This window comes from Vicugna pacos, chromosome 2 (assembly GCF_048564905.1).
Source record: "Vicugna pacos chromosome 2, VicPac4, whole genome shotgun sequence".
Classification (NCBI taxonomy): domain Eukaryota; kingdom Metazoa; phylum Chordata; class Mammalia; order Artiodactyla; family Camelidae; genus Vicugna; species Vicugna pacos.
Window position 1 is genome coordinate 94,096,564 of NC_132988.1, and position 144,179 is coordinate 94,240,742.

Consider the following 144,179-nt stretch of genomic DNA (forward strand, 5'->3'; position numbering starts at 1 on the left):
CAGCAGACTGTACTTTTGACCTCCTGCCAAATGTGCCCATTGTGATCACAAATGCGCTTAGAAAAAGGAGAGCTTGGGGGAGTCTTGCCTCTGTGGCTCCCTTCTCCCTTTCTAATCCCACAGAGCACTCCTGTTCAGTGATTCCCCAACGGCCGTGGGCTTGTAATGTCCCCATATGCTGTGTTTTTTCTTTCTTCTTTTTGCCCTAATCTTTCTTTGTGCTGCCTGGGGCTTTCTGAGCCTCCCCTGTGCCTCCTTCACAAGTGGGGAGTGCACCCCAGCCCCTGGTGCAGCACCTGGCACCTGGCGCCTGGCGCCTGGCAGGCACTCAGTTACCATAAATTCCCACTCTCTCACACTCTCCGCATCTCTGTTCACTCTTAAAATACATCTACGAAGAATCTAGAGGAAGAAAATAAAAGCAGAGACTAAAGAGCATTTAATACAGCATAATTTTATTTTCTAAACAAACAATAAAAATGCATAATGTGTGCTTTTTTGTAAATGGTTTTACCAATGACAGTGATTATCTAATAAGTGTTTATAGGACAAATATTTGTGTTTTTCTGCAGTCCACTCCCTGAGCATTTATGCTTTCTTTTTTTTACAAAGCTATCTCTACCACCAATACCCAGCATGGAATTAATTTGTTGTGATTTAGATTAGATCTGTTGTTTAGCATTTTGGGGACCAGTAATAACATGATGCTATGGTAAAAGATTTCTTTTCAAGGAGGTGTTATTGTTGAAGTGTGAGTCACTTGGGTGACCTTGGGCCGAGACTGAGTGACAGCCAGATGCATGCTGCAACCTGTTTGTGGGACAGAAGTGGGAGGGTGCAGACATTGTGTGCCGAGACCATGTTCTCAATGTCAGGTAGAAAGGTCCACAGGGTCTCTGGACCATCAGCCAGACCTAATCCACAAAGAAATCAGGAATTTAAAAACAGCCAGCATCACTTAAAAAACAAAAAATAAACCAAAAAACACATTGTGAGTTTTTTAAATGGTACAAATTGTGTGTGAACATTGTAGGAAAATATTAGAAAATATAGCCAAGAAATTAATAAATAAAATTATCCTTAATTTCACTACCCAGATATAATCATTGTTAACATTTTGATGTATATCCAGTTTTATTTTTCAATGTGTATGTATATTTTACACACACACACACACAAACATGGATGTATTACAGATTCTTTTGTATATTCTTTCTTATTTTTACTTACACTGTCCTGTGACTAAAAATTATACATCCACAGAAAAATGTTAAATGGCTACCTGGTATTCCATTGTACAGCTCATCTCTAAGTTAATTAACCTACTGGATCATTTATGTTGTTTTCAATTTTTAATTATTATAAATAATGCTGTAATGAACATCCTTGTACATACTTCTTGGAACATTTGTCTGACTATGTTTTTGACATAACTTTCTAAAAAAGAATTTCTGGGTCAAATGGATCAAATGGCGTGCATATGTTCAGAGCTTAGATGCATACCGCAACCATACCTTCCAAAAAGTTTCAATCCATTACAGTTCCACCAGCAGTCAGATTGGATTTTTGAGCAGTTTTCAGGCCAAGCTCAATTCTATAAAGGAGTTTGAGAATCACTTGCTGCTAAAAATCACAAGCTGGCTTGATATATGTGCAAAATGGGAAATACTCTTGTTCATACAAGGCCGTTGGATGCTGTGACCTAGGTCAGTTCTACCATAAAGAGAAAACATCCATGTGTATGTGGACATCATATTATTAATGGTGAAAGCAACCAAAACCCAACAGTGTTCAGACTTACAGAAATAAAGACAGTCCAAAATCCTTGGTCAGAAAAATAAGTTATCAAAGTAAGTGTCTTCATTTTCCACCAGTTACCACAAACTTAGTGACTGAAAGCAACACACGCTTGCTATCTCACAGTTTATGTGGGTCTTCTAAAAGGCTACAGTTAAGGTGTCAGCCAGAGCTGGGTTCTCATCTAGAGGCTCACCTGGGGAAGGGTGTGCTTCCAAGCTCATTTCACTTGCTGGCACCATTCATTTTCTTGCAGCTGTAGGACTTGTAGAAGCTTGATTGCTCAAAGCCTGGTGAGGAGAGCAAGACTCTACAGTGCATTTACTAGCAAGACAGAGCCTTACATAGCATGATGTAATCATAGAGAGGGTGGCACTATCCCATCTACTGTGTCATATAGCAGAATGTAATGGTAAGAGAGGCATCGCATCACATTGGCCATATTCTATTGGCTAGAAGCAAGTCATAGGTCCCAGCTACACTCAGGGGGAGGGGATCACACAAGGGCACGAACACCAGGCGGGAGGGACCATGAGGGCCACAGGAGTTTCTTCATCATAGTAAACATCTCTGAACGCCCTCTCCTTAAAGTGCTTTCCACATGAGTAATCAAGGGGGCTGAAGACTTGGGAAGATGTAAAATCTAATACTCATTGACCTAAAAATATTCATTCTATGTCTCTCATTTCAACTGGAGGTGAATAACACAACATTCTATAAATAATCTTAGGCCCAAGATAAACGTAGCATCTTCAAAGGTGTACCCTGGAGCATGTGTTTCATGTTTTCCTGGGAATTCAGTTCCACATCCTTATGACTAAGTTATTTTCTACCAATTTTGTCTTGTGGAATGAAGTGGCTTCTTCCCAAGCCGATGTCACGATGACCACAGTTGAGACATTTTCCATGTGAAATTGTGCTAGCTGTTCTTATGTCTCTAATTACCGCGTCTCCCCCAAGATCCAGCCTTAAGCCTCCACAGCCCTTTGAAAACTTTAAAAAATACAAAAGGAGGCAGGCCATTTAAAGTGTTCTTTAAAAAAGTAATATGAATCATGTTGTTAAAAATGGGCACTAAAGAAGTTCCCTATTGATGTCTGCATTTTTATCTTCCTTTTTAAACTTCTAGGGAGAGTTTATGTTCTATATTTTATATCTTCTCTTTAGTCAATTACTGCCTCCATTGTAAAGCAGCTATGACACAACACTTTCTTAGGAAAACCTTGTGTATTTCATGTATCTTGTCATCATTGCTCACAATTAACATCCTTTGAGATTGTATCCAAAAACCTTGCAGGCAAAGGAAGGGAAGAAGATCTCTTAAGACACTTACCTTTGTCTCCTTCTCTTCCTCCAACTGGTTCCCTTTTCAGACCTACACTTAGAGAAAAACAAACTGTGATGGTCCACTGGTGAGTGTGACAAATGACTGGGAAGGATCGTCAGCTTCAGTCACACAATGGACACTGCAGAGGTTTCAAAGGCTGAGTTCTTTGTAACTGCTTCATTAATCAAGTTATTCCTTCAAAGGGAACCAAAGTTAAATGTGGTGTGTGCACAGTGAAGATGGTGCTAGGGGGATAAAAATGCTTAATGTGTGGTGTTCAGAGCTTATCCTCTCTCCCTGGCCTCGTTGAGCTTCTTGCCCTGCCCCCTTCTCTAAGGAAAGGGAAAGCTTTGCAGGCGGACTCACCAAAGAAACCTGACTGGGAAGTAGAGGCAGGTTCCCCAGAAGGTGAGGGTGGTGGGAGTGGATCTCGCCTGGGACTGTGTTTGGGGAATTGAGCTCCACATTGACCAGCAAGAAGAAAGAGAAAGTGAAGAATACAGAAGGCAGGTAGATAAAAGTCTGCAGGGGGTGGCTAGGAACTGGGCGGGGGAAGCTAGGGTAAGGCAGGGGATTTTAGTAACAGTTGCTCTAAACTGTGTATTTGGACGCTTATAAATGTTAGAGGGAATTGTTCATGAAGACTAGAGTTCCTGCTCAGGCTGGGCTTATTGACGTGTTACATCACTGCCCCCCTGAAAGCCTGTGTTATGACATGTAAGCGTGTATTAGTACGACCCCCCCACCCCTAGCGTGGGTTTCCTACAGCGGCCATAACAAAACACCAAACTAGGTGGCTTAAAACCACAGTGATGTGTTAATTCACAGTTCTTGAGGCTAGAAGTCCAAAAGTGAGGTGTCAGCAGGGCCATGCTCCCTCTGAAACCTATAAAAGAATCCTCCCTTGCCTCTTCCTAGCTTCCGGTGGTTGCTGGAAATCTTTGGCATCTCTTGGCTTGCAGATACATCATCCCATGCTCTGCCTCTGTCACCACACGTATTCTGTGTGTGTGTGTGTGTGTGTGTGTCCTCTGTGCGTTATCTCCTCTTATTATAAGGACACCAGTCATCTTGATTTAGGCAGCATTAGCCCAGTATGAGCTCATCTAAGCTAATTACATCTGCAAAGACCCTATTTCCAAATAAGAGCACTTTCTGAGGTTTTGGGTGAACATGAGTTTTGGCAGGGGAACACTATTCAACCCAGGACAAAACAGAACATAGAGAAACACACACACACACACACACACAGCTACTAGCCAATTAAATTTAGTCTTTATGCTCTAATGAGTTAGTCCGGAAACAAAGCCAGTAATACTCTGCTTGGGGAAGGAATTGATCTGAAAATGTCAAATTCTTTAATCTTTTTCTAGCCAGCAGATCTCTTTTTGCTGACCCTGTTCTCCAAACCGTCTCTTTCTTAAACATCCTATACACACCACCACCACAAGCAGGAGAAGGGAGACCTTGGTGGTTCCCTACACCTGCCACCTCCAGTACCTGCAGATAAAGCACTTTGCTTTCCCTTTTTTGGAGAAGCCCCATTGGTGTCCAGCATCACACAGAGGTGGGGTCTCTGCAATGCACATATCTCAGAATCGACCAGAAGGAGTGCTGGGAGGACTGGAAAACCAGGGGCCACACGGATATCTTGTTATGGGGTCACAGGAATATGGGAAGGGTATGGTGACGTTGGGCTGCTGCTCCAGTAGATGACTCCCCGTGTCCTAGCTAAGCAAGTCATACAAGAATCTCATGCACCAAGTGCTGAAAAATGTCTGGGGCCGTATTTTGCCCAAGCAAGTGGTCTGTATGACTCAGGACAGATAATGCCCAGTCTCAGACTTAATCATTCCAGGCTCAGGTGTGCAAAGAGAATATAGGTTCTTAACTTTCTATAACTGTCCCAATTGTCCTTAAGTGTCCCCTGACCGCCATGCCACTGACTGGTGAGCGGTACGAGTGGGACTGGATTGCAGTCCAGTGTGGTAGACTCAGGCTGTTCCAGTAAGCAGTCTCTTTTGAGTGAGTCAGTGTTTCCCAGTCATGTCACCCTCCCTGTTCCTCTCCAGGATGGTATCTGGGCATGTGGGACGCTCAGAGACTTTGGGCGAGAGGGTTGGGGAGAGGGAGGCCTACACTGCAGCTAGGAGCTCGTGGGTTCCTGCAGGGCTGATGGGTCACGGTTTGCCCAGGCTGTTCAGAAGCAGTTCACTGCTGAAGGGTGTGGCCGGGCCCTCGTGGTCTGGTCCCTCCCTGCTTGGACAAGGCTCAAGGTCCTCCCTGCTGATTCAGCCCTGCCTCAGCCCTCATGGCACTCTAACTGGGACCCCCTCTAGAGCCCCAGCATGGCAGAGGGCCCCACCACATGTCCAAGCATGGCTACTGAACCCTCTAGGGCCAGAGCACAGCTACTGGGGGGCCCTCGAGAAGACAGAGCTTCATGGCTCTGGTTGTCCCATTCTGGGCAACTGCGCTTGCCCTTAATCATCCTCAGCTACCTTCTCTGCCCAGAAACAGGGCAGGAGCCTGAGAATGACGTAAAGGAGATTCTGCATAGTCACACTGCCCTGGCTAGCTCAAGTCTCTGAACCATGGCGAGGCGGGGCCAGGGCAGGGGTGGGGTGGCAAGTTCTGGTGATGGAGTAAAAGCTTAAATGTAAAAAGAAGACAGCGAGGGTCTTGAGAGAAAGCCACCATGCTCCTAACCCAACCCCAGCATTTCTGCTGGAAAAGGTAGTCCACAAGATCCAGAGTGAGGGCAAAGGGTGACACTGAAAAGACAAACCAGAAATCAAGCATTAGCTCTAGGCCAGTGCTACCCAAGAGGACTTTCTGTAAGGATGGACATATTCTGCTTCGGTACCATCCACTATGGTAGCCACTAGCCACATGTGGCTCCGGAGCATTTGGAATGTGGGTGATGCCACTAAGGACCTGCATTTTTAATTTAATTTCATGTTTCACTAATTTAAAGTTAAATTTAAATAACTTATACTTTAACCTATATGTGTCCCAAACCCCTTTGTTATTCTGGTGAAATCCATGAATTCCTCCTCAGACTAAAGTATAAAGTAAATGGGAGTATAATGTAAACCAATTTTATTTATATTTATATTGTTATTTAATTTTAAATAATAATTTTTAATCATTTTATTTTTGAAAAGTTTGGTAATATAGTACTCCATGGACTTCTTTATTAATGGATTAAATATCAATCTAGCTGTGATCCTAATTATCATAATTTTGAAGTAGTGATGGGCACAAGTAATATTCTGAGATATCTGATGCAACGTCATGTAATATCAAAATATCTGTGGTTTATATAGGTGATTAAGTCACATACATTACTAACACTACTATGGTTTGGGTTCAGTTAGGAGTTAGTGGGAAAAAAAAAAACATGTAAAACTTTTTCCCATCCAAGTTTACGTAACTCTCTGAGTTCTCGTCACAGATCTGTTGAGGATACAGGGATCCAGGATAAAAATCCCTGCTCTGGACTTATATAAACAAGATGGATTGATGAGTAAGGTTAATAAATTCAAGAAATACTTATACAATGGCTCCTATATACCAGGTACTGTTCTAGATGCCTGGGTTGCAGTTGTGAGCAAGACAGACAAAGTCAGAATTTTTCTGCAAGTTTTTAACAAGTTTATATGTCAGTGGAGGGGAAAGATAGTGCATCAATGATGAGATTGTTTCAGGGGACAGTAAATGCTATGAAGAAAACGAAACAGAGTAATCTAATAGAAAGCGACTCGGAGGGAGAGTGGCTATTTCAGATTGGGTGATCAGCAAGTTCTCTAGAAAAAGTGACATTGGAGTTGAGGTTTGAATGAAAGGACCCAGCCATGCAACATCTAGAGCCAGCACCTTCCAAGCTTGGGGACAGTACATAGAAAGGCCCTAGAGCTAAAAAGGATTGGGGTGATTGGAGCAGCATCAGGTGATGGTGGCTGGTGACCACGAAAGTCATCATGCCAACAGAGAGAAGTGGATGAATTTAGGACATATTTCCAGGTCGAACTGATAAACGACAGTTAGGATCGTGAAGGAAAGAAAACAGTCCCAGAGTGACTCAGGGCAGCGTGATTTATGGAGCAGGAAGAGTTGGGGGGGAGGTGGATTTGGCACAGAATCAAGACATATTTTAGTTGTATTAATGCCTTTTAGGTGTTGAAGTAGAGGTGTTTGCATACATGAATCTGAAGCTCAGCAAAAAAGTCGAGGTTAGTGCTATAAAGACTCGATGCATCATCACAGGGATGGTATTTAAGCCAGGGATTGAGTGAGATCAAACAAGAACAGGGTTTGTACAGAAAAGAAAGGACAGGGTCTGAACCTTGGGGAAAGCAAGTATTTAGGATTCTTTTTTTAATTATTTCCTGTGCACCCTGTCTTCGGTCTAAGTTTTCAGGTTAGTGTGTGCTTCCTGAGGTAATAAAGTTAGGGTGTACCTCCAACCCAAAATAGCACCTCTGCTCCTCTGGTAAACTGTGTGTTAAGATGTGACCTCATAAGTCTTCTGAGAGAAATACAATTATCCAATTTGTAAGGACCTGTTCCCATGCACTCCCATAACTAACATCACTATGATGCTCCCATGGGGCATTTACCATTCTTTTTTGGTGAGTCTAGCATCTTTGAATCTCCTTCCTACCTTGGAAGAAGTCCCCACTTTGTGAGTTCTTCCTTCCTCTGCAGATTTCCCAGGGTGCAGGCAGGTGATCTGGGTTCCACCAACCAGATATGCCCCTCTGAGACTCTGAGCAGGAAGCTAGAGAGACAAAGTAGCAGATGCTGACCCACAACCATTCAGGAGAAGGTGGCTGCAGTCACGTTCAGTCCAGGGTCGGGAGTGGCAGGGGTCCTAGCAGCGTCAGTGATGACTGTTGTGTCTTTGCACAGTGAGGAGCGGGAGCCTTTCCACTGGAGCTGTCTGTGGAGTCATCTGGAACTTTCTTTTTTAGAACACATTCTCCACGCTTGGCTTGTTGGCCTTCCTTGAGATTCTTTGAGCCACCTTTAATAAATTCCTTTTCTGAGAAACCAGTGTTGATGTTTGGGTTTCCCAGGAAACAAACGGACGGATGGAGATTTGTGTGCAGAAGGGTTTTGGGTGGAGCAGCCTCAGATCAACATCTGTGAAGGGCGAAGGGTGCTGATGGGGCAGTGGGAGAAACTGAATCCTCATCTGATCCCCTCTAGAGCTGGGGGCCCTTCAGAGTTGCCCTGAATTGAGCCAAGAGGCTGAGATTTTTTACCCCCTACTCCCCCCATTGCCTGGTCATTGGACACAGGCTGCCCATGGAGGAGGCATGTCCTTGGGCAAGGCGACTCTTAGACTGAGAGCCAGGGATGCAGTAGAAACTGTCAGCCAGCATGCCCAGTCTCCAGAACAAGCTTTACAGTGTGGAAATCCACTGCTCCCCTGGAATCTAGTAAGCGCTTATTTTTTTCATAGTTCGAATAAGAAACCGAAACTCAGAAATATTTAATAAACTGCTAGAAGGTGTTGGGCATGAAACTCAAACCTTACTCTTAAGATTCCAAATCTTATTTCTTTGTTTGTATTATGGAAAATTGCAGAGAACAGACAAAGCCTAAGGGACAAACTATCCAAGAACTAGAGTAAGATCAAGCAGTTTTAAGATTTTGAGACACATTGCTTTGGAAGCTTTTCTCAGGAACTCTCAGTTTAGCTCAAATTTGGGACACTGGCATCCACTTGGAACCACCATTTGTGAAGGAGTCTTACCCTACACTTCAGTGCAAAAAAAAAAAAAATACGGAGGGACACTAAACAGCAAACCAGCATCCAAAGTCCCATGCTGGGTATTATTTATTGGCATGAAGCATCTACGCCTCCTTCACTTTTGTTCCCTCCCAGAGTCTGCAAGGCAGCTAGGGTACTGGGTGAGATTTACGGTCTGCCAGTGAAGTGCACTTGCATGATCTTTGGAAGGCAGAAGAGAGGTGGAGACTTTTTTCCTACAACTGGGATAGTGGACAAAAGTTAATAGCAGCAGCCAGATACCACATCTCCTGTCTGGTCACCGGTGACAGGAGCAGAGCTGGCAGGAGCAACAGCCATTTCCTGACCTCCGGTTTGTAGTGACAGTGGCTGGTTTTGAAACCAAAAGGCCGGTATCTGCCCCCTGATTTTTATCTCTCCAGCTCTTCCACACATTTTGTTAGCATAGTTTCCTATATTAAACCAATGGCTTTTTCTGCTTGAAATACTTACCATGGTTTTCTTTTTCCTGTGCAGAACCTCACATAGCACCCCAAGATGGAGGCCAGAGTCACTGATTTTGCTTCCCACACCCCAACACATAACACAACTGGAGAAAGAAGTTCTTTATTGGGAGAGTAAAACAGAACAAATCAAATCCCTAAGTGCGAGATGACTCTGCCAGGGAAACAGATGACAGTGGGCCATTTGGGGATTGCTTCTTGGAGCACATGGACTGAGTCCTATCTTGCTGTCTGGATAATAATACACAACCTTTCTGACCATGACACTTGGTGCCAGCGTAGACCTATCCTCCACCGTTTTGACCCAGCACCCTCGGAGAGGCAGGGTGTGAAATCCTACCAAGTGGTCGGGGCACTTCCTGGTGCACTCTATTGACAAGGTGCATCTCTGATAAAGCAGATGTGCAGAAGCCCAAGACCGTTGGCAGTTGGCCAAGTGTCAGCTAAAGCTGGAGGCGCCAAAGGCATAGTGAACAAGAAGAATACTTTACAGGCCCCATGAATCCTATCCCCAAGAAATGGAGAAAAGCAATGGACTTCGGGAAATCAAGAGTCACTTGGAGTTGTAGCCGTTAAAAGCAAGAAGGCTTTTCATACAAACATGTCATTTTTAGAGGTGGACAGAGCCAAAGCTGCAAAGAGCCTTTACAAATTCAAGCCTGAAATGAATATTCAAGGACAGGCTGCCCACAAGTGCAGAGCCTGGAAGACAGAAGATGCTATGAAACTAATGGTTGAATGATATACAATGTAAGAAGGATTAAGGGAACGTGCGGGCTCCCTTTCTTTTTTCTTTTTTAACAAAAATCACGAAAATATCCAGTTTCCACTTCATAAGTCTGTTTCTATGTTTCAGGCAACAGCTGGTCCCACTTTATTGCTGTGGGTACAATGAGTTCTAGTAAATCCTGTGTAATAGATGTATTCATATGCTCTGTCCTTTTAACAGTCTTCTTAATTAGGGTACTGTCCTTTAAGCAAAGCATTTATATAGTTACTTTATTGCATTTGAATACAGTGTTAGCTTCAATAGACTTAATATAATTTTATGGGTTTTTTTAAATGGCTTTACAATGAAGGGAATTTATTTTATCATCAGTATGGAGTTACCCTCATAGCTATTTAAGAGCCATTGGTGCAGAGGTTTATGGATCTCTGCTGAGAAGGAAAGGTCCTAAAGATGCAGCAGATGCTGGTAGATTGGCCACTTACTGGCTTCACTTCTACGAACCTCAACTTTCTTATTAATGAGATGGGGTCCATAGCTTCTTCGCCTACCTCACGGAGTAACTGTGAACACCAAATAAAATACCACACATAAAACGGCTTTATAAAGCTTCAAGAGTTGTGTGCATTTCAAGAGCTATTATCCTCCCCATATAAGTGTCTGACCTCACACTCCACGTGGAGATGGTGCTGGTGCTTGAGACTGGCAAGCATCAGAGTAAACTCAGACTTTCGGGATGTATGGAGAGCAGAGAGGGCTTAGATGGCCTAGGAGAGATGAGACAGGATAAGCAGAACTGAGATCCTGGTGTTTTGGGGAATGAGAGACAAACGACAGATGTTGTGGTTAACTAGGTATTAGCAATGGATACCTGCTGACACTCTGATATCTACATCTGTGCCTTGTCTCCATGAGACCAAACTGTTTTCCAGGCCTCCACCCACCCGGCCTCGCCCAAAACCTCATTCTTACTTGCATCAGAGTTCAAACAAACAATTCTTCATTTAAGCAAATGAATGTTCTGGAAAATTCTCTCCATTCCCTAGAGCATTAGGATTCCACTGATGGGGGTCAGATGCCCTAATCCCCCTCACAGGTAGATGAAATGGACTTGGCTGGCATCAGGTTTCAGCTACTCAGGCACATACAGTTAGAGAGATCCTCAGCAATGTAATTTTCAAACTGGGATGAGGATTTATGGGGTAAGCCCTGTGTCTTCTGAGTAGCACCGCATCACCAGTACTCCAGTATAAATCTGGAACATCTTCTTTATCTTTATGCACCATAGAACCAAAGGAATATTAGTCACTTTTCAAATCATGGAGTGAAATCCACTATGTTGTTCACAATACAGCCAATAAGAAAATTCAATTATTTTAAGCCCAGCTGTTTTATCTACTTCTTTGATGTATATCAAAGTTTTGTGTATTCTGAAGTATATAGGCATGGAAGCGGTTGCAGTAGAGTAAGAAGATCGCTGTGTCTGAGAGGTTTGAATCTATCACTTAACAGCTGAGAAAGTTTGAGCAAGTTCCTCTCTCCCCTAGACCTCAGTTTGCCAAGCTCTTAAAATGGGGTGACAGCATGTACTTCACAGGGTAAGATCGGATGGGATAAAGTGGATGAAAGGCTTTATGAATGTTAGGACCTTATCAGTTACATGTTGCGGTCACAGACACACGTCCTTATTTATGGGTATTCACATTGATATTGGAAAATTGCAAGTATATTCTTACCTTAAATGCTGATTTCAAACTTTTTAGCTGAAGATCAAGGTTGAGAGGTTTCCTTTCCTTCTTGGCTTTCTTCCCCACCTCTCCAGTTTGAGTATTTAATTTAACTGTGGCCTTGCCCATCTTGGCTGACCTCTCAATGAAAGATCAAAGCGCAGAGTGTCATTGTCAATTTCAAGTCTTCTGACTGCTGTCCAGATCGAGAGGCTTTCATATCCCCCAAAATGATCCTAAGAGTCTAAGTCGCAGGAAGAGTAAAGGGCAATGTGGGACAGTCTTCGAACTCTGAGTGAATAGAAGAGGAACGCACGGGGTTGTAGCAAACTGTAAAGTCAAGTGGTTCTCCATATCACAGTCTTACTGATTCTGAGGGTCTGTTTGCCCACTTAAGCCCGAAGCTGAATAGCAAGCTGTTTCTTTTAATCCAGTGGAGAGTAAAGGAAATATTAGTCTACTGATCAATCTGGAAGGTAAGCCAAAAACAATGTGAAAACTATTCTCTATCAGATGAAACCTACCACTGGCTAATCATCTGTTGAGGTTTGGCAGGAACCAATAATGAGCATGACTTTTTCTTGCCCATGTTCTGAACCACTGAGAAGTAAAACAAGGGGTTAAGGCAGGTAGAGAACCAAAACATCACCTTAATTATTGGCAGTGCTAAATTTTAAAACGGGCTAATCAGTATAAGTAAGTGGGCTTCCTAACACTTTCTAACAGTCAACATGCCTTATAACTAAAAGCAACATGCCTCATATCTGTGGGCTTTCTCCCCTGCAGGCTTATTCCAGAGTGATGATAACTTATGCTCTTTGCACGTAGGCTCCTTCCCAAGACAAAGGGAAAAGGAAAGAGTTCAAGAATGCATGCCCAGCCCTTCTTTTCAAACTCACCCTGAGGATGAATAAAGGATGGAGAGTGGAGAAAACCCAAGAATGTTATGCCAGTGGCAGTCCTTCCACATGGATAGAAATATCAACTCTGGGAAAGAAGCATTCCTCTGTAATAGGTCAACCAGCTTTTGCAGCCTGCAAGTAAATTCCTGTAAGAGGAGTTAACTCCGAAATCCACAATACCGCGCAATTGTGCTTCTTAAAGATGATGACTTGGATGAAACATCCATATTTTAAGAATACTTGTACATTGCAAAATGTTTGGCTGCCACATGTTTCAAGTCCCTTCTTACACTGCTTTCTCCTCTAGGCTATCTACCCTGCTAATTATAAAGTCATCCATCAACCCGAGTCTAGTAAGACAAGAGTTGAAGAGCAGTTGGAAATAGAGGGATTGGAGTGATGGCTGGTTTCCAGATCACAGAGGCAACACTATGAAACACTTTGAAAAAGATGGCATACTTTTTTCTCCCTCAGCCTGGATTACTTTGTAGTGTTCTTGATTCTCCTGGCAGGAGTCCTGTTGAATTCAGGAAAACCATATGAAACCCATCCCGGGTGTTGCCAAAATAAATTGTTAATCATATCAGATGTAGCACCAAAGAGTGTTCCATCATAGTCAATTTTCTGTTTTGTAACTGTTCCCCTTGGCTTCATTCAGGATCTGCCAAAAGAAAGGAAGCCCATATTGTACATGCCACATCTGGTTATCTGCCAGAGGAGACAGGACAGTGGTGAGTGCTCGTGGGGTCAGGGCGAGGGTACTCCTAACACGAGCAGGAGATGTTCTTTAAGCCCAATTTCAAATGTCCCTCTGGGAATATAAAGAGTTTGGATTCCTCTACTCTATCCATTATAGCTTGGATCTATGAGAATCTCATGAAGATTCAATTTTCACAAAGTGGGGATGACCAACAGCATTCGTGCCTGCCTGTTTCAAAAATGGCTTCTTGAAACGCAGAAGTTATAGAAAATGACTGCAATTGCTTCTGCTAGCTGTTTCCATTAAACTGGTAGTGGGCTTACCTGAGTTCTTCGTTATCTGGACTGGTGTCTATTTCTCCATTATGAAATTAAGAAAGGAGTCAATAATAACCAGATTTTTTTTTTTTTTAGCAGAACTGGTCAGCAGCAACCAAAATCTGTCTTAGGGTGGATCACATTGACACACCTAATCTCATCGTAATAGGCCCTTGGAAATCAGATTGAATCTCTTTGAACTGAATCTACACCCCTCCACATGTATATTATGCTACAGTTGTTACAATGAACATGCGGTTCTTGAACTTGAAATACTTTAATCATGGCATAGGACCTATAGACTGACAGAGTTGAAACAAGGAGGGAGTTTTGTCCAGCCCTCAGATCCTCAAGGAAACATATTTAGCATCCCTCTTTAGGCTTCGTTTAACTGCAGTCCAAATGCTTTGCAAAATAAAACACAAAGATTGTTACCATGTCCTCCTAAAAGCATGCCAGTTCCGGTGGCTCCCATCATACCTACTTCTAGATATAAATTTTGATGTCAGCCTTAATAAAGCAGGTTTTATGCACCAAGCTTCATTTTCCATAACTCATTTAAACAGTGATTTATGCACGCTGATTTGTTCCAATTTACCCATCTCGCTGCTCTTCTGAATTTGGAGATGCTTCTTACCTGAGCTGGGATCATGAGTCCAAGACTAAAGTCGAGCTGTCATACTAGAAAATTGCCGACACTCCATGAAGTCAATCTAAGCTTACTGGCGGACCCAAGGGTTGGGTTTACGACACGTGGAGATGGTTAGCCATTGCAGGAGGAGGAACTGATTTAACCGAGCCCAAAGGAAAATGCATCCCAGCAAAGCAGTGCAGATACCACTTTGCTGTATTTTCAACATGAAACTTCCAAATCTGAGGTTTTGATCCACCAGCTCAGAGTCTAACAATGATGTTGGCATGCGTGTATGTGTGTGTGTGTGTGTGTGGTCAGAGTAGAAGGTGGACATTTTCTATGAAAAAATTAAAGACAATAATAAAGGTAACTAAGAGATGGGGTGGTTTTTATTATCACTATGTGCTGGACCATTCTCAACAATATTAGAGATAAAACTCCTTTCCTCAAAAAAATCTTTTGTTTATCGAAGTTCTACACAAGGGCTGCTACTACTGTTGAGTTTAATAATTTATAGGTATGCCTCAAACTAGCACATTTCATTATTCATCCTTTAACAAACATTGTATTCTATGCGGAAATTAAATTGTAGGACTCCCAGCACCATTGCCCCTGACTCATTGGCCACAGCCTCAGACACTGTTCATTTTGAAGTGAGTTTACGGTTTAGAGTTGCCGCCATTCACTTTGGATGTAGTTCTTTCTCCAGTCCCTGTGGTACAAAGTTTATTAAAAGAAAATTTTCACTGTGTTTCCCTCCAACCACTATTATTATTCATTTCATTTCATGATTATTCCTGAAAATAACTTTGTCATTTGGGGAAGAGTCTTAAAAAGATGACCCACTCTAGGCATCAAATACACCAAGTACACTGCTGGATTCTAAGCCAAAATACACAGCGCATTTCCACTCTGAAAAAGTACAAAAAGTAATCAAGGGGAAATAGTGATTTATTTGTGGATGAATATATAAATGAACAAATCCTGCTTCATTACATAAAGATTTGAGGAGGTTTTTTTAATGCCTACAATAAAAGAGCAAAATGCAAACAAAACATCAAAAACAGAGGAAATACAAGGTAGAACGAGGAGACAGACTGGGGCCAAGGAGAGGAGCACTTGTACACATGCTGTGAGTCTTCTATGATTGTTCAGTTTAAGCATTTCTTCGGTTCTGAGCTTTCAAGTGGTCAAAAGGAATATGCCAGAGAAACGCACATTACACGAGGCTGTGATTAGCAATATAAAGTCACCGCGGCAGAAAGAGCACCAGCTGGAAGTATTCGGCATGTTCCTTGAGGTCCTCAGAGCCAGACCTGTGATCACAGCTATGGGTAACTGTAGGCTTACTAATGAATAATGACAATACAATGGATAAATGTTGCTAGTGGCTCATACAGAATGATTTGCATTCATAGGAGTTTGCTAACCTGACCAGGCAGTGAGAAGGGGAGAGGCGATGTGAACAAAGGGGAGAGTCTATGCAAAGGTGCAGAGGGATGAAAGAGCATGTGAGTCTGAAAAGGCAAGCACTTCAGCGTGTCTAGAAGGGAGTATACAATTCAGGTGCGGCACAACCTGACACTGAGAGGCAGGAGCCAGCTTTCGAAGGACAGCAGGGTGGGCAAACTATGGCCCTCAGGCCAAATCTGGCTCCTTGCCTTTTGTCTTTTTAAATAAAGCTTTGTTGGAATACAGCTCTGCCCATTCATTTACACACGGTCTACAACTGCTTTCTCATTCATAAGTACTGCAAGCCTAAAACATATACCATCTGGATATTGATAGCAAAAGTTTGCCAACCTCTCATGTAGCACATACTAAGGAGTTTGAATTTTACCCTATAGTTTAAAGGGAAACGGTGACAGATTATTTAAAGTTAGGAAAACTAGCAGGGTGTCCTTAATAAAATTACTTCACAAATACTAGCCTGAGTTCTTTAAAGATAAAAATGACTTGAGGTGTCACAGAATCCACACACCTCAGGAAAGACAATTTCACGTTTGAAAGAAGAGTTAATTGTATACCAGATCTGCCTTAGGTAATAAAGTTAGCCATTGACTTCCTGAGTAGGTGGATCTTAGACCATCAGACGCTCTAAGATTCTAATCTGGAGCAAATCGTCCACCACACTCAGCGGAGACAGATTCCAGGCAACTGGGTAAGGATGGATCAGGAGTGAGGAGAGTCACTGAGACATTTTTATTTGCTTAAAAGAATCATTTCATGTGGCATCACTGTGTTCATGAGGCACATAGCAAATTCGTTAGGAACACAGCTCTGAAGTCACAGCTGCCCTGACAAAGCCTGGCTTTGGTCACGAGGCTCAGTTTCCTTACCTGCCAAATGCAGTTGCCAATAATATTGCCAGCCCTATGACAATGTTGCTGCGAAGACGAGTGCATTAGGCAGCTCCTGTCACTCAGTAAGCACTCAGTCAGTGTTCCTCATTACCATTACTAGACCCATTGAGACGGGCTTTAATCCTGACCCTGGACATGACATTACACTGTTACATTACTCCACATCGTATCCTACCTCACATATGAGAGATCCTCTTCTGTTCCAGCTACTTGGCAACTTTAGAAACAAAGAGGTGGCTGTAACCTTCCCCCTCCTCCCTTGAGAATGGGGCAGAAAACTGATATTTGAAAATAAACGATTAATATGTTTTGATCCAAGACCCAGCTCCAAGTATTTGGTAGTTATTACATTAGTTTCTTAGGGATGCCATAAAAATTACCAAAAACTGGGTGGCTTAAAACAATAAAGATATATATTTTCAATATCTTGCAGTTCAGGAGGCGAGAAGTCTGAATCCAAGGTTTTGGTTGAGTTCTAGACCCTCTAGGGGAAAAGGCTCTGGGGGGAGTCCTCCCTTACCTTCCTCCAGTTTCTGGTGGCTCCCAGCAATCCTTCCTTGGCGTTCCTTGGCTTGTAGCCACCTCACTTCTGTCTCTGCCTCTGCTGTCACATGACCTTCCTCCCTCTGTGTGTGAGTCTGGGTCTCCACATGGCCTTCTTATAAGAATACAAGTCCCTGGATTTAGGGCCCATCTTAATCCAATATGACCTCATCTTAACTTAATGAATTGCAGATGCAAAGACCTTGCTTCCAGATAAGCTCATGCTCTAAGGTTCACCTCCAATTCTGTGGACATGAATTTGGGGAGACATTATCTAACCCAGTACAGTTATTGATAGTCACATTTTCCCAACTGCAGCATCAGGTCATCACTCTCTTTTATTTACTAGTCCTCTGACATGGGCACCCTCTCTGTCCCTCTTGCTCTTAACTGCACCTTGAGGGAGAGCTGCTTCTGCAAGGGAAAACTTGAGAAGCCCACACCTCCATTGTTTTACCTCTTCTTTGGCAAAGAAAAACAGGAGTGAATAAATCTTTGCCTTGGAACTGTGCTTTGCCATTTGGAATACTTCCTTTTGGAAAAGGCAATATTTTCTCTTAGAAATACATTTCAAGTTGCAAACAGTCAGTTTAGAAACTATATTTAGAAATGCTGTCAGCTCCACATTGGGGGATGTCTGCATTGTTAATGAGATATCACACAGTGTTTTGGACTGTCATCAGAGCCACAGCGGGAATCCAGCTTCAGTGTAATCCCTCCAGATAATGCTGTCTTTGATTTTTAAGAAATGAGTATTGTTATCAAAAATAAAATTTTTATTTTGGATAGGCTCCTATAAAAACCAGTCTATTTATTTGACAAGATTCTAACTTACATACAAAGAATTTCAGTATTAGATTTCTTAGTATGGGTTTTTCAAATATCAGAACCTGGGACAAGATCTGGGGTCCAGGTGGTTAATTTGGGAAGGTGTCCCCAGAAATAGGAGGGAGGGAACAAGGAGAGTGAGAGGCAGGCAGAAGGAAAGCCAAAATGAAGTTCGTGGTCAAGGTCACTGCTGTGTGCAATGGAAGCTTGGTTCCCCCGTACTTTAGAGGATTGTAAAGAACCCCCCCCCCAAAATTATCCTCTCAGAAGACCTAGGTTGGAGCATTTCCTATCTCCTTCTCATTATCGAATGAGGTACGCCTCTGGGGCATCCTTCACACTTCTGATCAGTACCTGCCTGGGAGACGATGTTGGGGTAGAATGCACTTATGATGAAGGGCTGGCATCACATGGTAAGACTTAAATCACATGCAAGTGTCTACTACAGCTGTGCTTCAGTCAGAGGGGGGCCAAGGTAAGAGGACATAGGGACCAGAAGCATCTGCTATATTGGAATTCCTTCTTTCCAGCGAGGATAGGATCTTCAGAATGTTCATACCTGAAAGTCAGGATGGTGTAGAGAAGCACGGAGCTGGTGTGGCATCCTGTGCTGGGAGGTACCAATCCTTTTAGCCTCTGACAGCCAGCTGGGATCTTTCTGCAGGTGGGCTTCTGCCACAAGAAGCCTCACCAGGGGCTCCTCACAGGCTAGCCTGAGTGGGATGAGTGCCACAGCACCGTCATGACATGCTGAGTTTAGCCAGGGAGGTGCTCTGCCACTGGACATGGACGTCTCCAGTGAAGCTGTTGGAATGTTCATGTTCCAGGTGCCCAAAGAGTACAGCATGAAGGCTAAGCTTTGAGGAGGGGTGTAGAGGTAAGGCAGGGGCAGCACAACTCCAAATGGTGGCCCAAACGTTTGTCTTGCTATATACTAAGTACTTCTCTCCCTTTGTAGCTAATATTGCCATATAATGGCATCTGAGCTGGCTGTAGGGTCTCTGCTTTACAAGTGTACCCATAAATTAGAACTTTGCATTATTTTGAAATACTTTGCATGAAATTTTTTAAGTAGATGAGAAGTCCATTGCATTAATTCAAGACATTTCAGCACTAAATTGTCAATGACAGAAAAATGAGCTGTTGAGCTTGTCAAATACAATTTCGACTATTGTATTTTTAAATAGTTTCTTAATGGTTCAAATTTTTTAAACTACTTTTGCAGTTTCTTGTTGACGGCCACATTCAAGTATTTGAAGATGTCATTATTACAGATTTTTATCAGTAATTTCATGTCACCATTCCAAGCATTAACCTCTGATTAAAATAGACATTGTGTTCACAAAAGAAAGCTCGAGTGCCTCATAAAATTTTTGGAATATTGTTATTTGGAAATTCTATATAAATTCTGTGTCCAATATATTCCCCACTCACTGTATTTTATTTTTTGTAGCCATATTTTCCGTATAATACAAGCCCTCAAAGAGTTCCTGTTCCAGAGTGCTATACAAACACAATCATTTTCTACATGTGTCATGTCATAAAAACAAGCAAGAAATTTTGAAATAGGGCAATGTATTATCTCATGTAAGAAGTTTGGAAGAAGTACAGTTCCTGGTTTAAGTATGATAGATGCTTAATGACATCACTAAGTGCCTACAGTTCTTTCTATCCTGTCTCTGCCATCCTCTGTGGTTTGGCTTTTGTCTTCAGATTGTCCCTTCATGGCTGCATAATGGCTCTAGCAACCTCAAACATCATGTCCTCATACCATAATTTCCAAACATTGAAAGAAAGAATATCCTCTCTTTGGGCCCACACTCAGAGCAAAAGATGCTTACTCATAAGTGTTTCCTTACAAACCTTCCATCACATCTCAGTGGCCAGAATATACCTAGGCCTCTTCCCAGGAAAAAATTACCACATAAATCAGTTAGAATGCTCCATTGTGGACCTTAGTAGTTGATTCTAGATGATAAAGAAGGAAAGGAATTTTTTAAAAAGATATTGGGTGTAGGTCAGCAATAATCTTAGCATCATTGAACGGAGGACCAGCCAGTGTGCATCTCCTGATAAGATGTGATACAAGGACCCAGCACAGCTTGAGAAGTATCCTTGCAAAACCATGAAATGGCAAGTGAATCTTATCAAGTTTCCAGATTCAACTACCAGTTTAAAGGAAATACTGGGGATAGAGGAACTAGCTAAACAGCAACACAAGGAGAAAAACAACTAAATCCAGGATATAGGACATCATATGAGGCAAATGAGCCAGTTTTTCCAGCAAACCAATGACATGAAAAAACACGGAGGGAGGGAGACTGTTAGAATAAAAGAGATTTAAGAGACATGACAGTCAAATGCAATGATGTGAACACTTTTGGATCCTGATTTAAGCAAGCCAACCATAAAAGACATATTTGAGACAACTAGGGAAGTTCAACTATGAACTGGATGTCAGAGGATATTAAGGACATCAGATGCTATTAATTCTGGTGGGTAATAATGACATGGCGAAGTATTTATGAGTAAAATGATATGACTGATGCCTGGCATTTGCTTTAAAATACTCCAGGGGAAAGAAGTGGTGGAAGGGGGCAGGTAAGACAAGACTGACAAAGCTGTTGATAATTTTCAGTGATGGGAATGCATACACAGGATTTCATATGACGCCCTCTACTTTCAGCTAGCTTTCAACACTTCTATACTACATTATAAAAAGTTAAACAAATGCTCACAGTATTTTGGGGAGAGCCTGAGAACTAGGCTTAAAGGTAAGCTCCCAACAAACAATCCTTCTGACTACACCCCAGAACTGGCAGGATAGGAGACAGCCCCAGTGGCTCTACCCCACTGAACATCAGAGGAAACTACTGCCTGCCTCCTGCCTCCTCTGCACCAGAAACTTGCCTTTGAAACGTACTTATGACACTACTGCCACTGAAAGCCAGACACTTCAATTACTCCTCTGAGCCAACAAAAATTAAAACTCCCCACATTGCTTGCTTTTGAATTGACATCTTACACAGGTGCATCTGATGGGTGGAGTCTGTATCGTGTCTTAGCTGCCAGGGAGTCAGAATATGAGCAAGGCAGAATGGATAATGCCAACACTCTTGCCCCAGTTTTCAATACCAATACCAACATAGCTTGTCTCAATTTTCCTTAAATGTAGAAAGATTATCCAAAAGATGATGGGCACCCATGCCTAGAACAGATACCCACTATCTTCTATACCATAATTACCATAGATTGACTAAGACTCACCTTTCAGGCTAGAGAGGGACTCAGCCATTCCTGAAATAAATGGACTTCCCATACCTGACGAATACAGGGTTCTAGTGGCAAGGAAGAAAAGACCAGGGGTGGGGAGTGCCGTGCAGGGGATGGCTATTGGAACGGTAACTCATAGTGGGTGCCACAGATGTTAAAGCATCAGTATGACGGTGCATATGAAAGTGGGCCAGTCTGGAAATCAGATTTATGTGCTAGCTGTATAGCCTTGGGTTAGTTACTTAACCTCTCTACCCTCAGGTCAAATAGATCTAACTTACATCGGTGGTCTTCCTCCCTGCCTCCCACTCCCCAACCCCCACCTCCCCTCCCTCCCCTCCACCTCTGAGGAACCTAGGGAGCTCCATAGACTTAAAAAAGAATTACTGGACTAGGTGATGTTTTAGTGTTTTTCCCGGTTCGAGTATCTTATTATTCAGTGACTCCCCCTTTGGACCAATTTATACTTCATACTCTGTTTTACATGAATAGAGCAAAGTTTTCTATGAGAAGAGTGAAATAGGCTAGGGGTCAGAGCAGCTCAGTTTTGCTCTGTCCTAACACTTCTGCGATGAGTCATTTGTCTGTACCTTGGTTTTTCAGGCAGTCAGATGTTCAGGCCCCCAGATTGCCAGGGTGCAGATCACACATATGCTCTGTTCAAGCTCTCAGATCATAAACCGCCCGGGAAGAGGCTCTATTTCCTCTTCATGTCTGTCATTCCCCCACAATGCCCTGCACAAAGAAGTTGCCTAGGAACTGCTGGCTGATTATTTGATGATACACAAATCCAATTTTAATGTTCTGAGCAGTTTCTGTCCTCATAAATCACTAGTACAATGGAGACTGACTAGGGTTCCTCTGGGCTGCGGGAGCAGAGGGAGGGGCCCCCTATAAGGCCACTGACACAGGAGCATTTTCAGCACTCCAGAGGGGGCGGGGAAAGCTGCATCGCTGACCATCTTCTCCACCTTCTTACCCTCTCTCTTGGAACACTGAGTTTTAAATTCTTCCATCTACTTTCCCAGATCTTTTTCCTTTATCCCACCCATCTTCCATGAGCAGCCTGGCTTGTGTCCTATTTCGAATCAGAGCAAAATTATATGTATGGAATTCAGGACGAGGCTCCTCACGACCAGCGTTGCTACAGCCAGCAATTTTTCTTACAAGAATCAGACCTGTCGAGAGTCATTATGATGCCATGATGTCTCTTTGATGGTCTTGCTCATCATGAAGAAGAGAGAAAAGGGGGCAAAGGGTAAAAAAAAAAAAAAAAACTACTTAACATTCTGCAACGGGTGGTCCTTTCAAATACAATTAGTTTCACACAGTATTCATCTGTTCCTGCATTTGCTAAAAGACAAAGTGGCCCATGAGTTCATAATGTCTCTGCCTCTGCCTTTCGAATCACATTGAGTGTTTCAGCAGGAAGAGAGCTGAACCTCACTCCCTCCAATCAATTGCGTAATTGGAAAGCAATACATTTGAAGATCTCAAAGAAATCAGAATAAAGAAAGTGTCAAACAATGGCTTACTCTAATTAATAACCATTTATGTCTCCCATTTGGTAAAGTGCTTTGCAAATGTAATCACCTTTTAGTCTAAAGCATATTCGTTCTGTGAGTAGAAAATGATTTCATTTGTGAGAATAAGTGTTACCTATGGTTTTAATCACCCTGGAGCTGTTTAGTGCTAGAGGAGCTTTAAAAATACTAGCAGCACTGTGAAGAGTTAATTTGCTACAGTAGCTTAAAAATCTTATCTTTCTATAGAAGCTACCTTTTTACTTACTTCTAAACAGTAGAAAGTTAAAGGATAAAAGCATACACACACACACACGAATATACAGTGTTAAAACTATTAGTGTTTAAAATTTTCAAATGTTAGCACTGTTTTTGAAAGTTGTATCTTTAGTTGTGACCTGACTTTTTTATGATTTACCATTTTAGGTAACAAGTTGCTTTATTTTGAACCAGCCATCCAACTATTGAGTTCCAACTACAGAAAATTTCTACAGATATTGCTAACACTAATAATAATTTCACATTAATGGCGCTAAGTGTTTAGCATCTGTCCTACCAGGAACAACTGTCATTTTCTGAAAAGCTGTGTGATTTTTTCCCCCCTAACTTTAGACTACCTTGTAGAAATCTTTTGTTTGATGTTTGTTTTTAATAGATGTGTGCTGCAGAGGCGCTGGGGAGACATGGCAGTCTGCACCCTGCAGCAATTACATGTGGAAAGGTCTTTGTAGCCCTTGATTAGATTTGCATTTTGAGTGTGGTCCAACCACAGAGAACGGTAACCTTTTTCCCTCCAATATTTTATTACGAATATTTTCAAATATACAGAGAAAGTTGAAAATAATTTTACAGTAAATACCTGTCTACCCCTCTCTAGAGTCTATAATTAGTGTTTTGCTGTATTTGCTTTAGCTCATAACTATCCATCTACTCATCCTTCTATCCATCCATCAATCCAGTTAATTTTTTTAATGAAAATGAAAGTAAGTTGCAAATGGTAGTATACCCTCTTATAAATATTTCACCATGCATATCATAGCTGGAGTTCTATATTTATTTTCAGTCCGTTACAGGATTTTTTGTAAAGTTTATGTACATTGAAATAAGTATTTAAGTATTTCATTTGGTAAGTTTGACAAGTACTTGTACCTGTCTGTCTGAATAGTTATCAAAATATAGAACATTACCTTCACTGCAGAAAATTCCCTCCTGTCCCGTTCTGGTCAATCCCTGTTGCTACTTTCCTACTCCCATTTAATCACTATTTGGCTTTTTTTCATTCACATTTGGTCTGTTTCAGAACTTCATGGTACATACTAGATATAGAGAGCTTTTATACTCAGCGTAGTGCTTTCCAGATCCATCCATACTGTTGCCTGTTTAGTAGTTGGTTTCCTTTCTGTTATGCTGAAGTGTTTCTTTGTAAGAATGTATCAACTTTATTTATCTGTTTTTCCATTGGTGGACATTTAGGTTGTTTCTGGTTTGGGTCTATTTTCAATAAAGCTACTTGTACAAGTTGTTGTTGCTCTTGTGGACATTTCTTTTAGTCCCCTGGGGCCACCAGAAAGGAATGTAGCCTTGATTGTCAACACCTCAATTTTAGCTCATGAAACCTACAGAGCAGTAATATGATGCATTTGGGTCAAGCCACTAAATTTGAGGTCATTTGTTACCGCAGCCACGGAAAATGAACACAGAGTTTGGTTCTGGGAAGTGAGGCTGCTGCTGTAACAAATACCTCAAAATATGGAAGTGGCTTTGGAAGTGGGCATTGCACGGAGGCTGGAAGAATTTTGAGATGCATGGTAGGAAGCCTGGATTACTTTGAACAGATTGTTAATAGAAATCTGGATGTTAAAGGCTCTGCCAGAGAGGGCTCAGAGGAAGTGAGGACCATGGCAGAGAAAACACAAATTGCCTCGGAAATACCTAAGTTGTTGTAAACAGATCATTAGCAGAAAGACGGACTTTAGAGGCACTGCTAATGATGGCTCTGGAGGAATACGTTATTGGAAACTGGAGGAAATGGGATGTCAGTTATATATGGCAGAAATTCTGTTGACGTTTATATGGAAAACAGAAATTGTAAATGATGAAACTGTATTTCACCTGAGGAGCTTTCCAAGCAGAGTATTAAATACGAGTTAAACTGGGTTTCTTTTTTTTAATAGCATTTTTTATTGATTTATAATAATTTTACAATGTTGTGTCAAATTCCAGTGTTCAAAACTGGGTTTCTTCTTGATGCTATTAGTAAACCATGAGAGGAAGGAGATAAATTGAGGGGAAAACTATTAATAAGTAAACTAAAAAGAATTAGAACTTGGTGATTTGGTAAATTCCCAGACGATCCAGATCGCAAAAGATGCTAAAAATAAGAGATCCACTATCAAGAAAGTATGTTCTAGAGATAAAATGAAGGGGGTGGAAAACAAATTTTGCTAACACTACATAACCACGGGAGCTATTTCCTACAGTAAATCTCCTCTTATGTATCTCTGTAATATATCCTATTGGTTCTGTTTCTCCAGAGACCCCAGAATTACACGTGATCATGGTCACAATGCATTACTATTTTTTATATACTGCTGAATTAACTTTGTCAACATTCTGTTAAGACTGCTCATGAAGAACATTGGTCAGTAATTTTATTTCATTTCTAATGTCTTTATCAGGTCTTGGTATCAAGGTATGCTAGGCTCACAAAACAAGTTTTTGGAAAACATTTACCCAAGATTGATTTTATTTATCCCTTAATATTTGATTGAATTCACCAGCAAAATGATCTGGCCCTGGGGTTTTCTTTATGAAAAGACTTAAGGTAAATTTCAGCTCCTCTGATAGACAGAACACATTCAGATTTTCTATTTTCTATTGTGTCAGTGTGGGAAAGTTGTCTGTCAAGAAAGGTTTTTATTCTCAATTGTCAAACGTACTACAAATTTTGTCTAAAATACCCTTTTTGTTCTTTTCATGTCTATAGGCCGTCTACTGCTATTCGTTCCTTACTTCCTGATAGTCATAATTTACATTATTTCTCTTTTATTCTTGATCAACTTATTAATGGTTTTACCAATTGTAGAAGGCTGAGAAAATAGAAATGATGCATAATTCACAGAGCTTAGCTTTACTTGTGGGTTAAGAACGGACAAAGATTGCTGCCCCAAATATTTCTGAATATTTCTACTGGGGGCATAAAATACAACATTTATTGTATGTAAAATCATACAACTATTTCATCATTTCACAGCACTTTTCTATTTACTAATCTATGGATAATAATGCATGAGTACATGAGTTCTGCAGCAAAAAAACAATTGAGTTTGACCAAAACCTATTATTATAGCATCAAGGTTAGGCAACATATCCTAGTGGTTAAAAGCTAAGCTCCTGGAAATCAGACAGACTTGTGTTTATATCTTGGCTCCAGTGCCTGCTAGCTGGGGACTTTAAACAATTTACCTTCTTTTCCCAAGCATATAATGCTGACAGGATTAAATAAAATAATGCATGTAAAGCATTAAGTGCAATTATTGACCCAATGTGTTCAAAATATTTTTGGCTCTTATTTCTACCACTACTACCACTATTACTAGCCTGGTCAGATTTAATCTTAGATAGCAGAGTTTGGCTTATTTGTGTGTATGCTTTTTTTTTCTTTTCCTCCTGTTGCATTGTCTTAAGAATTTTTACTTCCTGTCCTAAACGTTGTAAAATGCTGCTCAGCATTTTTTTTTCTTTTTACCAGTACACGGCTGTAAATTATCTCCAGAAATAGTTTTGATATCAAATAGAGTGTGGTCCTTGATTGATCGAAGTGAATTCTGTACCATTTTCATTTGCATAGTTCTTTGGGGACGAAGGTATTGCCAAAATTTTTTCCATGTGTTCTTGAAAATTATCTAAGACCAAAAAAGATATTAAAATATAACTCCAAGCAAACAGGAAACTGACTTTTTCTTTCGGGAACTTAGTCAAAAGCCAACTTTTTGTGGGCTTATGTGAAGGTTCCTCCCACAAAGTTCAGAAATTTGTCTTGCATTTTCAGTCTCTTATTTTCCCCGTCTTTCAGGCTACCTGCAAAGATCCCACCCCTTCTTTCTTTCACCTTACAGAAGCTGACTCCAAAAACACCTGCACAGATTTTCTTTTTAATGCTTTTTCCTTCTTCTTACAAAACAAAGCTTTTTTTCTTCTTCTTCTTCTCCTTCTTCTCCTTCTTCTCCTTCTTCTCCTTCTTCTCCTTCTTCTTCTCCTCCTCCTCCTCCTTCTTCTTTCTTCTTCTTCTTCGATGAAGACAATCTCATAGAAATACCAGACAGCCACACGGGCTTCAGGCAACTATAAATAATTTCCCCATTCACAACCAAATACAAGTACCTGGCATGCTGTTTATACAGTCTATTAATCATTATTTAGTCAAAGGAAATGTCAAGCTATGGACAAGGCTGGACAGACGATGCGTCTTTCATGGAGAGACTCCTTTGTCTTGTTATATAACTGCCGATATTTTATCGCCATCATGATTTAGGATAAGACTGTTGAGCTATCCTGCAAATTCATGGCAAACTTTTGACTTTAAAAAAGTGACACAACTGGGCAATTTTATTTGGAGAAAAAAAAACACTTGATGAGCACGTACTATTTGCTTTCTTCATTGCAAATTCTTTTCTCTTTTAAAAATATGCATTCAACACATTTGCATGTAACAGTAACCTGAATGTGTATATTGTTTTGTGTTCTATTTTTCACTGGCTATTACTTCCTATACGCATTTCCACATAATGACACAGTTTATATTTGTCATCAGTGACTAAGGAGAAGTCTATCATGTTAAGATAATTTAGTGTACTTAGCTATTCTCCTACTGTTGAAAATTTGAATTGTTTCTAATTTGCTAGCTACTCTAACCAATTTTGGGCAAATAAGGACTATCTGAATTATCTTCCCTCCTTTGGAGTTATTTCCTTTGTACATATTATCAACATTTCTATATATCATATTAAAGCTTCCTTTTGGGGGTAATGAGCAGAAGGAAAGCTTTATTCTGAGTTAATTCTTTGCAATCAGATTTTACTGCAAATATTTGAGCAATGGCTTACTTTTCATAATCACATTCCTTACTTTTTTTTCAACCTGTGGGGCATTTCTTAATCATAGAGTCAAAATGAGAAATTTGGAAATAATTTATTCAACTAATATTTATTGTACATTTATTATACCTTAGGTATTATGCTAATCCCAGCACTTCGCCCTTTTTATAAATGAGGAAAGTGAGACCTGGAACAGGTTTTGTATTTGAATATGATATTTTGCATTTCAAAAGTTTTACTTTTAATTATTACCTGTAATTATCTCACTATATTTTCTCAGTGGTCCCATATGATTAAAAAAAAAAAGACACATTTGTTGACTTTTATTTTATTTTGCTTTAATTTACAAAGGAAGCATTAAAAACTTAACAGAACTTATTCAAAATCACACAGTTAACTCTTGGTCAAGCCAGGATACAAATTCATATCAATGACTTCTTTGCCATGAGTCTGTCCTCAAGACTATGCAAATATTCCAAAATCAGAAACATAAGCCAATACACTTATGTGGGAATGTAACTTGTAGGCTACTTTTTAGAACTGGGTTACAAGATCTTAGTCTTCCCAACACAGAATTTTATCATTTTTAAATATCTGATTATTAAAAACATTATTTCTGAATGGATAAGTGGGCAAAGATTATAATTTAGAAACTGATTTTAAAAAGTATTCATTGGGTGCCTTCTCTATGTCAGGCACTCTTCTCCACACTAGGGATTCAGCAAAAAGCAAAGTAGACATGGTCCCTGCCTTTATAACCAATATATATTGAATTAAAATGTTTGACCTTATTAATAATCAAATGTATACATAAAGAAAAGTAGTGATCCTGTACTTTTTAATTATGATTGTATCAGATCAGTTCTTTAAAACAAAAAGAGAAAATGCTCAAGGCCTCCAAGTATGTCTAAAACTGATACTTTCAAACACTACAAGAGGAACCGTGAGATTGAATCTCCTGCTGGGAAAGAAATTTTGCAATAGACAGAGAACCTAAGAAATGTTTATATGTTTTGATTCAAAAGTCTCACTTCTGGAAATCCTTCCTAACAGAAACAAACTAGATGCACAAAGATGTTCATTTCAGAGTTCTTTATAATAGTTTTTAAAAATTTAAAAAAAAGGAAGGATGACAATGAGAACAAATACGAAAAACACACAAGGCATCCACACAACAGAATTAAACATAGCTTTCAAATATGTATAATAGTTCGTGCAGGAAAAAAAAACTGTATAAAATGGTATAGTCAGTATAAGAAGGAGAAATACCAAAATGATAAAATGATGGGTGGTTTGTTTTTCTCCCCCTATTATTTTATTTTATTTTGTTTTATTGGTACTTTCTAGATTTATACAGCAAGATTTTATTACTGTTACAATCAGGAGAAAATTTTAGCTTTCTCCCCCTGCCCCATACTCCCATTACCACAAAATAATGTGTGAGCTACAGATATATTTGTCTTTGTGGATACACAACATTCAAAATGCTAATGGGAAGGGAAGAGTACCAGAGAATGAGTGAGAAATGTGTTTCTTTTTCTCAGTTGTCATCTGGTCTTATATTTAACTTTGAATAATTCCTTTTCTCTCTTTTATCTTATTCCTGCTGGACTTACATACAGCAGGGTTCCCAAAAGAAAATTTAAAAATGAATGTTGGGTTAAAATTTTATCCTCTTGCCTTACAGACCAGATGAGCGCCTGCGTTTGTTACATATGTACTTGGGGTTCAAATTCAAACATCTCGGGCAACCAGAACAATTCTCTTACTGGGTAAGTGTACTGTGTCATTATCCCACATTACCCCACAACTATACCCATCCAGGAATGGTGGAAAGGAATTCTGGCAAAAAGCTCAAGAAAACTTTCCAGAAGCACAGGAAGAGATTTCTTAATTCAGCCTTGTTTTTTCAAAGCTTTTCCATGAACTACTGTGGTTTATCTGTATAGAATGTTCCATGTTGACAGTAGCAAGGTCCACTCAAGAGTTAAATTTGGCCAGGTCAGAAGAGTGCTGGGGAGCAATCTGAGAGACTGAGGGGGGTGGGCAGGCAGTGAGGGGGAACTGGGATCCTGCCCAGCTGTTCTCAAGGCCTTGAGAGACTTCCGATGACCTGACCTCCTCTCCTCCGGTCGCCTCTGCTTGTCCTGATGCCAGATGCCATGGGGCTGTTAGGATCACTGCTCTAAATGGAATGAAACAGTGGAACAAATCTTGGCTACTGATAGAACTTCCACCAAGTATCAATTCATTGTTGATGCATGTTGAATCCTTAAAGAAAAAACCTTAATAAGCTTATGTTTAATATTGCCATCTGTTTGGAAATATTAGCTAGGAAAGCCTAGCTCTGAAGGATTTAGATTACACATGTTTATTTCTTATATTACTAATACATGTTTATATGTGTATATGTGTGCATTATTTAATAATTATATTTAGAACAAAATATTATTATGTTATACTATCCTATATTATGCTCTGTTAGGTGATGTTTTACAAAATAAAACCTTTAAGATGAAACTAATCGAGAATGCCCAAATAGTTTCCAAAAGAAAACATTTAAAATAACTCAACGTGGGACCCTGACAATGTGCAAAAGCTCTGTGCCTTGCATCAAGCAAGTTCTACTGAAATATTTGTATTGAACTGAAAAGGGTGCTGGAAAAAGGAGCAGGGAGCCATGGCACTGTGCAGAAACTCGGGACTGGCCATCTAGCCATAGAGTTGGGGGAAGACGGTTACTCTCCACCTTTGAGTCTCTGTAAAATGAGACCATTGTAAAAAGAGGGCCTCAAAGTCCTCATCCAGCACTTTGACACAGAGCTGCTGGGCTGAACTCCTGGGCATCCATACATCACCCACAGTGGTTACTAAAGAAAGGAACTCCAGGGCCAACACTCTTGACTCTGCCTCCATTCCACATCTCTAAGCACGTGCTGTGATGACGCAAGAATGTGTGCCCATGACTTTAGGCAAACACACATTCCAGGGGCTAATAATGGTGAGACACAAGGGAGGGACAGGAACCAGAGAGAAAAAGATGGTTCTGGGGTTGTGGGCAGGGTCAAACATCTCAGAATAGAAACACAGCACTGAGAGAGGCTGTCCTGGTCCTCCCTCCCCGTAGCCAGGTCAGGAAGAGCATCGCCCAGGGCAGACCCTAACTCTGTCATCCCTTAGCAAGGACAACTATAATCTGCTCTCACTAACAGTAACCAATTCCTTTTATCTTCCACAATTTGGGGTTGAGTCAGGATAAGAACAGCCCCCAGAGTTCAGAACTGGCCCTAAAAACTCCATCAGCAAAATGCATCTAGGCTTATAATGGCTTATCGCAGTAGAATTATTCCTCTGATGAATGTGCATCTTTTTATTGCCAGGAAGGTGATGGGACTGGAGGACATAGTGGAGGATATGAAGAGGATACAGCCCCTGCCCCCAAGGATATTCCCACTCAGTGCACAGGGTCTTGCGCATAACCATTAACTGGCTCCTCAGTTCTATGGGATTTACCACGTGTACAGTCATCAGAGACACGATGTAGTACCTATACTGTAGTACCTATAGTGATGTTTTCTCATATCCATATCTTAGCTCCTGGGCCAGTTATTAAGTAATTATCTTTCCATTGGAAGCCCACCCTTCCCTACTCTGTCTTGTTTTGCTGCAGCCAAGTTCCCGCAAACTGCAGTTCTGCACTGTCAGCTGGCCCCATGTTAATTTCTGCCATCGTAGCTGCGAGGCAGAGAGGAAGACACTTGCTTCTTCCTGCCTGCTTCCTGGTCCTCCAAGTGTCCCCCCAGCCACGCTTCTTCATTCCAGCATTGATAGTTCCTTCCCTTGGCAGTAGCTGAAGCCAGTTTGCAGTTTCCCATACGCTTAGAACCTGCTTTGCAGAGTCACCCTCCAAGATACCGGCTGGCACCAGGCTTCTTAGAGTCTGGGTCCTACATGCCTTTGAGCTCAGAGATACCAGCGCCAAGCAAGTAGCATCCACTCGTCAGGGGCCTGAGTTGCAGTTCCGCAGGGCCTGTCCTTTCAATTTCTAAGTTTTAATAATGCAACCCCGTCCCTTGTTTCCTCAGCCCGGGGGTGGTAGCTACGTCCTACAGCTGCTACCTGCATGATACCGTAAGACTTCCCTTTTCATCTTTCAGTTACCTGTGAACAGCTTCAAAGAAGGGATCTGGTTTCTGCTCCTGGTAGGACTCCGAAGGATAAGCCTCCCTGGATAAATTGGGAGGCAGGAGAGAGTGGTGGGAAGTCCCCACCACTGGGGACCCTTGCTACTGAGGGTAGATATCCTTGGGGGTTCTGGAGTCACCCAGACATGGATTTGAATTCTAGCTCTTGTAAACTTTGAACAGCTATCTAACTCCTCCCAGCCTTGATTTGCTGGTAACAAAGATGGGGTTTTCAGCTGTCATGAGGTAGCTGGAGCACTTGGCACAAATGACCTGCTCGGTGACAGCAGCCATTATGATTACTGGATTGTTCGCTTCTAAGGCCAAAGCCAGGGTCCTGTATATCTTATCATTCCCAGCAGGATGTGTCATAAATCCATGTATATGATATATGCTTAATAAGGAACTGCTGAATGAAAAAAGTACTTAAAATATCTGTGGCTCAGTAAAGTAATTGACTTTCACAGATCTAACACAAAACCCTTCATGGTGGTCAGGTTTTGTCTTGAAGTTATGGTTTAAAATATCTTTTTAAATTGCTGTTTTGAAATGAGGAATAATGAGTTGACTTGGATGATAGGAAAAGAAAATCCATGTCATTCATCCTTGCACCAGCCTGGCAAAGCTTCTTAGAGACTGGATAAGAGGATGTTGGCGTGTACCGTATCTTCCAGAAAGAAGCCAGACTTGGCTGCCCAGTGACACATTTGTGGCTCTTTCCAGCTACACAGCAGACACGGGTTTTGGTTTTTGTTTCATGTCACTCTTCATGAAGAGAAGAGATTTTGACAGCTCTTAGACAATCAATGATATCTCCCCTGAGTGTTGAATTTAAGACTCTCGTGTAAACCCTGAAAACGAACAAGGTCCCAAAGGAGTGTTCAGGGCCTTCACAAGTCAGGGTGGATAAAAGTCCTTCCAACACGGAGGAGAGAACAAAGCATCCATTCTTTTCAGCACAACAGATAGATAGACACCCAATCTGGGTAACGGCTGTGTACACAGGAGAAGGAGGAAGTCAGCAGTGCTTTCTTGTTGCACATTTAGGGTTACGTGGGGCTGGGTCTGATTAAGGTATTTGCCTCTAAATCTGGAAGGTGTATGGTCCCGGCCAAGACTTCCCCGGTCCCAAAGGCCTGAATAAGGATGTGGAAGACCTCAGTTCATTCCAGAACGTTGCCTAAAATTTCTACAAAGAGAAAAACAGCTGCACAAGATCTTAAATCATTTCTCAAACAAATCATAAATCTTAGCTAGCCAGGGTGGCAGCAGAGGGCGGTTGGAGAGAACTGGAGCCCACCATCATCCCGGATGGCTTTCCTAGCCTCCAAGTAGCTGTTGATCTTTTTGTAGAAGAGTGTGACACCTAAACACAGGAAAAGAGACTGCAGTGCCCAGGAGGAACCAGGGAACTAATCATTCTGTTTCCAGAAGATTTTTCTTGTCTCCATACCTACTTATTTTGGGGGCCCAGGCCCATGTCCTCCAAGGAGCCTTTTTGGAACATGCTCGCTTCTCCTAGAGCAGGTGCAGAGGGCCTGCTGGGCATCACAGTGAACACAGAGTCCATCTGGACTGTGTGCAGGCACTGTGTCTGCTTTCCTAGAGCAACACACACACACACACACACACACACACACAGGGTGTGAGTGAGAGACTGACAGGGAGGAGAGAGGGAGGCAGGAAAGGAAGGAAGAGAAAGGAAGGAAGGAAAGAAGGAAGGAAGGAAGGAAGGAAGGAAGGAAGGAAGAAAGAAAGAAAGAAAGAAAGAAAGAAAGAAAGAAAGAAAGAAAGAAAGAAAGAAAGGGAGAAAGGGAGAAAGGAAGGAAGAAAGGAAGAAAGGAAGAAAGGAGAGAGGAAGGGAGGGAGGAGGGGAGGACAGGAGAAGGAGAAAAAGAAAGACAGGAGATGGGAGAAAGGAAGAAAGGAAGAGAGAAAGAGAGAGAATCTGAGACAGAGAGAGAGAATTCAGGAAAAAAAGCACTCTCAGGCTGTGTGAGAACCAGCTTTTTGCAGAGATCACTGCCACTACATGGACAAAGATTATCTTTTCTCTGGTTAATCATTGCCCAGGTCGGAGGCAGAGTGCCTGAACCATCTGCAGAGAGCACCTGGGGAAATAAGTCTGGGCACCTGAGAGGGAAAAGGCTCTGACTGTGTCTTGGACACTCATTAAGCTGAGGTGTGGTGGCCATCTTTGCTTTGCTAATCTGCTGCAAGCTAGAGGGTTCCCCTTGACCTGGACACAGGGCTGGTGGTGGTCCACTACGACCCTCAGTTTATAAAAGGTAGAGACAGCAGCTTTCTGTGAACCGGGGTCAGGACAGAGAGGCGGTGGGGGAAGGCCCAGATACCAGCCCAGACCAAAGCCAAATATCTCGTCAAGCTAGAGGAAACATCTAGCTAATGGATATGCCTCAGGCAAATTCAAGGACAACTGGTTGAAGGCCAGGCAAGGCGCAGAGGCCCGTGTGCCCTTTCAGCTGAGCCTGCCATCCCCTGTGCTGGCCCAGCCCCGCCCGTCCTCCGGTGGCCATTAGTTATCTCAGGACACTCAATCTGTGTCAGCCACACTCGGCCAGGCCCAGCCATTTCGTTACCTTGTGGTTTCTTTTTCTCCTTGGTTTCCTAGCCACACTTATTTTGAAAACTATTAACTCTTTCTCAACTGAATTAAGGTATAAAGGGTATGTTTACATCTCAGCTGGGAAAAAATAAAGAGAGGAAAAAAAAAAGCACTCCCAGCCTGGGCAGGAGCGAAATGTACGATCAATTTCTCCATTCTCTGTCGGGGTCAGACAGGCTTGGGTGTTCACTGAATGCTGTTCAGTCCCAACTTCTCCTTTAATGGCTGTGTGGCCGTAAACAAGTTAACCTCTGGGAGACTTGATTTTTCTCATCTGTAAGATGAGGATAAGACTCACATCCACCTCACAAGACTGTGTGATAATAAAGATCAAATAAGTTAACAGGACTGTGGCAGAGGCCTGCTACATGTCTGCCAATATATCTATTCCCTCTATTTTTTTCTAGTAATGGATTTTCACCAAGGCACACATCTGTCTGAAGTAAAGACTACATCTCTGAGTGTCCCCAGAGTTAGTTGTTCCATTTGACTGAATCCTGGCCATTGAGTTACACATCGAGATGTAGTGGTCAACTTCTAGGTCCTTCAACTGAAAAAGAAATGCTTCCTTATCCTCTTCTTTTTCTTGCTGGTTAGAATGTGGAAGTGATGGCTAGAGCTCAAGCAGCCCTTGTGGTCCAGGAGGCAATGCCCTAACAGTGGTAGAGGAACAAGAAGAAAGAAGCCTGGATTCCTGAGAAGTATGAGGGAGCTGCCCTTAAATCCCAAGCTGCCTGTCTTGGGATTCATCAGAAGAGAGAGGAATGACCTAACTTTTGGAAAAAATCCATTTTGAGGGAATCTTCAGTCACTAACTATTAAACTAAAATCTAACTAGGACTATGGAGTATGCAAAGTGTTTAGTATGGTGTAGGTAAAATTTTATGGTCATTTTTCTGCTTTTTAAGAAATACATATCAAAAATCTAAAAAATACAGACATAAAGCAGATGGACCAAGAGGGCCAAAGAGGGAGTATTAGACCACCCTTTCTGGCCTTGACAGCACTCCCAAGGCCATGTGAATGGGACAAGAAATACAGATTTGCCAGGCAGAAACTGTGGGCCACTAGCATGGAAGGGAGCACCCAGCCTCCTGGCCTGACTTTATTCTCCCTGCTAAGCCTCTCCTGCAAGCAGCGACATGGTCTAGAGAAGGGAGAAAAGGATGAAAAATCCCCCATGAACCACACAAACTTTGGACATCAGGAGACCTGGGTTTGCCCCCTGGCTCCTCCATTCACTCGCTGTGTGACTTTGGGCTGGTTACAATCCTCTCTGAGCCCCTGTCTCCTCATATTAAAATGGGACATGGGATAACACCAACTCCTCGGTGTTGTTGCAAGACTTAAACAAGATGTCAATCAAGGTCTGAACACAGTGCCTGAAGCATTAAAAGTATTTGGTAAATGTTTAGAAATGAAACCTGACCTTCATCTCTTACCATTCCCACTCCTGGCCCCAGGCTTCATCCAGAGCCATTTACTAACTGTCCCCAGCAGGGACTTTCTCTTCCCAGCGCTGCGTCTTTTGCTCACTCTGTCTCTACCTAGAACTCCATTGCTTCTTTCTGTTTCTCCTTATCTTTCACAGATCTTCAGGGCAGCTTTAAACCTTCCTGGGCTTCCAGCCCTGGGCGATGTCTCTCCCTCTCCTCTGACTGTTGCCAGTATCTGATGCCCAACCCACTCATTGACATTAACTGCCTTGTATTGACATTTAATTTTGAAGTGCATGTTTCTTCTGGCCAGCTGCACTGTACAGTACGCTCTGCAAGGGTGTGGCTCACGCCTTTCCCACCTTGTATCCTCTCAACCCTTAACTCAATGAATACTTGCCGAACAAGGAAACCAAACCCAATTATCTAGAGCTCTCCAGCTGATTTCTTTTTTGGAATCCTTTTTGAATCCATGTGCCTATTGCTCATCTATGTTCCTCAGAGTTCAAAGCTCTTGGATGGTGGTGCCTTCCTGTGGTGTCATCAGGGGCTCAGCTACCTTTGCACCGAAGCATCCAACTTAGGCCAGATTTCTTGGCTGACTGTGGTCAGTCTCGGGGAATAAGGGGAAAAGGAAAGAGAGGACTCCCTTTAGGAAAAATCCATTACTCCAACCAAGAAAAACAATTAAAAAATGTTTTAGCGGTGATAAGTCGACACTACTCTTTGGAATTTGGGAGCATATCAAGTGTGTCCAATTTTGAAAGAGGAATATTGCAATGTAAGCCAACACTATTATTTTGAATATGATGATGCATTTGTCTTCTGAAACAGATACGTTGGACTTGTTTTATGTGCTTGGGCATTATTGCATGCTGTCCCCAGTGCCTCAAGGACATGAACAGAACAGCAACCACAACAGCACTGACCTGGTAGCTTTAGGATGGGTGTCCTCCACGAGGACAGGAGGCCCTGCCTTCCTCCAAGCAAGCTAGAAAGGCCCACGAGACCGTGAGGTCATTCCAGCTGCACAGTGGGTCAGAAATATTACCATAGGAATTCTGGTGCCACGACTATCACTTTTTAGGTAATTAAAGACTCATTAGGGATGCTTACTAACAATGTAAATTAACCCAGCCCCCTACCCCTACCTCTCAGTGACTCAGTAGGTCCATGGTAGGACTCAGGAATCTGCATTTCTACCAAAACTTCAAGTGCTTGTGATGCAGCGGGTGGTACGTGAACCACACTTTGAGAAACATGGCTTTAAAGGAAAGGCGTGTCCCTGTTAGCAGGAGCCACTACTGCCTTCCCTCTTTCCTCCTTAGCTGTGGCAATAATAAAGCAATAGTAAGTTGATAATCTGAGTTAAAATGTAGACAGAGCAGTAATTTGAGTGTAATTTTGGACTAGAGAGTCTCCAATCTGGAGATGTGGGTGGCTGGCTCTGCCAAGAGACCCTGCACGGAAGGGTAGGTCAAAGTGTTTTGGGGGGCCTTAGGGGCAGGTCCTGGAAGTGCTCCCCAGCTGTGGATGAGAGAAGTACATTGGCCACCGGCCATTCTGAGAGAGTGACTCATCGGCCTATGTGGCAGTAACCACTGGCTGGTGGAATGACTCCCTTGGCCGTGGGGGGCGGTGGGGGAGGCGATGGCTGTGGTTGGACAGAGCAGTGCATTCCAGAAGAGAACCAGACCTCCTGCAAGGATGCCGATCTGTGCTGTCAGTCACCTTGGCAGTGATGAAGGAGGGAGAGGGAGGGGCAGATGAGTGGTGTCAGCAAGACGGCAGAGGCACCATTTAGTCATTGGTATTAAAAGCCCTGTGTTCACCATCCCCAGACTCATCCTGCCTCCTCCTCTTTCCCACCCCTAAATCCAATGATTAAGTCTGGTTGATGCTATGCTTTAATGTCTTCTAGGTACCCCTCTTCCACTACCTTTGTTTCACCACTGTCGCATACCGTACATCCTTCTGCTTATTTCCACCACCGTGACCCGAGCTCAAGTCTCCATCATCTCTCACGTGAACTCGGTAGACTCTTAACCAGTTGTCTTTGCTTCATGTCTCTTACCTCTAATCCATCCTTCCTACAGCCACCAATGTGTTCTCTCCAAATATGAAAATCCAAGCATGCCATTCCCTTACTTAAAATCCACAGCTAACCACGGCTCACTGGTTCTTGAACTTCATTTTGCATTAGAATCACCTGGGGGCATGTTAAAATACAGCACGGGACCCTAGCTGGAAAGTTCTTCACTCTTCCACATTTTCCTCCTTTACTCACTGAATCCCTGACCCTCGCATCTCCACCTCCCCCACCAGCATCTTATCATCAACACACATTGAATGCATCCTGTTGAATCCTCACAAAAAATGATGTGGGTCCCACTATTCTTCCCATATTATATAGATGTTGAAACCGGGCTCAGATAGGTTCAGAAACTTGCCCTAGCCACACAGCTAGAAAATAATAAAGCCACGATTCAGTCCTAGTGGCCTGTACCCAGTGCCTGGGCTCTTGACCCCTATAAGTACAAACTCATTCAGATGGAATGAAGCCTTTCTTCCTCAATGCTGTCAGTATTAACACTCTTCCTGTCACTTCCTGATGTAAACCCACATACAACGGAACATAAGGTCTTGCTTACCAGACTGAGTTCTTTGAGGCTGGGTCTTCACCTCTGCTTCCTATGCCTAGCACAGAGAGGGAACCCCATCCCGGGAGGATAAATAAATGAATTTCTTGCACCAGAGTATTGGCCAATGTAAAGTAAAACTTTTGATGGGTCATGAGAAATAAATACTCCAGAAGATTACTTAATTCCTTATAATATACCAACTCAACACACAGGGATCATTTTATGTTGGGAATACATAGGTATTACTCTATATTAGAGGAAACCCTGAGAAAAATGAAAATCCAAAAAACATGACAGCCATCAACTCACCGTTTTGACTATTTTCATCTTGGTTCTCCTGATTACATCTTTTAGACTTATTCACAGTGAATGGAGTGCTCCCCCTGGAACAGCATGGAGGCAGGATATCTGCACAGTAGTTTTACAACAAATTTGGTTAAGTCTTTTCTACTGGTCTAGAAAAGTACCCATTTTTTTTAAATCAACATTTTAAACCAAAAAAAAAAAATTACAGGGGCATGTGTATGAGAGTAAAATTTCATGCGTATTTGGAACCAAGGCCAAAACAATGTTTTTTGTAAATAAGCACCATTAACAAGAGAATATCAATTATCTTCTGCATATAAATCCAAAGTATAAGCAAACATCAACTTTCTGCTTCTCTCTTTTACTAGGAAGGGGATTGTTGCCAGCTAACCCTCAAGGTATCTCTTCCCTTCTACCACTTTTTCCCCCTCAGGTTAAGAGATTAGTTATGATGGAGAAGGGAAAAAATGAGTGAACACTTTACCCTGGAGTAAAAGTGACCTGTCAGGGCTCAGTTCCTCCAGAACCACCCAGGCCTCAGAACTCCTCCCCAGTCTCACTCTGGGCACAGGGCCACATGGTGCCAGAGATACTGCTTCTTTTCCATCTGACTTCAAGGCCTTTGTCAAAATGCACCATAAGGTAACAGACTATGTCAATGGGAATGACTCCTCAAAAGCGCGGGAAGGCCAAGCATCCACCTGCACTGTTCTGGAAGGTGGAGATACAGTTAAAAAAAAAAAAAAAAGCCAATCTCTCCCTTCCTGCCGTGTACCTTCTAATTCTTTGCTACCAACTGCACACATTCCTGTCCTCTCAGGCAGGTTTTGGACGCAGGGTAGCTCATCGTCTGGGCCTCTGTGTCTTCGCCCTCCCCCCCCCCCCCCTACATAGAGGCAAAGCTTCCAAGGCCTTCTCTGACCTGCAGAGGCCCAGAGCCTGGGGCCCCTCCCCAGTGGCAATGTGGAAGCTTTTCTTACTTTTGACCCAGCGGGCAGAGAGGTGACCTAGTCCTACAACTCCCCAAGGCTGGTTGTTCCCACCCAATGAGTCTGTAAGCACAGATCTTTGCAGAGGAGGCTGCAGTTGTAAGCATTCAGTCAGCAGAAAGAAAAAAACTTTTCCAACCCAGGCCTGTTAAGGACATGGTCTCAGACATTTCCTGCCTGAGTGGAGCCGCTTCCCTCTTCTTGCGCACATGCTCCCCCTACTGCCTGATGCTGACAAGGCACCCCTGGCTAGGGAGACCCTGGGCCGCCCCAGCCTGGGCCTGGAAGAGCCATGTCGTAAGACTGCAGAGAAATTGCCAAAAAATGAAACGGTAGATCCTTAAGAATTCTTCCACTGCTCCAGTGAAGGGCCCTCGCTAAGTCTTGTCTTTACATTTCAGGAATAAACTCTGTAATAAAGACTGAATAAATAAATCCTTCCTGAATAGAATTTTGCCAAATAAATTAAATTTAGGTTTCCCCCGCTACGAGCTAAGTAAATGGAAAGAGCTTCGGATTTGGACTCAGAATCGGAGACTGATTCAGGTTTCACTTTCTTGTCTGATGAGTGACCTTGGACACTGTAACCGTTTTAAGCCTCAGTTTCTTTACCTGTAATTTGGGCGTGATAATATGGCCCACCTCCAGTGTTGTTGTGGAGAGTAAATGAAGGCATGTGTATGTGTGAGAAAGAGCCTCATAACAGAAAAATTTAATGTGAGTCGTTTTTATTTCTTTCCCTTTCAATCCAACACACACACACACACACACACATACATACACACCCCTCCCTCGTCCATACAACTGAGTAGAAAGGGTGATGGAGTCAACTCAAACCTCTAAAAAGGAAGTAGTGTAAGGAAGCTCAGTCACAAACAGGAAGTAACAAAAATGCCACCAGAAAAACTGGCTCAGGCAAAAGAAACACACACACACACACACACACACACACACCCCTAGGTTCCATTTCTAAAGATCAAGTTAGATTTAGTTCATGATTTGGGGTGCTGCCAGCCTGGCTCGACCCCCTAAATTAGGGGGTTTTCAGAGATGATTAGGTAATTCTTCTGACCTAGATTTGACCTCACAGATGGGAATTCTCCCCGGGCATTTGCGGCTCTCTGCAGTTGGTCGGTTCCTGCCTTTTGAAATGTAGGTCTCGCCTCCTTTCCCCCGGCGGCCATGGGCGGGGCCACGGGGGCGGGGCGCCGAGGAGCCGAGGCCCCGCCCCCCGCGCCCGGGGCGCGGCCCTGCGCGGTTCTCAGGTTACGCCTCCCTTCCTGGCTTCACAGGCTTGCCACATTGTAGGTTGGCTTCTGCAGGGAATGCAAGAGAGCACGCGGTGCCGGCCGCACAAAGAAGTTTTACAGCGCTGGGGTTTCTGTCCAACTTTCCTTCCCAGTTTCTGTGAAGAGGAGACAAAATCCTGCATGTTTTTCTAGGAGGAGAGAAAAAAAAAAAACCCTGACGGGAAACTCAATAACACGTCAGGACACATTGTGCTATTTATTTTCTTGTTTTTCCTGTCTCATTCTTGAAACCTCTTTTCAAAAATCTTGCCACCTTTCTTGCCTCTTCCTTAATTTTGTGTGTTTTTAGGGTAGGAGAGGGAGAGGATTAGAAGCCTACGGATTTTAAGCCAGCCCCAAGCATTCCTAAAACTTGTCATTTGTTTGCAGAACGAGAGTTCGTTTTCCGGCCCAGATGAAAAGAGTAGATTCTGCCTCCTTTTCTTATATTTGAAAAAAAAAAAATTAACAACCCCCTCAGCAAAATGCTCGGTGCAAGTGAGATTCATTCGGAAAGTGGTGGAATTAGCTGGTGTTACAGATGAAGAGGTGAGTTGCAGAGAAGAAAGATAACTTGTCCCAGGCCACTCACCTGGCTCCCTATGAAGCCCAAACGAAGAGGTCAGGGTCTCCCAAATCCTACCCCAGCGTTTAATGCCCATTCTGCCATGAACCAACAGGTTCTGCAGGCTCGCATTGATGCCAAAACAAATGAACTGTCACAATTAAAACATAGGGTAAAATAAGTATTTAAAGTAAGGGAACTTTTTACAAATTATATAGGGTATGTACCATTATCAAAGGGACTTGGAGGTCCTTTTCCATAGATTTAATTAAATTTTTATTTTAATAAATTTTGAGGGTAATTCATTTACATGATTGAAAAGTCACAATTCTACAGCCTAGTACACCTGAGAAGTCTTGCTGCCACCTCCTTCCCCTTCATCTTCTTTTTCCAACTTTTTTTCTCCTTCACTGGTGATCATTTTTATTTTTCAATCCTACCTCTGATTTTTAGGAAAATACCAATCAGCACAAATATATAATCTTACTTATTTGCAGTCTTACCAAAAAAAAAAAAAAAGAGAGCATATAGTGCATTTTGAATTGGTTTTCTGGAGACGGTGGTGGGCTGTGCTAAACCATCTACATCTAGCTCTGGTGTGACTGAGAATCCAGAGGTTTCAACTGGATAGATTTGGCCTATAAACCTAGGCCCCTCCCTAAACCAGAACCAGCTGCGGCTGCTGCAAGCTGGGATTCTGTGCCCATCCCTGACGGGGCACTAGCTGTTTCACAAGGAGAAACCTGTCTAGATGCCCAAGTAAAACCCAAATGATATGGTAGGGGCAAGGTTTTAAGCAGTAATTGCCTGTTACTGTTGCTTAGAGGATGGTGAGTGACAATTCCCAGAAAGTAGCATAGTGTCTGACTGACAGAGAGGTCATGGTCAATGCAATTTCCACATAGGATTCTTCCACCAAAGGAGGTTCACATCCTTCCCATCGCCACTGGGCATTGAAAGAACGCAGAAGATCAAGGTTACTGCAGGGAGGAAGGCCAGGGGCCGCCGCTGTCCTAGACACGGGAAAGGATGGACACAGATCAGACCGACAAAAGCAGAGGCTGTCTTCCCGGCCCCACAGGCTGTGGGTTTACAATGGTTCCTCACAGGAGGGACTGGAGATGAGTGGGGACCCTCCAGATTCTCTACACTGTTGACAAGACAGCCTGACGGATATGTCACAGCACCACCCATTGGCCCTTGTGTTAGATTACTAGGACTGCTGTAACAAAGCACCACAAAATGTTTGACTTCAACGGTAGAAATTTATTGTCCCACAATAATGGAGGCTACAAATCCAAGATCAAGGCGTCTGCAGGGCTGGTTCTATCTGAAGCTGTGAGGGAAGGGGCTGTTCCAGGCCCCTCTCCGTGGCTTGGGGATGGTCATCTTTCCTCTTGTGTCTTCATATCATCCATCCTTTATGTCTGTCTGTCTGTGTCCAAATGTCCCCTTTTTATAAGGCCACCAGTCACGCTAGATTAGAGTCCACCCTAAGAAACACATTTTAACTTGATGACCTTTGTAAAGACCCTGTCTGCAAATAAGGTCACATTCTGAAGTTCTAGGGGTTAGGACCCAAACTTATATTTTTTTAGATATTTAACAAATGTATTTAAATTAAAACTTGTAACCTACTGTTGGCATTAATAGTAACATACTCTTTGTTACTTTTTACCTTTTTAACTGAAAGTATCAAAAAGCAAGATTTTCCAGGGTTGTGATGATGATGATGATGATGATGATTATCATTACTATGATTATTATTTTGCATGGTAAAATTTACTATTAATAAAGTTTTCTGATGTTGAATATGAGCAATTTGAAAAGGCATATTCCAGATTTTTCATTCTCATGGTATTTAGCTGGGACCATAAATTTTAGAGAAGACTTTTTTTTCCAATTTATTGTATTGTGGTAAAATACATTTAACATAAAATTTACCATCTTCACCATTTATAAGTGTGCAATTAAATGGTATTAAATATACCCTTATTTTTGTGCACAATCACTACCTTCCATTTCCAGAATTCCTTGTTTTATAAAACTTGGACTCTGTATCCTTGAAGTAATAATTCCTCATTCACCCTTTCCCCCAGCCCCTGGCAATCACCATACTACTTTCTGTCACTATGATTCTGATGACTCTAAGTACCTCATATAAGTGGAATCATACAGTATTTGTCTTACTTGACTGGCTTATTTCACTTAGTATAATGTCCTCAAGATTCATCCATTTTGTAGCATATTGCAGATTTTCTTTCCTTTTAAAGGCTGAATAATATTCCATTGTGTATGTACATATCGCATTTTGGTTATCCATGTACCCATCGGTGGACACTTAGGTTGCGTTCACATTTCAGCTCTTGTGAATAATGCTGAAATGGACACAAGTGGACAAATATCTCTTCGAGACCTTGCTTTCAATTTGTTTGTATATATAACCAGAAGAGGAATTGCTGGATTACATGATAATTCTATTATTAGTTTTTTTGAAGATCACCATGCTGTTTTCACAGCAGCTGTAACATTTTACATTCGCACCACCTGTACACAAGGGTTCCAGTTTCTCCACGTCCTTACCAACATTTGTATTCTGTGTTTTTGATAGTAGGCATCCTGATGGGTGTGCAAATCAGTGAGTTCTGATTTGCATCTCCCTGATGATGAGTGATGAGTATCTTTTCATGTGCTTATTGCCGAACTGTATATCTTCTTTAGCAAAATGACTATTCACATTTTTTGCCCACTTTTGAATCTGGCTGTTTGTGCTTTTGTTGTTGAGTTTTAGGAGTTCTCCATATAGTCTGGATATTAATCCCTTATCAGATTCCAGCATACCTCTTTTGAAGGAAGGCAATTCAACCCATAACATCCCTTTTCAGATCCACAAGCATCCTCTCCATTTCCAGAAGTGCTGGCCTCACACCTCCATTCCACTATTGAGAACAAAGCCATACGCAAAGAGTCTTTGGAAGTGTCATATTAATTGGGCGTATTATGGAAAGTAGGAGGCAGTTTGAAACCCCTTGCTTTATAATTGGTTGCATATATAATATCCGTATACTGAATCTAACATGCTTCTCCTTATGGAGACTGGGTCCTGTCATTTTCAACAAATCCTTTCTTTGTCTATAAGTTCAAAGCAGAAAAACAAAAATCCCTCCAACTACTGTGATGCAAACCAAGCTTTCCCCACTCTCTCCCTCCACCGCACACACCTGACCATTGGAGGTGAGATCCTGGTGCCCAGATTGTACAAAATCAAGTGCTCCTTCTACTCAAATGTAAGATTTTTCTTTAGCTACAGTGTGGAAGCTATACTGAACTAAAAGGTATATCAGGCTCTTGACTGGGCTTTGGGGGTTGTGGTTATTAATCATTTTACTTTTGCTTCTGTTAAATCTGGCTTGACATCTTGCTGAGATGCTGTGACAAACACTTTGGACCCATGACTTGGCAGGACCAGGTCTGGCTCTTGTCAGGCAGGGGAAAGCAGCCAAGCTTGGTTCGAACATGCTCAAGGGATTTGACACCTGGAAACCCCCACAAAGCTAATTTCATTCCAGATCTTTCTCAACACCCAGAGGAGGGAACACAAGAGCTGATTGTCCTTACCAGTTTCCCTGCTTGCAATTCCATGGTCTCAGGGTTTGTAGAGGGAGGAGGTGGGTAGACATGTACATTTACTAGTGTAGGGTCTCAAGTCAAAAAGCAGATCTGATGCCTTACAGCCCAGTGACCGAATGCTGCCCCCTGCAATTCTGAGGGATGATAATTTAGAACTAAGCAACCCTTAGCCCAGGGGTGCCGATGTCAAACCCCTCCACCAGGCTCAGGCCAATGACCTGTTTTCCTCAGGGCTTTGCCTTTGTGATTCTGGTTACTTGTTGCTTCCCATCATTCTTGTTTTCCACATTTCTTGGGCTCCATCCAATGCTGAGTAATGATCCTGAGCCAGAAGCCCTGAGGCTTTAAGCTGATGCTCCAAAGAGGGGTGTAACTAACAGCTCCAGGCACCAAATGGTGGGCCCCTCATCTGCCCACAGGCTCTGTAGGAGGAGTCGGGTGTAGCCAGGGTCAGGTGATTTGTATCCTTTGGCAGAGCTGGGGAGAAGCGAGGGCATTCCCAACTGAACCTCCGTGTCTGGTCTTTGGGGGTGCAGGGGGGCTCTTACTTATCACACAGAGTGATATGATACCCCATTCGCTATTGCTTCCCTTCCTTTCTTCTCCCTTGTCCTGATCCACCCCACGGTCATCACTGGAAGTATTTTACTCCAGCATCGTCTTGAGGTGAAGGAAAGATCTGAAATAGATCTTGCATGACCTGGATCTGTGACATCTACTGGACTCTGTGCTGCTGAAACTCCTGGGGGGTGGACCCCAGGACTGGCGCAGAAGTTCAGTGAGGCTGACAAAAGGCTTGAAGTGAGGTGCCAGCCTCCAGAGTGAGCTCTCAGTGTGCACTGTAAAGGAGATTATGGCAACGCTGAAGGCGGTACACACAGCCAACTGTGTGCCTTCTGTGTGCCAGGTGTCATTCAATTTAGTCGTCACAAACAGTTCTATGAGGTATGTACTATTACTGTTCCCATTTTACCAATGAGGAAACCGAGCCACAGAGAGGTCCTTCATCACACAGTTAACCCAAGGAAGAGCTGGCGTTTTAGCCCTGGCAGTTCAGCTCTGGAGTCAGCACTCTCAATCATGGACCCATATTAACAAAAGCATGGTATTATTGTTTCCAAGTCACAACTGAGAAGACCGAGGTACAGAGAAGCCCTGTGACTTGCCCTACCGCACGTGGCCGAGGAGACACTGGGAGACAGGCACCTCCCATCTGACCCCCGACCACACCCCTAGGGGGAGAGGGGAGGTTGAGGAGGGGTGGAGTCAGGATGTGACTGCTTCTGACTGTCCCTTTTCCACCCTGAGTTTCCACCTTCCTCCTGAAGCTTCAGCTCTCAGTTCAGGTGACAGGAAGCTACCAGAAAAAGAGCCAGATAGTGAGTGAGCAGGTGAGGAAATCAGAAACCTGCACCTGCCAATCCAGGAATCAGTCCAATCTGCCTTATGGAAATGACACCTGGCCGCCCAGGTGTCCAGATGCCCCTAGGCAAAGGGAGGTGAACATTAGAGGAAGTTAGAGCCCCCAAAAAGGTGAATGTGGAGTAGCAGAGAAAATAAAGAGGGCTAAGATGGGAAGGAAGCAGGCTGGAACCAGATACCCTTTCAGGTGGAAAGAACCATAGAGACTGACGAGTCCAACCTCTTAGATATTATTAATAATGAGAGCTAACACTGACTGGGCACTGATTTTGTGCCAGGTATTGTGCTAAGTGCTTTCCTTGTGCCTACAGCAATCCTATGATGCAGGTGCTATTTTTGTCTTCATTGGGAAAGTGAATCAAAGGTTAATTAGCCCAATAAAAGGTAGATCAAGGCAGTTTCCCTCTCTCCAAAGCCCACATTGTTTTTTACTGTTTAACATTTTATGATGGACCATTCCAAATATACGCAAAGTTAGAGAGAATATTGTAATGAACCCTCATAAGTCCATTAACCAGTTGCAATAATCATCAACACGAGACAGATCTTACTTCATCATTCATCCCCCATCTATTCTTCCACTACTAGATTTTTTTGAATTTCATATATATTATTTCTGTATCATAGTGTCCTGTTATCAGTGCATATCTTAATAGGTATCTCCAAGAAAAAAGGACTTTCTTAACGTAGCCATAATACCAGTGTTCTGTCTAAAGAAAATAACAATTATTGCTTAATACCATCAAATATCCAAACATTGTTCAGATATCTCAGACTGTCTCATATGGGTATTTTTACAGTGGTTTATTTGAATTAGGATAAAATATAGTCCTCACATTAAAAATAGAACTACTATATGACCCAGCAATTCCACTCCTGTGTATATATCAGAAGAAAACAAAATACTAAGTTGAAAAGATACATGCACCCAATGTTCATAGCAGCATTATTACAATCACTGAGGTATGGAGGCAACCTAAATATCCATCAACAGATGAGTAAAGAATATGTGGTGCATATACACAATGGAATACTACTCAGCCATAAAAAAGAATGAAATGTCATTTGCAACAACATGGATGGATTTGGAGGGTATTATATTTAGTGAAATAGGTCCAAAGACTTACTGTATGATACACTTATATGTAGAATCTAAAAAATAAACTAGTGAATATAACAAAAAAGAAACAGACTCACAGATGTAGAGAACAACTTAGTGGTTACCAGTGGGGATACGGAAGTGAGGAGGGGCAAGATAGGGATAGGGGATTAAGGGGTATAAACTATTATGTATAAAATAAATAAGCGACATGGATATATTGTACAACACAGGGAGTATAGCCAATATTTTATATTAACTATAAATGACCTTTAAAAATTGTGAATAGGGGAAGGGTAGAGCTCAGTGGTAGAGTGCACACTTAGCATGCACAAGGTCCTGGGTTCAATCCCCAGTTCCTCTGTTAAAAATAAATGAACCTAACTTATTTTTTTTAAAAAATTGTGGATCGCTATGTTGTACATGCAAAACATATAATATTGTAAATCAACTATACCTCAATTTAAAAAAAGTCCCCACATTATATTTGGGTGATATTCACCGTCCCCTCCCCATTGCCATTCATTTGTTGAAGATACAGAGTCTCACATTTTGGATTTTGCTGATTATATCTTTGTGGTGTCATTTAACATGTTTCTCCATCCTCTGTATTTCCTGTAAACTGATAGTTAGATCTAGTGTTTTAATTAGATTTACATTTAATTGTTTGGCAAAGCTACTTCATAGGTAGTACATAGTCACAGCCTCTATGCTTACATCTACTTTTTTCCAGAAGACGAAAGATCTAGCCCAAGTTCAAAAAGCTTATGAAGGACAGACCAGGACTGAAACTCAAGTCTTCTGACTCCAGCCCCCTGCCCTTCCATCCCATCACAGTACTCCAATCTAGAATTTTCTCCTGGAATGGAAGGACAGTTGAGCTGTCATTTAATCTACTCCTTCCTTTCATGAGAGAAGCCAAGAGAGGAGCAGTGGGAAAATTACAACCTTTCTTTGGCATATGGCAATATTTTAATTTTAAACAGATGATAGGAGAGAGGGATCTCCCCAAGCTGGGTGGGGCCATGTACCTTCTGCTTTTGCCAGAGGACTGGAAGTATTTAAGCCAGAGCTCTGGCACGGAATAGCATTCCTGTTCCCTCTCTCCTTTCAGATATGGAGAACCAATTTACCTGAGTGAGTGCTGACAGGAACATTTCATCCTTTTGACTTATTCATTTCACTTGATGGGAAAGAGGTGGGTGCACGCTCGCAGCACTGGGTGCCTAAGGAGATACTCGGAATTCCACATGGGGGAACAGGGAAGGAGGAGCTAGTGAGGGCAGCAGCCATGCTGCGTGTTTCAGAGGTGAGCACTTTTTCTTTTTCCTACGCTGTATTTTTCTGTATTTTTCTTCCTGCTAAACTGAGCCTGCAAACACCAGAACCAAGACTGTATGACACAGATAAACAGATCTCTTCGCATCGCCAGAGGAAGAAATCACCCCATACGAAAACTTGGACAATCTTGGGGCGGGGGTGGGGGGGAAAGGTGGCCCAGATGCACAATAACAGTAGGAGTTCACATTTATTGGACATTTAACACATGCCAGGCATGTTATATGCAGTATCTCATTTAATCCTCACAACAACCCTGCAAAGTAGAAGGCATGTGCTTTTGTCTGAATCGGGAGGTGAGGAGGAACGTGAAATCACAGACAGCAGTGAAGGCAGAATTCAGATCTCTGTTTTTCTCATTTAGTGTCTGTGGCTTAACCATTATTAGGCTTCAAGCTCAGCTAGGTGAAGATAGCTATTTGAGAGGGGACAGCAGCTTAGAAAGGAGCTTCCGATGGGGTGATGGGACGCTTTCCGAAGGAGATGGCTGTGGAGAAGCAACAGTTAAGCACTCTTCTGCTCCCTCTCTGTCAAGTTTAGGGCTCCTAACTGGGAAGGATTATCAGGGTCACATCTGGCACACACAAAGCCTTAGTGTGAATTCGAAAGTGACGCCTCTTGTGGGTGGATAAACCATAAAAGCTGCCCCTCTGGGAGGCCCCTTCTCAAGGGTGATATCTGCACAGGGCTCACTGCTTGGGGCAGGACTGGGTCGGATTCCAGCCCCCTTCACGCCCTGAGCCAAGCCAGAGAGCAGGCAGTAGGCCCCGTGAGAGTCAGGCTGGCTCCCCACCCAGCGCACAGCACCCTTGTCAAGCCCGTCATTCTCGCTGAGCTGTTACCATCTTTTGGTGGTTGTTTCACGTGACTGAGGTCTCAAGTCAGCTCAGAAGAGAGCAGAACCCAATTACTAGATTACTCACAATGCTGGCTTTCTTTCTTCTTTTCTTTCTTTTTTTTTTTTTCCACCACATTCAAAGCTGTGGCAGCCAAATTTCCCCCAGCCTCACTGGTTTGACTCAAGAGGCTGGGATGATGTCTATATACGGGCAGCCCAGAGATTGTGACCATATCATTCCTTCTTTTCAGTCGAGCTGATCAAGTTAAATGGCTGATTTTCGTCATGGGATTTTGTAAAAGAACATGAAAAATCATTTGAATTTTATGAACATCTTTTAAACCTTTTTAGAAACTCCAGGTAAGTATGAATCAGTACAAACATTCAGGAAATAAATTTGGTCATAACTTAGATACGGTCATTTCATTTTGGGGAATTTATAGTCGAGAAATGCTAAACACGAGAGAAAAACAAAAGCTTCTATTTACATAGATATTCCTCGCTATATTCTTTATAACAGGAAACAAATGGAAATCAGCTGTTCTTTATGGGCACACGTGTAAGTTGGTAAAATATGGTCTATATCATGTAATAGTTTTACATTGTTTTTAGAACTTGTGTTTGTTAGATGACATAAATGCCCATGTTGTTATATTATGGGGAAAACATCAGGAAACATATGAATAATATGTATGATCACAACTATGTCAGGCTTGCTTTAAAGAATTCAGAAAGATGATATACTGAAATCAGTCTTAGTGATAATAACCTAATGATAATAACCACTATCTACTGAGTTTTGACTATGTGCTAGGTACCATTCTAAGTGATCTCTGTGTATTAACTCAGTTTATCCTTACAGCAACACCTTGAGGTTAGCACAACTATTGTGATTCTCATTTTACAGATAAGGGAGCTGAGGCAGAGCAAAGTGAAGTAACCTTCCCAAGCCATATAGCAAGCAAGGTCAAAGCTGGAAGAGGAATCCAGGAAGCCTTCACAACCATGCCTCCTAGCCATTGATCAGTTCAACAAAAAACAGGAAAAGGGTAATATGGAGAGATAGTATTAAAAATGTTATATACAACAGAGAGCCTGGAACATTTTGTGATAAGGAAGTTGTCAAAGACTGGGCGGGTCCTGTCGAGAGGACTCATGAGCTAAACGGAAGAGGTTCTCCTCGCCTAAAGAAAATAAATCTGAGCATCATTAACTGTGGTGGATTGAAACACATCAATATTTTTAGACCTATAGGTTTAAAATTACTCAGAGGGAAAAAAAAAAAACTCATCGGCCCCTTTAGAGAAACTAGGAAATAACTCATTCTGAAAACTGGTAAGTAGAGGAAAAGAATCAGGCGTTTATCCTGCTGATACTGTGTAGAACTTACAGTAAGTAAATTGTTGATGAGAGCAAATTTCTCCTAATAGAAATATTCCATATAATAAATGAGGCAGGAATAATAGATCAGCACCATTTTTAACCCCATATAAAATAATGGATTAGGCAATGAATGCTAACATGACAGAAGACAAAGCCAGACAGTATGTGCTTCCTGGTGGAATTATCACATCACCATCTATGAAACATTCAGGCAAAAAAAAAAAAAAAATCAAAACCTGAATCAGATTGTACCTCTAGATTTGACTCCTGATTTATAAGAAATGCAGGAGACAGAGAAGTGTTTTAAATGACACCATGGGGAATGAGATTAGCAAAATCTAGACTGGGACACTTTATAAGACATAGAACTTGATTTCTTCAATACACAAATTGCAGGGAAAAGGGGACAATAGGGATTTAAGAGATTAAAAAAGACTAATTGCAATGATTTCATTTGCATTCTATTTAGAGGAAAACTCCTGCAAAACATTTTGAGACAATCAGAGAAATTAAAATACTGCTTGGGTATTTAATTTTTTTTTTGACCTATCTTATTGATTTGGGGCTTCTTTTCTTTTTTCTTTCTGTTTTGTTTGTTTGGTTGGTTGGTTCTCTTTTTTTGAGGGGGAGGTAATCAGGTTTGTTTGTTTGTTTGTTTGTTTATTTATTTATATTTATTTTTTAGTGAAGATACTGAGGATTGAACCCAGGGCTTCATGCATGGTAAGCATGAGCTCTACCACTGAGCCATACCTTCCCCTGGATATTTGATTAAACTAATGGATTTTGTTCAATTTTTAAGTGTAAAGATGACATTGTAGTTATACTTTTAGAAAGAAATCTTGTCTTTTAGTGATGCATGCTGAAATATTTGTGGATGAAAATATATGATTTCTAAGATTACCTTTAGTGTATTTCAAGAGCCAGGGGGAAGTGAATGAGGGAGAGATGCAAAAAGATTGGCCATGAATTGATCATTGTTGAAGCTGAGTGATGAGTACATGGAGGCTCATCAGACTCTTCTTTCTACTTTTATACAGGATTTAATATTTCCATAACAAAACATTGTGAATGGTACAAACATATCTTAATTTATTCTTATTTAAAATATTTAACTCTTTTGCTGTAGAACTGAGGGCTAGTATAAGGCCATGTGTGAAGGCATAGACTAAGGACCAGACTGCCTGAGTTTGAATGTCAGCTCTACCACTTACCAGTTGGATAATCTAGAGTAGGGAGCTTCAGGTCATTCTATGCTTAGTTTCCTCATTGTAAAATGGGGTTAACCATGTCATGCACTTAATATATCATTGAGTTTTTATGACAATAAAATGAGTATAAGTTCTCCAGCGACTAGAACAGTCCTTGGCACATATGAAGCACTATATGTATTTATGATTTTTATTGTTTCTTTTTTTGTCTTTGGATATGACTCCTGATAAATATCTTCACTCATTTTGCATTTTATAAGTATGATTCTGATTCTGATCCCACTTCTGATCACCAACTCCAATTCTGAAACCAACTAACAATTCTGGTACCAATTCCAACATGCGGTGGTCTTCCCCACATAACCAAGCAATTCATTCTCAGACACCAGCTGCGTGTCCTACAATTCGACTCAGTTCTGACACTACCTGGAGAGAGCATCAGATCCCACAGGTTAAGGGCTCAGTCCTACAAGGCTGCCTCCCACACACCCCCTACTTCAGATGCCAATCTCAAGTTTAGGCTATTATCTGTGTTTCTGACCTCCCCCGCAAATAGATTGGAGGTTCCAACAACCCCTTCCTTGGGTTTAATTAATTTGTTTGAGTGTCTCACAGAACTCAGAGAAACATTTTACTTACTAGATCACCTTTTATTGTAAAAGGATGTAACTCAGGAACAGCCAGATGGAAGAGATGCACAGGACAAGTTATGGGGCAAACACACAGAGCTTCTATACCCTCCTCACCTGTACCACTCTCCCCCAGTGTTCACCAACAGGAAGATCTCCAAACCCTTCTGGGTTTTATGGAAGCTTCATTGCATAGGCATCATGGATTAAATTGTTGGCCGTTGGTGCTTGAACTCAACTTCCAACTCCTCTTCTTTCCCCCAAGGTCTGGGTGTGGGTCTGAAAGTTTCAACCCCCTAATCACTTGGTTGGTTCTCCCAGCCAGCCCCCATCCTTAGGTTACACAGGTGCTTTCCAAAAGTTGCCTCATTAAAATGACAAAAGGCACGTTTATCACTCACATCACTTAGGAAATTCCAAGGGGTTTAGGAGCTCTGTGCCAGAAGACCAAATATATACTTCTTATTATTAATCACAATATAACAATATTCACCTATTCAATCATTCACCCTTAATGCATCAGCTACAATTTTCCAGTTTCTTTAAAGTGGAGAAGAATTTAAAGACACTAAGGGCAAATCCTGCTAGATTTTAATGATTTACTTTCAGCCTTTCATAGTTACTTGTCCACACTTAATCTGACAGTATTTTTTTTTTTTGGCATGCCTCACCTTTATCAAGTCTTTACAAAGTATCTTGACTTCCTTAAGACTGTTCTTTCTGCATTATATTTTTCATTATTTACAGAATTTCTAATTGCATTACAAATTTTCAATTGTAATCTTTTTAAAAGTGTCTGGGAACAAAGAAACTGACTCCTGGTAAGCAGACAATACAACTGGCAGAAGAAGGGCCCAGGTGCATTCTGAGGCCTGTGTTAAGCTGACTGAGGGCATCAGATGTGGGCTTTACAGAGAGACTGGAGGCTGCATTAGTTAATCTGGTGGGTTTGTCAAGTGGAAATCAGTTGGGAACCTGGTGTGTACAAGTGAACAGTGGTTTTGTTTGGGTAGCAGAGTCTGCCTTCTTTTTCAATTTGTTTTGATGATGATGTATGATAAATCCACTGTAGAAAAAAAATCAACACTTCAAATCTTTGAAAATACTTTTTTTTTCAGTAAATGCAATCACAGAGGACTAGAATGCAAACACAAAGAAAATGTGCAATGAATATTGTTCATTCATACACCCTTGTATGCAAATAACGGGTTGCTAGATTCTACAGGACACTAGGCTCTGCGCATTGGTGGTCATTGCTGTCACTTGTTGCAAGGACAATGTAAATATTGGGTGCTGCTCTTATATGGTGCGATTTCCTAAATGCCACAGCAGTCCAACTTCATACTAAGAAGTTTCACACACTCTCATATTCACATTCTAGTTTCATTTTGACTCTAAAGTTACACAGAAACCAAATGATCAAATCTGCATTTCCTTCTAAATCTACATGCAAATAGTGAGGCAGGGATTTCCCTTGCCATTGGCATTCCTTAGCAGAAAGGACTCTAGACAACCTCGGACTCTGAAGATGTGACCTGCCTGAACATTAATCTGGTCCAACTGAGTTAGACCCCATCTGGTGTTTTGCCAGATTTCACAGACCTCACTCAGGTCGGCTCCTCTGTGACACACCATTGTTACTTTGCTTTCTGATTAGCTGCTAATTCTCACAGTCCTCCTTGAAGAGGAGAGAGGAAGTGAGAGAAGTGTGTAGCTAGTGCTGTATTCAGTTCTCATCATTTGCCAGGTGGGGAAGCCAAAGTTACAAGTCAGATCTGTTTTTATCACACTGGGGCATTCCACGTCTCTCCTGACTCTGAGATTTGATCGCAGGGGCACTTCGTGGGGTGTACTTGCCAGAGAAGTATTGGAACTAAGCTCATCTCCTTGCAGTGACAACTTGAGAAAGTTTAAAAGTATGGGTTTAAAGTTGTGGCTGGGACCTACCTGTTCCTGCTCCTTAGAACTTCACTCCATGCTTCTAGAAGCCTGAGCCAGGAGTCCTTTCAGAAGAGCCCCACCACTTATGAACTATGCAGGTGAAGCTGAACAAATTGTGTCCCCAGAAGCTTTAAATATAATGATGTCACTCACAGATAGTACATTCAGATTTACATTTAATCGGGGGAGGTATTTCCTAGTTATCACAACATTCCACATGCTGGCAAGTCAAACACATAAAACGCACAGCAGCTCCCTCTGAAGAAACCTCTTCAATCTAACATTTCCCACAACTTGCTCCACCTTATTCTATTTTCCTTCTAATCTCCAGCAGATCACTCTTTCATAAACTGAAAACCTGCTGATATTATTCAAAATAACTCCAAACCACAAACATTTATTGGATTCATTCATTCACTTAACAACTGTTGAAGGATCTCTAGGAATTTATGCAAGATTCATGACAACTAGGCTTGGAAAAGAAAGATGACCATGGCAGTGCCATGTCTGAAGTCAAGGGAAAATGGTGTCTGATTATGAAATCAGATACTTTTGAAATTATTTTTATTTTTATAGGACTCCATGCGTATAATCATAGTGACAGTGTGTGAATTTCTACAATACAGAAACCCACCTAAAGGCAGTCTAAAGTTATAAGAATGTAGAGTATCACTGTGGTTTCTTTGGAATCCAGAGGCAAGAACGAATCCAACAGAATCCCCAAAATATAAGTTGCTTTAAGCCAAACTCTAGATAAAGGGGTACATGTAACATAAATGTATTCCTCAAATGCTATCTAAATTAAATGCAGATATTTGGTTTTCAGTCCATCATTTGTCTTAGTCTAAAAAATAAAAATCTAATAAAATATACTTTTGAAAATGGACATGAGATCAGGGCTGCTGGTGGAAGATTGTTTTCAGCAATTTCTGCAACAATTTCTCTTTGCATGGCATCTGTGCCTGGTGATTTTGCCACTCTTTTAATTAAGAACTGATATATATTTTCCCCTCCTTTAATCTGGGCTGACCTTGAAAATTGCTTAGACTAATAGAATGTGATGGATGTAATACTGTGTATGTTCCAAGCCAAAGCCTCACAAAGCCTTGTAGCTTCCCTAGGATGCTGCCCTGGGGCTGCCGTGTAAGAAAACCAGTCTAGACGATGGATGTTTGAGGGGCCACATGGGGAAGCACCACCAGGCAGGCGAGTGAGGTTAGCTGGACCTTCCCATCTAACTTCTGAGCCTCTAGTTGAATGCAGACACATGGGTAAGCCCAGTGAAATCAACAGAAGAAAAGTCCAGAATGATTCATATATTATTGCTGTTTCAAGTCACTTAAATTTTTTATTGTTTTCACATAACATAAAATTTACCATTTTAACCATTTTCAAGTGTACAATTCAGTGGTATTTAGTATATTCACAGTGTTTTGCAACCATCACTACTATCTAGCTCAACAGTATTTTCATCATCCCATAGGAAACCTTCTACCCATTAAGCAGTCATTCTCCATCACCTGCCTTCCCCTCAGCCCCTAAAAACAACTAAGTTTTCTGTGTCTATGGATTTCCCTATTCTAGATATTTCATATAAAGGGAATCATTTGGTATATGGCTTTTTGTGTCTGGCTTTCCTTATTTAGCACGATGTTTTCAAGGTTCATCCGTGTTGTAGCATGTATCAGTAGTTCACCACTTTTTATGGTCAATTAATACTTCACTGTATGGATATATACTACATTCTGTTGTCTGTTCATCAGTTAATGGACATTTGGGTTATTTCTACCTTTTGGCTGTTATAACTAATGCTGCTAGGAATAGTTGTGTGTAAGTTTTTGTTTGAATAACTGTTTTTCAGTAGTTTTCAATCCTTTTGGGTTTATACCTAGGACTGGAATTGCTGGACCATATAGCAATTTTATGTTTAATTTATTGAGGAATCACCAAATGGGTTTCCATAGCAGCTGCACCATTTTGCATTTCCACTGGTAGTGCATGAAGGTTCCAGTTTCTCCATATCCTCACTTGTTACTCTCTCTCTCCTTTTGTCTCTCTCTCTCATCATCTAAATTAGGTTCATGTGTACATGAGGCTCTTCAAGTACAATTCCTTGAGTAGACTTTCTCTTGATTTGAAGACATGTGAAGTTATCTGCTCCCCTACCTCTAACAAATCCAATATATAATGATAGCATAGGCAGAGGAAAACCACCTCAGGAGGAGAAACACACTAGAGTCACTGATCCATGGATATTCTTAAATTCAGCAGGGCATTTGTTGGTAATTCCTTGACTGGGAGTCGAGTTTTGGTAGTAATTCTCTATAGCTGCTGACTTCACCCTCTGGCTCATGGTTTTGCCCTCTGAGGCGTACTTCCCTTCCCATAAGATGTTTACTGCTCAATAGTTTTCTCAGACTTCTTCTTGCCTATAAAGTTCGGGGTCCAAAGGTCCATTTTGTATTATCTTTGTCTCTTCTGTCCCGGCTGAGATGGTTTTGCTAATCCTGTTCTCTTAAAACATTGTGAATCACCTATAAATATTATTAATGGTCACTACATTAGTCAAAAACCATATCCACAAAACTCTTTGAGATAAGCTCTTTTATATCCTGAACTTCTGCTGAGACTACTCAGAGACATCACCCTTAAGCTCATTAAAAACTGTGTTGTTTGACCCAGCAATTCTCTAAGGCACTGCCTTAGATCTTTCTAGGCCTTACCAAGGATTTTACAGTCACACACACGGCCTGGTGATCTTTATTTTATGCTTTCCTGAGAGGTCTTGGATTTGATCTTTGCCCAAACGCCATTTCTAAATTTTGGCATCATTTGAAATCTAGACAGGCTGGAAATGTTCAAATCCCAAATTTCCCGGCTGCCTTTTAATTTATAGTTCTCCTTTTAGCTTATTTGTCATCTCTTGTATTTTACAGCAAGACAAGATCAGGAAGTACCTTTAATAATCTTCCTGGAAATCTCCTTACTTAGATTCCTCAGTTCATTAGGGACATTTTCTTCTTCCATGTTATCACATAACACTGCTAAACTTTCTGCCACTACATAGTAAGGACTCCCTGTTCTCTGGTGTCCAGTAACGTTTTCCTCACTTTCCCTTAAGCTTTCACCAGGCACCTCCCCAAAGACCATCTGGCTTCTCCTAACAGTGTGTTCAAAATGCTTTAGACCTTCACTTAACACTTGCCTCAGAATCTTCCTGGGTTCTACCCACTGTTTAATTAAAAGCTTCTCCCACATTTTAAATTTTTGTTACAGCAATGTCCTACTTCTAGGTAGAAAAATCTGTATTAGTTACTATTCCTGCATAACAGATTACCCTAAGATTAGTGGCTTAAAGCAACAATAAATGTTCATTTAAAAAAATCTCACACAGTCTCTGCAGGAATTCAGGAATCGCTTAGCTGAGTAGTTCTGGCTTGGGATCTCCCATGAGATTGTGGTCAAAATGTTGGCCAGGGCTGCAGCCATTAAAAGGCTTGACTGGGATTGGAGAATTCACTTCCAAGATGACTCACTCACATGGCTGGCAAAATGGTGCTGGCTGTTGGATGGAGGTCTCAGTTATTTGCCATGTGACCCACTTCATAGGGCAGCTGAGTGTTCTCATGATATTGGCACAGGTTCACCCCAGGGTCAGTGATCCAAGATAGCAAGGTGGAAACTATTTTGTATAATCTAGTCTCAGAAGGTACACACCATCACAGATTCTATTAGTCACACAGACTAACTCTGATAGAGTGTGGGAGGGAGACTACACAAGGGCACGAGGCAGGAATCATTGGGGCACATCTTGAGACTGGCTGCCACAGTATGTATCTTTAAGTCACGTGCTTATATATTTTAATTGTGATATATACCATTACTTTTTTCGACAAAGAGTTTTTGAGTATCTACCATGCACATTGTTCTTGAGGGTAAAAAAATAAATACTACTTTCCAAAGCCTACCAAAAACTCTACTCTTATGAATCTTAATTCCAAATGTGGGGAGACAGACAACCATCAAATAAATAAACAAACTGTATTCAGTTGGTAATAAGGAAATCAAAGCAGGGTAGGGGGACTGAGATCGCAAGGGGTGGGGTGGAGGACTGTACTTTGAATAGGATGGTCAGGGAGAATTTCATTGAGAAGGTGACATTTGGTCAAAGATCTGAAGGCAGAGAGGGAGTGGCATCTGGAAGAAGAGCTTTCCAGGACAAAGGACAGAACACCCAAAGACATTGGGGTGGCAGCATCTTTGGGATGTTGGGAGAATGGCAGAGGAGGCTGTGGGTCTGGAGCAGAGTGAACAAACATGAGTATTGGTAATGAGGTTAGAGATGGTGGAGGAACGATAGGGCTTTATAAGCAATTGAAGGGACTTTGGCTTTTGTGCCAAGAGATTTGGGAAACCATTGGAGGATCTTGAGCAAAAACTGACATGATTGGAATTAAGTATTAACAGGATCACTCTGGTTCTTGTGCTGAGAAAAGACTAAGGGGAAACAAGAGACAGGGAGTCTGGCAATAACAAAGTAGATTATGGAGGCCTGAACCAGGAAGATGATGGATATTGCGAGGTTGGCAAATTACACTTCAAAGGAAGAGCCAATGGGATTTGCTGATACATTCAAAGTGGAGTATAAAAGAAGAAGAGTAATCAGTTAGGAGTTTGAGGTTTTGGCCTGAGCATAGAGAATAATGGAGTTGCCTTTTACTAAGATGAGAAAAACAGTAGATTGGGAGGGGGAGTGTAAATTAAGAGTTCTCTCTTGGACAAATTTAGTTTGAGATGTCTGTTAGCCATCCAAGTGGAAATGCTGGCTGGGTAATGGGATATACATGTCTGGAATGTGGGGGAGCGAGAATAGCTAGCGATGAGGTCCGAAGAGGAAATCCTAATCGCCCCAATGCTAAGAGGTCGGGCAGAAGAGGAGGAATAAGCAAAGGTGACTAACAGATGGTGCAGTCAGGGAACTGCAGGAAAACCAATCCAATGTGACATTCCAGAAGCAAAATGAAGGAAGGAGGCAGTTTTGTCAGCTGTTCCACTGATATGTCAGGTAAGACGAGGACTGAGAATTGACCACGCTACCCAAGTTGGAGTTTAAACAATTTTTAAATGGTGCAGTGACTTTTGCATTACCATGTATATGATTATTTGTATATTTCATTTAAATTCTGTATATGGTTAAAAACAAATGTAGCTATGTACAAACACACATACCCAGACATAATTACAGTCTCCCCTTGGTATCCATGGGGGATTGCTTCCAGGACTTTCACAAATACCAAAATCACAGATGCTCAAGTCCCTATATAAAATGGTGTAGTGTTTGCATATAACCTACTCACATTCTCCTGTATATTTTAAATCTTACCTAGATTACTTACAATACCTAATAAAATGTAAATGTTATGTAAATAGTTGCAGGTGCATGGCAAAGTCAAGTTTTGCTTTTTGGAACTTTCTGTACTTTTTTTTCAAATATTTCTGATACTCGTTGAATCTGAGAATGCAGAACCCATGGATACAGGGGGCTGACTGTATTTATAAATTCTTTCTCAGCCTAGTCAGTGAACCTAAGTCTCACGTGTTTTATTGTAAGTTGAAGTGATCTTTCTCAACTGTAAACCCCAGCCCACCCACTCATCACCCAACCCTAAGCCAACTGTGCAATTTGTAACATTCTTCGAAAGAATAAAACAATCGATTTGAGTGCCCCATCAGGAAATGAATCAGCAGAGTACCATCTGTAGGAAAACAAGCCAAGGATGTGGCCAAGCAAGTTAAAGGCCTCTTTTTGCTGGAGTGTTTGGGGGGCTAATCATTGCCCTTATGCACTGTTTGGAAGGCGATGTCTGTAACAGTGGGCACAACAGCATGGAGCTTCTCAGGCATTTAGCTCATAATGAGTTAATGCCTGGAATAAATATTATACGACAAATAATAACCTGGCTTAGTGCAGCCCTTCACTTAGAATGTGAGCCATATGATCATTATGATTTACAAAGTGACTGCTGATTCACAAGACTGGATTTTTTTAAAAACATTCAGAATTGAGACAGCTGCGAGAGTTTTGTCTTTCAAGAGAAAAAGCATATACTGGTTCCAGTAGTGCAAATAGTTATCTTCTGGCATAGCAAAGTACCAACCAGTTAAAAGAGAGATTCAACCAATAAAATTGGCTGCCCAGCCAATCCAAACAAGCGGAGGCTGTAAGCAGCTGTGTGTCCATTTTGGGGCAGCCTGGCTGTGACAGTCACCATCATTTCAGAGAATGTTTTTGAAACTCTCCATCTGGTGCCTTAGATGCATTTATACCTCAAGCCAGAATGTCAATCCTGATATGCATTATGGTTAGACATAGCTTTCGATTCTAAATAGTAATCCTCCGCTTGATCATAAACCGAGTTCACCGGAAGTGGCCTTAAATGGAAGCCTAGGCTTTTTCCAAATCCGTTCAAAATAATGTTCACAGGCAATGCAGGTGATTCTAGCACAGAGGTTCCTCTGGTGGACAGATTCTGATGTGGGCCTTCTCTTCCCCAGGCTCTCTCCAGCCTCCCTGACAGAGACAAGGTGAGGGCAGGTGAATCCTGGGAGTCAGGTTGGGTGAGAAGTGATGTCAATCAAGATATTACATGAGTGAAGCACCCAGATGGAGAGAGAAAGCCCACAATTCAGAGAGACGAGGACATGCTCCCCTCCAAGGGACCTAGTGAGAAAATGAGGGCCGATCAAGCATGTAACAAAAATTGCTACAGTGTTTCTTTAAAATGCAGATTCCTGGGGCCCAGGCCAGACCTAGTGAATCAGAATCTTTGGGAGCAAGGCTGGGTTCTGCATTCTACCCCAGTCCTCCAGGTGATCTCTGTATAGGTTGAAGTTTGAGAAGCACTGAGTTCACACAGTAAAACCTGGAAGAGGAATGAGACAAGGACACAAGTACTGGCTGAGTCAGATGGGCTGGACCCTTGGCATCACATAACAGGGTAAGTGTAGGGGACTTAAGGGTTTCCTCAAGAGTGGGATGCATCGCAACATGGATGCTCCTAGAGAATGTCATTCTAAGTGAAGTAAGCCAGAAAGAGAAAGAAAAATACCATATGAGATCGCTCATATGTGGAATCTAAAAAACAAAAACAAACAAACAAACAAAAACAAAGCATAAATACAGGACAGAAATAGACTCATGGACAGAGAATACAGACTTGTGTTTACCAGGGGGGTAGAGGGTGGGAAGGGCTAGACTGGGATTTCAAAATTGTAGAATAGATAAACAAGATTACACTGTATAGCACAGGGAAATATACACAAAATGTTATGATAAATCACAGAGAAAAAAATGTGACAATGAGTGTGTATATGTCCATGAATGACTGAAAAATTGTGCTGAACACTGGAATTTGACACAACATTGTAAAGTGATTATAAATCAATAAAAACATGTTAAAAAAATAAATAAATAAATACTATAAAAAAATAGATAAACAAGTTTATACTGTATTGCACAGGGAACTATATTCAATATCTTGTAGTAACTTATGGTGAAAAAGAATATGAAAATGTATATATGTATGTTCATGTATGACTGAAGCATTGTGCTGTACACCAGAAATTGACACAACATTGTAAACTGACTATACTTCAATAAAATTATATCTACACAAATAAAAAAAAAAAAGTGGGATGCATCTTTCCTTTCAATGCCCATAGGCTGCATTAGAGCCTCCACAGAGTTTCAATATAAATTTGACATAGTCCAGCAATGCTTTCCAAACAGCTTCTGAAAGCAAAAGGCAAAGATGAAAAGACAACATTTTACAGCAACTTTCCAAAGGTGGATAAAATTGTGCTTAACAACATCTTTACTTTGCTTCTACTTTAATTTTTACCTGGAATATAAAGTTAAAAGATGCTTATACATGGGAATAAGCTTGAAAACATATTGAAGACAGAGCTGCCCCCAAAAGATCACAGTGGCCAATATAGAGAATGAAACTTCTCTTTCCTAAGAGTTTACCAAGAGTAGCATCCAGGTAGTCTATACTTACTGGGAGACAGATAGCAATACTCTGGGTTCCAAACGATAACCTGGTACACAGAATGCCCTGTGCTAGAGACTAAACGCTCCAAATTTGTTAAGTCCTAACACCCAATGTGATGGTATTTGGAGGTGGGGCCTTTGGGAGATGATTAGGTCGTGAAGGTGGGGCTCTCATGAATGGGATTAGTGCCCTTATAAGAGAGCCCCAGAGAGCCCTCTTGCGCCTTCCACCATGTGAGGACACAGGGAGACGATGACTATGAACCAGAAGGTGAGCCCTTTCAGCAAGTCTTCAGTACCTTGATCTTACACTTCCCTGCCTTCAGAACTATGAGAAATCAATGTTTGTGGCTGAAAAGTCCCCAGTCTGTGGTGTTCAGTTACAGCAGTCCACCCTGCATTTAAGAAAACTACAATCTGGCTCTGCATAAACTTAAATCACTTAACGAAAGTTCTGTTTCACAAAGAATGAGTGTGGAGCAGTGGGCGAGACCTCAAGAGGTTTTCAGAGGCCTGGGCCACTTCCCGTTTCGGAGATTTCAGAACATTTGAAAAATAAACAATGGTGGGGGGTGGGCAAAAGGTACAAACTTTCAGTTATAAAATAAATAAATCATGGTGCTGAAATGTACAGCATGGTGACTACAGTTAGTAGTATGGCATATTTGAAAGTGGCTAAGAGCATAGATATTAAACATTTTCATCACACAAAAAATTCATAACTATGTGTGGTCACAGATATTAACTAGACTTATTGTGGTGATCCTTTTGCAATATACACAAATATCGAATCATGTTGTACACCTGAAACTAATATAATTATTATACATCAATTATACCTCAATAAAAATATATTTGCAGTCATAAATTTTTTAATTTAAATGCCAAAACAAGTTCACAAAAACTATGATTTATTTTAAATGTATGCATGTAACAAATTAATTTTTAACAACAGCAAAAAATAATAAGTAAATGACCCAACATGACTTTCCCACAGAATTTATTTTTTAATTATTTTATAATTTATTTATAATGCATCAGAAGTAGCAGAGTCTGGTTCTACCATAACAGAGCAGGTTTAAGTGATATGAAGGGCAAGTCTAAATCTGTCAATGTGTTGCTTTCACAGTATAGGTTATAACCTCTTTAGAGAGTAAAGAAAGAGCCCTAGAATAGATGCCCATTGTGAAGGGGAGGTCCAACCAAATGCACCAACACTCACCTCTCCACCGGGCCTGGTAGTGATGCGTTCTCTGGGCTGAACCGATTCTTGGGACACCAAATAGAAGTCTGACCTTGGACAGTTCATTTATGTTCTCTTACATGGGTTTCCCAACCTGCAAAATGAGGGAGGATGATTACTGAGGTTCCTCCCAGCTCTGCACATCTATTATATTTTCGTCTATTGTGGTCTACTTAGTATGCATTTCTAGAGCACATCTCATCGCTTACCAGAGGGGTAAGTTTCTAGAATTTCCTTGGTGCCAGTCAACTGTGTAAAAGCTTACTCATTCCTTTTTATAACACTTCAATTCAGTCTCCTGTTCTGAGTTCTCTTCTTTTGTCGATGGGGCAGCTCTTTAATAAACATTTCACGTGCTGTCTCAATAATTAACAACTAATTAACAAGAAAGCCTTGCTGCTAGAGGTGGGTGCGTTCAAAAAGAAAGGAGCAGGAAAGTTGCTTTGCTTTCTGTCTTCGCAAAGTCCTGCCATTGTCATTGTAATATGCTGGAGATGGTGGTTCCCTAATAGTGTGAACAATTTCATTAAAGATCTCTGCTGGAACAATCAATTTGCTGTCAGAGGACCATATCGATCCTGAAGAACTGTCATTGAGGTCCAGGGTGCTTGTGAAAAAAATCAACAACCGGAAGTATGCATCAGTTTCAGGGTTATTTATTTCTCTGAGAAACACAGTATAATCAGATGGGATCTAAGCAGCTTCCTCTGTTGCTCCTACAGGCCGAAAATACTGACAAGAAATTTTCAAATGAAAGTTTTTAGCAGGATACCCTTTCCAGATACACCACTCGGCCCCCTTTTGAGACGCCCCTAGATGTCTATTATGGCCCCCTCTTTGAAATTTCTTAATTTGCAAACTTGATAACATGCAGTCATGCTTCCCTGGCCACAACGGAGGGGACCCAAAGGGGCTCATCTCTCCATTGACCAATGAGAGAGCCAGGCAGAAGGGCTTTGCCCAGTGGGAGCATTCAATCTGTGCTCTGTTGGAAAGTGGTTTGGATGAGAGAGAGAATATGATGGAGCTGCTAGAGATAGAAGTGATGGAAGCAGAGAAGGGAGTATGGGGGCGCCCCAGTGGTGAACCACTAGACTGGGTAGCAACAAACATGTGATAAGAGAACTGGGCACTGTGCTCTGAACAATAGCCAGCGGTCCATCAAGGCCAAGTGTGCAGTGAAGAGGAGGGAGCGTTTCAAATCTCCATCACTATGACACCACCACCACTGAGAGAGCCCAGTGCCAGGACTCTGCCACGTCAAACAGTGCCCTCCTGCAGCTATGAAGGTGAAGCATGGTGAGTCTCAACTTTATTCTCTGAAATAATAACATTAAAAATATGCCCATGTTTACACATGTTGATCAACACATTGAGTGTGCCTTTTTCAATGGATACTGTGGTACTTTTTTGATAGAGAGAAAAAGAAGCAGAAGACTGTACCATTTCAGTAGAACTGGCCGAGTGGTAAAAATGAAGACTAGTGACCCAAATTAAAGCAGAGTCTTAGCATCTGGAAATGGGGTCTCCCAAAAGTGGTACTTTTTTTTTAATAGACTTTATTCTTTTAGAGCAGTTTCAGGTTCACAACAGAATTGAGCAGAAAATACAGAGAGTTCACATATAGCCCTCCCCACCCACACATATATACTCCCCTACCCTCAACATCCCTCATCAGTCTGGCATATTTAGTGCAATCGATGAAACAACATGGGCACATTATTATCAACAAAAGTCCATAGTTTACATTAGGGTTCTTGATGTTGTACAGTTTACAGGTTTTGACAAATGCATAATGACATGTAGCCACCACCATAGTATCATACAGAAAAATTTCATTTCCCTCAAGATCCCTTGTGCTCCATTTATTCATTCCTCCCTCCCTTCTCCCCAAACCCCAGGAAACCATGATCTTTTTATTGTTTCTGTAGCTGTGCCTTTTCCAGAATGTCATCTGGTTGGAATCGTACAGTTTGTAGCCTTTTCAGACTGGTTTCTTTCATTTAGTAATATGTCTTTTAGGTTTCTTTCATGGCTTTCATGGCTTGATAGATCTTTTTTTCTCACTGCACATGTATTTTTAAATTTACATATATGAATTCTTCATTGTTTCCTAGAACATTTAGAGCTTTAGCTTTTTAAACTTGCATAGTTATTAAAGGAATAAAGTCAACCACAAAATAAGAATTAATTCAAAAAGATCCATACACCCTGCTATTAACAGCAACATTATTCATAATTGCCATGATATGGAAGCATCCTAGGTGCACATCAATAGTTGAATAGATAATGAAGAAGAAGCATACATACACCTAATGGAATACAACTCACTCATAAAAAAGGAGGATATTTTGCCATTTGCGGCCTTTCATTCACTTTTTTTTTTCACCTCAAAAAAACAGAGAATTTGGCAGATGGCAGAGAATTTCCATTACATCAAAAACAACAAAATACCTAGAAGTAAACCTAACCAAGGAGGTTACCTATACTCTAAAAACTGAAATGACATGAAGAAATGGAAAGATTTCTCGTGCTCTTGGATTGGAAGAATCAGTACTATCAAAATGGCCACACTGCCCAGAGCAACCCACAGAGCCAACGCAACCCCCGTCAAAATACTCATGACATTTCTCACAGAACTAGAAAGAACAATTCCAAAATTTATAAGGAACCACAAAGACCCCAAACAGCCAAAGCAATCTTTTGTTAAGTCTTTTTTTTTTTCTCTTTCTTCTTTTTTTCTCTTTTCTTATGGTTTGATGACAAGAGAAGGCCCTTTAACATTTGTTGTAAAGCTGGTTTGGTGGTGCTGAAATCTTTTAGGTCTTGCTTATCTGTGAAGCTTTTGATTTCTCCGTCAAGTCTGAATGAGAGCCTTGCTGGATAGAGTATTCTTGGTTGTAAGTTTCCCCCTTTCATCACTTTAAATATATCGTGCCAGTCCCTTCTGGCCTGGACAGTTTCTGCTGAAAAGCCAGCTGATAACCTTATGGGAGTTCCCTTGTATGTTATTTGTTGCTTTTCTCTTGCTAATTTTAATATTTTCTTCTTATCCTTAATTGTTGTCAATTTGATGACTATGTGCCTTGCTGAGTTCCTCTTTGGGCTGATTCTGTGTAGAACTCTCTGCGCTTCCTAGACTTGGGTGACTATATCCTTTCCCAAGTTGGGGAAGTTTTCAGTGAGTATCTCTCCAAAATTTTTCTCAGGTCCTTTTTCTCTCTCTTCTCTTTCTGGGACCCCTGTAATGTGAATATTGGGGTGCTTCATGTTGTCCCAGAGTTCTCTTAACCTATCCTCATTTCTTTGCATTCTTTTTTCCTTTTTCTGTTCTGAAGTAATGATTTCCACTAATCTGTTTTCTAGCTCACTGATCCGTTCTTCTGCCTCATTTAGTCTATTCTTGGTTACTTCCAGTGTATTGTTCATTTCAGTGATTTTATTCTTCAACTCTGTTTGGGTATTCTTTATATTTTCCAACTCTTCATGAAAAACTTCGCCCTGTGCATCTATACTCCTCTTGAGTTCTCTGAACATCTTGGCCGTCATTACTTTAAATTCTTTCTCAGATAAATTACCTGTCTCCTCATCACTTATTTTTGATTCTGGGATTTTATCTTCTGTCTTGGCCTGGAAGATATTCCTTTGCCGCCTCATATCATCTATCTTTCTATGTTTGGATTCCTTCCACAGGCTTTGGGATTATTTTCTTATTTCCAGTATCTGCCCCTGGTGGATGAGGCTGGACTAGAGGCTTATGCAGGTTTCCTGGCAAGAGGAGCTGGTGCCTGCCCACTGCGGGGTGAAGCTTGTTCCTGGACCTCTGGTGTGGATGGGGCTGTGTCTAGAGGCCTTTGTGGCTTAGGAAGTCTGATGATGGGTGTGACTGTGTTCCCACCCTGTGGCCTGAGGCTTCCTTACAGGCTGCTGGGTAGGGCTAGGTCTTTATGCTAATGATCCAATCTAGATGTCAGACTCCAGGAAAGCTCATGTAGATGAACACTCCCAGAATGTCCACCACCAGCTTTTATGTCCCCTGAGAGAGCAGCAGCCATCCCCATGTCCTCAGGAGATCTTCCAAATCCAGCAGGCAGGTCTGGCCCAGGTTCCTATGAAATCACTGCCTCTGCCCTTGGACCCGGTGGACATGAGTTTCCGTGTACGCTTCCCCAAAGGTGGTATTTTTATGTTTACAGGTAGCCAAAGGGCAGGTATGGAATGTCATCACTCTCTGTATTAGATTCTTATAAGGCGTACGTGTTTGCCTCGCTTGAGATGCAAAGAAAGATATTTTCTGGGGCACTGTTCGTAAGAGCAAAGAGTTCTAAGATAATCTAAATGTACACCATGAAAATGGTAGAATAAGTAGTGGTTCATCCATACTGTGGATTTCCACACATTAGTTTTTAAAAGTGAGGTTGACCTATAGGCACTGATATGGAATAATTTGTAAACTATATTGTTAAATAAAAGAACTATACCGTGAAGTCATTTTCAATAAAAGTAAAAGCAAAACTGACACATTTGTACACATGTATATAAATATCTAGAAAATGGTCTAGAAGGATATACTCCAAGCTGCTAAAGATGGGTGGATACCGAGAGGAAAGTGAGATGATAATACGGGGTGTAAGGCAAGACTGAGTTTTTCTTTTTCCGTATATTTTGTATTGTTTATGTGTTGTTATTTGTTTATGTTTATTTATACCAATGTATTCTTATATTTTTTATTTAACATAGGTTTTTATAACAGTTTTTAATGAAATTTTACTAATGCACCGATCTCTCTCCCACTTCTGCACAGGCATCTGTCTCAAGAAGGTTTAGGATTATTGCAACATGAATTCAAGAAAGAACATGCAGCTTTTGACATTTAGAAGAAATGTAATGGCCAAGGCAATGCTCTTTAAAGCCAGTCTGAGTTCCTTTAACTCCCAGTACGTATCAGGTTCAACCCTGAAAGACTCTTACCTACCATTTCTTCCCCAATGCCAAGAAAAGAACTCTTTCCGTTCGTGAGCCAAGATGGGGAGGAAAAAGGGGAGATGGTGGAAAAAAGAGATCAGAGTCAACAGTCGAAAAAAGAAAACTGAGGACCATCTCCGGGATATGCAGGAGAGGGTGGACGACCACCTCTTCAGGCCTAATGCAAGGAGGTCGTAGGCTTTTAGACTGGGGATATGTTTAACAGGATCCAGAGATAATGATGAGGAGGTGATGGGAGACAGTCCATCACCCTGAGGCCAAGACCATGTTTCTGATTCCTGGAAAGCAGAGGAGTCCTTGTGCCCCCGAGAGAGGACACTGAATTTCTGAGTAGATGAGGGGCCCAGAAAAGGCCTGGGGTTGGCAGGAGGGGCCACAGTGTGCAGGGACAAATGATCAGGTTGGGGCAGGACTGAGAACCCAGACAGACCCCACTCAACTGTCACCAGTCCAGGAAGCCGGTCTGTCCAGATATACATATATATACACCAAGAGGACAGAAAGAGTCCCCCACTGGCCCCCATGATGACACCATCCTGGGGAGAAGAAAGGAAAGGACACACTCTGAAAGGCTACTTATCCCAAAGGATGGGTTTATCCTGAAGACAGTTTTTTGATCACTCCAGATGACACCCAACTGAACTTGGAATAGACTGCTTAAATGGAGAGGAGATTTTTCACCCAGAAAAGCCTGAAACATTGCTTATTGTCAAGTCTGAACTTTCCCAGATACCCTGAGGGCTGAGATGTATGAGGAGCTAGGGGCAGTTTTGAAGGAAAAAAGAAGCTACTGTTTCTTTGCCCATCTCAGTTTTGGTGAGAGAATTTTGTGACTCATTGTATTTTTTGACTTAAAGTTAGAGCCACTCGTTGAAGGCTATTCTAATAGGTAATCTTTTAGTTATTTATTATTCAGCATTTTTATTTATTATTTTATGAATCTCTATCCCAACATTTTTAAATGAGCCAACCTGCTTATAACTCTTCTCTTTTTAATGGTCTGTTCGTTTGCTTCCTCTTCTGTTTCTGTTGTTCTGGAATTGGTTGTTTACCTCTACCGGAAAATTGTTTCTCATCCAAGAAGTAGTGTGCATCTCAAACAGCATAGAAATTAAATTCCATCACAACAAACTCAAAAACAATTGTCCAAGCTTATCTGGGATTTTAAATTGAATATATTTCTTTTTCTTTTTAACTGAGCTATTGGTTAGCTTCTGAAGGAAAAAAAAAATACATACACACATGTACAGACTCTCCAGGCCTAGAGTCATGAGATGTATTCACATCTTTTTTTCCACCCACCAATTAGAAGTGTGCATTTGGGCTAGTCATTCGACCCCCTTGAATTTCAATTTCCTCACCAGAAAAATGGAAATGACAACATGTAAGCCACCATCCCAGGAGTTGTTCTGACTGAAAGGAAATGAGGCGATGAGAATGTGGGAACGTTGTAAAATGAGGATGTGATGACGGCACTGATCAGCGTCATTTGAGACACTGACTCCAGACAGCGCAAGTTGAGTGTGTTGGGGGCAGAGAGTGGAGCCAGCTCTTGATGACTTTGAGCAGTTTCCCCACTTTTTTTTCCTTCAGAATTCTCTGATTACTCTGTAACACTGTTTCTAAACAATTTTGAAACACTGGTAAAATGGTGACAATATAGTCGGTGAATAAATTACTCTGTGAAGTAGAGCCAGGTCACCACCGTCTACTCTCATTTTTCAGCAAATTGGCTCATCCCATAGTTTTCACAGATCACCTAGGAAGAGTCAGGAGAAAGAAGCTAAGTTTTGAGTGCTTGTGGCTACCAAGTGTTTTACATACATCATTTCATTTCATGTTCACAGTGAGATGGGCATTGTTTCCATTCTACAGATGAGAAAACCGAGGCTGAGAGACTGGGTCAAGATCGCAGAGACAGTGAGTAGAGGTGCCACCATTCAGACCTGGAGCTGATGGAAACACCCAGGCTTTTCTTCTTCTACAGCATCATCTGCCCCAAAGCCCAGCAGCTGACATGTGGGGAAATCTCAATTTTCCACAGCAACAGAGACTGGGATAATGTAGCTGATTAAAATCTTAAATGCTTTTTTCTCCATAGCTTCACCCTCACCTTTCAACCTTAATTAATAGGAAGTAACAAATTTAGCTGATTGATTCTCTTTTTCTATTCTCTGCTGTTCAAAATCCCTCTTGAATTTTGGTGAAAAGAGCCAACAAGACATGGATGGACTGATAAAGCAAGCAGGAGGTCCATGGTCTTTCCTCCAATTGGACTGCAGTCCCCAAGTAATCAAGGGTTGACTATGTAATTGGGATAAATAGCCAATTAGGCAAGAATTTGTAAATGCCCCAAACCCTCCATGGCTAAAACTTAGGCTAGTTGATCCCCCAGGTAGGGACACCTGGATTCCTTACTTGGGGTCCAGATACCTGGATTTTCACAAAGGACTACGGCAAGGGATACTCAGAAATTGTTTTCAATATTTAACAAGTCTAGCATAATTCACATATCTTAAGGTGAACAGGCCAAAAGAAATGTCCAAGGATCTTGGCTTCAGGCTAGAGTTCAAGACAAACTCATATGAAATATAACCATCATTGCCTTCAACTCAATAATAAGAACAACAACAAAACCCCCCAAATATTTACTGAGCACTTTCTCTGTGCTAGGAAGTTTATACTTGTCTCATTTGATGCTCAAAACAACCCAGTAAGGTAGATAACATTATCCCCCTCTCATAAATGGAGAAACAGAGGCACAGAGAGTTCCTTGGCAAGGTGGGCACAGCTAATAAGTGTAAGAACTGAGCATCACTGGTTGTAAGTTGTCTCCTGGTGATGAGAAGCAATGCTTGACAGATATATGTCCTTGAAAAATACAACATGGGAGGAAAGGGGAACATTTATTTTTACTTAGTCAAGGCAGAGGAATAGGGAAAAGCCATCCTTCACGGCAAAAAGTGGGGGAAGATCTGAGTTATGCCAGTCTGGTACTGAGAATAACTCTGGGGCCAGTAGAACCCAAAGTGGCTGGGGCACTGGGAAATTTGGCCCCATCTGTATTAGAAGAGATCACCAAAGGTGATGTTTGCTAGTCAACTGAACCTTGAGATGAGTATGATGTCCAGAAAGGAAACGCATGCACACGCACGCACATACGCGCGTGCACACACACACATACACACACACACACCCCTAAATTAGTTTCACTGCAAAGACAGAAGCAGGGCTGGGTTTTCTCGGTCCTGAGGCTGTAATATTGCTGCTATGATATTCAAATTTCATATACATCTGTGAGGGGGACTTTACACGTATTAGAACTTTTCAGTGCAACTTCCAGATTCCATGTAGTGAGAAGCAGTACGTTGGTAGGAGTGCAGTCTCGGGAGCCAGATTCTCTGGGTTCAAATCCAGACTCCTTACTGTGTGACCCTGGACAAGTGCCTCGATTTCCTCATCTGTACAACCAATGTAACAACCATAACACCTATCTGATAAGGGTGTCGTAGGAATGGAGAGAGTTGGTATTTGTCAAGCACTCTAAATCTTGCCTGGCCCTTGGGAAGCACTGCCCAGGTATTAGCTGTTATTGTTGTTGAATAAAGACGTCTGTGGAGTCAGTAAAGAAATCTGTGCCTGGCCTTGGAACAAAGCGAAAATGATAAAATTCAGGGTCACGGTTCCAGCTGGAGGGATGCTCGACCTGGGTGGCAACTACACAGGTGTTCATTTTACAAAAATCTATTAAGCTGTTCTCGGGTTTCGAGTACTTCTCTACGTGTGTGTGTCTTTTCTAATGTCACGTTAGAAAAAGATAAAATAGAGGAAGAAAAAGGAAGAAGTGGAGGAAGAGTGGTGGGAGGGAGGAGGAAGGAGAAGAAAAATGAGAAAGAGAAGCTCCATCCGGTGTGACTTCCTGAGACCAAGCGTCTTCCCCCCGACATAGCATCTTGTCCAAAGTAAATGAATGGCTGAGTTGACGTGCAATTCTTGAGGAGTGGAATCTGCACTGTAAGTGTGCTGACAGGTTCACAGGGCGCTGCAAGGCCTGGGGGGGGACTAGGAGGTGGATGTCATGAGCCCAGCTCTAAAACTAAACAGCAAGTGTGTGTGGTCCAAGAATCACTCTTCCCCCTCCAGAAGGGGTCCAGAACAGGTCTAGAAGAGATCTGGACACACAGCACCTGAAAGGAGGATCTAGGGAGTCTGACTGTAGAGCATCAAAGAGAAGTCGTGAGTGGCCAACTTGTAGGTGAGGAAGACAAAGTCTCAACAGGCCTGAAATATCATCTTGACAGCCTGCCCATCTACAGAATCGGCAGGTGCATGGCTTCCGCAGTGGGTGGCACTTCCCCCAACACCACTGTGGAGGCCAGGTTGGACGATCAGGTAGGAAGAAGGAACACTATGGCTGTTTATCATCCCCAGCTCCAAAAAAGCAACTCCTGGAGAAGCCCCGCAGCCCATCACATCTTCTGCAGAGACTCTATAAAAGTTCTAGGTCTGGCTGAGTAGGGTAAGCATTTGAGAGCTGGGGGGACATCACACAGACCAATAACTGCTTCTTCAAGGAGGATGCTCAGAGGCCAGTGAGGCAAGAACACTTACTCAGGATTACTTAACCGATTAGCGGCAGAGCCAGGGGCAGAATGCAAATTTCCTGCTCTGTTGGAAACTCCTGAAAAAGGCAGCGATTCCTCCTTTGTTACCAGATTCACTCCACAACCTGAAAGAAGAGTGTTAAAAATACAGGTAAGGGCTACCTTAGGCCATGAATCTCAAAAATAAAACTCACCTGCCCTGAAATAAAAACATCCAATGCACAAGCATTGCAAGTCTAAGAAAGAACCTCAGGACCTATGCCCCCACCTCCACCCCCAGCCCGGTTTTCAGAGTGCCACCGGCCATCAGGCAAGAAATGAACTTTTAGGGATAAGCAGTGGGCAAGACAGAGGAAGCCTTGCCTTGGTAAGCTCACAGATCAGGGAGGGAGAGAAGGAGAGAGAGGAAGGTGGGGAAAGGTTAAACTCATAACCACGTGAAAATGACGCGATTCGAAGAGAAAGCACCAGCTTCCAGGAGAGCGAGTGACAAGTGGGACGCATAGAGGAGGAAGACTATTTGCTCTTGGCTTCATTTCTTATCCCTTAGATGAACTTCTCAAGTGTAGAACAAGCAAGTTGTAACCCAAAAGTGAATACCACACCCTAGATGCTGGAGACCCACTGACTCCTAGGGGTCACTATTACAGCACCTAGGAGCCTAGGATGGACTCCTCCAGTCCTTAGGGAAAACTTAGACAACGTTTCAGAGACACAGGCCACACCTCCCAGTCAACCCTAAGCTCACAACTCACCCTTGTAGAAAACACAATTTCTCACGTCCGGCAAAATGTTGCTTACTGGGAGCATTCTGCTCTGTTAACACAATTCAAAGACGCCCATTGGAATGCGGCCTCTTGAAGCGGGAGGTTTTTGCTGTCTCGCTCCCCACTCTGTCTTCAGCATCTGTGAGACGCCTGGCTCGCAGGAGGCGCTACTCAGGCACTGCTTTGCAGAATGAATCAGCGCGCTCTCAGGAAGAATTCCCCTGTTCTGATCAGACAATGCCAGAAACTGTAAAGTCAGGAACGAAAGCACTCGCTGTCTGCCAGGGAACCAAAAAAAAAAAAAAAAACCGAGGAGAGTCAAAAGGAAATCAGGCAGCGGAGATGAATTCATCGAATTCATCGAAAAGCTACTTGAAAACTCCCCAGCAGCCCTTTCCTCATTCTGCACACAGGCCCATGGTGAACAAGCTCGAAAGAGTCAAGTCGGTCCTCCTGGGACTCCCCGCACTGGGGGAAAGGAATCCTGAGCAGGACCTGGAAATGTGCAAGCTCTAGGGTGCAGACACCGGATCCAAGGATGCTGGGCCCGGGGGCAAGTGCCCCTCCTAGGCTGCAGGCATGAGCGGCACCAGAATGCAGAAATACGCACATGGTCCTGACACTTGTGGAACTAACTGTCTACAGGCGAGACAGATATGACCCAAAGAATCAGACAGTGACAGCTGTGACGAGTGCCACAGGGGAAAAGCATACGATGTTATGGGGTGAAGGGGTCTCACAGGGGTCCTGACCTTGCGTGTTCGTGGGGGAAGATTTTATTTTAAACATTTTTTTTATTGAGTTATAGTCATTTTACAATGTTGTGTCAAATTCCAGTGTAGAGCACAATTTTTCAGTTATACATGAACATACATACATTCCCTGTCACATTCTTTCGCTGTGAGCCACCACAAGATCCTGTATATATTTCCCTGTGCTACACAGTACAATCTTGTTTATCTATTCTACATTTTGAACTCCCAATCTATCTCTTCCCACCCCCCATCCCCCTGGCAACCACAAGTTTGTATTCTATGTCTATGAGTCTGTTTCTGTTTAGTATTTATGTTTTGGGTTTGGTTTTTTTTTTAGATTCCACATATGAGCGATCTCATATGGTATTTTTCTTTCTCTTTCTGGCTTACTTTACTTACAATGACATTCTCCAGGAGCGTCCATGTTGCTGCAAGTGGTGTTATGTTGTCGGTTTTTATGGCTGAGTAGTATTCCATTGTATAAATATACCACATCTTCTTTATCCAGTCATCTGTTGATAGACATTTAGGCTGTTTCCATGTCTTGGCTATTGTAAATAGTGCTGCTGTGAACATTGGGGTGCAGGTGTCATTTTGATGTAGGGTTCCTTCTGGATATATGCCCAGGAGCAAGATTCCTGGGTCATATGGTAAGTCTATTCACAGTCTTTTGAGGAATCTCTATACTGTTTTCCACAGTGGCTGCACCAAACTGCATTCCCACCAGCAGTGTAGGAGGGTTCCCCTTTCCTTGTGGGGGAAGATTTGAAGAGGTTTGAACGTGGAAGTGATAGTTAAGCTGAGAACTGAAGGAGTAGAAGTTAGCAAGTTAATAGGCAAGAAAAGTGGTGGGGGCAGCTTGGCCTTGGCCCCTAACCACAGAGGCACTGGGCACATTTGAGGGACAGAGAAAAGCGGGGATGCCCAGAGCACAATGAGATGGGGAAGTAGGGAGCCAGAAGCCAGACACACAGGGACATTCGGGTCATGGGAAGGGGCAATGGGAAACCACTGAAGGTTTCAAGGAGAGAATTCATTGATCAGATTGGTCCTTCGGAACCATCAGTTTGCCTGAGGGACTAAGGATTAGAGAAGCAAAGATGAGCATGAGACCACATCAGGACCTCAAGAGATCACAGATGACCGTGCAATACAGATGCAAACACTCAGAATGTAACACGGTGCATGAACTAATCCAATCTTTCTCGGACTTCAGTGTGCATCAGACTCCCCTGGAGGGCTTATTCAGACATGGGCTAAGGGGCCCCACCCTTCGAGTCCTTATCTCATACTTTGGGGATAAGGCCTGAGAACATGTATTTCTATAACAAGTTTCCAGTTGACTCTCATGCTTCCAGTCTGGGGACCACACTTTGAAAGCCCCGGAATGAATCAAATCGTGTGCGGTGGGGAAGAAGGAGTTTTGGAAGAATCAGAGCCTGAGTGGAGTTTTGAGGGATGAATAGGTGTTCACTAGACAGACAAAGCAAAAGAAAGGCTACTCTAGGTTTGGGAAAAGTCATGAACGAAGAGGCTGGAGGAGCTTGGGTTGGGTGGGAGAAACTGCAGGTGGGAAAGGTGAGGCTGGCAAATTCCTGAGTGGGCGCAGCAAACAGGGTGACAGGGCAGAAGCTACCAGTGCCCTCAAGGGAAAAATCACTCACTCCACCAACTGTGCTTAACAAGCATCCATCCTTGCGGAGGGCAGGGCATTTCTGGGACCCCAGCCTCAAGGAGAGAGAAAGGCTGGCTGTTGGAAAGGCTGGCTCTCTCTTCCTCCATCTCTCTGGGAGTCTGAGCAGTATCACCCGGGGCTAACTCAACTGCACACTATTTCTTCCCTCTCAGAACAAATCACAGGTCTTTTTTTCTCCAGTGGCTTTGCTGAGGCCCACAGAATAGATTTCTGTATTGACTGGGGCTCTTGACTCTGCCAGCCTGGGAGAAATTAGGTCAGTTAATCACCACTGATGTCATAAAAGCAGCTTTCTGAATGGAAGCCCTGATGGAGGATGGGGTGGGGAAGGCACTGAGGTCACCGTGGAGAACTCTGCAGGCTGCTGACCAGACTCTGGAGAAAGGTGGGTCCCTGGGCGGCGCCTGCCCAAGGCCTTTGAGGTTCCCTTTGCAGTGTTTTACGACCACATGCTGGGAGTGAATTGCACCCGCAGGCTCCTGCCCTTTCTCCCCCTGGCACGGGGTGGTGGAATTCACACTAACCAGGAGGTAAGTTCACGGGACCAGACAGGAAGGAAATGGAGTTGTCCTGTCCCTGACCTTGTAGTGGGGAGCTCCGCGGCCCTCTGCTAAGTTTCTCAGGGCTCTCTGCTGTCTTAGCCTGTCCCACTGTCCTGATGCCACCTTCTCAGGGCAGTCGGGTCTGGTCTTTGGAGCGATGAAGAGGAAAGCATTTTATGTTTCCAACCATAGTACTGAGTCCGTGCAAAATCAGAATTGAGGTGGAGGTGATTTGTTGAGGAGTTGTTTGCTTTTGTGGTTTCATGTAGGTGTTTCATGTTTCCAAACACCTATGCACAGACCAGCTGCCTCAGAATTGAGGCACCCGATAAACTTACGGATTCCTGGCTCCCCAGGCCTGGGGTGGAGTCCACACTTTGTTGAAAGGCATCCAAGTGAGGCAGATGATCCCCCAGATTTTGGAAGCCTTTGCCTGGAGGCCTAAATGAGGCACTGGTCTCTGGTGAGTGGGGGCCTGCAGCTGGCTGCCTAAGTGTCCCTGCCAACCGACAGCATCTCCTGCTGGGAGCTCATTAGAAATGCAGAACTCTGGGCCTGCTGACACAGAACCTGCATTTCAACACGCTTCTCAGATGACGCGTGCGCACACACCACCTGAGAATCACCGGTCTGTACTGCACATTATTCAGTCTCTACCTTCTATGGGCTTACCTGCTGGAGAAGACCACGCCGGCCTCAGCGGTGGGGGATTTTTGAACTAGCTTGCTGATTCAGCAGATTTACCTTTATTCAGCAAGTCCACCCTAGCCATCAGCGTTTGCAGCTTGAGTTGGATGTTTGCATAGATCAAAATGTATTAACCAATCTCCTGAAGAGGATTTTCCCAGCAAAGATCCTGACTCCTGGCAGTGCTTCAGTCACTTTGAACAAGCATATGTTTTTCAAAAGGGCGAAATTTCTGAAGCAGGAAACACCGTAAGATGAAGTGTGCTGTGGTATAGTCTTCCCAGACTTTTCTGTGCCCACGAGTTAGTGCAGATTCTGCTTCAGTAGGTCTAGGATGGAAATTTAGATGCCACTTCTCTGTCAAGTTCCAGGTAATGCTGCTGCTGTGGTCCACAGACCACCCTGTGAGTATCAAGGCTCTGGTTGGCTTGGAGACACAGACTTGGGTTTAAGCCATCAGTTAGCTGTGTAACCTCAGAGTTGCTTAACCTCTCTGACCTTAAGTTTCCTCTCATCAAAAGAGATGCAGTCCTGAGCGAGTAGGATTATTAGAGAGAGCATTCTTTCAGTCTCCTGTTGCTGGTGTCACAAACTACCATAAACAGATGTCTAAAACAACACATGTTTATTATCTTATGGTTCTGGGGTTGTAAGTCCGGAACGCGTCTCAGGGGGTAAAATTGAAGCTCAGCAGGACTGTGCTCCTTCTGGAGGCTCTAGGGGAGAACTTGTTTCCTTGCCTTTCAGCTCCTATGGGCTACCTGCATCATTTGGCGTGTGGCCCCCTCCTCCATCTTCAAACTACACTACTACCTCCAGTAGCGTACGGTTGCATAGCTCCTTCACCGCCTCAGCTTCCGTTGTCACATCTCCTACTCTGACCCGCCCGCCTCCCTCTTATAAGGAACCTTGTGATTACATTGAGCCCACATGGATAACCCAAGATAATCTGTCCGTCTCAAGATCCTTAATCACATCTGGAAAGTCCTTTTCACCACATAAGGTGACACAGGCACAGTTTCTGGGAGTTAGGACACGGACGTTTTTGGGGGGCTTTATTCTGCTTACCGCAATCACATAAAACAGTTTAAATGGAGGCAGTCAGCCATGTGCCTGGCATGTAAGTACTTAACAAGTGTCAACCTGCCTGCTTTCCGGCTCCACCCAGGGCAGAGATTCTAGAACTTTGGCAGTTATCACAGTCCCTCAGTAGCAGAGTTTCTGATTCAGTGGGTCCGGGGTGGGGCCTGCAGCTTGCATTTCAAACAAGTTACCAGGTACCAGTGATGCTGCTAATTCCAGGATAATCGTTGCGAGCTACTGGCCTAGTGGAAAGGGGGTGGGCTTCAAAATCAGGCTAACCGGGGTTTGAAACATGCTCCACCATTTGAGGTATTACTTAAGCAGTTTTCTCATTTGCAAAGGATTCTTGGTTTGAATTGAGCTGTTAAATAAATTATTGAGCTATACATCATCAGTTTTTTTCTGTTCATTGTAGTCAACAGACTTTCGTGTTATGGTATGGCATAGGCCTGCAGTGAACAGACAGGGCCCCTGTCATGGGTTGAATCATATCCCCCCAAAATGCATATGTTGAAGTCCTAACTCCTAGGACCTCAGAATGTGACTTTCTTTGGAAATAGGATTATTACAAATGTCATTAATGAAGGTGAGGTCATTGGGGTGGACACAGATAACTGTGTCCACATAAAAAGGGGAAATTTGGACACAGGGTCACATACCGAGAAAAGATGATGCGAAGATACAGGGAGAACCCCATCTACAAGCCTAGGAACTCCCAGAAGTGTGGAGAAGGCCTGGAGCAGATCCTTGAGTGCCTTTAGAGGGAGCGTGGCCCTGCCGACACCCTGATTTCGGACTTCTGGCCACCTGGACTATGAGACAATAAATTTGTTTTTTAAGCCACTCGGGTTGTATTATTTTGTCACAGAGCCCTAGGAGATTGAAAAAGCCCACCAAATTAGTTGCTTTGTTTCTTCTTTACTTACTGCAATACCTGGAGGACTGAATCCTAGGAGGGCGGACAGCAGAGCGGAGCTGTCCTGTGAAACCTGAGAAGGCCGGTGCGCGCCCCACCGGCAAGGCTTCCCCCTCCTCCTGGGGCCGTGGGAGTGCCAGCACCCTCCGTGCGCAGTGGCAGCTGGGCGCTCAGGTGCCATCAACTCTGCGGCTGCACTCAAGGCGCACGCTGCCTCAAGGGAGCCCCACTCAGAGAGAGGTGGTATCCCACGGAGCTAGACAGTGGGGAATGGGGTTTTGTTTCTGGAAGGATGTATCTAACCCAGCGGCTAGCGACTATAAAGGGCCAGATAGTAAATATTTTAGGCTTTGCCAGGCACATAGTCTGTGTCACAACAACCCAACTCTGCTGTTTTAGCACAAAAGTAACCATAGATAATACATAAACGAATGAGTGTATCTGGGCTCCAATAAAACTTTATTTACAAAAATAGGCAGCAACACCACAAGCAGGATCCAGGGAAGAAATTGTTGATAAGCTGGACTTCATTAAACTAGAAACTTCTGCTCATGAAAGACACCATCAAGAGAATAAACAGGGCGCAGACTGGGAGAAAGTATTAGCAAAAGACATCTGATAAAGGACTGTTATCCAAAATAACCAAAGAACTCTTAAAACAATAAGAAAACAACCTGATTTTAAAATGGGCAAAAGGTCTAAAGGGACAGGTCACCAAAGATGTTACACAGATGACAAGCATCTGAAAAGGTGTTCCACACCATATGTCATTAGAGAATTGCAAATCAAAATAATGAGATACCACTATACAGCTATTAGAATGTCCAAAATCCAAAACACTGATAAAACCAAATGCAGACGAGGATGTGAAGAAACAGGAACTCTCATTTACTGCTGGTGGGAATACAAGATAGTACAGCTAGTCTGGAAGACAGTTTGGTGGTTTTCTTACAACATTCAACATATTCTTACCATACAATCCAGCAATCACACTCTTAGGTAGTTACCCAAATGAATTGAAAACTTATGTGGACACAAAAACCTGCATGTAAGTATTTATAGCAATTTTATTCATAACTGACAAAGCTTGGAAGCAATCATGATGTCCTTCATTAGGTGAATGGATAAACTGTGATACATCCAGACAAGGGAATATTATTCAGCACTAAAAAGAGATGAGCTCTCGAGCCATGAAAAGGCATGGAGGAAACCTGAATGCACATTACTAAGTGCAAAAAGTTAATCTGAAAACCCTACATACTGTATGATGCCAACTATATGACACTCTGGAAAAGGCTAAGTTATGGAGACAGTGAAAATTAGTGGTTGCCAAGGGGTGAAGGAAGGGAGGTATGAACTGGCAGAGCTCAGAGGATTTTTAGGGCAGTGAAATTATTCTGTATGAGACTACGATGGTGGATAATATCATTATTCATTTGTCAAAAGCCATGTAATCAACACCACGAAGAGCGAACCCTGTTGTAAACTATGGACTTTGGGTAATAATTGGGTGTCAATATGGGTTCATTGATTCTGGTTCAGAATGTAGGTGGTAGGGGATGTTGTGCCTGTGTGGGGACAGGGTATATGGGATATCTCTGTACCTTCTGCTCAATTTTGCTGTGAACCTAAAACTACTATAAAAAGAAAGCTTATTAAGTAAAAAAAAACAAAATATACAAAACCAGGCAACAAGCTGGATATGGCCTGTGGGCCATAATTTGCCAACTTTTGCCCACTGTTGGGGCCTGCATTTTTTGCTTTTATTGGCACTCCGTGTAGCCACCATGTACCCCATGCAAATGCCTATCAATGTTGGGTCAAACTCACTTCCAGAAAAAACCCATTACCAGACCATGGCCAGACATACGGATGTTGTATGGTATCCAGCAGCTTTTTTCTACCTATAAGCAAGAATTCCTGGTCTTAAAAGGCAAATGATAAAAGTGGGCCTTCAGTCTGCAGAGAAATATCAGGGTCCCAACAGGCAGCCCTCTTCAGCATCTCAGCCCTTAGATGAGCCCCAGGCGGCCATCACGGAGCAAGTCAGTAATGGGTTAATAGCCAAACCCAAACCGAAATTTTACCTCTACTGCATTTTAGAACAACAACTTGGATCTGGATTAACATTTGAGAAAATAACCCCTCAGGAAAATGTTCTCTAATAAAAGGATCCTATTTCTACTCCACCCTTCACCTTTTCTTTTTTAAGTCAAGTCTGAAACAAGCTCAGAAGGCTGTCAGGCTGTGAGTGAGTGATGAGTCAGATGTTTAACCAAACAGGTCTGCTCTCCTTGAGCTGGTGGACACCTGCGTCAGCGGCGAGGGCGGGGCTTGTGAACATGCAGCAGCCTCACCCACAGGGCCCTGCAGACACAGGCAGACCAAGTTCATCTTAATCAAGGAGGTAGCACAGCCACCCAGTTTTGGCACTGGCCTGGCCCCATGTTCTCTGGAACTCTGACCTGAACTGTGTCATTGCTGAACCTCCTTAAAGTAACTACTTAAATCTGTAAACTATTCACTGCCCAAAACAGATGCTTAGACAATGGGATGCCCTGGCAGCTGTGCCTTGAGAGGTCTGAGGCATTTGTGGGCTGACGGAGGATTCTCCCTACCATCCCCCCACCTGCTAGGAGCTGTCCAGTTCTCAAATAGTAAAGCTGGGAGTAAAGGAAAGAGGTTACATTTACCATGTTAGATTAAAACATATCACATTGAATCCTCACCATGACTCTGTTTATTCTCCCCATTTTACAGATGATAAAACTGAGGCTCAGAGAGATGTTGATCGTCCAATTACCCAAAGCTAGTGAGCAGTAGACACAGGGCTAGAACCCATCTCTACTGTCTTCCAGGGCACTGCTCCCTCCACTGTACCAGCTGGGGAGTATCTCCACCCTGATCTGGAGCAGCCCTTGAGAATCCAGAAGTTTCTCGGGAAGTTGGAGGGGGTATAAATTTTGGAGTAGCCTCAGAGTAATTGTGGGGTGCTAAGTCAAATCCAAGTACTGATATCACCCTCCAGGAAATCTAGTCTGTTGGGGTGGCCTTGAAGCAAAATAGAATTCTCAGACCCACGTCAGGTAACCAGGTTGAATTCATTGAGATAGGGACTGAGTAGTCTCATCTCACAGGCACTGCGGTCAGTGAGACCTCAAACACACGTTACCTGTAACTTTACTCATGATTACTCCTAGGGATTTCTGCCCATACAGAAACGGAGGACAGCCTGTTTACACTGAATGAAGTGCAGTCACGTGGAACAAAATAAAAATAAAGGACGAGGCCCTCCAGTATGCACTAGGAGCTTTTAAAGGTCCATATCCTTTGACCCAAAGTTGTAGATTGCTTGTAAAAATGGCCCCAGTTCTCTGCCCCTTCCTGTATCCATGTCTTTTGCAATGTGACTTTTCAGCTGTTGCCATCCAAGGGTGGAGTTTATTTCCCCACTCCTTGAATCTGGGCTGGCCTTGTGATTTACTTTGGCCAATAGAATGTACCAGAAGTAATGGTGTGCTGATTTCAAGTCTTGTACACTCTGCTTGTCCTGTGCATCCGTCATGTGGCAAGCTGGGGCCAGCCTCCTAGAGAATGAGACCACATGAAGCAAAGATAAGCTATCAGAGCTGATGCCATCATAGACGAGCTGGCCCCCAGCCCATCTAACAGATAATTACAGATGCATGATTCAGACCAGTCAAGATGATAAACTGGGAGTTCAAGATTTGCAAATAATAACAACTATATATAAAACAGATAAAAGAACAAATTTCTTCTTTATAGCACAGGGAACTATATTCAGTATCTTATAGTAACCTATAATGAAAAAGAATATGAAAACAATTATATGTATGTGTATGTATGACTGAAACATTATGCTGTGCACCAGAAACTGACACATTGTAACTGACTAAACTTCAATAAATAAATAAATAAACCAACTATACTTCAATAAAAAAATAAATAAAATATTTAAAAAGATAAGAACCACCTAGATAAAGCCAAGCCAAATTGCTGACCGGAATTGTGAGCGAAACACATTTGTGGCTATTTTAAGTCACAAAGTTTTGAGCTAGTTTATTTTACAATAGCTATATGACATACTCATGTCATTTAATAATTTCTAATAGGAATCCATCCTAGTAATGCAGTCAGAGATACCAACAAAATATGTATATATCGAAAAGCTTATCTTAGTGCTAATTATAATAGTGAAACAATTTTTGTAAAAATTTGAATAACCATTAACAGGGGGTTGGTAAAATAAACGTTGATATATCCATACAATGCAATTTTTAAACTGAAGTCCAAAATAAGTTTCACTGGGCTAAAATCAAGGTTACCGGCAGACCCGTGTTCCTCCCAAAAGCTCTAGGGGAATGTTTGTTTCCTTGCCTTTTCCAGCTTCTAGTGACTGCCCATATTCCTTGGCTCAGGGCCTCTCCCTCCATCTTCAGAGCCATTAGTGTAATGTTGTCACCTGTCCTTCGCCGCCTCTGCTTCCATCATCACATCTTGTCTGACTCTGGTTCTCCTGCATCCCTCTCATAAGGACCCTTGTGATTACACTGAACCCAGCTTGGATCAACCACGCTACTCTCCCCATCTCAAGATCCTTAACTTAATCACATCTGCAAAGTCCCTTTTACTACATAAAGTAACGTCGTCATAGGATCCAGGGATTAGGACACGGACATCTTGGGGACCTGTTTTCCCTGATCATCTCACCACCCACTCTGTGCTCATGTGTTGCTGGGTACTCTGTGATCCCGTGTGATGCCGACAAGGTCTTAACCAAATGGAAGAAATGAAGAGTGGGAAAGGTAGGCACTGTAACAGGGCAGAGGACAGGTAAGTAGCCAGGGAGCATCCCCAGAGCAAGGTGGAACCCTGGGGCCACATCCAGGGTGCAGAGCCAGTGCTTCCCGGGAAGCAGCAGGGATGCAGCTGCTGGTCCGTCAGTGTTTGGGAGCCCTGCCTAGGGCAGCTGAGGCTGAGCAGTAATAAACAAACAAACAAATAAATAAATAACAAAAAACAGCTTCCTGTAACTGCAAGTATGGTAACATAAAGAGCTTTTGGAGTCAGGAGAGTGAAGCAGGAACTGGGGGTTTCTTGCAGTTACTCAGTGACTGACAGGAGTATAAAGGGAGGCCTCGAGAGCTAGAGGCTTGGGAGGTAGGCACCTGGGAGGCAGAAGTTCCTCTGGGACAATCACACCAAGGTGATGGGTCAACTGGGACAGATGTAGCAATAACCCAAATGTCCAAGTATTTGGCCGTCTGGGGAGCCAATTAAATTGTTCAACTCCGTCCCACGTGTAGCAGTAGCACTTGTGCCTCCAAATCCTCTGGGAATTCCTGGGCTTAGGAAAAGGTTCTCTGCAGCTTCTCTTTTCCCCCATCATTAAAATCCATAGATTTTAAACTAAAGCAAGTCCTTCCATCTATGAGCTCCTTTTCCATGGATTAGTCCGAGGAATGAGTTCCCTTGCCATTGTCCGTGGGCTGCCCGTGCAAGGACACACAGCTTCTCTCCCCTGACTTCTCCAAAGGCACCTCCACACAAGGCTCATGCTTGAGGTTCAAAAAAGAATTATGGCACCAAACTCTAAACATCTTCAAGTTAAACCATGGACTTTCCATTCTGATAAATCCTCCTGTCTCATTACCAGTAAATCGTCTGCTGTGTGTCTTTGTCCCCTTAATCTTGCTTTAGAATTCCTCATCCTCTGTTCATCCACTACCACCCTTTGGTTTCTTCCTCAAACTCAGTTGTCCTCACTTTTTAATGCAGATGAATTGATCTCTGCACCCTGACCCTACCCTGACAACTCCACTGCAAAACTGGAGACTCATTTCTGTGCCCTGCCAAGCTCTGGACAATTCACTCCAGGTCCTAGCGACAAAGAGTTGAAATAAGTTCTGAAATGTGACCTTTCTTTTCTAACTCCCTCTAGTCTCTGTGAGAGAAAGGGGGTGCTATGGAGCTGGATTCTCCGAATGTAGGCATTCTCCCAATGTAGGCTGTTTTAAATAGCAATTCTCCTTCTCACATTACAGAGACAAGGAGGGGAAGGCATCAATTTAAGGACCCAAGGCCCCAGTTTCCAGTCCCAACATTGCCAAGTGACCTGGAGTAAATCACTCCACCTCCTTGAGACTTGGTTTCCCTACTGGTAAAGAGCTGCAAACATGTCCAGCACAGTCGTGATGCTTATAGAAGAAAACAGGGGGAATCTTCGAGAGTGGTGAAAGACTATAGACGAAGAAAGGGTTGTTAGTAACATTACTAAGGAAACTACTGTTTATGCCGTTGGTGATCAATCGAGACAAGCAGTTGGTCGGTTGGTTGATTTTCCCACAGTATATCTCAGAGGGCTGAGTAATAAGGAAAACCGAAATGAGGCGACTGGATCACCAGCTCAGCCCAGGCTGGCTTGAGAATCAGGCTGTCCTGTTGCCAAGTACGGACAGGCCACCCACATACAGAGGGTGATGGGGCAACCGTGGGTGGTCTTGAGAGACCACTGGCATTTTCCATTGTTTCAGGAAAAAAGAAGAGAATGACAAGTCACCAGCTAGGTCCACATGGGGGCTGAGGTCATGGGACTTGGCCCGGCCTTCTTTACATGAGGCTTCTCACTCCTGCACATCAAAGCCGAATGCAGACTAGCAAAATACCAGGTGAAATGTTTGGTTTGGGGTCAATTTTCATTGACTGCTAAAATTGTATCTTTGCCTATAACTTAGCAACATCAACTTCCAAGATTTTGTGATTTATTACCCTTTCAGTCTTTTTGTTTGCTTTTGATTTTTAATAAATAGATTTTAAACTAAAGCAAGTCTTTGATGATGCAAGAGCTGTGAGATGCTTCTTAAAATAAGGGATGATGATCATGGCCGAGTAAGTTTGAGAAATAGCGTGGCCCATCAGACTAATGGACCAATTAAGTATGGTCCATTAAAGAACGACGACGCATGTTTCAGAGCTCCTAAGAAGTCTTGAAGTAAAGAGATCTGTTTAACTTCACTTAACCCAGTGTTCTCCAATCTTACCCTCTCGCTCAACCTTCTCTATTATTCCTAAAGAACACTTCTTAACATCCAATAGAGATCGTTTCCAAACAAGATTATTTGAGGAATGCTGCTCCATTGGGCATTTCCGTGTGTCCTCCCGTAGGTCTGCTCTAGCCCCTCTTTCTGCTGCTCTGTGCTTAGAAAGGCCGACTTGCCTCAATTGCCTCAAGAGTCTCTTGCCTTCTGGGTTGGGTCCAAATGGAAGAGAGAAAAGGGTAGGGAAAGAATGAGGTCAAAGTATTAACTTCCCCAGCTCATTCCTTTCAAGGATCTGCCTGTTGCTACCTGAAGGTCACAGTGGCCCTCTGTTCACACTGATTTCCTCCAGGTTCTATAACCAGTCTTTCTTTTGCCCCTTCAGGCAAGGGTGGTACCTGCTCGCCAGTGTTGCTAATCCATCCTGGTTCCTGCTCCATCCCTGCTTGGTTTCCCTTAACTCTGCCCACACCTTGGTAAATTGTCCCTCTAAAACACTCATCTTAGTTGCCCTATTTGCATATACCCCCTTTTTCCTGCCTTGGATGGACTCTGACAAGGCCAGGTCACAGTGTCCAGCCACATCCTGAGCTGTTGACAAAGACCGCCAGTTCCTTTTAGGATATTCAGATTGCTAAATTGGAACACCAGTTAGGAAACAATTTCTAAAAAAGCAGTTCTGATGCCAGACTAATGAAAGGCATCTGTAGTGGGTTCTCCTTTATAAATGGGACACTCTTTCATGTGCTTCCTTGCCAGGATTTTTGAAGATGAATGAAAAAACAAATTCAATAGGATAGGTCCCTTATCCACAGTTGGTTATCAAATATGGACTGAGCGCAAGCACTGTATGTGCTAGAGCCAGGGGGCCTGCTGGGAGGAGGAATAGAAATGAATGAAAATGTTGGTCCTTCCCTTGAGGAATTTACAGTGTCATTAAAAAAAAATATATATATATATATATATATATATTTATTTATTATTTATATATATAAATAGATATAATCTCAACATTTGAGCCAAATCATAGAAAGCTTAAAAATGGTTGTTACAAATAGTTCAGATACCTAACGTAGGTACAAATAAAAATCTTTATATTCTGTCCAATGTTAAGGCTGGGTTTTGTGTGTCTTTCTGTCTGTCTGCTTATGTGCATGCAAAGAAAGGGCAAGTTTAGAAGCAGTATGAGATAAGGAAAAGGGTATGAATTTCAATTATGTGAGTTTTAGAGTTAATTATTCGTGTTAATTTGCATAGCCATATGTAAATGATTTAATCTTTCTAAAATTTCTTCATGTGAAAAATACATAAAATAAATGAAATGTACTGAATATGTACGTAGACACAGCTGTCATGAAGATTCAATGAAATAAGACCAACCAAGGGGCCGAGACTGAGCTGGCCCTTTGGAGGCCCGCAGGGAATATCAGTTCCCCTACCTTCCTTCAGAAAAAAAAACAGACTTTTAAATCTATTTGTAGTTTGTTTCCAAAGGCTTTGTGGAGAAGGTGAAACTTTTAAAGGACTAATAAAGGGGAGGGGGCCTACAGAAATCATGACTTTTCAGATACTGCCAGAAAGGGAAATCAGAGAATTGAAAAAAAGTTAAAGTGTCCCCAGAAAGGTTATGCCACCCATTCTGTTGCCCTCAGAGAGAATTAAACTAGCCCCAAGAATACTCTCTTTTCCAAAGGAACTTCTAACCCACCTGGGTAGGATCTTCTGGAGCCCCTCAGATTTAGTCTTCAAGCCCTTACATTCAAGCTCCTCTCTCTACTATTCAGCACAGGTTTCTTACCTGCAATTTCAGCGGTACTGCCCTGCCCCGCCCCGTCCTGTGTCCCCTACAATGGTGTAAATTTACTCACACTTCATACCGTGGCTGTCTCTGTTTCCTTTTACGCCATCATTTGCACCCTCTGTTTTCCAATCTTCAAGAAAGTTTTATGTAGGTACCAGACTAACATGGGAAGGAGACTTTGGAAATAAATTCAGCTTAGATCCTGAGGTGCCTTCATTCCAGGGAAACTTTTAAAACCAGCTGGAGAAGAACTGACCACTTTGTTTAGAAGAGCTGGAAAGCCTTCAAAGTGTGTGTGTGTGTGTCGGACATTTGCAAACTGCTTGCTTCCTCAACAACTGTACCCCCTGCAAGAACCCATGAATTAGCCAACGGTAAGGTGACCTCTGATGACTGCAAATACTATCCTACCCAGAACTTCAAACATCACTTAAAGAGAGGCAATAATTCACTTCCAAACTACAACACAGTTTATTTAGCAGGAAGGGACAGGGCCACTTTATACATTGGCAAGAGACTGAGGAAAAGCTGGTAAAGAAGGACTTCCTTGTTTGTTTCCTGGGGCTGTGCCCTGTGGACCATGGTAATTAGGGGACAGGGTGGAGCCCTCTGGACTGAAAATGATAGGAAGGGTGCTGCCCTAATTACTGGACTTTATTGGGATGATACTTGAGGTGTGGTTATTACCATCTGCTGAAATTAACTAGACCTCATAAATGGCGGGTTAGTGTTCTAAAAGGAATTGGCATTATAGGTTGCCCTGATGCCCTTAAGTGGAGACCATTCAAAGACCAGGTCAATGGTCATCTTAAATACAGAGATGTGCTTGATGTTTTTGCAATGAAACCATTTTTAGAAAGAAGATACCCCTGAATGCATGACTTTCTTTGGCATATCCTGGGAGCATTTGAGCACCTGGGGACACGCATATCTGATCCTGGCCCTCACTGAGTTGATCGTAATTGCCCATTGAATTGCTTGTCTGTCTTGCTTGGCTGTAAAATGTGACAATTTCAATGACTAGAGGAGTGTAGCATGCTCTGAAGTCACCTGGCAAGGGTAACTAAGGGAATTAAGAAAGTTACGGGAAGTTTCCCTGAGGAGGTGACATCTCAGCCAAGACCCAAGATGGAGGAGTCTAATCAAGCCAAAAGATAAGGATGGCAACCCCACCTGCAGCATGGTTCACCAGGCTGGTGCTTCTCAAACATGACTGAATATCCAAATCGCTCAGGGGGAGGGCGGGAGTTGGTCTTATCTAAATGTAGATTATGATTCAGGAGGTCTTGAGAGCCCTGAGATTCTGCATTTCTAAGAAGCTCCCAGGTAATGCTACTGGTCCAAGGATTACTCTGAGTAGCTAGGTGCTAGGTGACCTGAAGTTCTCAGCTTCCCTATGTCTTAGTTTTCTAATCTGTAAAATGGGCTTCCAAGGGTTGGAGAAACATGGATATGAATTCATCTGTCGCACATTCTGACCTGATCACACTACTGACTGATACTTGCTGATTGAATGAGGATCCCAGGAGATGCCAAACTGCTATTCCTTATATCCGGTTAGTATTTTCTTCACCTGGTTAAAGAATTTTGTAAAAACTCTTTTCTTACTTCAGGTTTTGTACAATTATTAGCCAGACGACACTTTTTAAAGTAGGATATATGATGCAAAGGAACAGAATTATTTCAAATACTGAAGTTCTTCAGCTGAAAATTCGAAAGCTGTTGGTAGCTTGTGATTTTGGAGGTTAACTGATCTACAGATACGTGTCATAATTCATGAGCCAAGGCAGGGCCTGGGTTTGCTGATTTCCTAACTCAGTGACAAGCATTGGCTCTCATACAGCTTTCTTGCTATAATTAGCTTTCAGGTTAAACAGCATATCATTCATCTCAAAATTGCAAAATGTATACTTGCAATCAGACAGATGTTAAATTAAGAGGCTTCATGACTAACCATGAAATTCACCCCTGTACTTTGACATCTCGGTTTCCCACAGCATCTCACCCAGAGCCTGAGTCAGGGTGTGAAGGAAATTTTTGAAAAAGCACCCACAGCGCAGGCAAACTGAGATGTGGGTGGGGTTCTTCTCAGATCTGAAAGCGATGGCAAAACAGAAGCACATTCAGGCCAAGCAGATTTAGTCACTTTAATGAAGGGAAATTATATATTTCATTGATTGATTCACCAGAACTATTCTCGTTGAGAATTCCTTGTTAATATCATTCTTTTCTTACCTTTAGGACATTTTAGATCTTTTTGTTTGTTTTTACTTTAAAATTTTTTATGTATAATTTTTAAATTTATTTTTTATTGAGAGATAGTTAATATACAATATTATGTAAGTCACAGGTGGACAACATAGTGATTCATAATTTTTTAAAGTTATACTCCATCTATAGTTATTATAACATGTTGGCTATATTCCCTGTATTGCACAATATAGCCTTGTAGCTTATTTTATACATAATAGTTCGTACGTCTTAATCCCCTATTTGGGATGTTTTTGAAAACTCCCGTTTTTTTTTTTTCTTTTTTTTTTTCCTTTATTTTTTTTTCAATTGAAGCACAGTCAATTACAATGTGTCAATTTCTGGTGTACAGCACAATGTCCCAGTTATGCATATACATATATATATTCGTGAAAACTCCCATTTCTTAATTTCTGCCTGATCACTCCTTCATCCAATTTATACTCAGAATTAATTCTTTTTTTTTCTTCAATGGGAGTGCTAGGGGTTGATCCCAGGACTTCATGCATGCTAAGCATGTCCTCTACCACTAAGTTGTACCCACTCTTCCCACGAAATCAATTCTTGACAATTGTGTGGTATGAGAATGAGGACAAATTTTATGTACTTCGGGGAGAAGGCATCATCCTTCCTCATGTACTGAGTTCCTACTATGTGCTAGGTGCCCTGATGGGTCCTGAATGAGCAGGGGTGAGTATAGCAGATGTATGTTCTGCCTTCTTGGACAATGCAAGTAAACAAACCAATAAGAGCATGACTTGAACGATGTGCTCTGAAGCAAAGGGACAGGTTCAGTGCTCAAGACAACAGGGTAGGGGAGGGGTTCTGCTTTATTAGACGAGCCTGAAGGATCTCACTCAGATCTGGTTTAGCACTGAAACCAGAACTGAGGAATGAGCAGAGGCCACTGTGCAAAGTACAGGGAAAGTGTTCTTGGCAAGGGAACAGCATGTACAAAGGCCTGGAGTGTTCAAGAAACTGGAGTGGGTGAGTTTGTGCTTCTTAATATCCCAAACTAACTTCCTGAGAACCTTTATGTTCTTCTGTAGGAAAACAATCAAAACATAGTACTTAGAGATATTATCCAGAGGAGTTATGTGATGTGATGGTTAGGGGCATAAACCCTAAAGACAACTGATTCCTGGCTCTGCTGCTCACTCTGTATCCTTGTGCAGATCATTAAATCTCCCCAGGCCTCAGTTTCCTCGTCTGTAAGACAGAGAACAGTAATAGTCCTCACAGGGTTGTCATGAGGACAAAATGATGAATAAGTTAATACTTTTCTGGCGCATAGTAAGTGCTTTATAAGCGCTAGCTTTTCTTCCGGGAAATCTATTGGAATATAAGAGAAGTGAGAGAGGAGCTGACACGGTGCCAAGACAAAGTGCTACGAAAGCACAGAGGCAGGAAAGAGCATCTCCACTGGGGAACATCAGCAGAAACAATCATGGTGGAGGTAGCTGTTGAACTGGATTTTGAAGGATGGAGAGAAGTGCATGCCCTAGAGGCGAGGAAGGCAAGAATCAGCCAGCTGGGGCTCTTTCTCAGCCCCTCTTTTCCTTCCTCTTTCACATCCGATTGATCATCAAGTCCTTTCTCCGATCACCCACCACTGCCTTTGTTCAAGCTCTTCAAGGGTCTTGTCTGGACCGCTGTAATGACAATCGCCTCGTCCGGTGGGCCTCCCTTCAAACCCATGCACAGCCCTGTGGTGCACTTCATACATCAGTACATGGAAATTGTCTTCCCGGGAAATGGGGCCTGCTCCCTAGGTTTTTAATCAGTGCCTGTTGAGCTGAACTGCTGTTCACTCCTGTTCCTCTCTGCATCCGCCTGGGTTCAGCCAGGGTTAAAGAAGCCATTGTAGGTGTTTCCAAAAAAATGGGAATCGAACACAGGGGATTGATTTGCAAAAGAAGAGCTGAGAGGCCAACAGGAAGTTTTAGGAAACTCAAAGATTGGCATCTGCAGGAAGCCGCCTGCCCTCCTGGTTGCGGGGAGGAGGTGGGGTGGCCAGAGCCCAGAGGTGGCACTGTGTGACCAGGGCTGGCATAAGGCAGGCGCTGAAAGGTCTGGAGGGGCTTTCCTCCCATGGAGGAAGTGGAGAAATGCAACCTCTAAAGGAGGTGCTGTCAGAGGCTGAAGGAGTGGAAATACCCTGGCTTCGCCCCTCCTCGCTCCCTGCCAGGCTTCTGCCAGTGCCTTCCAAGGGCCCCATCTGTCTGGAAGCCAAACACAGGAGCCTGGGAAACGTAGCTGCCTGGGATCCAGTGCAGCACCCGGCGGGTGGGGAGTAGCACTGGGAGCCAGTAGGCAGTCTACAGGCATCCCTGCGATTCTTCCCCGGCGCCTGCTCTTTCCAAAATGCAGATCTGACCTTGCCGTCCCTCCAGCTCCCCGAGAGGTCATCAGAGCAGCTCCTTGACATGCACAGGGTAAAGAGCAAACTCTGCAGGGGTAATGCATGACCCTCTGAATGGCTGATCAGAGAGGACCTCGTGAGAACACCGCCCCGCAGCACCCTAGGTAAGACCCAAGGCCCGGCCAGGGACAGAGGGCCCTGCTCACCTCTCCCGGGAGTTGAACAGGCCTGACACCTGAGGCTGGTCCTGTCAGGAGTGTTCTCCAATGTTATTACCATGAAAAATAGGAAGTATTCATAGCATGTTCGAACTGCTTTTGCTACTTTTTAAGGTGCTTTCAGAAGCATCGTCTAACTCTACCCTCACAACGACAGGTAGGAGGGACATCATTGTATCTTACTGACTTAACACATGAGCACAGGAGGCCCAGGAATGTGAGCTGATATGATTGGAGCTCAGTCCAGGCCAGCGATGGAATGACCCCCAAACCCGGGTCCCCTTTCTCCTGGTCAGAGGGTCTTCCCAGAGCCATGAGACCAAGCCTGGAGTCTCAAGCCTCTAAATGTCCTTAAAATCAGGACAGAACCTCTACCAAAGGTTTTCAGTGCACAAAATGTTGATCAGAAGTCTCACATTTGCTAAATTAAATGTGAGGTTGATTTTTTTTTTCCCCATTGAACTTCAGGCTCCTTAGTTGGGTAACTAAAGTTATCTGTGAGAAAAATGAATTATTAACTAACAAAGTTTATTTGGTTAAAAAAAAAAAGATAAGGTCCAACACATGAGACATGAGGCAGGTGAGTTGGGGGCCTGGAAACTAGGATATTACTGTTCTACACGATCCCCTTTCTCTGTGTGCAGCTGTTCATGAGTCCTCTTATGCTTTGTGTCTCAGCTAGAAATTTTCTGTTAAGAGGGAGCAAGGTGAGGAAGGTTGTGAAATGGGGATGAGATAGAGTAAAGAGAATTTTAAAATAAACTTATAGAAATCGGTGCAAAGTCTCTGCAGGGAGATTTGATGACAACTCTATCATAAACCCTAAAATATTTCTTTCCTTTGAGCCAGCACTGTCATGCCTAGATATTTATGCTAAAGAAATAAATCACGGTTATCCACAAATATACATATGAGAATGCTTATTGTAGCTCTAGTTATGAAAGTAACAAATTACATATAACCTAAGTGTCTAATTACATATAACCTAAGTGTCTAATACTAAGTGTCTAATACATATAACCTAAGTGTCTAATAATAAATAATCTGTAGAACGTTCATACAATAGAATGCTCTGTGCCCGTGGGAAGTGATAGTGTAGAAGATACATGTAAAGATGTTAAGAGCTACAAAACTTTATATAAAAAAAGTATGTCCATCAAGTTGTTAACACTGACAACCTTTAGGTGCTGTAATTACAGTTGATTAATTTTGTCCTATTTATTAATGTATTTTCTAAACTTTCTATACTAAATTTGATTTATCTCTTTAAAAATGTTAAATACATCTACTGATGCTATGGGAAAGGTGGATAATTTTAATCAGATATATTAAGGTATATTCTGTATATACAAAAAAATTAAGTTCAATATATAGTCTATAAGTTTTGACAAACATGCAACACAATCAAGACAAAGTTTTCCATCACGCCAAACAAGTTCCCTTGAGTCTCTCTGTAATCAGTCCTTTCTCCACTCTCAAACACTGATCTGTTCTATCATATAAAATGAATCATATCATGTGTAACCTTTTGAATCTAACTCTTTTTAACTTAGCATCAAATTTTAAAATTAGGATGGAGCACAATTTGTATATCTATTCATGAGCTGATAGACACTGGGTGGTTGTTAATTTTGAGCTATTATGAAGAAAGTTGCTATAGATATTCTCAGACAGGGTTTGGTGTGGACATATGTCTTCATCTCATACACATTTCATAAATACTTAGAAGTGGGATCTCTGGGTTACACAGTAAGTGTATGTTTAGCTTTATAAAAATAGCCAAACTGTTTCCCAAAGTGGCTGCACCATTCCAAGCCTCACCAACACTTGTATTGCTAAGTTCTTTTGTTTGTCTGTTCATTTTTTTAAAAAAATTTTAAAGCCATTCTGATAGGTATGTAGTGGTATCTTACGGTTTTAATTTACATTTCTTTAATGATTAATGACATTGAGTGTATTTTCATAGACTTATTTGCGTCTGTATCTCTTCTTTAGTGAGAAGTTTGTCTGAATCTTTCACTTGTTTTTGGAGGGGTTGATTTCTTATTACTCAGTTACAGGAGCTTTTTATTTGTTCTGGATACAGCTCCCTTATCAATATGCAATTAATAAATAGTTTTCCCAGTTTGTGGCTCATCTTTTAACAATATTTTAAAACAAATTATTTTAGTGAAGCTCAACTTACGAATTTTTATGAATTGTGCTTTTCTATAGTATCTAAGAAGTCATGCCCTAATCCAAGGTCAAAGATTTTCTCCCATGTTCTCTTTTAGAGTTTTACAGCTTTAGGCTTGACATTTAGGTCTTTAGTCAGATAGGCGTTTGCAAACATTTTCTCCCAATTTGTGCCCTGTTTTTCCATGTTTGCCATATCTTTTACTGAGAAAATTTTTTACTTTTGATGAAGTAAAATTAACCAGTTTTTATTGTTCATGTGAATGTTCCCACTTTTATATTTTTTAAAAAACCTTTATTCTGTCTTTCCCTCCCACTCTACCTCCTTTCTTTCCTTTCTCATTCCTCCTTCCTTTCTTCCCTCTCAGAGAAAGGCCTCAGAGATGTGCAGAGGGCAGTAAAAGACAATGGTCCATGAAAACCACTTCCTCTTCAGGACTTCTGCACACTGTGGCTCTCAGGCATAGGGAGGGGAGAGGAGCAAACCCAGTGGATAAAATCACAGAACAATACAGATGGCAGCCTTGTGCTTAAGAGGATTATGAAACCCACACACTTCACGGCCACTCTGCAAAGGTGAGGTGGGCACACATGTTTTCTCTTGTGTCTCAAAATTTAAAGGAAGTAGGGATTGCTCTGTGGAAAAACATGAATGCAAATAAACTCATTATTAATTGGTTTTCAAGGGCATATTTTAACACTTTCAATTCAAAAATTTAACTCTGGAGGTTAGTTGAAACCTTGGTGCGTGTAGTCCACTTTCCAGGGTAAGAGAGGTGTTCGGACAAGTATCTTATTTCATAGATTAAAAAGGCCAGGGCCACTTCACAAGTGTTTTATGACTTGCAAGAATTTGATGTCTTAAACTGACCTTTATTTTACATAGTGTTTCATATGAGTTAAGGGCCAATAAAAAAAAATGAAAAGTATAGTGTGTCTGAACAAAAATACTTAAAACCAGTCAGGAACTGGCTGAGAGAAAAATCAAAATTGGGGGAAAAAAATCCCTTATCCCTATGGTATTCAAGAGGAAAAACTTGAAATCAAGCATAAATTTTCATAGCACTCACATGTCAGGAATCACAGTATTCCTCTCTGTCCCCACATTTGTCTCAGACTTGGGATTGGCAAAATGAAAGTAGGGCTTTGAAAGGAAATTAACTTCCAAATTCTCTTTCCATTCCCCATGTGTGAACAGAGACTATCTCAGGACCCCTGGGCAAACAAAGAAATCAAGACACTGAAGTATAAGGTGGAAAATGGTTTTGTGAGCATTGGTGTCGATGGTTAGAACAAACGTCTTCTCCTTTTTGTTGGACTGTACTCTTTTTTGACACCTAGAAATAAAGAGTGGAGGGTAGAGGAAGGGAAGGATCAGTGACATCCAATATGTTCTCCAAACCAGTGAAGTGTAACACAGTTTGCTGCCTGTTTCTCTAGGAAGCGTTTGGAGTCTTAGGGAGGGATGTAATGTACAACAATTCACATTTCTTTCTGAATGTCCAGAACAGAGAAACCTTGAGACAGGACATGAGCCAAATCCACAGGTGTGGGAGGCATCCAGGCCTTGATGATGACACCTCATTATGGACCCTTTAATGACAGGACTCTAAGAATTTTTATAGAAGGACAAAGGCACAGACCAGGCTTTCCTTGGAATTCTGTTGTCCACACGGCTGCTGCTTGGCACTTACTGCCTTGAGTTATGGTTAGCTGTCCTCATGGAAATTCCTTTTTCCTCCTGGATAAATCTTAAGTTCCCTGAGGGCAAGAACCCCCACAGTAAGCACAGTAAAGTCTTGTATACAATAGGAATGCAATAAATATTTACTAATTGACATTTATTGATACATATACAAGGGCATATACAGCTTCTAGAAATATTCTGGAAATATCCTCAGACAACTCATAGAATAACAAAATATTCGGACTCCTTTCATGATGGATTTTTTTTTACATAGAATTTAAAAATTTAAGTACTTGTTGTAATGTTATCACAAGTGTAATTTTCAGTTTCCTTTACAATTCATTAAGTCTAACCAAAAACCAATTTAAACTTTTACATTTATATCCATCCTTCAAGCCATCAAATAAAAGGTGTTGTTAACCTGATGTGTTCATACATGTAAGGTGATTAGAACAGTGCCTGTGTGTTATGTGTGTTGGCAGTTGTACTGAAGGTACCTATAGCTGATTAGATTATTGTTCGTAGCCCTTTACTCTCTCCCTGTAATGGAATTAAATGTCCACACTCTGCCATGTGGCTTTGCTGTGCCTTCCAGAGTAGCTGTGAACACAATGTAAAAGTATCTGTGTGTGTACGTAACCATGTCTGAAACATAATATGTGCTCATCAAGAGTTTGTTGGATGAATAAATGCCTACACCTAAGAGAAAAAGAACCCTCCCTCTACATCGTATATATATCAGTACTATGACCATATCCTTTTCTTTGAAGGATATGTATTAGTCAACTATTGTTGTGATAATAGTGTATAACAAACACTACATATAATAGTGTGTATGTATATATATATATCTCCCCTGCCTAACTTTGGGCTTTATGACTTACTTTGGCCAATAAAATGTTATCAGATATGATGCAAACAGAGGCTTTAAATATGCTTCTATAGCTTGGTTTGGCCTCTTAATTTTCTGGATCCATCATGAACAGTATATGCCTCTGACTGAGCAATCTCATGCGACAGACTCAGGGAGCAGATTTGAACCCAGACTAAAGTAGAGCCACCCAGTCAACCCACAGACCCATGACTCAAAGATCCTGATGCTATAAATCACTAAGGGTTTTAGAGTTGTTTGTTATACACTATTATCATAACAACAGCTGACTCACACATAACCATCAAAGAAAAGGACATGGTCATGGTATTGAGATACTATAAGACATAGGTATAGATAAGATAGACTTTTATTCTCAAGTTTAGGCATTTATTCATTCAACAAATTCTTAATGAGCACTTACGTTCCAGACATGGTAATAGGGATTTAAAACTAATACTATTAAGAGAAAGGGGGCCTAAATAATGCAGAAGATTGATTCAGCTTGTTCTTCCTTCCCTAGTGACTGGATGTTCAAATCCTCCCCTGCCAATCTCACTCTCCAAACACCTAAATCCCCATATCCACTAAATCCACAGCCCTCTCAAATCCCTAAGGGCTGCCTGCCACTTTCCCTAGGCTAAGAATGGAAACTCCACAGTCTCCTGCCTCTTCTCAAGCATCTGAGGCTGACTGTGATATTAGCCTCATTTGGGGAACTGCAGGGCACATGGGTGCTGCATGTCCAACTACTGCTTACTGTCCTGCCAGTATCCACGTCGCCATCTCTCACTCAAAGTGTCCCAGGGCTATAGCCAGAGCATTACTCAAATATCTCTGCATTTAGCTCTTAAGAGGCAAAAAATCAACATTCAGCCTGCTGCTTTTTATTTCATCTTCCTCAGGGGGCTTAGCGTGCCCAGACAATGCTTGGGAAGGCCACATCGTGAAAACAGGAGCCTAGAGAAAGAGTTTTAAGGGTTGCTGTTGGTACCGACTACACCTGGATCTCAGTGCTTTTCTGGTTGTAAAAACTGTGTGAAAAACAGACTTTAGAACAAGGAATGTTATCAAGGGTAAAGAGAGGCATTACAGAATCATAAAGGGGATCAGTTTACCAGGGAGACATAACAATCCTAAATGTGTATGCATCTGACAACAGAACTTCAAAAGACGTGGAACAAATAATAGAACAGAAAGGACAAAAAGACAGATCTTCAATTATAGTTGAAGATTCCAACACTCATCTCCCAGTAATCAATAGAATAAGCAGACAGAAAATCAGTACGGCTAGAGAAGACCTGAATAACACTATCAACCAACTTGACCCAACTGACATCTGTAGAAGACTCCAAAATGTCAGAATATACATTCCTTTGAAGTACACATGGAGCCTTCATCAAGGTAAAGGTAAACAATGTACTTGGCCATAAAACACATTTCAACAAAGTTTTTCAATTGAAATCATACAAAGGGTTTCTAAGACCACAATGGAATTAAATTAGAAATCAACATTAGAAATATGTCAGGAAAATTCCCAAATATTTGGGAATTTTAAAACATACTTCTAAATAACTCAGAGAGGAATTCACAAGGGACATTAAAAACTATTTTGAGTTGAATGAAAATAAAAATAAAGCTGATAAAAATTTGTAGGATGCAACCAAAGCAGAGAGTAGAGGGAAATTTATAAGATTAAGTGCTTATATTAGAAATTAAAAGATAGAAATCAATTATCTAAGTGTTCACCTTAATAAACTATAAAAAGAATAACAAATTAAACCCAAAGTAAGCAGAAGGAAGGAAATGATAAAGATAAGATCAGAAACCAATGAAACCAAAAACTGATTCTTTGTAAAAATCAATGAAATTAACAAGCATCTAGCTGGACTGATCAGGAAAAAGAGACAAGACACAAATGACCAACATCAGGAACAGCAGAAGTTGTATCACTAGAGCTACAGCAGACAGTAAATGTAGTATAAGAGAAATTACGAAAAGCTCTGTGCCAATAAATTTGATAGCTTAGATAAAACGGACAAGTTCCTTTAAAAGCACAAATTACCAACACTCACCAAATATAACCTCAAAAGCCCTATCCCTATTAATGAAACTGAATTTTTAGTTTAAGAGCCTTCCCACAAAGGAAACTCCAGGTCAGTATGGCTTCACTGGAATCCTACCAAACATTTAAGGAAGAAAAATGCCAATTCTACACAGGCTCTTGCAGAAAATTGAAGAAAAGGAAATACTTCCAAACTCATTCTATAAGGGCCAGCATTACCCTGACACCAAAACCAGACAAATATATTTTAAGAAGAGACAACTACAGACTAAGATCCCTCACAAAGAGAGATACAAAAATTCTACACAGACTTTAGTAAGTCAATTCCAGCAATATAAAAACCTCATAACTGAGCGGAGGTTAGCCTAGGAAGGCATGATGGGTTTAACATTTGAAACTCACCATACTAAAAAAAAGAAAGGAAAACCATGCAAGCATCTCAATAGACTCAGGAAAAACACTTTATCAACTCTGACACCCATTCCTGGCAAAAATTCCCAGAAACCAGAAACCTCCTCAACTTGACAAAGAGCAGCTATGAAAAACCTACAGCTGACACCATACAGAATGATGAAATATCAAACGTGTTCTCCTTAAGATTAGGAAAAAAAACAAGGATGTCCACTCTTACTACTTCTATTCAACATGCTACATGAGCATTCTAGCCAGTGAAGTTAGGCAAGAAAAAGAAATAAAGGATTTATACCCAGAACACATAAAAAAATTCTCAAAACTCTACAATAAGAAAACAAAAACCCAATTTTAGAAAGTGGACAAATGATTTGAACCAACACTATCAAAAGGATCTACGAATGGCAAATGAGCACATGAAAAGATGTTCAACATCATTAGTAGTGAGGGAAATAAAAATTAAAACTATAATGAGATACACACATCTTAGAATGGGAAAAATAAAATAACTCAATGTCAAGTGCTGGTGAGGACACAGAGCAAGCAGGGCTCTCATACATCACTGGCAGGCATGCAAAATGTACAGCACTTCAAAAAAGAGTTTGGCAGTTTCTAATCAATTTACTTACTGTATACTTGCCATGTGACTCAGGAATTTCACTCTTAGATCTTTATCCCAGAGAAAAGAAAGCATAAGTATGTGAATAGTCACAGCAGCTTTATTTTTCATAGTCAAAAACTTGAAATGGCCCAAATGGCTATTACCCGGTTAAACAAATTACAGCTGTACAATGGAGAACCACTCACCAATAAAAAGAGACCAACTCCTGATACATGCAACAACATGGATAAATATCAAATGTATTATGATACATGACTCAAGCCAGATTCAAAAAGCCACACCCTGCACTTTCCATTATATGATGCCATGGACTGAATGTTTGTGTCCCCCAGATTCATATGTTAAACCCAACCTCCAATGTGATGGTATTTGGAGCTGGGCCTTTTGAGAAGTGATTAGACCATGAGGGTGGAGTGCTCATGAGTGAGATTAGTGCCTCTATAAAAGAGATCTCAGAGAGCTCCCTATCCCTTCCACTAAGTGAGGACACAGCAAGGTGCCAGCCATCTATGAACCAAGAAATGGTCTCTTGCCAGACACTGAATCTGCTGGTGCCTTAATCTTGGACTTTCCAGCCTTTTGAACTGTGAGGAAACAAATTTATGTTCTTTTTAAGCTACCTGATTTATTTGTTATAGCAACACTGAATGAACTAAGACTTGTGATGATCTGACAAAGGCAAAATGACATAAGGACAAAAAACAGACCAACGGTTGCTGGGTGGGGTAAGGAGAGGGGATGATTACAAATGGGAATGAAGGAATATTTTGTGGAATGATGGAAATGTTCTGTGTCTCAATTGTGGTGGTTACTGCCTGTATGCACTTGTCAATACTAATAGAAGGAAGGAAGGAAGGAAGGAAGGAAGGAAGGAAGGAAGGAAGGAAGGAAAAGGAAGGAAGGAAGGAAGGAAGGAAGGAAGGAAGAAAGGAAGGAAAAGGAAGGAAGGAAGAAAGGAAGGAAGGAAGGAAGGAAGGAAGGAAGAAAGAAAAAGAAAGAAAGAAAGAAAGAAAGAAAGAAAGAAAGAAAGAAAGAAAGAAAGGAAGGAAGGAAGGAAGGAAGGAAGGAAGAAAGAAAGAAAGAAAGAAAGAGAGAAAAAAAGAAAGGAAGAAAAAAAGAAAGAAAGAAATGAACACAGGTGGACAGGGCCAAAATTCAAACCTGGCTTCCCATACTCAAAGAATCTGAATGGTTTCCCTGAGAGCAGCCCATAGGAAGTCTATCAGTGGGACTGCATTGGGATCTGTGCTCCCTTGTGTCCTTCAGTGTGGTCTAGTGAAGGAGCACACCCTGGGACCCCGTTGTCAGCTCTGTCATTAAACAGCTGTGTGGCCATGGCCTCAACCCCTCCTCTTTCAGTCCTGTTTTCTCGTCTGTGAAATGCCCCGTGAGGACTATATGCATCAAGCTTAGTCCAGCTCTAAAGTTCTATGATTCTCCCCAAGATTCTTTCCTTGGCTTAGAAAGAATGGTCTCAGCAGCTCAACTCGAGTCTGTCTAGCTCTAGAGTTTTAAGTGCTTCCACAGACATCAGCTCACTGACCCTCACAAAATCCTGTAAAGTAACTAACTATCCCTATTTCATTAAGAAATGGAAACCCAGAAAGATGCATTAATCTACTCAGTCACAAAGTTGTCACAAAAGGCAGGACCAATACGCTCATCTTTCGAGTGGCCCTGTCCCAGCTGTAGGTAGGACCAGCAGTGATTCCAGCTCTGTCTGGTCTCTCCGTCCTCCTTTAGGCTTAGGGATCCTGTGAAAATCTTAAGTAGTCGAGCACTTTTCTAGTCAGATAAGCAAAAAATAGGCCAAACAGGAAAGGCACTCTCATGCTGCGATAAAGCCTGGTCTCCAGAGGTCACCACAGATCCAGGAGCCAAACCAGAATGCACTGCTGCTGGCCCCGGTGCCTCGTCTATGGGAACTCCTTCAGTGATGCTAACATTCAGCGATATCCAGTCCTTCCTGTGTGCCAGGCACTGTTCTCCGTGTTCTCCGTGTGTTCTCCCATGTAATCTTCCCAACCAGCAGTGGGGTTGCCATAGTTAGCCCCATGGTATACATGGGGACCCAAGCTCTGAGAGGTGTAAACCCATGATCCATGGCCAGTGCTGCTCCTCTAGCCATCATCTAAATGTGCATCTTTTAGGATCACAGAGAGTCCTACTTTACTGAAAAGAGAAACAAAGGAAGGGAAGGGGTGGGAAAGGGAAGGAAGGAGGAAGAAAGAGCAGCACAACCGGCAGGCAAATACAGATGAAAACAAAATAAGATAAGGTGAGAACATTGGCTCATCTATCAAGGCAGATGGTGGTTGCTTAAAAGATTCATGAAAGAAGCGAAGAAAAAGAACAAAGGAGAAGGAGGCAAAGGGCTGTGGGGGCCCCACCCTATGTCAGCACACGCACACGCACGCACACACACTGCCCAAGCCCACTGGACACCCCGACCTTACCGGCTTCACATCTGATGGCCCTGGTTTGTTTCGCTTGCATGTTTGTTTAGTTTAAGGTCTGCTTTAAAGGGCTCTCCAAGAGACGCGGAAGAGGGAGGAGGAGTGCGGGAAACAACTCTTTAAAAGAGAATGTAGTGGTTAAAAAGGAGCCAAGAGTAACAGCTCTGAGGGCTCCAGCAGCCTGGGAAGCCAGCAGAGCCCTGGAGGGGGTCTCCCTTTATCCCACCACCACCACCGCCACTGCTGTCACGCCCTCCTCACTCTCCTTCCTGTCCCTTCTCCAAAGCAAGCATATCACCCCTAATACCCCAGGCTTTTTCTGTCATTGCTGCCTTTGCACTGAGTGAGAAAGTCTTTTTAAGATAGTATCTGCTGCAACCTCAGACCCAAGTCATTACAAAGAAGCGTCTGACGGCCAAGAGCATGGCATCTTACCTGTCCTCCACCTCCTGGGAGCTTAGCCAGCATCTGGCACCTAGAGACGCAACCTGGGTGTAGAGAAAAGAGTAGGTGATGATCAGGAAACCCAGATCCCAGCCCCAGCTCCATCACTGTCTAGCCACGTGATCTCATGCCGCCCAGCCTCTGGGGACTCAGACTCCTAGTCTGGATGAGAGTGATGTCTGTCCTGCCCTCCTCTCAAGGGGCTTGAGGGGGGAAATGAGATAAGGCATTTGAAAGTACTTTCCACAACGAGGGAATGAAAGGTACCCAAGGAAGCTTTGCCGACTGACTGATGGCCTGAGTGATTGATAATGCCTGGAGGACAAGGCCTCCCTACCTTTTTATTAAACACTTTTTACCAGAAGTTAAGGGATGATGGATACAGTCCTCAGGGGCAAAGACATTATTACAAATGTCAGACTGGTTGAACACTGTGTTCTGGCCAAGGAGTTTCCTACTTGCTCCCTCCTCTAGTGGAATTCCTGTCCCACTTAACATGATGTGTCTATAATGGAGTCTCTAATTAAAGACTTGCAAGAGACATAGAAGGTCATTATGTCTCACCTTAGGAAGCACTCATATTCCTTAGGGTTTCCAATGAGAGGCCCCAGGGAAAGTCTGTCTCCTGAGACTTGGCAAACCCACCAGCCTTCCCGGACTTTTCTACACTTGGTCACCAAGATGCAGACATCCTGAGGTTCAAAGGGCCTGGTAGCTCTAACCCAGGCTTCAGAAGGATTTAAGAGAGAAAAATCAAAGCCCATCAGTCTTCTAGAACTTGTGGAAAGAGCAAGCTTGGCACTCCTGGGGAAGACGAGTCAGTAAATAGGGATGCACAGAAGGCAGGGGTGACAGGGAGAAAGAGAACAAGCCCCTGTGGCAAGGTTTGCCTTGCATCTTAAAAGGATAATGTGGCTGCTATGTGGAGAGTAAAACTGGGAGCGGGGCTGGGGCAGGGAGGTGGAGTCTGCGGAGGGAGACAGTCAGGAAGCTATTGGGAGGATTCACCTGAGAGCTGATTGTGTGACCCAAAGTCAGCAGTGAAAACGTGAGAAGTGGTTGGGTTTTGCAAACATCTCAAAGATCCCTTGGAGCCCTGGGGTACTCTGGCAGCGTCCACGTATCAGGCTGTTTGCTAAATGTTCTCCCTTTAAGATCAGGAATAAAGCAAGTATACCCACTTTTACCACTTATTCAACATTATACTGGAGATCTTAGCAGTGTAATAAAGCAAAGAAAAAGAGGGGAAAGAGGGAAGGAGGGAGGGAAGGAAGGAAGGAATGAAGGAAGGAAGAAAATGCATTAAGAATAGAAAGGAAGAAGTAAAATTATCTTTTTTTTTTTTTGCAGATAAGATGACCCTGTATGGAAAAATTCCTAAGAAATCTATTTTTTAATTACTAAAATGAAATAATAAATGAGTTTAACAACATCACAGGATAGACGGTAAATATAAGAATGATATTTCTACGCACTAGCAAAAAAAAAAAACAGTTGGCAATTGAAGTAAAACAACCAACTTAGAATAGCATCAAAATAAAATACAAGGAGATAATTTTAACAAAATATGTGCAAGACTGGTACAATGAGACCTAAAAACTTTCACTGAGAAAAAGCAAAGATGAGACAAATGATTCCATAGTGTTGTTATCAATTCCCTCCACACTGATCTATGGATTCGACATATGCCAATCAGTATTCTAGCTGCCGTTTTTGGTAGGAATTAACAAGCTAATTCTAAAATGTATATGGAAATACAAAATATCTAGAATAGCCAAGGTAATTTTTAAAAAGAAGAACTTGGAGACTTGCAGTATGAGATTTTAAGACTTACTGTAAAGCTACAGTAATCAAAAGAGCCTGGTATTGGCCTAAGAATAAACCTATGGATCAATGCACCAGAATAGGGGGTGCATAAATCAGCTCACACAGATACGGTCAATTGATTTACAACAATTGATTTCCTATGGTGGAAAGAACAGTGTTTTAAATACATAATGCTGGGGCAGCTGAATAGCCATATGAAAAAAAAAATGAACTTTAACTTACAATCACACCATATCCCCAAATTAACTAGCAATGCTATTAGACACTGAAAGTATAAAACTTCTAGAAGAAAATGTGGGAGAAGATCCTTGCATTCCTAATGTAGGCAAAGATTTCTTAGTACACAAAAGCATGAATCATAGAAGAAAAAATAACAAAATTGTACTTCATCAAAATTTAAAACTTTTGCTCCTCAAAATATACCATTAATGGAAAGGCAAACCAGAGACAGGGAGAAAATATTTGCAATACAGATTTCTGACAAAGGACTTGACTCCAAAATACGTAAAAAGCTCTCAAACCAAGTATTAACAAAATAACCCAATAAAAAGTAGATAGAAGATTTGACACTTTACCAAAGAAGATATACAAAAGAATGCCATCACCTTTTCATTCTTGCCAATGAGTGCATTGTCCTCCAGGATCACACTCACATGCACACACACACACATACACACATTCCTTTATTTGACTGCTAAATTTTTACTTGTCTTTCAAGGCATGGTCTAAATATCTCTTTTCTTAAGTCATACTGGAGGTCCTTATCATCCTTGGAGAGTTATAGTTACAGAATATGTAACTATTACTCTCCATGAGATTTTATCACTTGATAAAGAACTTGTCTCACTTTATTATGATTGTCTGCTTCCTATGAGGATCTGTTTCCTCCACTCAAATGTGAACCGCTTAAAGGAGAAGAAAGTATCTTCTTCATCTTATTTTATCTACCACCTAGCACAAGCCCTGGAATAGAGTAGATGCTCAATAAATTTTTGTTAATGGAGGGAAAAAACATCTCTTCCTTACTTCCTAGAATGCAAATTACATCCTGATCCTATCATTTCTCTTAAATTAGGCCCTTTCGGGTAATAAGGAATCCTAGATCTATGAAATCATCAAATTTTCAAACTCAGAAGACCTCCAGACCTAGGGAGATTCCACAGAAGTGACCTGCAAGGACTGAAGGGTATGCCTCTGCAACCTCACTTTAAGGGCTGCACAGTATCCCAATTGTTGGAGTTTACTAAAATTTACTTTGAAAAAGCCCTCCTGCTAGAAATTTAGATGTTTGCCAAGTTTTTACTTTCACATTTAAAACTAGAATAAGCCTCTGGCATATGACTGATGATTTCTACAATTGTTTTCAGTCTAACAATCTATTATTAGATCCACCCCAATTCCATCCCCCACCTACAATCAACTTTGATATAATTTTTTTCAAAGCCAACTAATAAATAATGCATAAGCCAAATGCTATTTCTCTTTGAGATTCTGTAATCCCTGATCTTCCATTGGTTCTCAGATATGTTCTTCAGTGTCACCATAAAATACACAATGACCTCCTTTGTGCATCCTCAATTCTTTATCCAAACTTTTCTAAGCACCTCCGCACACGTGTCTCTATCCCACCTTACTGGTCTGGGTGTAACACCAGAGCTAACGGGCACAGGAGAGGCAAAAAAACTTCTCTGTGGGTTTTAAAAATGAAATGAAATAATATAAAATAAGATAAAACCCCATCTCAAGGAGAAAATAAAACATGTGGGATCCTCCCAAATTCTGGAAACATGTTGAGAGGTTTAGATAGACTAGGTAGGGTTTATTATTCTAATAAAATTTATTTGACTATGAAAAATGTTCTGAAAGAGGACACGGACAATTTGTTGGGATGAGTTACCAAACAGATTTTCATCACTGCAAAAGAGACATAGGAAGGACAGGAGGTGGAAATATTATTTTAATTATACACATTTCAATACGTTCTTAGGAGGAAAACCATATTTCACTAGATGAACCAAAAAAAAAGTTGCTTTCCTATCATAAAGTAATGCATGTCTATGATAGAATTGAGGTAGTTTAGATAAGAAAAAAGAAAAATGGAATTATTCTTAAATATCTTATATATATTCATGTATCTTTTTCAGAGTTAACCACTTTCAATCATTTCAGGCATCTTTCCAGCCTTCTCTCCATGTGTATGTGTGTGTGTGTGTAACTAAAATGTGATCAAAGTGTTGTACAGTCTATTTTTCCCTCTCTAAGCCACATATTAAACATATTCCAATGTCATTACAATTCTCCTGTAACATGTATTCATATTTAGCAAAATTTGTTTCAACAATCCCCTACTATTGAATATATAGGTTGTTTCTCATTTGGAGCCTTTATAACAAGCCCTACAGTGAACATCTTATACCTACTGCTCTCAGAATTGTCCTGATTATCTCCTTAAGATAAGTTCCCTGAAGTAGAATTCTGGGTCAAAGGGTAGGTAAAAAAAAAATTGAAACAATTCTTTTAATCTTATTCCACAAAAGATAATCTTTTAAGTTTTATGAAAGGCTTCCATCAGCACATATGACTCTTCTGGACTTAGCTCTGTGTGAGTTCCTGGTTAATTAAATGATTTTGGTCATTGAACTTGCCAAGCTACAAGTACACATATGCGGCAAATGAATCGCCCAACACAGATTTTTCCTTCCACCGGAAGTCCGCAGGAGACATAGGAAGGACAGGAGGAGGCTGGCATTTCCTGCAGCCTGTTTCACCCTAACTTAGTTGTGGTTGCTAAGTCTTGACTTCCTGTTTTCTGCCTCCTAGTAGATGTGTGTGCTTTGAATCATGCTAACTCCAGATCCCTAAATCTCATTTGGCAAAATCCTGTCCCTTAAGTCCAGGGGCATTTTTCACTGTTAAGTCTCTCATTAGTTTCTCTCCGCCAGAGTTTGTAACACCTTGTAATTTGGCCAGCTTGGCTAATTTCATCAGGCTGTTTATATCTTTTGGATCATTACTAAAGATTAAATGGGCAACACCAAAGCTGACCTCTCTGGCCCCACCCAGTGCTCCACCCTGTGTCAGTTTCATCCCTGTATTTCATGACACTTCCGTGCTTTCTAATTGTTACCCACCACATGACCACATTTTGGCTGAAGAGGCTGGACTCCATGGTCAGACCACACATTGCCTTAAGCAGTGACCAAACCCAGGAACTTGAAGACTCCACCTTACATTTTATTCTCCCCAGGCTCTTAAATGACCCCCTGTGCTGCAGGAAACCCTCCAAGTACCTTTCCATCTCCAAGCCCCACCTTCTCCAGCTTGCTCTGTATACCCCAGGAGGCTGATCTGTAGGGGTCGCCTCAACAAACTCCACAGCCCTCTGGCATCTGGTTGGGTTCAGCCAGTAGGGAGCACTGCAGGGGATGGAGGGAGGGTGGGAGGGGGTAGTTCAAGGCCAGGGTATCCATTCACTCAGCTCTCTCCACTAGTGAGTGTGCCCAGTCCTTCCACCAGTAGTCATTGCCTTCTCAGGGAGCCCTCTTCACAGAGCTGTCTCTCCAGGGACCCACACCCATACCTTTTCCTTATCCTTTCAGTCCTAGCAGTGGTAACAACCCTGTTGCACCAACCTCAGACTCCCAACTCATTCCCTGTAGTTTCCCTAAACCTTGCCCATCCTTTGTAAATAGTTGCTTTATTAAATTCTCCTTGATTTACCCAATATGGGAGTGTCATCCATTCTTTACTGGGCCCCTGGCTGATATGCCATGTAACACGGCCAGCCCTAGGATAAGGCTACCATGGGGCTAGGCTGGACATGGCCCAGGTCCATCACCTCTGCTTCCAGACAGATTGCAATGAACTCAAATCCCTTCTGGATCTGAACCTCTCATCCTTCTCTCAGATCCAGAAACATTTAGGTCTTTTGAAGTTCTCACATTTTTTTAAATACAAAAGAACTTTGAAATTCTCTTAATAAGAGCTATTTCAGGTACTCCAGCATTTTTCATTTATTCATTTAACAAATATTTACGGAGCACCTCCCATGCACCCAACCCTGAGCAGCACAGGGACCGAGCAGACGTGCTCAGGGCCATGAGAGTTAGCTGGGCCGTGAGATCAGTGACCCTGGCTGTTCTGCTGAGAAATTGCTTCCTGCAAAAAGAAGTGTCTTTTGTTCTACATTCCAACTAGTGGAAGGCCAGTGCCCCTTCCTGCTGAGGGGTCATAGTCAACATTTCACAATATCCTAAAAGAACTTCAGTCCCAGAAGTACAAGAAGACAGAGGGAATTCGACTCAATAGAAGAAAAATTTTAGAAGTGGGGAGAGCTTCGGGTTCCTTGTAATCAAAGGTTCACCCTGAGCACACACGAGGCTGATCAGTCTTGTCACCAGTATGGTCACCATCACGCCATCCTCCCTGCCTGTCACCTTCTCACACCTGCCCCGCCCTAGCCTGTTAGGCAAGGTGTGCGTATCCCAAGATGCCACAGCCAGCACTCCAGACCCTCTTCTTCTCCCTGGCCTGGCCTGGCTCCCCGCCCATTTATTCTGGAGATAGACCCTGGACTCGGTTGCCTTTACCTCCCCCCTCACCCTGTGACATTGGTGCTTCTCCTCCACCTTCCTGACTCTTGTCTCCTTCTGCTGAGTCTGATTCAGCTTGTCCTCCTGGCTTTCCTTATCCCGAGCTGCCTTAAGGAGCGACCCCTTTCTTGTTTCTGGTCCCTTGAAGCCCAACTCCTGGCATGAGCTCTGACCTCTTCCTCTCCAGCCACTCCCAAACGCCAGTTCTTTTTCTAGCCTATTCCTTAATTGGTCTTCTTCAGATGCCCAGAAAAACCAATCCTCTTCCTTTTCTTTCCTCTCTCCTTGCTTTTTGTGCCTTCATTCCTTTCCTCCTACACATTTTTGTCTCTCAATCTTCCTCAAAAGAGCTACAGGAATGCCTTGCTTTGAAAAATAGATATTTCCCTGAGGATCTATAGGTAATTAAAGTTTATAACATTTGAAATTCGATCAGCATGCTCAAAATAATGATAGTGATGTTGATGGTAGTAGTAACATTAGCTTCCAAAGATTATGTTTTCTACATACGAGGCACTGTACTGAGAACTCTGTACACATCAGCTAATTTAACCCTTATAGGAATCCTTGAAGTGAGTATCAGCATTCTGCCTGGATTGCAGTTGAGGAAACTGAGGCTGAGAGAGGAGCTTGACTTGCCCAAGGTCACACAGCAAGCCACTTTCTTGCTCTCATCACTGCACTAGCTAAAGCAATCCTGTTCTAGGTTCTCTTGAAAGGAGCAAGCTTCGGTAACAGAAATAGCCCCTCCGCAACTACCCACTTTGTAAGTTATAGCTCTTATATAATGAGCTTCCCTCAGCGAGGCACACCCATCCTCCTTCTCGGGTGGGGGAAGCCTCAGCAGGTGAAACCTCCTATTTACTCTCCATCCACTGCTGGTCCCGTGCTGGGTGTGGCCATGGGTGGGGAGCCACCCAAACCACCTCTTTACATCTGCTCACTCACAAGTCCTCCCCAGGGTGACTCTGTCTGCAGATTCTGTCCTCCTGGCAGCGCCATCAAAGGGACAGCAGCAAACACTTGGCTTCAAGTAGGATTAGCGCTTCTAATGACATACAACCTCTGTCTGGTCTGTGTTTCCAAAAGGAGTGACTTTCTCCATGAAAAACAGATGCAAATGGGGAAAGACTATGCACCTAGTTAAACTGAACCATGGCAAGTCAATCATTCTTTCAACAAACACGTACCAAGTGTCAATAACGTACCTGGCCAAGAGCAAGCTATTGGGCTCTTTCTCTCAGGAGTTGTACCTCCTTCAGTAGAAGGTGTAAAATATTCTAAGTGTCCCTGTGGTCAACTGGATTATAACTTAGCAAATATTTGTTTTGCTCTCTTCTCTCACTCCCCCAATCTCTGGCCCATTGACTGGAGACTTGGCCACGTAAAATATTTTGGCCAATGGAATGTGGAACAAAGTGGTAATCCAGTTTCAAGAAACAACATTGCAAAAGTCTGCCAACTGTCTTGAACACCTGCCCTCCAACATGGGAACATTGCTGTTCCTTCGGCCTCGGTCCCAAAATAAGAAGATGTAAGGGGGCAGCCCTAAACTGCAGCACAACTCACAGCCACTGACACACTACATATACAAATAATATACATTTGTTATTGAAGGCCACTGACAGCCTGAGGTTGTTTGTTACCCAGCATTATCACAATAAAAACTGACTAATCCAGCTCATATACAGAGCCATTTTACAAACCTACCCTCTGGTATTTTTCTTGCTCTTTGAATTTTAATCTATAGCACCCTAGAGTTGATGAGTTTCACTCATCATCCAAGGTGTTTCCCAGTCAGGTGGAGAAAGCAGTCTGAACAAAACTTACTGATCTACATGTCATACAGAGTGCTTGCAGAAAGCCCAGAAACCCAACACCAGCCCTTCTACAGAGAATATTGTTCCTCACTGCTACCCACAGACACCTTATTTTCTATTGCTCATTATCAATTTCTAAAGTTAACATTAGCCACATCAAGGGCAAGTACTTTTGTTTAAATACTCTGAAGGCTCCAAATGAGTTTAATGTTTACAACTCAAGACCAACGCAAATCAGGAAACCTATGAAAACTGGGACTGAGGCTTAGAGGCCTCTCCAGTCACCATCTGGTGTACTGTAGGTATTTAATCATGTTCTTTTAATTTCCTTTAGCTCAATAAATATTTATTGAGAATACATCCTATGTACAAAGGGGATGTTCCTACCTTCAACTCACTAGCTTACCATCTTGTGGAAAGGATGAGTATTTACGCAACTATAATTAAAGACAACACATGTAAAACATTTTGAGAAAAGTCCCAAATTTAGCTAGAGGTGGTAGAGAAACATTGTATCCAACCTGAGGGGGTCAAGAGAAGAGAGCATTTCAAAGAGAAGGAATGGAGGTGTGGAGGCTGAATGGAACAGAACATGAACTATGGAGAGACAGAATGGAAAGATCAGGAAAGGCTACAACGTGCACAGCTGCCTAAGCCAGGCTGGTGAGTTTCTGGCCAAACCCAAAAATGACTGAGCATTTAATTAAATCCATCACCTCCATTTTGACCACACCCTTCGCTGGGCCCCATGTTTGAATTTTTCTGAGAACTTCAAGTCACTAACAGCTTGAGCCTCCACGAAAACAGCTAGGGGTAAAAGATGCCGGTGAGAAGTGAACATGTCTCTAAGATGGTTTCCATGACAACAACCACGCAGGAAGGCAACAAGCAGCCTGCGTATCTTGGGAAAGACGAGAAAGAGCATCATAGCCGCAGGTGTTTTCACATCCTAGACACACTGATGAGTCCTAGCTGAGGGAAGAGGGGGTCAAACAGTGCAGCGGACGGGCTTCACCCTCACTGCCCACCCTGACAGCATGGCCTCGCCTCTCCAGGAAGTAGCATCCCTGTAGGCTGCTCACAGGAGGGCAGGGCCCTGCACACCCACACCCTGCCCCACCCCCACACCTCCTCCCCAGGCTGCACCTGGCCTCTGGCCTCACCTGCTCCACCTAGTTACACCCAGGACTCCACCTGGCCAGAAAACACATCACTGTCAGGCAATTACGAAACCAAGTGAAGACACTCAAACAGTACCGGGTTCCCAGCTGGACTTGGCTGAGCAACCCTGGCGCCATCTGTGTGCCTCTAGCTTTCTGCTTCTACCCTATTAAAGCCGTCCCTTCATGGGTCCCACTTCCCCCCTGGCCATAATCTACACAGAATTTCACCTCTGTGCCAGGTGCCTAGTCCGTAGACGGCACACGTTAAATAACAGAAACAGCCTTTGCACATATTAAATGCTTTCTCTTGACATATTTCTCTGAATCCTTCCAACAACCCAACCCTACAGGGTAGGCGTTATCATCCCCATTTTACAAACCAGGAACTTGAAACTCAGGAAGATTAAGTAAGCCCTCCAAGATCACGCATTGAGGAAGTGGAGGAGCTGAGATCTGAGTGTCAGGTCCTCCTTACAGAAGTGGGTTTATGTGCGTTGGACTGAACAGATAACCAGGTTTCCAGAACAGTAAGACTTTGAGCATCCTCATTAGATCAGTCTTTTGGACTAAGACCAAAGTTTCCTATAAGAGTTGATGCTTGGAAAATTCACCATCGGCTGGTGTTTGGCAGAGACATACAGGGCCTATCTTTACTGTCTTTATACCTCTGTTTGAAACTGAGTTGGAATCTCTGGGTCAGGGGTAGAAGAAATTTACAGGAATAGCTCTGTAACTCTTTCACCAAGGTGACACATGCCAGGCCAGATGAGAACTTCCCCAAGAAAGTCAAGAGCAGGGCCCCGTACAAGTGACAGAGACCTGCAGGCCAGTGGCTGCCGTCACACACCTGTTGGATGCCCAGCAGCGGCCTCAGCCACATGCACTCTGTCCAGAGTACAGCACTGTTGGGGGGAGGGTAGAGGATGGGTTCTGAACAGAGACCTAGATCACTGGCTGGAGTTTACCGGGAATCCAAGCTAAGAAGACTGGCCTGCAAAACTAACGTGAGTATTCAAGAGGTCATTTTTCTCAAGTATTCAAGAAATCTTTTTTAATACACTGGGGAATGAATCTGAAACCCTTCCAAATTTTTCCAAAAAAGAAAATTAGCACTCTAACACTGCCAGATCATGACCAACATTCTTTTTTTCAGAACCACGACCCACAGTCCAGTGTTCAGACACATCCCTAGTGATGTGTGAAACAGCCAGGTTAACTGGCTTACTAACCCTTGGTCAGGAGCCAGAGGGAAATAGTGTGACTCGGGGCTCTTACCTTGGGCTTGGGCAAACGCAAGCAGGGATCCGCCCAGCTGACACCAGTCCTAACCATCTGGTCCAGCAGGATGAAATTATTTTTATTTGCAGCCACACCCACTGCTCCACCTCAAGAAACAGCAGGTAGTAGCATCAAACCTGGTTTGAACCCTCTCGAAAGGCAGACGCTCAGAGAGCAGGTCTGTAGCCAGACCTAAGAATGCAAAACATCTCTAGAAATCCAAGTGGTCCCTGGGAAAGCCTGGGCGGGATGGAGGGGCTTTGAGCCTAAAAGCATTTCCTTCTCCCCCTACCTGAAGAGCAGTTAGGGAACTGGTCAATGATTTACAACTTGACTATTTAAGAAAACGAGCACATTAACTTTCTGGATCACTTATCCACAATAAATTACAAAAACTCAGTTGAAATGCAAGATTCCAGGAAGGCTTAAAAGATAGATCAGGCAGTAGGTTAATAACAGTGATTTTTTTTTTTAACCTTGGCTTAAATTCAGACTTAAAGAAATTGGCCAATTGGCCCTATTAAATGAAAGGCTGGCATTTTCTTAGACAAACGTGAAGCTCATTAACATCAGATGAGCAGTTCAAAGTTAAGTACTCAGATAAGGAAGGGGAGAGCTAGGTGTCTCATATGTCAGAATCCTAGGTCTGCCGTGCTCTCCTCTTCCTCCCCCATTCCACAAAGCAACTGAAAGTTGCACTCAGGGCACTCATTTGTAAATGATCCTGCTTTAAGAACACAGGGTAAAATACTTTAGCAAACACATTGGAAATAACTTTGTGAGTTTTGCTGAGTTAAGCTGTTTTCAATTAACATCATTTTTCAACCACACTGATTTGGAGACAGGCTTGGAATATTTATCTTTCTTTCCCCAACAGGAATTGCTTCTTGTGTTTGTTTCATTAACAATTATGAGTCTAAAATCAAGTGGCTAATATGTAATGTCAGGGGGAAAAATTGAGACCAGCAGGATGACCCTGCCCTGTAGAATGTGTTCCCAGTCTTAGAATAACCAATCACAAAAGACATAACTCTGGGGATCTTCTAGGCCTTACCTGTAAGGCACACAAGTTACATCAGAAGTGAGGACTGATCACCCAAGACTAGGTAGGACTCATATTCAGCTTGTGTGCTCTGATAGGGCCAGGCTACTGCCAGTAGTTGTACAGTGCACAGCCTTCACAACCATACACCGTGGCCTCACCGGTTGTTTATATCTGGTATCTTTTTGATGGGCTGGTGCCCTTGCTGTTTGTTAATCTGCTAAGTCAGCTAGTATGTGTCTCTCTCTTGTCCAACTTCCAAGATTGTAGTGCTGTTGTCTCTTCTCCTGTCCTCTCTGTCCTGTCCTTGTGAGTTTATTCCTAAAAAAAAAAAAAAAAAAGTCTTGCTGTCATTTTTGTTTGGTTTGGGGAGAAAACTAACTTAGATTAAAAATTGAATCCACAGTCTGAACCTGAAGCCAGAATACATTCAGTTTTTAGGTCTAGCCCTACAGCCCAGATTTCCTAATATTTAGTCTTAGGAAATATTACTATATTTGATATTTAGTCATTAGTTCTCTGAAATAATCTTTAAGGATTTTTAAAATTATTACTATTATTGCTGTTGCTGTTGCAGTTTTTAAAAAATAAGGAAATCCAAAAAACTTGAAATATAAATCAGAGTGCCTAAAGAATTAGCAAAATCTTTTTGGAACTTCATGAAAACATTGGATCTTCTGAGCAGCGTGCAGGATAGAGTGTCAGCCTCTTGCCTGGAGAAAATGGGTATGTTATGATTGAAGCCAGCAGTGTGGATGTGTGTGTATCTGACCAAGCTCAAATATGGAACAGTTATTTATTCTGACATAGTTGGAAGTTGGGAAAGATCATTAGGATGTTACACACAGAGATATATCAATGGCGTAAGTTATTGATCTATTCCAAGAAAAGACCAACTTGATTAGCCTCTGATGGTTATCTCATTTTCTTGAGAAAATAAAACAAAACAGCCGGACCATTCATTGTAGGAAAGAGAGGAGGACTAAACTCACAGCAGGGTTTACCCTCCCCTACACTCCTTGGCCTTTTGACTCATTTCTTAGACCCCAACAGCTGCCTCAGGAGATAACATCTGCGAACACCGGTACAGTGTTCCTCTCTAGACCTCATGGGGTTCATTCAGCCAGGAGTTAATGAGCTCCTACTATGTGCTAGGAACAGTCCCAGGCAGAGCAAACAAAAGAAAGTCTCTGCTTTTATAGTTTTTTTTGGGGGGGGTGGTAATTAGGTTTATTTATTTACTTATTTATTTTAATGGAGGTACTAGGGATCGAACCCAGGACCTCATGCATGCTCAACACTCACTCTATCACTGAGCTATACCCTCGCCCATCACAGAGCTTTTATGCAAGCGGGTGGTAAAATGATACTGCAGACAAATGTATATGTAGTAACATGTATATGTGAAGGACTAAGAAGACGTTTAAGACTAAGTAGTGTTGGAGAAACTGTACAGGGATGTCCTCTCTGACAAGGGGACTTTGAACAGCTGGAGAAAGAACATTCTAAGTAGAAAGGAGACAGGGGGACCTGAGGCATGATCAGAAACAGCCGGCATGTTGAAGTAACAGCAAAGAGGTGAGAATAATACGAGATGAAATCTAGAGGGTGGGTAGGTAAATCACATAAGCTTTTGAAGGCACTTGAAAGGGCTTCTGATTTTATTCTGGGAGATTTAGGAAACCACTGGGAGGTGTTGAGCAGGGAATGGCACAATCTGACCAGTACTCTGGCTGCTGAGAGGAGATTGTGGAAGTCAGGGCAAGGACGAAGCAGGGAAACTGGGTAGATGACACTGCAGTCATCCAGGCAAAAGACGGTGCTGGCTCCAAGCCGGATGGGAGCAGTACAGGTGCTGAGACGAGACCAGTCAGGTTAAGAATATATTCTGAAGGTACAGCTGGTGTACTGGATTTGGAGTTTGGAAGAAAGAAGGGCATCAAGATGACTGGAAGATAACTGACCTGAACAGCTGGGGCAGGATCTGACATTTATTGAAATAGGACAACTAGGAGAGAAGCAGGTTGGCACAGGGCAAGGTCAAGGGTCATGTTTTTCATTCTTCTCTTCCTTTGGGAGAGTAAAGGGGAGAGAACGCAGTCTGAGTGGTTCCAGTCTGAAAAAATAAAAAGAGAAAGAGAGAGAGTTTGGTTTTGAACACATGAAGAGTAAGCTGCCTAGCAGACATCCACAGGAAGATGTTAAATAGGCAACTGGATGTGAGAATCTGGTGATGGATACAAAACAAACGTATAAATTGTCCCCTTTGCCCCCTGCCCCCACATACGGTGGTCTGAGCTTAAAAAGGAGGGATGCACTTAGGAAGCAGCAGGGACTTAGCCCACAACAAGGTCCAGAAGCTTCTTGGTAGGTTTTCAGAAGAAATTGTGGACAAATTGGAATTTCAGATTCAGGATCAACACACTTACAAAATGTGACTTTGAAGAGCCCAGAGCATATAGGATAGGAAGAGCAAGAGGACACTGGCCACTGAGAACAGACCTTGCAGAATTGAGAGCCCCAGGGGCAGAGGACACCCCAACTCCAGCTCCCCCCTACCCCCCGGCTCCCATGGGACCTTGCTGTTTGCACCTCTCCCTTCCCCCGGCCTGGGTAAGAGCATTCCTATGTTCTCTGCAGCCACAGGGTGTGACTCTGTGGCCGGAAGATACCTACGATGTCTTCTAAGATTTGTCTTTTTCCTGTATCTTCATCTAACCACTCTATCTTATTCTTTTCTCTTTTTTTTTTCCTCAGAATTTTGGGATCATCCTTTTGTTTACACCATAAATATTTTTTGAATACATACCTCCAGGTGCATATGCACCTTTGTGCAAAACCCACTTCGGATACTGCAGAAATACAAAAACATAGAAACTTCAGAGATGGGTATGAATAACAGCAACAGAAAAACACTGTTTAAAAGAAGCTTCAAATGAAGTGTGGCAGGAATTTTAGAAGAGGACAGATTCCTGGCTGGAAGGGTTGGGACAAACTTAGAGTGGGTGCCATGTGAGCTGGGCTTTGAGAAACAAGTGGACTTCCCTTCAGAGAAGATCTAGGTGAGGGAACCCTTTACATTAGGAGACTTTACACTACCATTCCCCAGCCTTCTCAATTCCTGCTTTCTTGGCTGGAGGATGGGGCTATGGGGGAAATGTGTAGGATGCACACTTGCAACCAGTAGATAAATAAGTCCTGGAGATGTAACATATAGTGAATATAGACAATAATATTGTGTTATAATCATCAAGTTGGCTGAGACTAGATTTTAATTACTTCCCACCACAAAAAAGAAATGGTAATGATGTAATAGAGGTGCTAACTATCTCTATGATGGCAATTATATTACAATATATAAATGTATCAAAACAACACATTATACATCTTTAATGTACACAGCATCGCATGTCAAATACATTTCAGTTTTAATTAACTAATTAATGCTTTCAATAAACATAAAAAGCCATATCTTTATTTAATGTTATTTGAATTTCAAAAAAATAAATTAAATCTCAACCCTTAAATTGAAGCAATTAAATAAAAGAAAATCCCCTTAAACTAAATCCTAACTCCCCAGCTCGCTCTCTCTCTGCTTCCCTCCACCACTCAGTTCTTATTAAGGGGACAAATAATATGAAGGTGAACCTTTCCAAAGTCAGAGGACTATGAGTTAAACATGCCCATCCCTCCTCCCCACCTGCTCACACCATTTCCGGCAGGAAGAAGAGTTCCAGAGAAACTGATCATCACAGTTTGTACTTTCTTGCTCAAATTCAGGCTGACTTTACCTAAAACTAATAACTTGGCAAGATAACCACTTTCCCCATTAATTATGGAAAGAGTTTGAAGAGGAAAAAATACTAACATTTGAGCAGACATGTTTAAAGTGCGATGCCTGATTTTCTCAGAAGCACGAGAAGGCCTCTGCTGGGTCTAGACTTGGTCCACGATGCCCAGCAGGCCGCCCCATCAAAGGGACTTTTATATGAAGCACTGAAAGGAGGCCCCGCTGTGACAAGCCCCAGTCAGGGAGCAACCAGAAGCCAACAGAACTTCCTCCTCAAGCCAGAGGACAGAAGGCAGCCCCCAAGCCCAGCTCTCCTGGTAAAGGCTCACTGATCACGGGGTTCTCTCCTGCAAAGTGCAGTGATGGCCCTGAGCAATCCACCACCCAAATACATACAGGGCTGACTTATGTGTCTAATGGTTAACACAAGGTGCAAATGCCATGGGTCACCTGGGTTAATTCAGAGAGAAAACACACGCCATTGTGCCATTAATCATTGACTCAAAATCTTAACTCCCATGATAGGCTCAATTCTTAGACTTTCTTCTGAAAAACAGCAATAGAGTGGTGCCAGATTGAGGTCTTCAAAGATTTTTGATCAGAAGAGATTGCTTGTGTCATTGATTTAACGTTGGCAATTAAGCTCCAAAGGCCAAATAAATGCGCTGGCCTGGTATATTTCCCTAGAATCCTGGATTCAGTAATGCCCTAAGTTGGAACTGCATTGCACAAAGGCAGCGGCTTCAGACAAACTGTTACCAAAAAAGTTCACACAAGTTCATCTTGAACTTGGCAGGCCAGGGCAGGACACTTTGTCAACTCTGCAGATTTGGACTTCAATTCCCTAAACCTGCCCTCAGGAGTCCACCTTCTAAGGAACGGGTTGGCAGCAAGAAGGCTCCTCTGGGATTGACTCAGTAGCGCCCATACCTTCTTTACAATTTTACAGGGCATTGTACCAGGGAAGAAAAGATGGTTCCATGGAAGTGAATCAAGTTTCATGTAGCTTGACATATTCTGCTAACCTTATAAAGCCCTCCCCCAAACCCCATTATTTTTTGGAGCACGTATGAGGAAACGAAGGAAGAGCTGGTTTGGAGGATGTATCTGGGTGAAACATACATTTTTAAATTTTTTTTCAAAAGCTCAAATCACCTTTGTCCTCCAGGCCTCAAAACACAGGGGAAAGAAAGACTTTAAAGGGGGGGGCGTGGTTTGGGGGACAACTTCAGGGTACAACCTGCCACATGGAAGAGAGACTGGGTAAATATTTGAGTCTACAAGCACAGGCGCTGGTCATTTCTTCCAGGACCTGCCAGCACTTTCTAATCATCTGATGAAAAACACTGTTGGTTCCCTGTTTCCAGCAGAGTCAAATCTAAGATTTTCACTCCTTGATTCTTATTTAACCTTCTAGTCTCACCTCCCACTACATCTTCCTCCCCCAACTTTTTCAACACTACACACACCCACACCCACAGTCACTCATAGCCCTCCCAGCACTCTGCTCCCCGCCCTCCTGGCCACCAGCAGGCACTCTCCCGGGCCACACACGCACATGTGCTCACACACACGCTCGCACATGCAAGCACACATGTGCACACACACACTTTAAGTGCTTACTGAGAACCTCCAATGTGCCAGATCCTGAGCAAAAATCCTCCCAACAAACCTGGGGTAGGTGCTTTTTCTCCCCAGTTTTATTGAGCTATAATTGACATAAAACATTAAGATGATAATGACTTGATATATGTATATATTGTGAAATGATCACCACAATAATTTTCATTAACATCCATCACCTCACATAGTTACGAATGTTTTTTTTGTGATGAGAACTTTTAAGACTTATTCTCTTAGCAACTTACAAATATACAATACAGTGTTATTAACTGTCGCCACCATCCTGTACATTACATCCCCAGGACTTATTTATTGTAAAACTGGAAGTTTGTATATTTTGGATAGCTACTTTTTAATTTCCCCACATTGCAGGTGAAAAACCAGAGTCTCAGATTGACTTCCTAAGTTCACGCAGCTGATAAGGATTATAGAGATGGGGCTAGAACCCATGTTTCCTGACTCCTGAGTAAAATTATTACCCCCTATTCTCTTCCCTCAACTCTCATGAATCTGCCTGTTCAAATGTAATGTTTTATTTTTATTAATCCATCTCACCAAGATGGCTTTCTCATAACTCCCATTGAAAATTCACCCCTCCTACATTCCCTTTGTATTTTGATCTTCCCTGTAGTGGGACACTTAACAAAATTAATTTGTGTCAAAGTTAATATGTATCTGCCTCCCCTAGGATATCGATCACAGACGAAGACTAATGCACTTACGGATCCTTAACAAGGCCTGCCATCATGCTCTGTGCACAGTAAATGCTTAAAAAATCTTTGTTGACTGTCCTAGAAGAAAAAAATTCCCAAATCTCTTCAGCATGCCAACAGAGAATGGGAAAGCCTCAGTCTACATTGGTTTTTGTTTTATGTTTTTCTCCTTATTCTTGACCAAGAGCCAGCACAGCTCATGATCAGTACCCCGACTGACTCTGCTTAATCCAGGATCAACCAGAAGGGTCTGGGAGAGCTTCCGGGAGGCCAGCAAGCCCAGTGTGGAGATGGACAGCAAACTCCAGGAAGCCTTCCTGTCTTTACTTTGTGCCCCCTCGGCAACTCTCCCTCTGCATTTGGTCTGTTTTTGTAATCCAGAACATCAGCAAACACATTTCATAAGGTCAATCATTCCATCAATAACTGAAGCCTGGCCATGGGACAATTCCCTCCCCAAATGAACTTCATTCAGCCAAACTCACTGTAGTGGCAGAAAAACAAACTTAAAAATAACACAGTGGAGAAAAAGCAAGCAAATATAATAAATATATTAACCAATAAATGTATCTTACAAAGGATAGAAAGCAAAATAAGAGAGGCAGAGAACTTACGTCATAAGGCCGTGAAGCATAAGGGTAGTGGTATAGGTTTTTAGAGCTTTAATCAAAACTCTACTACTTTGACCTTGTAACCTTGGATGAGACATTTAGTTTCTCTATGCCCCAGTTCCCTCCTTTAAAAAATAGAGAAAATACCAGCTCCCATTTGGGGAGGGAATTGTCCCATGGCCAGGCTTCAGTTATTGATGGAATGATTGACCTTACGAAATGTGTTTGCTGATGTTCTGGATTACAAAGACTTTTGTGACGGTGAAATATGCCATGACATGCAAAGTGCTTAGAACAGTGCCTATAGCACGTAGTAAAGCTTTCAAGGATGCCGTCATGATGACGAGCAAAATTCCACAAGAGTTGTGCCTGTGAAATCTGGTGAAAGCACAGGTCTTTGGGTTAGAAGATATGATTTAAATTCCATCTCTGCTGTTGAACAAGCTGTGTGACCGTGGAGCAGTCTTATCATCTCTCTGAGCTTTAATTTCCTCATCTGCACTTGAACTCGGTGCTCTCAACTCCTACCCTATTTCTAGGGAAGGGAAAAGCACTTCCTTGTCATTCTTCTTCAAGTCTCCTGCTGCGCTCCAGGTCATTTGGTAGTGACATCAGTTGTCCTCCAGGATGTAGTACAGGTCTCAGGTGTAATGTCATCACTCTTTGGTCAGTTCTCACTGGAGGGTGCATTTGCCTGAAGCAGATTCATTCACCATTGTCAGAACTGATTCTACCCAATTATTAGAGCAAAGCTCCTTCACCGCATTGTCCGGTCTCCAGGTTGGGATCTCATTGTAAGTATTTCTCACTCACTGGCTCTGGGGCCTGTTTGCCATGACTTACAATCCCAAGGCTTAAAAATACCTTTCAAACTGAGATTGGAAACCAGAAGAAGCTTGAAAATGAAAGATATATATATATTTAACCATGTAAACATTTTTATACATTTGTAAGCCAAAAAGCACCACAAATAAAATTAGTAAGGAAATAATAATTTGGGATAAAATATAATACACAAGACAGACCAAAGACTAGCATTTATAACACAAAAAGAGCATTTACAAATTGGCACCCAAAAAAGGGACAACTGAGAAAAGTACACAAAAGGTAGTAAATAGACAATTTAGAAAAAGAGCCAATCCAAATAACAAAATTATTTAGATGAATTGTGGTTACGGAAATGCAAATGCATGCAACAATGAGATATCACTTTACTCCCATTATATAAAGGTTTTTAAATTGAAAAAATCAAGTGACTACGGGCTGGAATAAAAACTACAGGATGCTGTGAATAGGGTACTCCCATACACCACTGATAGAAATGTAAGTTGTGACAGCCTTTTGGGGAACAATCTGACAATGCTTATTAAAATTTAATAAATATCACACACCCTTCTACCCTTCAACTCCACTCCTGGGAATCTATCCCACAAACATAAAACCCCCAGCACAAAGCACAAGTTTACAAGGATATTTGTCGTAGCCTTGTTTGTAGTGACAAACCTGGAAATAATGCCCCTCAGTAGAGGAATGGTCCAATATATTATGTATAGCCACACAAAGGGAGATTTTCATAACCACTAAAGGAATGAGTGAGAGCTGGATCAGTTGGCTTAGAAGGATTTCCATGAAGCATTATTGAAAAAACAAAACACAAGAGTGTATAATGTGAATCTATTCTTGTAGAGCAAATAATGTCAAATCTTCATTTGTATGAATCGCACAAATCTTCATTTGTATGATTACATGTTCATGGAGAAAACTCTGGAAGACTACATCCTGGGCTCTAACGTGTTACTTGGTGGAGGCTGAGGTCCATGGTTGATGAACAAGTATAGATAAGAAAGCTCAGGAGAGGAGAATCAGGCACAAAATGACACAGGGGAAAAAAAGACTGTAGGATATGCTCACATTTATGAAAAATTATATATGTATGTGTATAAAGAAAATATTTTTGTTGTTATTGAACAGATTAATTGGGAAAAAAAGAACAGCCTCTGACTACTTTTGTCTCATCAGGGAAAAGCTTGCCCTGTTCGCCTGGTCTAGGACAGGTTGCTTGTGTGTGTGTGTGTGTGTGTGTGTGTGTGTGTGTATGTGTGTGTGTGTGTGTAGTAGTAGTAGCAGCACCCGAAACTTCTCAGAGCAGAGAGGGAGGAGTTTGCTCACCCTCCCCTCTCCTCTTAATCCTCCCCTCTCGCCAAATTCTACTCCCCTGCCTTTCCAGAATGAAGAAACAGAGACAATGTGCACATAATAATATCTGTTACGGACCCCTCACTCATTACCTATGAAGGACCATCCATATAGCAACAAACAGGTAATTTACTGTTTAGAGGTACAATCTGAGGTACATGGAGCCACCGTAGAAGATACACAAGACCAGAGGATAAAATGGAGACCCTGAAATTGGAAGCAGAAACCTGGGGCAAAAGACATAGGAGACCCAGGAAGCAAAGAGGGAGACACTAAACCAGAATGACTTCTGTTTCTATCAGCAGAGCAGACTAGACACCCAGAGCAACCCAACTCCTGAAAATGGCTAACATGTGTAATAAAATATTTACAGATTTACCTTTATAAATATATCACTGAGCTGGTAAGAAGAGGACTCCTCAGAGGCCAGAAATAAAGTAAAAAGAAGAATTTGGGTGAGTAATAATCCACTTTGCTCTTGGGGGCTGGTGTCATGGAACTTTTGTTTTGACAGTAAGAAGTCAAAAGCTAGGTCTCATCCAAGAAAAGAAGCGCAGGGAGTCCCCTTTGAGGATCTAAGACCTTGCAGACCAACACTGTCAATGTGGAGGCAAACTAGAAACAAACCCACACCACAAAAGAGGAAATAATGTTAAGAGAAAGAACAGACATAGAAAACAAATTTATGGTTTCCAAAGGGGGAGGAGGGAGATTAATTAGGAGTTTGTGATTAACAGATACAAGCTATTAAATATAAAACAGATAAACAACAAGGATTTACTGTACAGCACAGGGAACTATATTCAATATCTTATAATAACTCCTGATGGAATATAATCTGAAAAAATAACTGAATCACTTTGCTGTACACCTAAAACTAACACAGTATTGTAAATCAACTATAGTTCAAAATAAATAAGTAAATACATACATACATACATAAATGGGAACTATGATATTAAAAAAAGGAAAAATAAATAAGTATTAACAGTAGCACTGAGGATCAACAAATCAGATACTTTGAAAAGTATAATCAAAGTTGACAATCCTCTGGCAATACAGATCAAAAAAGAAAAATCATTTAAAAAATCATATTGTGAGTGAAAAAGTAAACTGTATTTGCTGTGGATATTAAAAAGATAAGATACTATAAATAGATTCATACTCCAAATTGTTAACAAGTAAAAAGGAAACATTTTTAGAAAATATGAAGTACCAAAATGTTATCAAGAAGAAAAAAAACCCAATGATTTTATGAAAAATTTAAAAATTAAATTCCATGGATAAAAATATTTTCCCACCAAATAAACACAGCAGTCCAGCCTTAGATAAATTCTTCCACAGAACAGCAAAACAGGTAACTCCTTCCGTTTTATGGTTGGCATAACTCATATCAACAATCAAGGACAGTTTGGAAAGGAAAACTACAAGACAAATTTACTCATGAACATGGATACGAAAACCTCAGCAGAACATTAGCAAACTGGATCCACCAATAAATAACAAAAAAGACAATACAATAGCATAAATTGACGACATAGCAGATCAAAAAAAAAAACCTCATGATCATCTTAATAGATGCAGAAAAGCATTCAATAAAATTCAACATCTATCATACTAAGAAAAATTAAGTAAACTAGGAAAAGAAAAAAAGCACTATTTTTAAAACCTACCACAAACATAATGGGGAATGGTAAAAGCACAAAACTCAGTGGCCAGGAGCCATTTCCTTCAACATTAGGACCATGACAACAATTTTCACAGTTACCACCTCGGTTGGGCCTCACCAGGGAGATCCTGGCCAGCACTAGGCAAAGAAAAAAACACAGAAGAGAAATAATCTCCTGAGGACCCACCCAAAGCTGACTTTGTATAAAAACAGGTGCCTAGAGGGGGGAAGTTTTAAAACATCTTCTGCATGCTATGTAAATTCAAGTCCTGGCTGATGGTAAGACGTGGCACTCAGCATGGCAATCTCGGAGGGACATGTATAGAAGGACCCCGCGTCAGGCCAGCATTACAGGAGTAATACTCGGGGGAGCAGAAGGCTATGGGAAATTGATGCAATGTCATACCATATCCAGCCTTAGTAATCACAGCACACAGAAGGACCAAGTCAGCTCTGTGAGCGCAGCAACCACATGGCTCTTACCCTTCGCTACCCGCCCAGCAGCCGCAGCCTGCCCGCATGCAGTTTAGAGCTCAGTCAAGACTTGCTGGACTAACCAGTCAAAGTAAAGACTCCTCTCCTGGCCACGCACACACACACAGTTGCTGGAAACAAAAAAAGAAGCAGCCTTGTGCAAAATGAAACCACTTTTCAAGCAACATGTATGTTCTCCCGGATATCTGGTCTGAGATATTTCTAGCACCCTCCTGGAGTTTAAGCATCTCTATCCAAGATCATGGGATTCCATCAGAGGGGCAAGAAGTTGGGAGGAGAGACCCCTTTGGCCATAAAACAATTATAAGCCTTTCATGATACATAAGATAGTGCAAATAAAATTGCTTTTTAAGTTTCGAAGCAGTATGCCTGTATCAGTCTTATTTTTGTAAGAGTATTTATTCCATCTCAGTGTTCACTTCAAAAACAGAACTTCCCCTTACACCTTCCTAATTAGTTTTTATCTTTCATCTAAAAACTATACACAATTTCTAAAGTTTCTCAATTTTGACAGTCTTCAGACTGTAAACTAGGCAAGGCTTTCTGTAATAATTAGGTTCCCAACTCTGGGGGATTTTAGTACTTCTGACAGCTTAAATGCTGGGGCAGCTTGAATTTCTTTCCTCTTTCTCTTCCACATCTTGCTTCCTTGATCTTTGTGTTTGGGGAATTTTTTTTCCTCTCCCTGAGTCCTAAGTCATAGTCTCTCACTGTTAAAAAAATTTCACGTGCACCCTTCCCACCACCACCATCACCCTCACATTCCCTTTCCGGTTCCTATTTCCCGGAGTCCTTGTGGCAGCCCAAGGACAATGACAAAAAGCACACTGGACTGGAGTCAGGAGACCACGGTTTCACAGCAGTCTCTCTTCCAGATGTGGAGACAAGATGTTGAGTTGGGTTTGAAGGTCCTGGGTTTAAGTCCTAGCTCCGCTATTTACCAATTTACCTCATCTTAGGCAAGACATAGTCCCTCTGGGGACCTCACTTTCCTTATAGATAAAGGAACTGTTGGTCTGCAGCAAGGATTCTAGAGCCGAGCAGCAAGTGCAAACGAAGGAAATGAGTGTAAGGAAAGTATCCAGAAAGCAATAGGGAGTGCTGGGGACTGTAGAGATTTGCGGGCACGGGTACCTCCTGAAGTGAGGAACTCCTCTTCAATGACAGGAACTCAGCTCAACTACTAGAGGAATGTGACATGTGTGTCACCAGTCACCTGATTTTTTAAGAGGGCCCTGAAATACGGACTTTTATTTGAACGCTGTTGATTTTTTTCTTCTGGTTTTATTGAGATGGAACTGGCACACAGCTCTGTATAAGTTTAGGTGTACAGCATAATGATTTGACTTATAAACTTCATGGAATAGTTACTACAGCAAGTTTAGTGAACATCCATCATTTCCTATAGAAACAAAATTAAAGAAAGAAAAACATTTTTCTTGTGATGAGAACTCTTAGGATTTACTCTCTTAACAACTTTCATATATAACATACAGCAGTGTTAATTTTGTTTATTGTAGTGTACATTACATCCATAGTACTTACTTATCTTGTAATTGGAAGTTTCTACTTTTGACTGCCTTCATCCAATTCCCCCTACCCTGCCCTCACCTCTAGTAACCACAAACCTGACCTCTATGTTTGTTGGTTTTTGAAGTATAACTGACCTACACTACTATGTTATACTACATAGTGATTTGATATTTCTGTATATTGCAAACTGATCATGGTAAGTTTAGTTACAATATGTCACCATACAAAGATATTACATACTTTTTTAAATTTTCTTAATTTTATTTTTTGGGGGAGGGGAGGTAATTAGGTTTACTTATTTATAGAGGAGGTACTGGGGACTGAACCTTGTACATGCTAAGCATGTGTTCTACCACTTGAGCTATACCAGTAATTGGCTATATTCCCCAAACTAAATTTCACACCCATGACTTATTTATTTTGCAACTCATTTATTTTGTACCTCTTAATCTCCCTCACCTCTATTTCTTTCCTCCCCTACCCCTCTCCCCTGTTTGTTCTCTGTATCTATAACCCTGCTTCTATTTCATTATGTTTAATCATTTGTTTTGTTTTTTAGATTCTGTTTGTCTTTCTCTGTTTGATCTATTTCACTTAGCCTAATACTCTCTAGATCCGTTCATGTTGTCACAGATGGCAAGATTCCATTCCTTTTATGGCTAAATAATATTCCATGTATTTATGTGCCACATCTTCTTCATCTATTCATCCATCAGTGGGTACTTGGGTTGCTTGCATATCTAGACTATTGTAAAGAATGCTGCAGTGAGCACAGGAGTGCATGTATCTTTCTGAATCACTGTTTTCATTCCTCTTCAGAAAAATACCCAGAAGTAGAATTGCTGGATCACATGGTGGTTCAATTTTTAATTTTTTGAGGAACCTCCTTACTGTTTTGCATAGTAGCTATACCAATTCACATTTCCACTTACATTACATGAGGGTTCCCTTTTCTCCACATCCTCACCAACACTTGTTATTTGTGGTCTTTTTGATGATGGCCATTCTGACAGGTGTGAGATGAAATCTCATTGTGGTCTTGATTGGCATCTCCCTGATGATTAGTGATGCTGAGCATCTTTTCATGTGCCAAGTGACCACCGCCTGTATGCTTTCTTTGGAAGAATCCTGTTGATTTTTTATTGTTTGCCCCCAATTTTGTAAACCATTGCGAATCTTTTTTGAGTAAACGCTGGAGTCTCCTTTACCTCTAATGTTGTGTGATCCTAAGAACATGCCTGGTTGTCCTGCTACACCTGGAACTTTCAGAGACCCTTCCACAATCCTCCCTCCAGTTCTCCTGAATGTTCCTGGAGCTTTGTATCGGGGCACCTCAGTCTCTGAGGCTTTGCTGCCGATCTGGAAAGTGACTACCTCATATGCAGGGAAGAAATTTTTTGGAGCTGGAATTTCTTCACAGAGACAGGCTTCTCCTACTTCTGATTTCTTGGCTTAGAGTAAGCAGAAGATGGAGTTGGTGATTGAAAGTCCTGCCTCTAGACCAGTCTCCACCGCTTGGAATGGGCTAGGACTGTTAACCAGGTCTCTCGGCAAGTCTCCCACCCATGACGGACCTCTCTTTAGAAGTGGAGGGTGCCTCTTGTTCCCTTGTATGAAATGAAAGGATTTCTGGAGTGTGAGCTTCCTCCCCATTCTATCCACTGCTGTGGGTGCTACTGCAATCCTTCATCTTTCCCCACTCCACTCTCTTACCTGTCACTCATCCTGACCAAACTACCCTAAGCCATCCAGTTCACCACCCGGAACCCAACCAGTCAATGGCTGGTAGGTCTGAGCAGCCCCATTTCCTCAGGTCCCTCTCAGACGTGGCTCCTGAGGCCCACAAAGACCCTCCCCTGGCCAACACCTCTTGGCCACTTACACTCTGTTTATCCTTAAAGCAGCTCATTCCACAACACTGACTGACTTCCCTATATACCTACATTTAGTCCCTTCTAAAACCAGGGAAGCTCCAGGTCAGCTCACTCAGAGACCCCCTCCCCACCCCAGGAGTTAGACCAACCTAGAGCGATGCAACAGTAAACCAGAGGTCCCAACTTGAAGCCCTGTCCAGATGCTCGGACTCCCTGACCAGGCGACCAGCAGGCCAAAAGCAAAAACCTGTCAGAGTCTGTGCCAAACCAACAGACCGTAAGAGGAAGCAAGGAAGAGAGAAATACATTTCTGAAAGGTGAGCCCTTATACATTTTAACTGTCTTTTATTTACTTAGAGTCCGGAAACCTGGCCCTGCCAGGGCCTCAGCCGGACCACAGCCCCGGCACCGACAGCTCCGCTCTCCGGGCCGCAGGCCCTGTCACAGGGGAGGAGTCTCGGGACTCCTCCTCCCCTCCTCCTGGCAAGTTGCTTCCTGGGAACGGCAGCTGTAGGTTTCTGCCCATTATTTTTTTTGCTTGAACAACCTATGCTTTTACAAACAGACCCTGGCTGCTCTGAGGTCGTTTCTGTCCTGAGCTCCATCCCAGGCCACTGTATTGTTTTCATTTCCTGCGCTTCTGAACTTCTTGTCCTAACATTATCTTACAGCCCTGGCGCCGCTGGCCAGCAGGCAGGGTGATACACCCTCCCTTGGCACCGGTGGAAACTGTTACATTCAACTCCAATCACCGTCCCTCTAAGGGGCCCTTGGGTAGCTAGGCAGGAGTGAATGAATGGCCCAGGGATACAAGGCCTGACTTCAGACGTGGTGTATATTTTCCAGAGAGGCTGCCTCATACTGAAACTGGTTTGTGAGGAATCCTGTGGCCGCGTAAGGAATCAGGAGGTGGGAGTGTGCCACACGGTGAGGTGGAAAGAGACTCCTGAACCTCCCTTTCACTTGGTACATTATCAAAACTCCAAGAGCACCCGGCCGTGGGCCTGACCCCACACTAGACTCCTTCCCCCTCCTGAGGGCAAGCTGCTCACACGGCTTCGCCCACGTGGCTACCGGGCCACCCTCCTCCCCCGTCATTACAGACTTGGAGCCAAACGTGGGTGAAGTCAATAGTCCATGTTTTATCTCAGACCTCCCTGGCTGTAGGATTTCAGAGACATTAAAATGGGGGGAAGTGGCTAACAGTGATTAAAATTATTACTCGTCCAAAGACACATCCTTATTTCAGAAATGTCAAAAGATAGGGTGGGATATTTGTCTAAAATGAATAACATGCAATAGTCTGGACCTGGTAGTCTTTTAGCAGGTAAATGATTTGTTTGCGGTACAGGCATAGCTATTCTGCCACCTTATACTATTGATGATGTTGACGACTACGATGATCACAATAATACGGGACATTTTCATTGTGTGTTATACTTCATAGCACACGTGAAAAGACTTCATACTCAGATTCCTCCTTCATCCATCCAAGAAAAACCCTGACGTTGCCAACCTGATTCCCCTCCTCTATCCAGGGAGAATTCCCTCTTCCTGGGAGAGAAGCTAAGTTAACTTACATAATGAAAGAAGGGAGGGTGTGAAAAAGAGGAGAAAATTAGCAGAAAGGGAATTTCCTGTGTGTGGGGTGCTTAGATTTGCTTTACTTTCCATCAGGAGACATAAGAAAAGAACAGAATTCCTTTGTAACTACCTTTGGCTATTGAACTATGCTTCTTCCGTATGATACCATTTGAGACTGACCCACTTGGCTCCAGATTTTTACGGGTTACGTGAACAATGCTGCTGTGCGGTGGCAGGGTAAACACCATCATCCCTGCTGGTCGAGGAGGAAACTTAATCCCAGAGATATTGAATGGTTTTGTCCAAAGACTTTAGTAAGTGACAGAGACAGGAATCAAATCCAAGTTTTTCTGATTCCAAATTCAGTGGTCTTTCCCTGTGTTCCTGCAATGAACTATTTAGAGCATAATTTTTAAGGTTAATATTAATCAATTTCAACTGAGTAAATACATAATTCTTCATGTATTCAAAATGGTAGAAGGGGCAATGCCAGTTCAGAGATGTAATAAAACACTGTACTTTGATGAAGATTTTACAACTAAGTTAGATACATGTTCATATGTTTGAACCAAAGGTTCAACTGAATCTGTAAATTATTCCCAAAACTTAGTATATCTATATATTGCCAATCATGATGCTATTGAAAGTGCTATTAAAAAGCATTGTGCCCATCAATTCCACACCGAAGTATTTACCCCAAAGAAACGAAAGCATATGTCCACACAGACTTGTATGCCAATCAATGTTCACAGCAACATTATTCACAGCAGCCAAAAAGTGGAAACAATCCGAATGTCCATCAACTGGTTGTGGATAAACAAAAGGTGGTGTATATATATATATATCCACAGAATGGAATACTATACAGCAACAAAAAGGAACAAAGTACTGATATATGCTACAACACAAAGGACTCTCAGATGCTAAGTGAAACAAGACAGACAAGACCACTTGTTATATGATTCAATTTCTATGAAATATTCAGAAAGGGAAAATCTGAGAAACAGAAAGTAGATTAGTGGTTGCCTGAGGATGGGGCTAGGAACAATGGGCTGAGAGATCTTATTGGGGTGACCGAATCACTCTTATATTGGATTATGGTGATGGTTGCATAACTCTGTTCGTTTACTAAAAATCATTGAATTTGTACACTTAAAATGGGCAGATTTGATGGTATGTAAGTTATACCTCAATGAAGTTTTTAAAAGAAGGAAAAGAAATTTAATATTATGGTGAAACTCAGAGAGATTAATTAGAAAGTGGAGAGAAATAGGTGGAACTAGCTAGCATGTTCAGGAGGGACTGTTGATTGTAGGAACAGTGAAGGAAATTAGTGGATGCTAATGTACGTGAGACATGTGCTCTGGTTTTTTGATGGTTGGTAATCAGAGAGGTGACCAAGTGATTAAAGGAAAGGTAAAGTCTGAGTGCTAAGCTAGAGGACTGACATCAAGGTTTAATGCCCATTAATATAAATTCAGGAGATGAGGAGTTTGTATAGTGCCCATTGTTAGAAATCAACATGAGATAACTAAGATGAGGGTATGTAGATTCTGACCATTATGTTTCGCTAGCCTCACCACCACATTCTGGATAGAATCCTTACCATGGGAAGCATTTGGTAAATTAACATCTACTGTTGTACAAAATAAATTACTCAGCTTTACAATCTATTAATCCAGAAGAATTTAGTTCTTGTCTGGGGTAAGTGCTTGGTATTTGAATATAGCTTAAAATATATTTCTTTGAAAATGTTTAATTTGTTTTTTCTTTTATGATCTCTAAAATCATGTGTCTTGTTTAACTAGGGTTTTATGGTGCTAAATGAGTAAACTTCTATTGACAGAAACTTCAAAATCCAAAAGAAACACCTGGTCCTGTTGAGGATTAAAGCAAATAGAGGAAAGTATTAAGTTCTAGGCAAATGGAAGCTTCCTTGTATCACCCAGAAGACAAAGGGACTCAGAAAAGACAAAATGCAACACTGAGAAAGAGCTTCACAAAGGCACTGGCTCCCTACCCTTTGTGCACCTTCCCCCTGTCTCGTCTACCACACCTCCCAGAAAGGAAAGGAAAGGAGACAAAAAGACAGGTTATTCATTGCATCTGCCAGCCTGGCTGGATGACTCTAAAAAGTCTAAGTTCACACTTCTTGTAATATGAGAAAGTCCCCATGAGGAATGGCAAAGCAAACGTGGCTGATCACACGCGGACATTCTCCAGAAGAATCAGCATCCACCCACATCTTCTGGATTACTGAAGCTAGCACTTCGATACAGAAAGGATGAGAGCGCAGTGACCATTCTCAGACAATCATGGTCATAACTGTGCAGCAGCCCGAGATTTCCTAACTCTGAAGATGAGCTGGGATGTATTAGGACCCTCTAGGAGGTAGGTGCTGCCTCAAGTGTTTTACAGGCATCATCTCATGTAATCCTCTAAGATTCGCACCATCAGTCTCTCCTTTTACAGCAAAAGAAACTGAGGCTGGGAGAGATTTAGTTTACTTTCCCAAGGGCACACAACTAATTAGCAAAACACCTAAGCTCACATCTTTTCCATCATGCCATGGGTATCCCTGAATCAGACCAGGAGTTGGAAGCTTTATGAGAGTCAGGGGCCAAGTTCACATTCCCGGTCTTCTGTTCCAGCAGGATGAGCTTACCATGGCCAGGAGCAGGCCAGGCTGGGAGGAGAATGCCAGCTCTGTCAGAGAGCCAGGTAGCCGTCACAGAGCCCGGGACCGAGAAGAAACACCGCGAGACATCCCGGGGTAGTTGGTGCCTCCGGTCTCTCTCCCAACCTGTGTTTATATATTTTTGAAAATATGCCTCTATTAATTTTTTCTTGTTTATTTTGATCCCATTTTAAAGAGTGTTGCGTTTGGAATTGGAAAAACCAGGATTTAAACCTGGGATCCCTGCGGTACAATGTTGAGTGATCTTAGGGAATTTATTTAAGCCCTGAGCCTCATCTGAAGTGAGGATAATTGGTCACACCTGCCACACAGAGTTGTCTAGAGACTTAAATAGGATCATTCTCTAGAGAAGGGCTAGATATGTTAGTTGCCATTTTTAATTTGACCCTTTGACTCTTTTATTTTTTATAAGCTACTCTCCCTTGGTTTAGGGCACTCACCAATTTCATAAACCAGGCTCCTATATCTTCATCCCAGTTGTTCAGAGAGAGACAAGGGCAAGGAGGCAGGAGCGACAGGATCAGGCTGAGGACAGAGCTCTATTGTTTAACACCAGCAGCCTCCCTCAAGCTGTCATTAATCGGCACATCTAATTAATGACAGCATCATTTTTTAACCAGCAAGGAACTAGTCTACTTGTCCTAAATCAACCTGCGTTTCCCAATCTTTCTGAAAAAGATCATGATAGACTTTGTCCAGCCCCTGGAATCTGGATGCTCCCCTCATGACCCTCCCTTGATCTGCTGGGCCAGTTTTTTAGCAAAGGAGACCAGATTTACTAGACCATGTTCATCCTCACTTTCCATCACAGCTGCTAGTTCTCTCAGTCGAGTTGAATGAAGGCTAAGACTATGGGCTTTGCCAAACAGACCTGGGTGGGTGTCCCTGCTGAGTCATTTACTTCTGTGAGACTTCGAGCAACTACCCAACTTGAACCTAAATTTTCTCATTGAAAGATAGAGATAACAATAATCTTACCTCATGAGATTGTTGTGAGGCTTCAATGACACAGTATATGTAAAGCACAGGGCACGGTGCCTGCCCATCACCCACATTCCACACGCACATCCCTGTCTGTGGTTGATGGCATAATTACCCCGCATTGTTCACTCCTCCCAGGATCAACAACCTTTGCCATTTGTCTCTGCCGTTATCCTCTGATGGTGTGCACTTCCCACCCCCACTGGCGCTGGGCTTAGGTGGCATGTGATTGGCTTCAGCTAGTGGAATTGTTCAGAAGGGAACAACGCATCCCTACCGAGCCTCACCTTATGTAGGATGTATTTCCACTCTTCCTCTCTGTGCTTCTGCCATCACCAAGGGAAAGACATGCCCTGGGAGGCCCGCTGGTACCAGCATAATGCAAGATGCCTGGAGCAGACCTGACCCAACCCACGGCTTGGAGCCACGCCCAGCAGAGCTCAGCCTGGATCAGCCAAACCTCAGCCAATCCATGAACACAGGAACAAGAATTAGTGCTGAGTGCTGTCCACCAGAGTTTTGAAACAGTTTTGTTAAGGACAATTGTCATGGCAATTATTTATACTTACCTTGTCCAGGGCTTGGAGTTTTAAGCTTATTTAAAGGAGTTAAACAGCTCACTTATGTCTTCTTTCTTCTAACTTTTTTTTGAGTTACAATTGGTATACAACATTGTATTAGTTTCAGGTGTACAACATAATTCAGTCTTAGTACACACTACAAAGTGACCGCCACAGTGAGTCCAGTTAGCATCCTCCACCATATAACTGACCCCTTTGTCCTTTCCACCCCAACCTCCTACCCCTCCGACAGCCACCAATCTGTTCTCTGTATCTAGGAGTTTAGTTCTGTCTTGTTTATTCATTTGTTTTGTTATTTAGATTCCACATATAAGTGAAGTCACAGGGCACTAGACAAATATTGCATGACATCACTTGTATGTGCAATCTAAAAAAAATGATACAAAGAAACTTATTTACAAAACAAAAACAAACTCACAGACATAGAAAACAAAGTTATGGTTACCAAAGAGGGAAGAGGGGAGGGATAAATTAGGAGTTTGAGATTGACAGATACACACTACTAAACATAAAATAGATAAACAACAGGGACCTACTGTATAGCACAGAGAACAATTTCAATATCTTGTAATAACCTATAATGGAAAAGAATCTAAAAAAGAATATATACATATATATGTGTGTGTGTGTGTATAACTGAATCACTTTGCTGTACACCTGAAACTAACACAACACTGTAAACCAACTGTTCTTCCATTTGAAAAAAAAGGGGGGGATAAACATACTGCACATGCTCATGCTTGTGTGTTGTGCATGACGGGGTTGGGGAGGAGAGCAAGGGCAGCACAAAATAAAAAAGCCCAGAAGAAAAAGCAGGTGGACTGGAGAAAGGAGAATAAAAACATTCTCACACCCACTCAACCAGTCACGTGATCCTGGGTGATGCAGGAGAGTGAGGGCACAGGGCAAGGACAGACGTCACAGGAAAGTAGCCAATGGCACTGTGTGTGGGAAACCTGTGTGGGTCACTGGGCAGGAGGCAACCCGAGGACCTCACACACCAAATGCAGCAGCTGGTAAATCACCCATTAGACTTAAGGAAGCAAGTTCAATGTGGCCTGGACAAGACTCTACATTTTTCAAGTCTCCTCAAAGCCCAAAGTGAGTACAGAGCCGTCTGAACTTCCCAGAGTCAGACAGTCCAGCTGAGGCATTTCCTGGTACCAGCTGTCCTGGGGCCAGTTCCCTCCTCTTTGGAACATCTCCAGGAGAGAAGAGAGAAGACCCAACTCTATCTTCCCTTTGCAGGGCTTCTCAGAGACTCTGGGAGAGGCTGAGGAAGCTGGAGGTTTGGCTGTATGTGCTCTCAGCTCATCCACAAAAGTCCCCTGCTTCAGAGTAGAGCACACTGGGTTGGCTAACCACTTATTAACTCAATTTGGACAAACATTACACTAAAATAAGACATTCTCCATGACCTTTAAGAAACAGTCTCAGTGTATCTGACAAGGTTTTTTCAACATACTTTTCTCCTATATTTCTCCCATAGTTTTACTGAGATAGAGTTGACATATAGCACTGGTACACAGCATAATGATCTAACTTACATACATCACAAAACGATTACAATGAGTTTCGTGAACATCCATCATTTCATATAGATATGAAATTTTAAAAATAGAAAATGGATTTTTTTCTTGTGATGAGAACTCAGGATTTACTGCTATCTTAACTTTCATATGTATCATAGAAGCAGTGTTAATTACACTTCTCATGTTGCACATTGCAACCCTAGTACTTATCTTACAATTGGAAGTTTCTACCTTTTGATTGTCTTCATCCAGTTTCCTCTCCCTCGACCCTCACATCTGGTACCCACAAGTCTGATTTTTTTTCCTGTATTTGTTTGTTTGTTTTTGAAGTATAATTGACCTATAACACTGTTAGTTTCTGGTATATAACATAGCGATTTGATATTTCTATACATTTCAAAATGATCACCGTAAGTCCAGTTTCCATCTCTGAGAAGCTTTAATTAGAAATATCTCTCAATAATATTAAAGGAAATTTCAAAAAGCCAAGCCCTCCATGATCTCACAAAGCTCACTCAAACTTTGTCATTTTTGCCACATCTTACTAGGACCTGCTCACGTGCATAGTGGCCTCACTTGTTCCAGCCATCACACATGTCCCACTTTGTCCCTTCTTAACTGTCATCGTAGCACACGTTGCTACACAAAGTCAACTCCTCTTACAGCCCCATTGAGTCTATGGTCTCCACAATTACCATGCTGAAGGGCCTCTGCCACATTTTCTAAGAAAAAATTTCTCTTCTCCACTAGCAGTTATGAGGTTATATTTTAGAATCAGACAGGCCTGCAGTCAAACCCTCGTTTTGCCATTTACTCTCTGGACAACTTTGGTTGAACTGGCATCTCTAAGTGTCCGTCTCCTCGTCCACAAAAAAATGGAGCGGTGACCCTTGCCTTGCCTCCCAGAGTGGCTATGAGAATTAAACTTGAGATAGTGAATGCAGTCGGCCCTCAGTATCTGCAGGGGATTGGTTCCAGGACCTCCCCACCTCAGATACCAAAATCCATGGATGCTCAAGCCCCTGATACAAAATGGGGCAGTACAGTCAGCCTGCTGTGTCTGGAGATGTGGAGGACCGACTGTGTGAACTAAACATGAAGACTGGTCTGCAGTAAGTAAATGAGAGCTATTTTATTCACAGCATTATTTTTATTATTCTCCTTTAGGAATTTCAAACCGGATATATCACCACACAGAGGAACTCTGAGGAGTGTAAATCCCTTCTAAGTTTCTCAGGAGCATTCAAGACCCATCGTCCCCCTCCTTGAGAAGAGCCAAGAGGGCTGGGGGAGGTCTGCTCCCCCAATCAGTTTGCATCAGTGCCCAGGCATGCACCCCCCATGCCTGCTACCCACCCAGCTCCCTGCACCTGGCTTCCCTCCCAAACAGGGATTTACCTGCCCTAATCCCATTGTTTCCCCTGGTCCATATATCACCACCTTTTGTAAAACAGAAGTTCAGGCTTTAGGGACACCAAAGCGTGAATCAGTTCCCTGAAGCAAAAACACTTACCCGAGCTTTCCCGGCCAGGCTGGAAGGATGCAGGCAGCTCAGCTGAGCAGACCCTTTGCAACAAAAAGCCTTCCCGCTGCAGGTGTTCCTGCTTATTCCCACTCCTTTGTAAAGGCCACGGATTCACGTCAACTCTTGAGCCAAATTTAAGGGTGAATGCTCTTCCTAAAGTACCCAGAGGTATTTGATACCTCACTCAAAGACAGCAAGTTGTGTATGTGTACAAAATAGTCACTATGACGGTTATTATTTCTGTAGGGAGGGCAAAAAATGAGTCTGTATAATTCTCTTCAGCAAATCAATCATTTAGCACTCATTCATTTGAGCACTTTTTATGGAACATCTATTGTGTGTTAGATGCCGAGAAGGATGCTAATACTAATCAGGCATGGAAGCCACTTCTGGATGCTGACAGCCTAGTAACTGAGCAGTGTAGCTTTAACACATGTCTCCGTCTACATCTGGCTGTGGATATGTGTGCTTAGATGAATATATGAGGACAAAGAACAGGCAATGATGCCAGAGGGGAGGTTCAGATGAAGTGTTACAGGAGATCAGATGAGGCACCCAGTCACTCCAGCTCAGGCCTGCCCTGACCGCAGTCTTTACCATCACAACCTGCCCAACCGCCCCCCACCCACTTCCAGCCTGCCCCTTCCTGCTTGCCCAGGGCACTCATCACCCCGTAGTATACCATACAAGCTGTTTATATGTTGCTTTTTATCCGTCACCCCAACTAGAATGTAATCTCTCTCCGTAAAGGCAGAGACTGCTGTCTGTTCTGATGTATCCCAAGTACCTAGAATAAGGCCTGGCGGAGAGTAAGCATTTAGTACATTTCCCTGAATGCAAGGCAGGCAGATCAGGTGTGGTAAGAGAGAGCCGTGCATCCATCCACTCACTGAATAGGCCACTACTGAGTATCTCCTCTATGCCCAGCATCGTCCTCGGCCCTGGAGATGTAAAGAAGCTTTCCAACCCCTCCAGGGGCTGGCCACCTGGACAGAGGGCAAGCGCTTCCTGCTTAGACGGACAGTGTCAGCAAAGGCTCCAGAGGCAGAAGGTTTAAAGAGCAGCAAATCAGGGTGTGGTGGGGACTTCCGGGGCTTAAAGCTGAAGCATCACCGTGGGCACCACGCCCAGGCAGCACAGAATCCCTAACTAAGTGGTCCATGTTGACAGCAGAACCCTTACGATCCGCAGAGATATAAGCTCCCTTTTTAAACAACTCCTTTAGATACAGACATAGGACTCCATCAAAGCCAAATAAAGCCCTCTTAATCCGAGAGGTGGAAAGCCAGACGGGGGGACTACACAGAGCTCTCTTCCTTATGGCCCATGTATTTTTCACACTTCACGCTTTGCCTGTCTTCAAGTCACAGAGGAACAGGTTCACACACAGACACATGCAGAACACACTCGGGCTGTTTCCAACTTTGCACAGATTATCCTAGCCAAGTGAGGAGGCCAGGTGGGCCTGCCTGGCTCTTTGATTGCCCGGCCACCTTGAGAGGAGTCGAGATCGCTTATCTCAGCAGCCCGATCCTGGAACGACGAGGTGTAGGCTACAGCTCCAAGACACCCGTACGTACGGCTCCCCCATCTCAGGCCTGAGTACAAGCCTCAGTCCGGATCACTGGCTGGGCCTGCTGAGGGCCGAGCACAGAGCCAGGCACTGCTGAAGGTCATAAAAGAAGCAGAAGAGAGAGTCTGAAAAGCTCACGTCTGACCTCCAAGGAGGGGGAAAGAAGATGCTATAAAAATAAACACTTATAGGCGTAATTAGAGTGGATGGCTGTACTGAGCTCTGGAAAAAATAGCATATAAAAATAATTCTGTTGTACACTGGTTCTTTCCTATATATAGCAAATACAAATAATCATCCACTTCCCCAGCACATCTGTTTTCTGAAGTCCTGTTTTTAAATGTTGCGTTTTCTTAAAAGCTCACCTCATGAGCAAAAGTTCTAGTGTCAGCCACAGAGGAACGTCCAGCCATCAGGGTGAGCTGGGGTCCCTGCAGGGGGTGGGGAGGAGGGAGAGGGGTTACTGCAGGAACTGGGTGATTTGTCCACAGGGGAGATCAGGCCACTTGGGTAAAACCGGAAACATGCATTCCAGATTGCTAGAGCTACTGGGCTCCCAGTCCTGCTCCCCTGCAGGCTAGAGGATATATTGCAGGCGAGGACCCCAGAGCAGTCTCCGAACGTTCCTGCCCCCCACCCCCTGCACCTGCTCTAGATTTCCTTAACAGCATCACTAAAATGCCCAGGACCAACAGTGGAAAGAAACCACCTACACTATGTGGCATAAAGGCATTTGAAGAGTACAGATCTCCAGGTAATCATGTGGCCCCCTGTCTGGCATGCTGTAGAGGGCGCCTTTCTCTGTGAGTCCAAGTGTGGGTGAAAAACCCCAACCTCTCTTCCTCTAAGCATCTCCGCCAAGGAAAGGAGCCCCCTACCAGAAATGGGCATGGACAGGATGCATGGAGGGAGCATGGAGGGAGGGGTGGGGGACACATAAGGGGTCACTCTTCCCACGACCTGATAAGAGACTTTCAGCCTCGTCTTGTCAGTAAATGCAGCCTGGTGTTAAGCCTTGTAATTCTACCCAAGAAGCCTCATTTCCCATTTCTTTTTCATTGTTTCCTCCCTCTGTCCATGGGAGCAATTTAAGTCACTCTGATGCCCCACTAACAGCCTACTGGATGACAGCAGAGCAGAAAAGAGAAGACAGTCCAGAAATACGGAACCACCGTGAAAAAATGCCTGCTTAGAGTTTCATTAAGCCGACCACTCCCGGGGTCACGAAATTGTTCGGAATGTAAGGGGATCCGAAATAGCAGTGGAATATATTTCTGGTGGTCTTCTGGCTGCTCCAGACGGGGGCTGTGGGTCCAGTTGCTCATCCAGCAAGCACGCCTGGAGTGCCAGCACCATATTAGACACTGACAGTAGCTGATAGCTAATATCTAATATCTGGTGGACCCGTATAGGCCAGATTAGGGCTCTCTTAGGACTTTCTAATTTCATTCTCCCAAGTATCTATGAGCGTCTCGCCATGATGACTCCCAATTTATAACCAAGATAATGAAGGCACCGAGAAGTTAAGTAATTTTCCCTAGGTCACAGAGCCGAATCCCAGAAAAGCCAGGATGGAGCCCAGTTCAGGCTCCAGCTTCAACTGCTTACACTCCCTGGCCCCTAAGAGAGATGCCCCAGGGAGATTGTGCAACCTGCCCAGAAAAATCTGTTCCAGGCTTTGCCTTGAGAAAGTCCCTTCAAGCAAATTCAAATGCCTCCTCCTTCTCTTCCAGTCCACTTCCTCCTGCTCAGCTCCAGGGGGATGTGGAGAAGAAGGGGCAGCTTCTGAGAAACAGGTGGGAAGGAGTGGGGCTGTTCGCGCAGCGGGCACTGCGGGGAGAGTGCATTCCTCACACCCAGAACCGCAGCCCCTCCGGCGGAGTCACCGTGTGCCCTGGGGAGCCCTGTCCACATCCTGGTCCAGGCCCCCATTCTTCCCACCCTCGGAGAGCAAAGGTTCATTTGCCTGTCTGATAAAGTCAGAGTTCTGCCTCTGTTGAAATACTTTTGGCGTTTTGTCAAGTTGACACTGCTCCCGGAAAAGGACAGACAGTACTTTTGTGTCCGTTTGGAGAGGAGGCCCTTAGGTAAACAATGTTTTCCCAGCCTTGGAAGCCCCTGCTCAGCCCAGGGGCTCAGTTCTACTCCTCACTGGTTGACACCGCGACCTTCAGCTGC

At 42.4% G+C, this 144,179-nt stretch overlaps 4 long non-coding RNA genes and 1 other non-coding gene across 7 annotated transcripts; 3 read left to right on the forward strand and 2 right to left on the reverse strand.

Annotated features, from left to right (window-relative positions):
- Positions 1-41,538: 41,538 nt before the first annotated feature.
- Positions 41,539-77,142, reverse strand: LOC140687729 (uncharacterized). Its single transcript, XR_012062240.1, has 5 exons — positions 76,357-77,142; positions 75,191-75,480; positions 74,443-74,560; positions 64,825-64,939; positions 41,539-41,609 (listed from the first exon to the last, which is right to left on the reverse strand). It is a non-coding gene; the product is annotated as an uncharacterized lncRNA (long non-coding RNA).
- LOC140700365 (uncharacterized) lies at positions 49,320-51,831 on the forward strand. The gene is made up of 3 exons (XR_012078770.1): positions 49,320-49,518; positions 50,637-50,745; positions 51,293-51,831. It is a non-coding gene; the product is annotated as an uncharacterized lncRNA (long non-coding RNA).
- On the reverse strand, positions 52,454-52,525 carry TRNAG-ACC (transfer RNA glycine (anticodon ACC)). The gene has a single exon. It is a non-coding gene; the product is annotated as a tRNA-Gly (tRNA).
- On the forward strand, positions 62,174-71,822 carry LOC140687730 (uncharacterized). The gene is made up of 3 exons (XR_012062242.1): positions 62,174-62,547; positions 69,650-69,782; positions 71,679-71,822. It is a non-coding gene; the product is annotated as an uncharacterized lncRNA (long non-coding RNA).
- An 862-nt stretch (positions 77,143-78,004) lies between the features above and the next one.
- LOC140700370 (uncharacterized) lies at positions 78,005-108,740 on the forward strand. 3 transcript variants are annotated; one of them, XR_012078772.1, is made up of 6 exons: positions 78,005-78,183; positions 94,361-94,516; positions 97,114-97,321; positions 105,891-106,122; positions 106,652-106,747; positions 108,204-108,740. It is a non-coding gene; the product is annotated as an uncharacterized lncRNA (long non-coding RNA). The 3 variants fall into 3 exon arrangements; XR_012078773.1 differs by lacking the exon at positions 105,891-106,122 and having other exon boundaries at positions 108,204-108,737; XR_012078771.1 differs by lacking the exons at positions 105,891-106,122; positions 106,652-106,747; positions 108,204-108,740 and having other exon boundaries at positions 97,114-97,424.
- The last annotated feature ends 35,439 nt before the right edge of the window (positions 108,741-144,179 follow it).